Source organism: Schistocerca nitens, chromosome 9 (assembly GCF_023898315.1).
Source record: "Schistocerca nitens isolate TAMUIC-IGC-003100 chromosome 9, iqSchNite1.1, whole genome shotgun sequence".
Lineage (NCBI taxonomy): Eukaryota > Metazoa > Arthropoda > Insecta > Orthoptera > Acrididae > Schistocerca > Schistocerca nitens.
In genome coordinates, this window is record NC_064622.1 from 317,249,954 (window position 1) to 317,394,132 (window position 144,179).

The following is a 144,179-nucleotide window of genomic DNA, read 5'->3' on the forward strand; positions in this document are numbered from 1 at the left end:
TAATTACACATATTAGTAAGATATAGTTCTGGAAGGCACACGCTAAATAAATACATAAATGACTAATAAATAAATCACCTAGGACTTCGTTAACTTACCATTAACAGCTCGTCTATTCCATTCATTATTAATATTTCTGCCTCTTCAAAAACTAGTGGTCAGCATCCGGTTAATTGTTTGTTCTTGAAACTCTCTCCTCATTTCATGATGAGATACGGAGCCGAATACTACCTAAAATGAATTTTAAAACAATTGATATCGCTGCAAAAGCTCATAGAATTGTGACACATCATTCTCTTACCATACAGTTGAAGTGTATCCCTAACCAGTTTCGGTACGTATGGTCTAGCGTTAACTCCGAGAATCTTGACGCCGTCACTACAATGGAGCCATTTAAAAGTTTTGCAGAGAGAGGAAGTTTCAACACATGCTTCATGTTGTTAACATGCCTTTGGATAAGTGAAGACAGATGTTCGTTGATATGAAAGGATAAACTGAAGTTTCGTCGAGTAGGTAGTCAATAAGAACAGAATCTAGATTGATTTGGCATACAAGGTGACGAGGAAACAGCTGTGGCCTTTTCAGTATTTCCCCAAATTAATTTACAGAAGCCATAGTGAACACATCGTACCATGACCACACTATGACGTGAATGAAGTTGCGGCAGAGTTGAAGTCCACAATCTACAAAAAATATAGATTACTTTTCTGTTATAACCAAGCAGTAATGATTCAGGAAGTAAATCAGGAAAGATTAGAATTTCACACTGTGCCTACGACGACATGAGAGATGGCACAAGAGATAAAAAAAATGGCTCTAAGCACTATGGGACTTAACATCTGAGGTCATCAGTCCCCTAGACTTAGAACTACTTAAACCTAACTATCCTAAGGGCATCACACTCATCGATGCCCGAGGCAGGAATCGAACCTGCTACCGTAGCAGCAGCGCAGTTCCGGGCTGAAGCGCCTAGAACCGCTCGGCCACGCGGCCGGCGGACAAGAAATAACAAGTCCTTATCAGACAAGAGTGAAACATGAAATGAGCTGTGGCTTTTTAAAATGACTCAGTTACAAAACACATGAAGAACCTAAATCTGTAGTCACAGAATGATTTGAACACCTGTCCCGTTTTTGTTGTTGTTGTCTTTATTGTTGTTAATTCTGTGCGGAGCGCTCAGTATCTACGTAATTAGCACCAGTAAATGTTTTTGATGCGAGTGATTAAAAATTTCATCAAAACAAAGTTCATGTCAGATAATCTCTGTATATATAAGGCAATGTCCTGACTGACTGACTGACTGACTAACTTATTCATCATCGCGCAGCCCAAACCACTAAGAATAGAAAGCTGAAATTTGGAGAAAGTGTGGATCTTATAGTGCAGGCGAAAGTTTAAGAACGGAAGTTTTCGAAATTCCAACCCTAAGTCGTTGAAATAGGGGATGAAGTTCTTTCTTTGGAAATATGTCGCTATTAAGGGAATTTTGAACCTGGACTTACGAAACTTGGATCAGAATTAAGAAATGCGTGCGTCAGTATTTTGGTAAATTTAGCGCTATGAGGATGAAATAGACGGTGAAGTTTGTTTTGAAAATATAAGGGGTGTTCAAAAAGAAACGAGTTGGAGGCATAATTACACACACACAGACACACACACACACACACACACACACACACACACAAACTCACAAAAAAGCACACATGCATGCACGCACAGCACAAACTTCTTCAACTTTTGTGTTAGTGAAAATATGATGAAAATACAAGAGCAAAATGAGACTATTTTAAAAATTGCTAATACTGTTGGCCTGGTTACCACAGATGTTAAATAGGAAACCAAAAGTGTCTGTGAAGAAAGTCAGTATATAAGGTGAGTCATAAATGAAAAATATGCTATGTTAATTGCCACACACTGAGCTACAAACATAAATTCGTTTTCTGCATGTTCCTATGTCGATAAATGACAATGCAATTGAATGGCAAAAATCTGGAAATATGAAGTGGACTTTTGGGTCTTACTTTGGGCCGACATTGGCCAAGGGGACAGATCGGCAACACGGCAAACCATGCAAGTATTGTAGGTAGTCTAACCGCTCACGAGAAGGCGAGACAGGCGGCGTCGAGCGACGGTCTGCGTGACACTGCGAGAAATGACAGCGCCCACATCTATCTCGTACCGGTTACGCTGGCCGGTATTATTTATCGTGGCTAGTTGGCATAGGGAAAGGAACGTGAGGAGTGGCAGCACTACTGTACAGGAATGATTTTATAATTTGTTTTTTGTGTCCCAGACTTTGTTGTAAGAAGCGAGTACATAGATGCAGAAAACAAAATACAACTACACATGTAAGTGGCAGGTAATACAAACGAATGCAATACAGCCGTACAAATCGTAACTAACGTAGAAACATATGACCAGAAGCCGCAATGGCGGTTTATAAGTACTGTTCGGAATGACGGCCACGATGTGTGTGGGAAAGTTGAACTCTTCGCAGGAAGGATTGCTGAACACGATCCAAGATGTCTGTATCTCTTCGCGTAATATCACAGGCCTGTTGTATTCAGCGTTGAAGGGTGTTGACATCAACAAACTCTCCTTCATAAACCACAGATTTCAGATGGTCCCGCAAAAAGAAATCCAGTGGATTCAGGTCTGGCGATCTTGCTGGCCATGTTACAGGGCCTCCACGACCAATCCACTTCGAAGGGAAGGCACTGTCCAGGTGGCGTCACACTGTGCCACTGAAAGGAGTGCGGGCACCATCATGTATGTACCACCGGTTCATACGAAAGGCCAAACTAACGTCTTCCGACAATTGAGGTAATGTAGCATCCAGGAAACGCACATACCGCTCTCCTGTAAGCCTTTGTGGTAGTACATGTGGCCCTATGAGATGGTGATCATTTATACCACACCAGATATGGACATCGCATAGCTGTTGGTACTCTCGTATCACTGTGCTGTGGGGTTTTATTTCGACCACTCGTGCCAATTATGCGAATTCACTACACCCTCCTTCGTGAAATAGGCTTCGTCGGTGAACAATATTGTTCGTGAAAAATGCTGGTCGTGGGTCTGACGCCGTAGAATAAAGTCGCAGAAGTCAAACACCCTCTGGTTGTCTTCCGGCAATAATGCCTGTTCCTTCTGCATGCGAACGGGATGGTAATGGTTTCTATGGAGTACTCACAAATAGTAGATTGTGACATTCCGACCGCAGTGGTGAGATACCTGGTACTTATTGTTCGGGCCTCCGCAACAGTTTGTAACAATTTTTCTTCGTCATCCGCATTGTATGTCGACGATGGGCCACGACCACTAAATCTTTGAGGTGCTACACATGCACCTTACTCCCTCAAGCGCCTGTCCACAAAGTTAAACGTTTTTACGGATGGAAGGCGCCGGCTAGGAAACCTCTCGTGATACAGTTGCCTTGCAGCGTCAGCTCTTCCATCTGCAAGCCCGTAGGTGAGGTGGATGTCGGCGTATTCCTAGTTTGTGAAACTTGCCATGGTACTGTAGCAACCCCGCGACGCGGCCTTTAGCAGCTGTCGACACGGCGAGTATCGGGCAGAGTGAACAGCGGAGAGGTCTTGTAAACACCTCATGCACGCCGCGGTTTTGCTTCCGCCGTTGACCACTCTTTCCGCTTACAGGACACACATTCCCTAACATGCGACCGTACGCTCCGTTACCGCTGGCAACGTGTGATTCACAAGTTCTGATACAATTTCACATACATTACGTATCTTTCAAACGATGGCAGATACACATCAGCTCACTGGTGTGTCATGTGTTGAATCTATAGGTGAATGTCATGATCGTGAGGCTCGTCGGTATCTCGTTCAATGGTTAACAGGTGTTTTTATTTTATGTAAACCGGTCGCAGTTTCGAATCCTTCCTTGGACATAGATGTGTGTGATGTCCTTAGGTTCGTTAGGTTTAAGTAGTTCTAAGTTCTAAGGGACTGATGACCTCAGAAGTTAAGTCCCATGGAGCTCAGAGCCAACCATTTTATGTAAACATTACACCGAGGAGAACGAAATGAACAACGGTGCGTCACGTGTTACGCATAGCACCATGCTGTCCTCGACATAGTTTTCCTCATTTATGACTCACTCTGTATATAGTTAATCTATTCAGGGAAATTTCCGATCACTTCCATAAAACCCATACTACACTCGTCCAGCTGTTACCCAAAGCAGAGGCGCAGTTCATAAGGAATTTTAATATCGACTCCCTGTAAAAGAGTTTTTCAATTGGAAATTATCATTCTGTCAGTGATACGTCCCCAGCACCGCACACTGGAGAGCCCTCTCACTAGAACAAAAACCAGTGCTACAGTGGAGTGCGTCCAACGCAAAACAAAATAGGACTTCATTCCGTCTGAGTGACTTAGGGGAGCTGCTGCATTGTTCGGTATCTGACTTTGCAAGGGCCTCATCTAATTTCCTCGATCTCGAAATCGCCCCTACCTCTGCGTCATACTCACTTATATCATTTGGAAATCGTATGTTGAAGACATGATCGGGGAAAATCAAAGAGCAGCCAACATTTTCCCCTACCTGTCAGTATAGATATATTTTCTGTACTGGCTTAACATACACTCCAGTTTCATTAATGTTGCCACCACCGATTTTTGGCGAGAATGTGCAATAACCACGCGTCGACTGCTGGTAGCCGTACTAGCAGTGGAGCGTACATAAAGCGTGTCTGTGGGACGCAGAAAGCAGGACAGTATTGCGTAAAGCAGAAACCGAGTAATTTATCTGACGTCAAAATGGGCATGATCATTGGATTTTGGGCCAAGAGAGGGTTTTATAAACCGTTCGCCTGCCGCCATGGTTAAAGTATACAATGCATCAGAATGGTGTTACTCAAAACTGCCTCCATGGCAACTATGACTCAACGAGGGCCACGGATGACATTGTGAACAAGGGATACGGAGATGTGTACGGGCGAATAGACGTGCAACTGTTGAGCAACTGACCACTCAGATGAACCAAGAGGCTACTAAAAATGTCTCCTCAACAACTATTCAGTAAATTTCGCTGAGTATGGGGCTCTGCAGCCTCATTCATGTACCCAAGCTCACTGCTGTTCATCGGCAGCTATGGCTGGAATTTGCATGCCAATACTGTAGCTTTATGCCGACTGAGTGACGGCAGATGGCCTCTTCAGATGAATTACATTTTATGCTCAATGTCACAGATGGTCATTTGCCTTTATGGGCCTGCAATAGTCATCGGAAAGGTCCAGATCGAAGGGGAAAGCATTATGGTCTAGGGAGTGCTTTTGTGGCATTCCCTCGTCAATCATGTCATTCTGGAAGGCAAAATGGATCACGACAAGTATGTGTCTATAGTTGGGGACCATTTCCACCTCTGCATGCAATTTGATTTTCCTCGGCATGATGGCATCGGCAAGCAGGACAACGGAACATGTCACACGGCTCAAATTGTACGTAGTTTGGTCGAAAAGCTGAAGGATGAATTTACCGTAATCCCCTGGCCACCAAACGCCACAGATTAAAACCCAATCGAGAATCTGTGGGACCACCTCGATCATGCTGTTTGCGGTTTGGATCCCCAACCGAGAAATCTAGCGCAGCTGGCCACCGCTTTGGAGTAGGCAGGGTTCCACATTCCCTTTTCGTAGCTTCCAGAACCTTTTTCCCTCCACGTCTCGCAGCGGTCCGTGCTGCAAAAAGTGGTTATTCAGGTTTTACACTGGTGGCCACATTAACGTTACTGGAAAGAGCAGAAGAATATGGCTCCGATTCCAATCTTTTCCCCAACGTAGTCGGCCCTTCGGTGGAGCCTATAACCCTCCGCACAGGGATGCCACTCTATTTGTCTGCTGTCACTTAAGTCTCACTTCTTCCACTTAAGTAATGAAACTATTTCATCAGAGAGGTTGGTGTATGCTTGGATCTCTTCCTCGTTTCAGCACGTGACTTTCCTTCTTTCATCATCAGAGTTAATTCACTCCGCTTACGTGCTACTGTCTACTCAAGTTTTTGGAACGGTATCAGTACACCATTACTGCACTTAAGAAGATTGTGTTTTTATTTTACAGCCACACCTTCCTTATCCGGCTTCTTGTATTTGAAAAGACGTTCCACATTCATTTATTTGCATAGGCTTTACATGTATCATCATTACTTTAGTGCGCTTTGGATGCAGAATAGGGGTAGTTTCTCTAATTTCTTTTCTGCTCTTCCCAGTTATTTCATACTTTGACTATTGCCTAGCACTGGGTAGCTCTCCATGGAAGCCAATGTTGTAGGTTGCATGAGAATGTTCGTCAGTGGTTCACGTACTCTAATAGGAGCGTTCTTTTTTATATAGAAATATAATTATTGCGGTCCATTTCTATCCCTCGGAAAGCCAGGGTGGATGTGTACACCCAGGCAGGAGCCCACTTCCTTAGGTATAGCTTATACAAGTGAGATGGCGCAGATTCCTGAGAGCTTTACATTTCAACAGGCATCCGCCAGCTCTGCTGGTAACACCATATACCAGACCTTGAGGATGGGTACCATATAAAAAAAAATAGCGACTTGCAGTATCCCTACTCCTTGTGGCACTCAGCGTTCCACCTCACCGCTGCGTGGTCGACGACGAAGCTTGCAAGAAGTTTATGGCTCCTAACGACTGGCATCGCCCAACACTGTTCCCCTGATCACGAACGCTGGCCTCTCCAAGCAATTATGCCACCAACGAATGCAACTTCTTAGGGTGCACGTGTGGCTTACAGGTTGCAACGGACGCGGTTACCATGGTACTTGTTCCAAATCCGACTTCACTCATTTGACCACCGTGTCAACTTGCTCGGTAAAATTTCTGCAATTATTTTAATTTGACTGACCTAATATTTCCCGTTGGTGACTACCAGTAGATACATTTGATCTTTAAAAACCTTACGTTTCCTGATATGATTTTATTTTTGATGACCTGTTCGTCTTCTTTCTGAAGTTTAATCTCTTCAGCTGTATATAAAGCAACCCTGAAAATTATAAGGGCACAGAAGATTGTAAAATATCACTGGAAGATGGTTGTATAATAAATAATTTTCTGTTTCCTTTGCTGCATACTGCGACAGAGTGCCCTTATTAAATTGGTGCTAATTATTTTACGGCTATATGCTTGGAATTAATATTATACGCTCTGGGATAGCTTGATAGAGAGGAATTTTTATTTAAAGAATGAAACAATGTAGCTCCAGAGACCTTTTCGAGTCTCAGACATTTATGACGTACATATGTGGACTGAATCAATGAATGAAAGTTTGTACCAACGCTGCGATTCGAACTTGTGTCTCCTGCTCACTAGGCATATGTGCTAACCTCCTTTGTTTTATCTTCAGTTTTTCCCCTTTAGATCTATGGAATATTAAATACAAGTACTATGAGACCTAAGATTTTATGATTTCCTTAACCGTTTTCGACCTAGCTGCTTATAGCTCGATAAGAGAGGTAAAAAGCCAACAAAATGTTTAGGCTTCTAGCGAGATTAGAAACTAGAGAAATTTTTACACGTCAGCTTCAGGCTGCTTTCGGAGAACGTGGGCATTGGTAGAAACCCCAGTCCTGGCGACTATGCCTCCCCTCCGCCTGTCACTGCGCTGGTCCCTTACATGGGCGTGGTGCTAGGTTTTTAGTATTGATACACATAAATTCCACAATTTCGGGACTCAAAAGCAAAAAGAAAAAAATTATCTAGGGAGAATACAATGAGAGCAGGCTCCGGAAAAAGGGGAAAAGAACAAAGCTACCCATTTTCTTTGACGATTAAAGACAACATGCAACGTATTTACAAATAAAGCACGATAACGTGGAAGCCTCTGCCACTTTGAATGAGCGTTCAGTATATATTGGCATCACATCCGACTACATAGTGGGCGTGATGACCGGGGAGTCTCACGATCGAATTAGTCTTGGTCCCACGGATAACAGAAGAAATTCGACCAGAGACAAAATGTGCCAAAAAGACCAGTCGAACTAATAGTAAGACCAATGCGAGGGATGTGTTAGTTAACTGGGAACAGATTGTGAATGACCCTGTACCATGATGAGGCGATAGGAAGACTAAAGTGAAACCACATTTTTATCCGAGATAACAATGGCGCGACAATTTTAGCTGAGTAGAGGGATGATTGCACTCTCCAACGAGAAAGCAAAGATCTATCGATAAGGTGTGTCATAGATAAAATGTGAGCTCCTAGAAAACATATTACAATATAGAATGAACGTACCTGCCGCAGTTTCGAGTTGATCCGGCCAACGTCTGCAGGCGGAGTCAGATTGGCCGGTCGAAGACACGTGAATAAGCAAGATATATACAATGAATTGCTCGAGTACATGTTAAAACGGTACGCCGTATAGACAATATTGAAGGCTTCACTTTGATACTGGAAAGTCCTAACGCTCAAAGGGGTCGAGCCCTTGCAACCATTTCATTACGAACTCGAAAAATATGACTTTTCCAAACCAAAAGACTGGACAATTGCTTTGATTTGCTGGCCCTCATCGTGGGGAGCGTGAATATCGGTACAACATAGTACACATTGCTCAAAGTGTAGGAATCTAAGATACACACTTTCTGAAGAAGATTAAGGGAACGGCGTTCGTGTTCACGAATTGCCCCTGAATTCGATACGTCAGCTCCTACCAATTCAGTGCAGCAATTTTCATCGGGTAGTCCCCAAAGATTTGTGGCCGTTTCCAATGGAATGACAATGTGCTGAAAACCCCGCAGTAGTGATGGGGTACGTTTCCGTTCATTAATGCGGGCCCCAAAGAGAGAACAAAAGGAATGCAGTATGTCCTTGAAGAAGGACACGTCGTCGATATGACGTTGCAATACCATAACATCATCCGCTTACGCTCGTACTGAGAAGATTTCTCCTAATATCTTGCAGCCGCATAATTGATTAGCAATACGGAGAAGTAGAGATTTTAAGGACAAGACAAAAAACGACACTGAGAGGGGGCTCCACTGCGGGTAAGCCCCATCGGATGGTGATCTGGGGAGTAAGTTGTCCATTCTCTACGACAGATGCGTGAATACCAGTAAAAAGATTGTTAGTACCTGACACGTAGTATGATTGAGATCGGTCGTCTTGTGCATCTGCATAACAAACCCGAGACAGACCCTGTCAAATGCCTTGTTAAAATGAATAAAAAGCAAGGCTCCAGAGACAGAAGTCGTTGCAGCTACCGTGAAAACGACACGGCATTCGACTACAGAATCCTGTACTCAGGCACACAGCTTTGGTGTACAGCAAGAAATTTCTCTAGCAGTATCGAGAAACGTCTATTAACCACCATGGTGACACTTTTGTAATCGAAATGAAGTAATGTGTTTGGGAGAAATTTGTAAATATCTGGACGTCCGGTCGTCTTTAGAATTAGAACGATTTTACAAACGTTGAAGGGGTCAGGAATCAAACGAACCATACGACCCAGGATCAACTCATTACCAGTGACGTAATGGTATCACCTATAAGAGACCTAAAATGTACATAAAGTTCCTTAGGAACACCATAGAGTCTTGGCGATTTTTGCGATGGTGAACAACAATGAAGCGATATATATTTTCGCAAATAATGTCACTTAGAAAGTAATCATTTAATGAGGGAAGTAACAACCCAATCCAGGGGAGGAGTAAATCCATTAAGGACAATCGTATCATAACAGTAGCAGGGACATCAGAAAGGTTGGTAAAGTATTTACTATTCGCTCTTTAAAGTCACATTGGGGTGTCACTATGTGACCATAGGTGTGATAAGGAACGTGATACATGCACGTTTCCGACGCGTCCACAGGCGAATAAGGTGCTATAAGGTCAGTTAATTCTGTAGGTGAGTGCAGGATCTTGGACGCCCACTGAGTCCTTCCACTTGCTGCCTCTTTAACTGCAGAAGTTTCGGCTTAACAGGCGGACATCCATAATCCGTTAAGAGAGCTTGTCTGGTGCCGTCATAAAGTTGGCACAAGACGGAATAATTAAATGCCTGGGTCTGACGGAGATACCTTGCCATCTCAGCGCCGTAACCCATTAATGGTTTCCGGAACAAAGGTTTAGCATGCCCTGACCACCATTCCATAAGAGAAGGATAACGGTCCTGCGAACGTAAGATACGGGCCGAAACCTCGCGAACTATAATCCCGAAGGATGGATCTTTAAGAGAGATGTCCTAAACTTCCAAGGAAGCGATAAGGTTTTACTGGTTGGGTCACATGATTTAAAGTTACAGTCATGGCACAGTTCTGAATAAAACGAGCGAGTATCACGTCTATCCCCAGCAGCTGTCCACATAAAGGGTCAGAAAGATAAAAGTCATCCAGTCGGCCGCTGGAAGTAGTTGTAAAATGCGTTTACCTGACGATAGTGGGGTATAGACAACCCAAACATCTCTCATTTGCGAATAACGCACCAAATCGTCTACTTCCTTACTGAAATAAAATTAGGGGTCTGATCCACAGGACTCCAAACACAATTAAAATCTCCATTAACAGAAGTTTCTCTCATCTTTTACGAAATGAACTTCACTGAAGAGACAAAAAAATTGGTACACTGGCCTAATATCGTGTAGGGGCCCCGTAAGCACGCAGAAGTGCCGCAACACAACATGTTATGTACTCGACTAATTTCTGAAGTAATGCTGGAGGGAACTGACACCATGAATCTTGCAGTGGTGTCCATAAATCCGTAAGAGTACGAGGGAGTGGAGATCTCTTCTGAACATCACGTTGCAAGGCATCCCAGATATGCTCAATAATATTTATGTCTGGGGAGATTCCTTGCCAGTGGAAGTGTTTAAACTCAGAAGAGTGTTCCTGGAGCCACTCCGTAGCAATTCTGGAAGTGTGGGGTGTCGTAATCTCCTGCTGGAATGGTTCAAGTTAGTCGGAATGCACAATAGACATGACTGGATGCAGGTAATCAGACAGGATGCTTACGTACGTGTCACCTGTCAGAGTCGTATCTAGACGTATCAGAGGTTCCATATCACTGCAATTCCTACTGCACACGCCCCAGACCATTACAGAACCTCCACCAGGTTGAACAGTCGCCTGCTGACATGCAGGGTCCATGAATTCATTAGGTTCTCTCCATACCCGTACACCTACATCCGCTCGATACTCGTCCGACCAGGCAAATTGTTTCCAGTCATCAACAGTCCAATGTCGGTGTTCGCGTGCGCATGTGAGTCGTAGACCTCTGTGTCGTGCAGTCATCGGGGGTACACGAGTGGACCTTCGGCTCCAAAAGCCCGTATCGATGAAGTTTAGTTGAATGGTTCGCACGCTGTGAATTGTTGAAGGTCCAGAATTGAAGTCTGCAGCGATTTGCGGAATGGTTGCACTTCTGTCACGTTGAACGATTCTCTTGAGTCATCGTATGTACCTCTGCTTGCAGGATATTTTTCCGGCCGCAACGATGTCGGAGATTTGATGTTTTACCGGATTCCTCATATTGAAGGTACACTCGTGAAATAGTCGTACGGGAAAATCTCCATGTCATCGCTCCCTCGGAGATGCTGTGTCCCTTCGCTCGTGGGCCGACTATAATACCACGGTTAAACTCGTTTAAATCTTGACAGCCTGCAATTGTAGCAGCAGTAATTGATCTAACAACAGCGTCAGACACTTGCTGTTGTGTATGGGCGTTGCTGACCGTAGCTCCGTATTCTGCCCGTTACGTATCTCTGTATTTGAATACGCATGACTTTTAGTGCTTTAGTGTATATCCTCTTTATAAAAATGCGCACGATCTGTGGAACGACTAGATCCATAGAGAAGAATGAAAGTAAGGTCAATAAAAGCGCAGCCTATTCCTCAGCCGTTATTAAGGACCTCGAAATCAGTCAGTGGTATTCCCTCTCTGTAAAATAAAACAGTACCAGTATATAGTTCAGGAGTCACATTAAAGAAAATGGAACAGCCGGGAATAGAGAAACTGTCAAGTAACACGTCTTACAAAAATATCACGTCTGCACTTGAATCGTAAATAAATTGTCGCAGTGCCGCAAGTCTGAACTCGGAATTAATTCTACTCACATTCACGCTAAGAAAGGTATAGGAATGCATCTATTTATTACTAAAGCTATGCAGTTGATTACTTTGAGATTATGATTAACAGCCCATGACAGAGTCAACGGATGAATCTGAACGTAAGGTTTTTTTTAAAGGAACACACCGCCATTTGCCAGGTTTATTATTTATTTAAGTACAACCCAGACTTCGGCTTTTTATGAAATTTTCAAGTATTCTATTTTTCTGTCTTTAACATATACTGCAAGACACTTAACATGTTGTCAAGATCAAAGTTGGCCACAAATTAAGAAAAATATGAGTTCGCCGCGAAATGCCAGAGGTGTCCACTCTCACTGTATATAAATCTGGTATTTCGTGGGGAGCCAATATCTTTTTTAAGTCACGGCCAACTTAGAGCTTTACAACACGTTTGTAAAATTGTTTTGCATGTGAAGAGATACATCCCTCTCTTCCGCCCTCTTCCCTTTTTTTTTTTTCCGAGGTGCCGCGTGCTCAGGTTGAAAACGCTGTCTGTTGCGGCTGTGAGGGAAGGCGACTGCCACATGGCGCAACGTAGGTGGCTCCTGCGGAAATTCCGTATCAGTTAGAGAGAATACATCCCACTCTTCCACAGGTGGGTGGTGCGTCTGTTGGGAATCAACGGAACGAAAAACGATGGTACGTCTCTTAGCGTCACCATGTTCTGTTGGCACACTTGGACAGATCCGGTTCTGGTCAGCAGCGGCTTGTGTCATGCTTTCCCCGGCCAAGGACGCGGAAGAAGGGGTAGGGGAGGGGGGGGGGATAAGTTACAGACTCAGGGACGTCCGGGAAGTCCGTACTTAAAGTAAGGACTTCCGGATCAGATCTATTCCCATGTGTTTCCGAAGAGGTGGTCTCGGTCTCGGGAGTCAGGTCATAGGGATCGCAGGACGTTTTCGGATCTTGAATGGAAACCGACATGTAATCTTCTGGTCTAAACTCACGGAGGGCAGAGGCCTCCGGCACCGGAATCATTTCAGTAGAGTGGAGAGTCTGACCCCTCACCTTTCTGCCTGTGTCTGCGCTTGTTTCGAAGTGGGAGTGGTGGCGGCGCGGAGGCTACAAGTGCAAAGCCCCTACGCGGCGTTAACGGCGGAAATGCGCTAGGACCATCACGCAATGGCTCGCTTTGCCCCTCAGAATCTTGGTCAGATACATTGGCTGTCACTTGGGGAACCAGATCCGCTAAAGTTAGCCTTTTACGTGTTGGTAAGTAGATCTTAAAAACGTCACAGGGCGCAGTCAGTTTGTACGGAGATATCCACTCTAATTATACAGGGTGTCCCATTTATCTTGACCACCCTAAATAACTGTTTGCCCAGATGCAAATTACAAAATGTCTCAAGTAAATGTTCTTTACCCGTCATGGGGACATAAATCAGCCGGCCGGTGTGGCCGTGCGGTTAAAGGCGCTTCAGTCTGGAACCGCGTGACCGCTACGGTCGCAGGTTCGAATCCTGCCTCGGGCATGGATGTGTGTGATGTCCTTAGGTTAGTTAGGTTTAATTAGTTCTAAGTTCTAGGCGACTGATGACCTCAGAAGTTAAGTCGCATAGTGCTCAGAGCCATTTGAACCATTTTTGACATAAATCAGAATGATTGCCTTCGTTGCACCTTTGCGTTGTACAAAGATATGAACAGCGGTATGACTTTTTAAAATGGCATCCTGTATTACTTATTCGGCAATTCATTTCTTCTCCTAAAGACCTATTCAAAAATGTATCACAGTGTATCATCCACTGAAACACAACGTTATTAATTACATAACACAACATTGACTTTGAGCCCGGGATCAAAAACTCGTCCACTTGCTGGAGTTGTCAGAAAACAAATGAAAACGAAGTAAAAACGTAACACAAAAATGACTTTGACTCTCCTGTACCATTCGCCAGGAGTAGAACATTCAAAGGTGCTCAAAGTGGTTACACTGGACACCGATACACTGGTGTACTCATTGAATCAAAGAATTATTTACTGCTTCCAGTGTCGCCTGCTGAAGAGATTTACAAGCAAGCACGATACATTCCTGCATGTACTCTGGAGTTGGAATATCGCGATAGGCAACGTCTATGATGCATCCCCAAAGAAAAAAGTCCAGAGGATTTACATCAGGAGACCTAACATGCCAAGTATCTGTTCCTCCTCGACCAGTCCATCTGGCAGGATACCTTCCGTTTAGAACACGACGTGGACGCAAGGCATTACGTGTTGGACATCCATCGTGTTGATACCATGTAAGCATTCTGGTTCTTAGCGGCGCTTCATCCAGAATAGGAGGAAGAATTCGTCTGAGGAAGTTGGCATACGCTGTGCCGTTTGGACTACCATTGATGAAATAAGGGCCAATAATTTTAGTACCAAGCATCCCACACCAGACATTAACTCTCCACTGACGCTGATGTTCCATCTGTGTAAGCCATCGTGGGTTGTCACTGGACCAATAATGCATGTTCCTTGTATTTACCTGTCCGTTGTTTGAGAAGGAACATTCGTTGGTAAATAGAACATTGGAGAAGAAGTATGGGTTGGCGAGAATTTGCTGCTGTGCCCACAGACAGAACTGTACACGATTCTGGAAATCATTCCCATGCAATCCTTGATGTAAGTGTACATACCAAGGATGGAACCGGTGACGATGTACATTGGTTTTAGGATTGCCAATCTCGTGTTCAAGCTGTCGTGTGCTCACATGTGGATTCATAGCAACGGAAGCAAGAACAGTAACTTCGGCAGCTTCGCCTGTGCGAGTATTACGACGATTGCGCTGTCGTGGGTTAAAACTTCCCGTTTCCTGAAGCGTGGCAACAAGACGAGGAGAAATCCATCGGGAAGGTGGGTTCTTGTCAGAATATCGCTCTCTGTACAATTCCGCTGCCTGCGTAGAACTTCGCCTAGCTTCAACAACAACAACAACAACAACAATAATAATAAAAGATACGTTATGTCGATGCAGTTTGTAGGTAGAACAGCCTATACTGTGTGCCTACTCTACACAACAGTATTTAAAAGGATTAGACTACTGTACCAAATGTTCCAGTACATAAGAAAACAGTATGACAATTACTGTTCTGCTAACTTACATTCCCCATAGATGAATAATATTTCTACGTTCTCTTCGTTGGTGGATATTCTACTCACAAAACTCATCAACTGACGATGATTGATGGAATGACGGGTGTGCATTCTACTTTTGTTTACATTTGTCCTCTGTCAACGTCAGCAGGCGGATGTATTCCATTACCCCGAGTACCTGCACTAAGCGCTGGGAACGCCGTCAATGTTGTGTTACGTAATTAATAACGTCGTGTTTCAGTGAATGGTACACCGTGATACATTTTTGAATAGGTCTTTAGGAGAGGAAATGAATTGCTGAATAAAAAAATACAGGGCGCCATTTAAAAGAGTCGTACCGTTATCATATCTTTGTAAAAAACAAAGCTACAACGAAGGCAATCATGCTGACTGATGTCCCCTGACGTCTAAAGAACATTTTCTTGAAACATTTTGTGATTTGAATCTGGACAAACAGCTATTTAAGGTGGTCAACATAAATGGGACACCCTGTATATAAAACAGGTCCCTTCTTGTCCATTGTATATTATACGTATCCCGTGTCCACACATCTGAAGAATGCAGGGAATATTCCGTTTGACCACTCTGTCCACAGATCGAATTCCGCTATCAAATTGTCAATGACGTTGAGCGGAGCTGTGTTACCGCCGTATTATCCGTATATCCCCATACAGAAGCAGGGCGTTCTTGAGGAAACTGTCACCAAATTCGGGAGGAAGGTTAAACATCCAACATTCGTGTATTCTACCTTCGTGGTCGTCAGTATAACTTCACTATTAAAGCCTTCGCGATGTGTGGAAAGTACTTGTTGGGCGTGCGGCAAAAGGAGCCTGTCAAGCTGAAGCGAGTTTAGACACTTGACACAGGACACATACGATTCAGAATCGAAGTAATCGTGTGAACCAGTTCGGAATTTACCTCGATCGCATCTACAAGCCAATCATGAGTTTCTAACAAACTGGGCTCCACATGGCGCGTGGACTTGTCAAAACCAAAACTAACGGTGCCTGTGCGTGGAATGTTCCTGGGAGCCATGGACAACTTCATGGCGCAATACAACGCCGATTCAAAATGGAATTACAAACACTAGACGCCGAGAGACAGACAACGACGTGCCGCACACAACGACTCACACGACACTGAAGACAAATAAGGAAGCTCTCGCAGCGCTACGATAGAGACGCGAACACGCAGTACGTTCTCGCCCAGCGTGTGAAGCTGGAATGATGCCACACTGGCACAGTGGCTTAGGAATATCCTACCACGCCTCCCTCCTCAATCCAAATTACAATTCACGCCTCTCTTAGTGCTCCCCGTAAACTTCGACGGCATTGGAGAGGCTCCACAACTGTATTGGAAGAGGACCTCGGCATTGCACTAAAAGGGGAATCCTGGCCGAAACCCATCATTGGTGCCTTAATCAAATGAAACTATGTTGTGCGAAATATCTTTTCAAGTCTCTAACGTCTGTAGCCTATACCTGCATACTGAAGCGACATATGAAAATTTGTGCCAAGACCACAACTTACATTTGTTGTTGCCATTTTCCGTCACTCATTAACAAAATAATATCCCACGCTATGAATTTGTGTTAATGTGGAAGTTTGAGCGAAGACCGTATTACTGCCGAAGGGCTCACAGTCACCAGTCGTCATAAAGGTTCTGAAATTTACTGTGACTAGTTTCCAATATTTTCTCATCTGTCTTTGGAAGGTGTATTATAGTTCAGCATTACTCGAAGGATATAAAAGCCCATCAGCCTTTACCTCTATTCTGTCTACTTCCGTATTCATGTTTTCACTGCAACTGTGGAAATCCCAGCATCTGAAGCCACTGGAAGCATTTATAATAGCTTTCGGCAACCGTATTTAACACCATACACATAATGCAGAATCTGTCTGACTCTAACCACAGATTTAGCGGTGCAAAAATTCCTCACCGATAATGGCTACCTAAACTATGACCTGCCTGTATCCACTGTAAATGAAGTAACCTCCTAAAACAATACTTCGCCTGCAGTGCCAATATATGTAAACTGGTCTACCTGAACTCTACTACGGTGACAAGATAGGCAGTCCCAACAAAAGTTGAAAAGGCTGTCCCCATCCATCTCATCGATTTATCATTTCATGAAAACAACTATTTCAGTACCAACCCCATCTGCACTCCTCAACCCTCCCCCTCCCCTCCCCAGTGACTACAGTACGGATATAATATCTGTTGGTTATCACTCACCTACAGAAAATATCCCAACCTATGAGCAATTGCATGTTCTTCAATAGGTCACTGGTAGCCCACGCCATATTTTACTGAAAAGCTACAACCAAATGATCACGGTACCATTCCCATCCAGACAGCATTGTGTGACCTCACTGCTACGCTACCACGTGCAGCGTGTCCAGAACCACTGCTTTCAGTCCCCATTACTATAGCCACTAAATCAACAAGATAATGCCCCTTTGTATCTATTGTACTGTATGTTAACCGGGAACCTAGAAACGACGGAGAGGCTCCGACCCCGCCGCAGCTGCAGTGGTCCGCAACGCCACGACGACTACCGCAGTCCACTTCACCCCCCCCCCCCCCCCCCCCGCCGCCCCACACTGAACCCAGGGTTATTGTGCGGTTCGGCCGCGGTGGACCCCCCAGGGAACGTCTCACACCATGCGAGTGTAACCCCTATGTTTGCGTGGTAGAGTAATGGTGGTGTACGCGTACGTGGAGAACTTGTTTGCGCAGCAATCACCGACATAGTGTAACTGAGGCGGAATGAGGGGAACCAGCCCGCATTCGCAGAGGCAGATGGAAAACCGCCTAAAAACCATCCACAGACTGGCCGGTTCACTGGACCTCGACACAAATCCTCCAGGCGAATTCGTGCCGGGGACCAGGCGCTCCTTCCCACTCCGGAAAGCCGTGCGTTAGACAGCACGGCCAACCTAATGTCCCTTTACTCCAAGCCTAAAAGTTACAAATTACAATCTTCAATATATGAGGGCCATGTTCGTTTACTCCAACTGTCGTGACAAGAAATGGCTTATTCCATCTTCCAGTACTAAATATGAGCTTCCCAACCACCTCTAATAACCTCCTAATGATCTTATGATTTCATTTTATCCACCAGCTTAGCTGGAACTGATTATTAAACTACCTACATTAGTAGCATCGCCATCTTCCAGCATAACATGAACGAAACAGTGGTCACATTGAAAACCCCATAACCTCGTTAAGGACATACAGCTTCATAATTTCATTTCTGCAATTTAGTCTGTCACTGTTTCATATTTCAAGGTTAATTTTGATAAAACTCATTTTCTGAGATAGTAGTGCCGCAGAACCGTTACACTCCGCTGCTAGAAACACCTAGCCTTTGGTCCCACGCCGGCGCAAAAGAATTATCTAAGCTTTTACCTGAAAGAAATCTGAAGATATGACTTATTGATTGGTGACTCCATGGCGTGTTGTGTGCACCACGACCAAATAGTGGATAGAATTGGAAGGAAAATCAGCATTGTCCGTATATTGTTGTTTTATTGTCAGCAAAATCGATTTTCTGTCACTCAGTGACCATCGTCAGTGCTGTAATATACAGGGTGATTCAAAAAGAATACCCCAACTTTAAAAATGTGTATTTAATGACAGAAACATAATATAACCTTCTGTTATACATCATTACAAAGAGTATTTAAAAAGGTTTTTTTTTCACTCAAAAACATGTTCAGAGATGTTCAATATGTCCCCCTCCAGACACTCGAGCAATATCAACCCGATACTCCAACTCGTTCCACACACTCTGTAGCATATCAGGCGTAACAGTTTGGATAGCTGCTGTTATTTTTCGTTTCAAATCATCAATGGAGGCTGGGAGAGGTGGCCGAAACACCATAAGAAAAAATCGCAGGGGGTAACATCAGGGCTTCTTGGAGGCCAGTGATGAAGTGCTCTGTCACGGGCTGCCTGGCGGCCGATCCATCGCCTCGGGTAGTTGACGTTCAGGTTTCATAACTAACCTTTTTCGTAGGACTCTCCATACAGTTGATTGTGGAATTTGCAGCTCTCTGCTAGCTCTGCGAGTCGATTTTCCTGGGCTGCGAACAAATGCTTGCTGGATGCGTGCTACATTTTCATCACTCGTTCGCGGCCGTCCAGAACTTTTCCCTTTGCACAAACACCCATTCTCTGTAAACTGTTTATACCAACGTTTAATACACCACCTATCAGGAGGTCATACTTCGTTCGAAATGCACGCTGAACAACTGTCGTCGATTCACTTCTGCTGTACTCAATAAAACAAAAAGCTTTCTGTTGAGCGGTCGCCATCTTAGCATCAACTGACGCTGACACCTAGTCAACAGCGCCTCAAGCGAACAAATGTACAACTAAATGAAACTTTATAGCTCCCTTAATTCGCCGACAGATAGTGCTTAGCTCTGCCTTTTGTCGTTGCAGAGTTTTAAATTCCTAAAGTTGTGGTATTCTTTTTGAATCACCCTGTACAATTAAATGTTTATGTTATCGCTGTAAGCTTGTGGTTATAGTTTGATACCAGTGCCTACCAATTTTAATTGTATATTACAGCACTGAGGATGGTCACTAAGTGGCCGAAAATCGATTTCGCTGACAATAAAGCAACAAAATGCGGCCATTACCGATTTCCCTTCCAGTTCTATCTAAAGATACGACCAAGCACATCACGTATTGTGAAATCTTCCTAGTATCGATATTGGTAACAGGGAAAAATCGTCGAAACTCTCCATTCCCCAGACGAACGAATGTCCTCCCTCGGTAGCTGAGTACCGTAAAAAAAAAAGAAAGGAAAAAGTGGCAGCGCGACAGAATGTCAATCCTAAGGGCCCGGTTTCGATTCCCGTCTGGGAAGGAGATTTTCTCAGCTCAGGGACTGAGTGTTGTGTTGTCCTTATCATCATCATTTCATCCCCATCGACGCACAAGTCTCCGAAGTGGCGCGAAATCCAAAGACTTGCATCCGGCGAACGGTCACCCGACGGGAGGCCCTAATCACACTACATTTACATTTAGATGAATATATATATATATATATATATATATATATATATATATATATATATATATATATATATATATATATGGAACTGTGAACGGAACTTTCAGCGTGGGAGTCCTAGTCGCACTTATAAAGAATTTTTTTTTTTTGTCTTTATTCTCATTCTGTGACATCCATTTGTTTCGATAGCCAGTGTTAGCGATGCCTGCCGCAGCGCCCCACACCAATCAGCCAGTCAGTTACGGTTCGCGGATGGCCTGTAAGTTTCACTGCATACCTACAAGGGCCTCACTTCGCTATCGTCTCGTTATCCCAGCGCAACTTCGGTTCTGTGGCTACACCTTCGCTATCTCTCACGTTCTCTTTACGGATTACTCATTGTATTCTTCTGATCTGTACTGCTGTCTCCACTTCTCCCTTTCGTTGGCCTTTGTCAGTTCAGTTTGCATTTGGCGATCCTCCATTGACGACTGCAGGTCAGTGAATCCAGCCTCGTTGAGTTTCTTTTGAATTTTTTCTAAAAGCGATCGAATCTCAGTCTAGTAGCGGCGATAACAACTTTGATATTTTGCTCCTTATCTTACTTAGGCAGATCTCAGAACATTAAATGAACAATCAGAGTAAAAAGCAGAAGTAAGTTAGGTGCAGAGGTGTACTAACACATCCAGTATGTTTTGTTTTTGGCAGTTAACAAAGCTGCAGCGATTATAAAATAGCTGAAAATATAATTATTCATAGTATTTCAGAATCCCAGATGTGTTTTAGTGTTTCAGAGATTAAACAACAGGCGCCTTGCTCAAGATAAGATAATATGAGGTACACAGTTTTATAAGCAAATAGAACGCAAACTGTACTTTTGTAACTACAGCTGCATTTCAAAATGAGAGACTAAGAGATCAGACTGTAGCCACCCTCAACCCAAATGTTGATTTGAACACTGCATTGCTTTATTAGGCATGGTCCTTTTGAAGGTGCCTTGCCCTCTCCCCAACCAGATACTGAGAAATCTGCAGTTTAATGTTGACTCAGAGCCAATGCACCACTGCAATTTTTACATTAAGATATATTTGCCGCGGATAAGATACATAAGCGATAACTTCACGGTAAATGATGACAGCCAAAAGAGTTGCAGGATAAAGATTTATTAAAAATTCTTGACCACAGTTTCGGTATACCTAAATATACCTTCATCAGAAGTAAGCCGGCCGCGGTGGCCCCGCGGTTCTGGCGCTGCAGTCCGGAGCCGCGGGACTGCTACGGTCGCAGGTTCGAATGCTGCCTCGGGCATGGGTGTGTGTGATGTCCTTAGGTTAGTTAGGTTTAAGTAGTTCTAAGTTCTAGGGGACTTATGACCTAAGATGTTGAGTCCCATAGTGCTCAGAGCTATTTGAACCATCAGAAGTAAAATACCTATAAATACATCCTGCAGTGGAGATTAATAAAACAATTGTGCCAAATGCATCGACAGTAGTTTGGCACAATGCAGGATGTAATTTTAGGTATTTTACTTGTGATGAAGGTATATTTAGATATACCGAAACCGTGGTCAAGAATATTTAGTAAATCTGTATCCTGCAACTGTTTTGTCTGTCATCATTTACCGTGAAGAATTTCAATAGTTGCTGTTTCAGCCATGTTTAAAATCTTGAAATGCATAAGCGATAAGTTAAAAACCGCTGGGCATTGAACCTGAGACGTTTAGGTTTGTTTAACTTACAGTTATCCACTGAACCACCGAGAAAATTCCCATTTCGAAAACACACAATACGACAAAAACCAACTACGTGAGCAGTGGGGCTGTTAGTGTACTTTTAATCAGAGTGTACGCTGTTAGATGAACTTTGAGAATACGATGCCTGTGGTGAAGTGACGCCGTTGGAAATGCCTTTGCACGACCAACAATTGTCTGGATTCGAACCTTGATTCAGTACTCGGTTTGATTACCAAATTACTAAACTATTCAGCACAGCCCACGATAACCTAAACGGAATATCTGCAGTTATACATTGTTTACAATAATGTACTTAACAATGAATATATGTTCATTTGTGTGGAAAAGAAATACTGAACGGAATGTATACTTACTGGCAGTGGCTTAAAGCCTGTCGTTGTAGCCGAGCGGTTCTAGGCGCTTCGGTCTAGAACCGCGCGACCGGTACAGTCGCAGGTTCGAATCCTGCCTCGGGCATGGATGTGTGTGATGTCCTTAGGTTACTTAGGTTTAAGTAGTTCTAAGTCTAGGGGACTGATTACCACAGATGTTAAGTCCCATAGTGCTTAGAGCCATTTGAACCATTTTTTTAGAGGCTTACAAACACGCTGATACGTGCAACTGTCTAATTCACAGGTGTACACCCACATCCACAGAATATCGGAATTCATGGCGATGATAAGACGCTTTTAGTGGCGACCGTAGCAGCCGTTGTGGCGTCAACATTTACTGTATACAGGAATAACTTCTGCTCCAGAGTTTTGCCACAACTAGTGAATAACCTATGCTTAATCATAAATGTGCACAATACGCTCCTGTATGCCGTTTCCTCTACCACAGCATTCACGTTTCACCATTGCTTTCACAGCTAAAACCAAATGTACAACGGCTGGAATATCCGTTTTCTGGCTGAATTAGCGCAGCACTCTTCATGCTATAAAACACCCCGTTAATCTTTTAGGGCAGATAGTAATTTTTAATAGTAGTATAGTTAACACCTTGTAATGAAACTCCGTACTGATGGATCATGTCATTCGATGAATTCTCGCCCCAATTCGTAGGAAAATAACTAAATATACGATCATTCAAGAACTGCACCATGTGTGATGTAAGTGAGAGGTTTTCTGCAATGCTTGTGAAACCAGTAAAGTACCTCCACGCTTCGTCACAGACTCAGATTAAGATTTATTGCAGCGTTCCGGTATGTTATACAGTTTTTCACAAGGTTGCTGATATCCATCTTCATAAATTTGTGAATTGCTTGCAGCTCTCCGATAAGAAGTTTGTCGCAAGGAAAGAACGAGGGCTATGATTTGTTTCAAAATTCCTCTAATATGAAAGTTAGTCCGCTATCATCCACAACTAACACCTTTATATTAAATGTGATTTTAGGAATAATATCTCAGACTATAATCAAATAAATATGAACAGAAAGTATCACGACAAACGAAGGGCTTTGAAGACTAGGATTTCATGATCCGACTGAATTGACCTGTGACGTTTCTCCAATTCATTATCTCAGTCTCACTCCAGTTAGTTGAAAAATAAATAAATAACAAAAGATGAACTGTGTAACATCCATTCCCATACACTTTTGCTTATGCCTCACTCCAAAATCTTGGTTTGGAGAAGTCGGAGTCGGATCAAAGAAGACTAACATGGAGAACACACTTTATTGCGAAATATGACCGCGTTGCCTAAAACGAAAACGGATGTCTCGGTTTCACGAATAATATTCGTAGCGTTGTAATGAAGATTTATTGAAGCGTTGCGGTGTCTTCTACAGGTTTTTCGCGGGGATTTCCGCCTTCCATCTTAATAAATCTGAACTGCGTGCAGCCCTCCGAAAGAAGGGCTGTTCCAAGCAAAGCCAGAGTGGGCGGTTTGTTTCTGAGTCGAAAGATAGATTGCTAACACCAACAACGAATGAATTTATAATACTTAGTTTTAGGAGTAATTTCACAGGCTATAATCACGTGGAAGAATGAATAGACACTATCACCGAAAAGGTAAGGCACTGAGCCTAAAAGTTGATGATCGGATGCAATTGATTAGTCAAGAAGTGACGTTATTTCGGGGTGTCGGGGAAGGTTTCTCAAGTCCCTAGTATTTAGGTTGACAAATGTCACTTTAATGGGATAACAGTACATGAATTTCTGCTTCGTTTACTGAGTGCCTAAATAACATAGTTTGTTGAGTGATAAGTCTTAATGTTACCACTGTATCGGCTCTCTAAATGGAAGTTCAACCACGCCACAGTGATCATAAAATTAATTAAATAAGGAACTAGAAAATAGTCCTAAACCTGTTACTCGCAATTGACAGCCCCTTTTCCATGTTTTATCTCGCCATGGTTGAAACATAAAATACTAATCATTAGTTTGAAGGGAGTAAAGCAACAACAACGAAAAATTAAAAGTTTGGTGTTTGGAATAACCGTATATCTTAAACAAAACTACGATTACATACGTACAACATCGCCATGACTCAAATAAATTTTACTGCTTTCGACAGCACTCGGCACAGTTCAGAATCAAAGTCTCTCAGCGCTCTATTATCTATAAACCTCTGTTCTGCAGAAAATTGTACGAATGGTTCGAAGTGTAGTGCAGCTCACCTAGAAGTGGTAGGTTTTACTACTCCACATGCCACGCATACTTAGAATATGAGCGACGCGCAAAACACAATAGAACGAAAAATTACGGGCATCTACTTATTTGCAGATAACGCGAAATTTCAATTTCTAACCGTTCCCACAGAGGTGCTATCTTAAGTGTTCTGTCTATCACTCAAAGGGTGTCCATACCCACCAATCTGAGGTTTCCATTCTCGGTTGCGACTAACGGCACTATAAACACCATTGTGAAACTCGACAAAGTTTTGCTATCTGATGGTCATCACACTGATTTTGAGCTGATGAATCCCTAGGACAGATCCATAGTTGCTTGTATACCCAGGTATTTCTCTGCCCTGTGCGAAAATTTCGCAAGAGTGAAGTCATGGCAACGGTCTTCTGGGACTTTGAAAGGACTATTCCACTTCATTTCCTTCCTCATGGTGCAACGACCAAAACTGAGGTGTACCGTGTCACCCGCAGACAACTGAAGAAACGACTTATGCGTCACCGTCATCACAAAAATGCAAACGAATGTCTCCCTCTCCATGACAATGCAATGTGGCAACTTGTAAGAGCCATGCGTTGGGAGTGCATTCCCACATAAGTCGGCACTTTGAATTTCTTATGAATTAATTATGGCAGCTAGGACAAGTAGCAGCATTGATGTTAAAAAATTTGCGGTTCATCGCGCTATGCTACCAGAGGTGTCTCAGGGATGAGTAATGAGACTGTATTCCAGTGCATTAAGGGCTAATAACTTTTGCAGACATAGTTTCGTGTGGGATCTTACTCAGGAAGCCGGTTGTGAGAAGCCAGGTCGAGTTTTACAACCTGCAGCACAGCAGGAGGTGCTGGCCCCTCCGCACCGGTCTCCAGTGGCAGGGCTTTGATGAGGCCTGACGGGCAGGCAGCACTTGTGGCAGAACACTGCGAGTTAAGCAGAATGCCTCCACAAAGTGAATAACGCAGGCAGGCGCTGTTTCCCCCTCGGCCATATCGACCTGGGCTGACAAAAGGACCGCGGGTGATATTATACGGGAGCAATACACCTCCATGAATCCCCCAAACCATATTTTTTGAGAGTGGGACAGAGGAGCGGAATGTGTCCGTTCAGACGCCGGCGCCAAGGAAGGGTCTGGAAAGTTTTTCGAATAAGCACTGACTTCCAAAGGCGACCCCAATTGGTCATATCTACACTACTGGCCATTAAAATTGCTACACCAAGAAGAATGCGGATGATAAACTGGTATTCATTGGATAAATATATGATAGTAGGACTGACATGTGATTACATTTACACGCAATTTGGGTGCATAGATCCTAAGAAATCAGTACCCAGAAAAACCATTTCTGGCCGTAATAACGGCCTTGATACGCCTAGGCATTGAGTCAGACAGAGCTTGGATGGCGTGTACAGGTACAGCTGCCCATGCAGCTTCGACACGATACCACAGTTCATCACGAGTATTGACTGGCGTATTGTGACGAGCCAGTTGCTCGGCCACCATTGACCAGCCGTTTTCAATTGGTGAGAGATCTGAAGAATGTGCCGGCCATGGCAGCAGTCGAACATTTTCTGTATCCAGAAAGACACGTACAGGACCTGTAACATGCGGTCGTGCATTATCCTGATGAAATGTAGGGTTTCGCAGGGATCGAATGAAGGGTAGAGCCAAGGGTAGTAACACATCTGAAATGTAACGTGCACTGTTCAAACTGCCGTCAATACGAACAAGAGGTGACCGAGACGTGTAAGCAATGGCATCCCACACCACCACGCAAGGTGTAACGCCAGTATGGCGATGACGAATTCACACTTCCAATTTGCGTTCACCGCGATGTCTCCAAACACGGATGCGACCATCATGATGCTGTAATCAGAACCTGGATTCATCCGAAAAAATGACGTTTTGCTATTCGTGCACCCAGGTTCGTCGTTGAGTACACCATCGCAGGCGCTCCTGTCTGTGATGCAGCGTCACGGGTAACCGCAGCCATGGTCTCCGAGCTGATAGCCCATGCAGCTGCAAACGCCGTCGATCTGTTCGTGCAGGTAGTTGTTGTCTTGTAAACGTCCCCATCTGTTGACTCACGGATCGAGACGTGGCTGCTCGATCCGTTACACCCAAGCGGATAAGATGCCTGTCATCTCGACTGCTAGTAATACGAGGCCGTTGGGATCCAGCACGGCGTTCCGTATTACCCTCCTGAACCCACAGATTCCATATTCTGCTAACAGTCATTGGATACCGACCAACGCGAGCAGCAGTGTCGCGATACGGTAAACCGCAATCGCGATAGGTTACAACCCGACCTTTACCAAAGTCGGAAACGTGATGGTACGCATTTCTCTTCCCTACACGAGGCATCACAACAACGTTTCACCAGGCAACGCCGGCCAACTGCTGTTTGTGTATGAGAAATCGGTTGGAAACTTTCCTCATGTCAGGATGTTGTAGGTGTCGCCACCGGCGCCAACCTTGTGTGAATCCTCTGAAAAGCTAATCATTTGCATATCACAGCATCGTCTTCCTTTCGGTTAAATTTCGCGTATGTAGCACGTCATCTTCGTGGTGTAGCAATTTTAATGACCAGTAGTGTATATAATGTAAGCAGTCCCTTCTGCGTACGCTCTGTCGAGCGGGAGTGGTGACCACTGGTTAAAAATTTGTTAAAATGTTGTGAGTGGTCAGCCACAGCAGCGGAGTGGCAAGCTGCACTAGATTTTGGTAGAAATGAGGCACTTACGTTTCAGCGCCCATCTGATAATGGCGCAGTGATATGCAGTAACTGCGGCATAGCTGCTTACCTTATCCGGAAGTACGGGTAATTTCACGGAATTGAGTCATGTACGCAAGCTGCTGCTGTTGCAGCAACATCATACCTGATCAGTATAAGACCGTGACGAGAAGAGATGGCTGGAGAATTAACTTGGAGCAGAACAGCAGAATAGGTAATTACGCAGCCCCAGTCATAACACGATCAGCCTCCAGTTTGTAGAAGTTAAACGGGTGACCATTGATCCATTGAGCATCGCAGCACATTCTGGCATTATTTCTATGTTTAGATACTAATGGAAAGAACGTGAATTAGAATCTTGTGTATCCATCCAGTTAAGGGGAGATGCCAGTCTGGAATGCTCGGTTTATAGTTGCTGATTCGTGTTATACTACTTTCTTTTTATTAAGTTAATCTGTTCACAGCCAAGAGGCATCACCTTGTTAATGCGATTTTTGAGTATATGTAAATTGTAAAATTGAATAAATCTCATTATCATTCCCGATATTTCAGACTACAAATATTGACAGACCAACCCTATGAGCCAAACTAGTCAACAGTTTTGGTGGGGTTAACTTGATCATAATTTGCATGCATAACTACTTTCTATGAGGCAAGTGATCTTACTGAATCCGATTCTTGAACAGACGCCTGAATTACTTAGTAAGATGTCATTTAGCGCATAAGAATCACATTGGGGGAATTTATAATGGAATTCCGAGTTCAGTAAATGGTTCATTTCCATATCGCCTCGTAGTCGCAATGAGAACTCGGGGGTCGGTTCCCAACAATGCAAGGGCTCACACAAATCTACTCACCCGAGTGGAGATCTCAAAACGTCATTGGATCTCTGTTCCTCATCCACCCTACAGCCCAGATCTCGCACCTTCTGAATTCCATCCGTCTGGTCCAGTGAAGGATGCACTCCGCGTGAAGCACTACATGGAAAAGGGGAGTTTCTTTGATCCATCAAGTTGTTGACTCCGACGTCGACGAGTAAAGTCGTACTGCTCCAGCATACAGGCCCTTCCTGTAAGGTAGCGTAACGTCGTCGCATTAAATTTCTCTCGTAAACAGAAAGTGTTAGGCTATCATATACTGACATTTATCTTTATTTTAGAAATTTCCGCTTCCATAGTGCCTTGAAACTAACGTAGGTATATTTCAAGAGTTGTGTAGGTGCATTGTAGAGACTGAGTTGGCTAAACTATCACTAGCAAGTTTTGTTATTTTGAAAGTGACCGACAGTAGCACTTCACTTGTCATCTGTTTTGTATTACCACAGTCAATTTCCAGTAAGACTAGCGTTTATGTCATTGTTCGTAGTACAATAGTTTGAAATTTTTGCGTTGGAGTCAGAAAATAGCCCAAGTACACGATAAGTGATCTTCACTGTTATATATGAACGTTATTAGAAAATACCCTCTGAACTGAAATGTATGTATCCATGGATGTAGCCGATTCACAGAAAATACATGCATCTACACGGCAAGGAAAGCGTTTCTGAAGATGAGAAATTTGTTAACATCGAGTATAGATTTAAGTGTCAGGAAGTCGTTTCTGAAAGTATTTGTATGGAGCGTAGCCATGTATGGAAGTGAAACATGGACGATAACTAGTTTGGAAAAGAAGAGAATAGAAGCTTTCGAAATGTGGTGCTACAGAAGAATGCTGAAGATTTGATGGGTAGATCACATAACTAATGAGCAGGTATTGAATAGGATTGGGGAGAAGTTTGTGGCACAACTTGATTGGAAGAAGGGATCGGTTGGTAGGACGTGTTCTGAGGCATCAAGGGATCACCAATTTAGTATTGGAGGGCAGCGTGGAGGGTAAAAATCGTAGAGGGAGACCAAAAGATGAATACACTAAGCAGACTCAGAAGGAAATAGGTTGCAGTAGGTACTGGGAGATGAAGAAGCTTGCACAGGATAGAGTAGCATGGAGAGCTGCATCAAACCAGTCTCAGGACTGAAGACCACAACCACAACAACGTTGTGGGAAAAATTTACAATTAGTAAATGCGTTTAGTAGAAATAAGACGTGGTACTATATTTTATTCAAAATGAATGATGATATACGCTTTGAAATGGGCTGCTCTCACGAATGAGCTTTAGAAGGGATTCATTATAGAGATAATCAATCGGTATTTTGAGATTCAGATGAGAGTGATGATGATATACAATGATCAGCAGAACATTATGACCACCTACTCAATAGCTGATATGTCCACATTTGGCAAGGTATTACGTCAGCGACGCGTTATGGTATGGAAATAATGAGGCTTTCATAGGTCACTGGAGGGAAGTGGCACCACATCTACACGCATGTCACCTAATTCCCGTCAATTCCAGGAAGGTGGCGATTAGTTCTGTCATATCCCAGATAGGTTGGATCGGTTTCAGATCTGAGGAGATTTGGAGGGGGGGGGGGGGGGGCAGCACATCAACTGGAGCTCACCACTGTGTTTCTCGAACCACTCCACCACACCTCTGGTCTTGTGACATGGTGCTTTATCTTGTTGTGAAATGCTATTGCCGTCGGGAAACATGCTCGACATCAAGGGGGTGTACGTGGTGAGCAACGAGTGTACGATACTTCTCGGCCGTCATGGTGCTTTGCAGGAGCTCCACTGGACGTACGAATGTCCACGTGAATGTTCCCCAGAGCATAATGGAACCTCCGGCAGCTTGTCTCTATCACGCAGTACAGGAGTCAAGGAGCTCTTCCCCTGGAAGACGATGGATTCGCGCCCTCCCATCGGCCTGCTGAAGAAGGTATAGGGATTCATCAGACCAGCGACGCTCTACCACTACGCTAACGTCCAGTGCCTCTGGTCACTCTCCCGTTTCAGTCGTAGTTGTCGATGTCACGGTGATAACATTGACACATGCGTGGGTCGTCGGCTGCGGAGGTCCATCATTAGCAGTATTCAATGCAGTGTGTGTTCACACACACTTGCACTCTGCCCAGAATTAAAGTCTGATGTTAGTACCGCCACAGTTCACCGACTGTCCTGTTTTACCACTCTGCCCAGCCTACAACGTCCGACATCTGTAATGAGGGTTGGCCGCCCGACTTCTTGACGTCTTGACGTGGTTTCACCTTGGCTTCGGCCCGTGTTGAAGACACCCACCACAGCACTCCTCGAACACGCGATAATTGGTGCAGTCTGTGCTGAGCCTCGAGGCCATCACAATCTGCTCTCTGTCAGAGTCACATTCTACACACGGAGAGTACGCTCACTGATATTAGATGGACCGTGTGTGTGTCTGAAGAGCAGCTATTTCTTGCCTCGTAACACTGCTACCGCTTGGACAGGTTTATGTCTAAAGTAGGTCTGTGGTCATAATCTTCTGGCTGATCAGTACAGATGTGGTGGAGAAAGATATACAAGTAGGGGCTGAGGTGGATGTGAATGAATGTGAATAAGATGATAATGCTACTGAGAAAACTAGTGCACCTGCTCTTATATCTAAAAGTGGACAGATAATGTATGACATAGTACGCCTGAAGCTCGCAAGCAGACTTCCATGACCATAATAAATGAAACTTCACATATTCCACATCGCCTTAGACCACAATTGCAGACAAGGACTGATTGTCTCAGACTTTTTATCACCAAACACAGGCAGAGTGTAATAGGAGTGCATACTAATAATGTAGAGGAAGACAGTAAAGTTCTACACTCATATCTTGAACGATGGATTGCACTAGACTCTACTGAAATAAACGTACACATTTCGTCAAAAATCTTAACTCCCTGGGCCTGATATCACAGTTCATGAGGAGTTGTGTACTTTCATGAATGATGTCCATTCAAGATGCACATTTCTTCAAAACTTGGAAAGCATGGGATAAAAGGCTGGGCAAATGTAAGTTAAGAGACCAATTCTCTGATACATGCACCTCAGGGTGAGTGCTAGGAACATTACGACTGAATATTTGTTTACATGTATTAATTTAGGACTGTAAGTTCTATGTAATAAAATGACACACGAAAACTCTTTGGACCAACTAGAAAGAGATACCAAAAGAAATGTTGCCATAAAAAAAAGAGGGTTCCGTTATCGACAACTTTTGGGTACACACATAATTCTATTTTAGCTTCTTACATGCCTACATAAAACAAATCAGTTATTTTGTTGTCCACTGTACTCCAAAATGTTGATGTAAGTGAGCGTGAACACAGAAAACCTGAAATAACAACACAACAAATTCAGAAGTTGATGTGGTTGGTAAGATGGCTGACATTATTCAGTGAAACGTGGAACATATACGTGGTCATTTGCTCTATTTTTGGTATGCTTGATTTAGCATTGCTCAATGTTTACGTCCTGTACCGTAAATATTTTCACGATCTAAGAGATAAAAAAGCAAGAAGAGAATTCGTCCGAGAACTGGGAAACAACTAGTCAAACCTCACACTGAAGAACGTAATCTGTTACGCCAATTCAGAATACAACAATTCGTTCATCAGTAATTTATTAAGGTTTCAGTGATCTATTAAAGGGCAAGAAATATCATAATTAGGATACAGATGTTCCGAATCTTAAACGAAAAAGGTGTTATTCCTCCACGTGGACATACACAGGAAAATGAATCAACAGTGTGAGGAGTTCAACTAGTTTGTCTGTAAAGAACATACCAGAGTATGAGTGTTGTGTAACGAGTGTTCATCATGTGAGCTGGAGAGAGCCGAAGTTTATTTCCAACACAATTCCTCGTAAGTTATATCACATTTCATATGAACTAATTACATTATTGTTACATATTTTATAGTAAATGAATATTTTGTACTAAATGAATATTTTGTGTTAAAATAATTTTTGAAACTGAGTTAAAAGATTATATATATTTTCATACTTCAAATAGGATGTAATTACAAATTACACGTAACTTAATTATAGTAAGCAACATTGTAGTTTTAATTCAACAACATGCATGGGTCTCACACTAATTCATTACTATGTGAGACCTGAGTTTCTCCTGGTGAATACAATGTTAAAATGACTTACGGGAATGCAGCCGGGTGATGTCGTCGACAATCGCCGACATTTTGACAGAAACACACCCAGCCAGTTACAAGGCAAAACTGCAGCAAGAAAGCGCTGTGTAAGCGAATTTCGAGTTTGCTAAGTACACACACACACACACACACACACACACACACACACACACACACAAGCGCGTTCAAAAAGCAAAGAGGACCGCTACAGCTACAGGGAATACGGTAGACACCAGCCTTTCGGAAACCAAGATCACCCTTTACGGAATCTAAAAGGACCATACTGTTAGATGGTGTTCAAAAAATCGCATTTCACATCATGTTTCGCATAAGACGACCAATGACGCTCGAAATGCTCCTTCGTGAGGCCAAATGGGCGTACACTTACAGATACATGTCAATGTGAGTCGGATTCCTATGAACGGCCTGTCCCAACGTACCATGAACCTTTCGCCCGACCAACACTTCAAGAAAGGGAAGACAGATTTCCTTTTTCACCTTCATCGTAAAACATATATTCGGATGCATTGATTTCAGGTGTTCTAAATAGTCGTTCAGATTATCACTGTTATGATTCCAAACAACGAAAGTATCGTCTATATACCTCAAAAAAAAAAAATCACTTAGGTCTAAAAGTGTCAAAGCCACCGATTCCAAGGCTCGTTCCTCGAAATAAGCAAATGTTCAATAATGGGTAAAAACGTGCTTCCCATCGTAATTCCACCTGTCCGCTCGGCGTTCAAATGGTTCAAATGGCTCTGAGTACTATGGGACTTAACTTCTAAGGTCATCAGTCCCCTAGAACTTAGAACTACTTAAACCTAACTAACCTAAGGACATCACACACATCCATGCCCGAGGCAGGATTCGAACCTGCGACCGTAGCGGTCACGCGGTTCCAGACTGTAGCGCCTTTAACCGCTTGGCCACACCGGCCGGCTCTGCTCGGCGTACTGGTCCATTAAGCAAGGAGTAAATGGAAATCAACATATGTTGACATAGGTCCGTTAATTAAGACCAAACAGAGACATCTGTAACGAGTCAGATAGAGGAACACAAGTGAAGAGAGGGACGACATCAGAACTTACTAGAATATCAGAGTCGTTCAAACACATTCCCTCTTATCGACAATAGAAATCCGCAGAGTTCTTAATGTGATGCTCACACCGACCGACTACAGAGCTCAACAGAATAGCAAGGTTTTTGCTACACGAGACGTCGCAGAACTAGTGTTACTATCGGACGAAGAGGAACCCCTCCCTATAGCGGGAACAGCACAGTAAAAATATCTCGACGTTCTGTGATAAATCTCAATGAGAAAGCTTTTGACCACGCAGCTTTACCGGTCCTAGAGGAAGGATCAAATTTTTCATCGATCCCAAGCGTTTGCCAATGGTTGATTTTTATCAGTTCTGTTGAACAGGCTGCTTTTAAAGTACCTCCAGATGTAGCAGAGGAGGCCATAAGGGAGGCTTGTAGTGTGTTGACTGGGACTGCGAACAAGGGAAATGCTGCCGTTATTTTGGACAAGCAGGATTACGTTCTTAAACGTGGAGTGTTTCTGTATGATACAGCGTATCGCATGATCGGTGCTGATCCCCCAATAAACTTTGAAAGGAAGAATAACAGCCTCCTGATGAACACTTCCTTGTCACAGGAGACTATCAAGAATCTTAATTAGAACAGCTCCTTGTCAGAAGAAAATATCCACTATGTTAATTCTTCTTCTACTGTTCCCCCAAACTTATATGGCCTCCCTGCTGCCAAAATGTCCTCTTCGTGACATCTAAGTCGTTCTGTTCGTCCACGACACCCAGCACCCAGAAATAAATAGACACCGACGTCCAAAATGACACCTGGAACGCGCTGGACACACTTCCCCATTGATCCGTAATGAGCAAAATACGAGCGCCCAGAATGTCAAAAAATTGTGTGATTTCATTTTAGAATCTCCTGGAAACAGTACACAGTATCAACTGAGAGAATCTATGGACGTGAAAGTAACTTGTAGGATATTCCATGGAGTGTTATAGGACCATTACATTCCCAGTACAACGTCGGAACGTTTACGCGAATGCAGGTGTCGCTACGCCAGAGAGTTTTTGTAAAATGCAGGACGACCTGCAGATGATCGATGGCTTGAACAGGCATTGGCAGTTGATCCTAAGAGTAAACAAATGTACCTTTTATCGCAAAAATATTCGGGAATATCAAGTATTGTATCATTTCACGACTGCAGAAGAATCACTGAAATCAGTTACTTTCGCATAATTTGCGCAGCGTTTTAACGAGAAAATATGGCATACAGTTAATCGCAGGTAAGGTACATACCAAACTGAGATGCATCGAAAGAAACCTCAGGAAATGTGCTCAATACACAAGAGAAGTAGCTTACAAAACACTCGTTCGACCAGTATTCGAATATTGCTCGCCAATCTGGGATACGTACCATATAGGACTGATAGACGAAATAGAGAAGATCCAAAGAAAAGCAGCTTCATTTAGTAAGCAAGGATGCATCGCGTACAACACTTAGCCAAATCCAGCGGGAGACACTGCAAGAAAGGTGTTCCTTATCATGATTTTCTTTACTGTTAACATTTCGAGAGCATACATTCCAAAAAGGGTCAACCAATATACAACGTCCTACTACGTGTTCTCGCGAAGAAATCTAGAAGGGAAAATTAGGCAGAGACGAACCCACACGGAGTCATATCAGTAGTCATTCTTCCTTCGAATCATTCGCGACTGAAACAGGACAGTGACAGTGGTAGAGAAAGTACCATCCGCCATACACCTTAAAGTGAATTACGGCGTACTAATGTAGATTTAGACGAAACTGCTACTGTATTCTGTTATCGCTGCATTGTAGTATTGCAAACATCTCGTTAAGGAGTTCAAGGGACACGGAGCAAAGTCAAGTGCAGGTCAAGTATGGACCCGCGTCCTTTACAAGGAAACCATTCGAACACTTTCATTAAAATATTTGTGGATATCATTGAAAGCTAGAATCTGTACGGCCGGATAGAAATTTAAATCCTATTCCCTAAAGCAAGCCCATGGGGTTTCAGTAGCGCGTAGCTATTACTAAAATTATTGTTATTACTGACTCATTACTTTATGTATTTCTGTCCAGCTGTTGACTGGTGGTAGAATCTCATGTTTTTCATTCCTGAGCATAAAGGGAATGGTATAGTGAATTGTAAGACAAAACATCGGTAGTGTCACAATTTGCCTTAAATAGGTATAAAATTTCATGAAGTTACTACGCAACAGATAGTATTTAATGGTGGGCGGAGTTCTATTTCCATGAATAAAAGCTGTGTATCCATTATGAAATTTTCACTCTGCAGCGGAGAGTGCGCTGATATGAAAGTTCCTGGCAGATTAAAACTGTGTGCCAGACCGAGACTCGAACTTGGGACCTTTGCCTTTCGTGGGAAAGAGTTCTACTTTTTTTTTTCTTCGATATTGTTCGTTGCGTTTGGTCTGGGCGGACGTCACAAGACATCCGTTCAAGTTGATCGTTGATCGCTTTACTCAGTTTTTTATTACGGAGGGCGAGCAGCCCTCTGACCGAACACGCTGAGCTACCGTGCAGGCGCCATCTGAGCTACCCAAGCACGACTTATGCCCCCTCCTCACAGCTGCACTTCCGCGAGTACTGCGTCTGCTTCGAAAGAGAGCTTCTGTGAAGTTTGGAGGGTAGGAGACGCGGTACTGGCGCAAGTAAAACTGTGAGGACGGGGCGTGCTTGGGTAGCTCAGATGGAGGAGCAAGTGCCCTCGAAAACCAAAGGTCCCGAGTTCGAGTATTGGTTCGGCACACACTTTTAATCCTACAGGAAGTTTCAAAAGGAGTGTAAATTGTATGATAGTAACGAATAAAGGAGGATGAATGAATAACAACTATAAAGTCGCCCCGGGACAAAACAGTAATGCAGATTTTGACGTTACTCGACGTTGGCTCCATTTAGAACGTGGCACCGTTCCCTGCCACATATATTTGCTTTAGAAATATGCGTCTCCACCGTACAATAATGGATGCCTCTCCTGTAGTCATTCTAGGGTCCATAAAATCACAAGAACTGTCGCTCCATACTATCTAGCCAATCACAGTTTGCTTTAGCATGTCGAGCCGTCCGAGAAGCGACATCTCAAAGACAATATAGATTACATGATTCATAGAAACTTTTTAGAACTGGAAACCTCCGGAGCACAGCTAAAAATTTCCTTTTCTTCGATCGTTTCATTGTTTTGAACTCACAAAGTAAAGAGGCTCTTCTGAGTTCTCAGGCTACTTGTTCAGTTTGCACGGTGTAATTACTATCTGCTCTATTGGATCCACAAGCGCTCGTGTCAGTGGCCGTAATTCTGAGAGAGTGGCTATCGAGCTTTGGGTTAACTAACGCTTTACAGAACCTCCCATCCGGCACTCGGCTGATTCGTCCGCAAATTACAGACGCGGCGATACTCTGTGAATAGGAGCAGTGCGTCATGCATGGTCGTGTCTGATTTGCGCCGACTACCACGACATGGCCTTTCGCGCAAGGCTGGCCATATTAATCCACGTTTCACGCTGTGTGTGCACGCGTCGCTTGTGCGTGTTACAGCTTGGAGTTTTGAATGCGGCCTCCCTCATTAAGCGCGCTTTGCAGGCCGCTGCAGACGATTCCAATTAAGCATGTTTGTCTCGTAATTACTGGGAAGGAACGTTGGTCTGCCGATGTGTGGACACAGGAAAATCGAATGAGGGTGTATGCAAGCTGCAAAGACTCCATCGACAGGCAGTCTGTAGCGAATTTGGGGCCGACATGGGTGCATTAAATACTTTGATTTAGCGCTTGTTGACTAGATATCATCTTACATATCACACAATTAATATACAGTGAAGGGAAAATATAAGGAAGACTTAAACGCCGCATTGAAAGGATTCGCCAATTTACTTACCACGTATTGTGACTTGTGGTTAAATAAACACTAAGGCAAAGAAGAGTCGTATAAAAGAGAATAACTTGTTGCTTGTAATCAATTTAGAACCGCAAAGCAGCGGAAGAAGTGAGATAATTATCTCTAGGAAAGAAACCTCTAGGGAAGAACGTTCAATAAATTTTTTCTCAGTTTGTGACCACACTGTCTGTATATATAATTTTATATGTTGACAACGCGGTCACAAAACCAGAAACCTTTTATTGAATGTGACAATGGCCGCGGAAGCCTATGTTTGTATCTAGGAAAGACGTTTATACGTAATGGCAGAAGCAAGTGAGGTATCAGTAGTGACTTCGACGAAAGAAGTTTTCAATACGTAAACACATCGAGAGGTATCAAATACTGGTATGGAAACGAGCAAACATAGAGAGGTATCAAATACTGATACGGAAACGAGGAACAATTTCCACAAACTGAGATCAATCCAATCAGATTGTACGAATCATATAATTTTCCTACTTTCCAGTGTTGGTTCTGAATGCGGCACCTTAACAGAAACACTGCAGTTGACCGTTGTTGAGAATTCTTCACTGGTTTGTCTATAACAATGACGTGTTGGAGCGCGCTGTACGAACAAATTGCATTGTCACCATGGACGCCGACTTTCCAAAATTTCTGTGGGTACATATAGATCGTGAAACGAGAAATGTGTAATTTTTTTTTTAATGGTTACCTTTTATTTGTTTGTTTCTAATCTAGTACAGGAAGTGGCAGATGGCATATTCCCTGGTTCCTTATTTATTTGACTGAACATGTTTGTCACTACGTTCAGTGTCAGTAATTTCCTCCACCAGTGATGACGACCATAGACGTTTTGACGTATTTAGCCATAGCAACTACTAAACGTTCTATTCCAATTCTAAAGTTCATTAAAGAAGCGATACTCAATATTGTGTTAAAGCTTTCCGCAAGCGTCCACTCATCGTGCCACGTTGGAAAATTGTGGAAAATTTTTGCACGCGGGAGAGCCTTTGCCCTACGTACCCGGTTAGTAGACCTTCATCACCACCGTAACATTTTTTGCTTAGAAAATGAGAACTTCCTGGTCTGCAATCTAAGCTATCACGTAATTCCAAGCTATTGCACCTCGGAGAAGAAGCGAAACGATAACAATCCAGATTACATGAAAAAACTTGGCTGAAATCATAAACCATACCTCCCTTATCTAAGTGAAACAACAGAAGAAAAAAATCAACCACGGTATTACGGTAGCAGGTCATAGTCGACTTCCTTGTGTTTCGGTTCATTCTTTGTTAGAGCTCAATATCGGCAAGTAGTCATTTTAAAACAATTGTTGATGAATGGAGTGGGCGTATTGTAGTGTTTCATTTGTAAGAAAACGTCAGAGTAAGCTGAAAAGACGTGATTATATTTACAACATAATTCTTTTGAAACAAACAAATACGTTTTATAGGTTATAAAATTTAACTCCCGTCTCAGAGTTTTAATTGCGTACTATTTTTCGATGACGGTGAGGGAGAAGTGTTTATTTTATTTTGTTCTCTCGAAAAAAATATCTTGTGGTCGCGGCGCAACCACATGTTTATTTATGTGGGAACACCAACCTAGTCGGCGCGCATGATTGTCAGTAGATGTGTAACTAAGGTACTGCACTCGTGAAGTTAATACACGAGTACGAAAAATTATGCTGGAACCTGGTGCTTCCGGTGTGTAATTACTAAGTTGTAATACTTTGACTAGCACATGATATCTCACGTGCTACCTTTTCATATTGTTCTGCATTGTTAATACCGCTTAGACTCTGTGCCAGTCTAATTACAAAACTCCATGTCAGTACGGAGAATACGCTGGTATGAGTATACAGGAAGGTTCTGGGACCATCCTCAAAGTCCAGCTAGTACCCAGAATTTCTTATAAGTGATGTAAAGGCTATCAAATCATGGAGACTGAGTGTTTCCAAAGATTCAGAAAAATTTGTAGTTCCTTACTCAACATGAAATGCCAAACTCAGGAAGAGACACAAATATAAAACAGTCAGCCAACCGCCATTAACCAATAGTGAGGAAGAAAATCTGTGTTCCGTTAAATGGGGTGTTTCCTTTCCAGAATAATGATGTTAGAGACCACGTACAGTCATGTCTTCATCGAGCAGGCTGGGTCTCGTAACAGTCGAGCGGGTAAAATAATTTCTTAGAAGAAATAAAGAAGTAACAGCTAGAGTACGTGAAAATTTAAGGAGGGCAATGACAGTGACCCAAAAAGCAGTGAACAATTAAAGTACCTTGATGTGACCTTCAATAGTTTTCCTCCCTGCAACATTATGAACCAAGAAGAGTCCAAATTTTATCATGAACCAGAACAAGTGAAAATTATAGTTGAGTGAGGTACAATACATTGTGAAAGGACTGTGGATAATTCTAAGTCAGGTATCAGTGTAAAGCCTGCAGGGGCTGCAGATGGCACAGCCCGCCCAACTTGCGCGGTTTATATGGCAAACCAGTTAAACTGAAGTAGGTCTGAGGGGTGCAAATTACAACTCGATTCAAAGTAGTTGGTTTGAGAAAACAATATTGAATCGTAGTGAATTCAAACTGTCATGCTTTATGTCCAGCATTTAGAGGGAACGAAAGTACTTATAAATGAAAATCTCTCGAATCACGTACCACTTAACGTGACATTCAGCTTGTGCTGCTACTACCAAGCTATACTCACTTGAGTCAGCTACTTGGTGAGGCCTTTTCTAGACTTCAAGTATTTGCTGCGAGGAATATGCTAGATGACTGGAAAATCAAGAATAGTGGGGTCGTGGCAAAATCCCAAGGTCCTGCATTTATGAATGAATTCTATGGAAAAATAGCTATTACTTCTAAAGCTTACATTACATCTGTGTTCAGAGAAGCAGGAATTTTTCCTTTCCGCTCTGATGAAGTAATTTCATAGTTTCCAGAAGAAATAGACACCACACAGACTCAACTGACGTTAGTCGGACAACAGCTATCGAAATGCATGTGAAAGAAGTTCGCTCTAATGAAACAAAAGGAATGCCACGCCGAGCTTATCGTTAACTGCAGGAATAGGTATTGTTGCCAGGGACTGCAATGAAAATGATAGTGACAGAGGGAAAACCAGAGAGCATGTCTATTTTGATACTGATTCTATCTACAGCCCTTCTAACAGTGATAAAGAACAGCAGGAATCAAATAAAAGTGAAGGAATGAACAAAGATAACGACACAAATGGTCAAGAATTTAATAGGCATGACTTCGCCATAATGAAATTTCCTGTGAAAAGAAGGTTCAGGTCTCATATTGATAAAATTGGTATCGTGTCTAATGACACTTATCACACGAAATTTCTGAGAAATTAAGTTCTTGGTAGTAGAGTTTACTTTGTCTTTCCGGAACCTGAACTTGCAACTGAGATCCAAATTACTAAAGATTTTTGCTAGAGCGTAGAAGGCGAGGTAAATATATATCTGAAGTGATAAAAGATTATGTTATTGTATAAATATCTTTTATGTTGATATTGGCCTAGTAATACTGAAACTGAATTTTTTTTGCCAACTGTTCTGAATGTAAGTGGTTCACACGAATAATGCTGCGATTTATTGAACCTGTGAGAAACTGTTTGGGCTAGAGAATATAAAACGTCGGTGTCAATACACGAATCTGTTTTTTTAAGTTGAAAATAGTGATAGGATTCATTACACTGTAAGTCGGATTCCGTTATTGAGTACAAAATATATTAGTGACTGGATTCATGCCACTTGGGGAGACGCAGCCGATTGATAAATAAATTAAAATAATTAATGCAATTATTAATTAAAAATAAAGTAATATGTGAATATACCATTATCAAGGTTGTACCACCACTTCAAATTTGTTAGCGATATTAATGCAGTAAATGAATGATATTTTAAAAAAATACTATTTTTAATCGTATTCATCCCAACTCAGGAGTCCTGAAAGTTTTCTTGTATTGCAGCGAAATAGGAATCATTGGAAATTCTTAGAACAAGAAACTAATTGTAAATGCTTGAAATATTGTGGCGTCAAAGAATGTTAAAAGTTAAGTTAAATGATAAAATAATTTTTTTCTCTGTCACAGCTGCGTTTTATTACACTGGTGACTAATTTCAAACTACCAAGTCCCTGCCGCCCGAGGTGGTCGAGCGGTTCTAGGCGCTACAGTCTGAAACCGCGCGACCGCTACGGTCGCAGGTTCGAATCCTGCCTCGGGCATGGATGTGTGTGACGTCCGTAGGTTAGTTAGGTTTAAGTAGTTCTAGGGGACTGATGACTCAGCAGTTAAGTTCCATAGGGCTCAGAGCCATTTGAACCATTTTTGAACCAAGTCCCTTTTAAAGGTGCACTAATAGTATTTGGTTAGCCGACAATCAATCCACGCATAGATAATATACATATTGTATATAGTCTCATGGAATGTCAGACAAATTTCACATTCAGATGTTCTAAAGATGGCTATTGTTCTTTAACGTCCCGTCGACAACGAGGTCATTAGAGACGGAGCGCAAGCTCGGGTTAAGGAAGGATGCTGAAGGAAATCGACCGTGCCCTTTCAAAGAAACCATCCCGGCACTTGCCTGAAACGATTTAGGGAAATCACGGAAAACCTAAATCAGGATGGCTGGAGATGGGATTGAACCGTCGTCCTCCAGAATTGTTGTAAAGAAGTGCAGCTGAACCAGACTAACGACTAGCGACGGAGACAGTTCCATAGGAACATTGTGAAATTGGTCTGCCATTCCATGAGACTATAAAATGTATACTACCTATGTGTGAACTGATAGTCGCCTAACCAAGCAGTATTAGTGCACCTTTAATAGGGAATGTGTGAAAATGAACTACCTACTAGTGCAATAAAACGCAACTTTAACGAAATTTCAATAAAAAATTTATGGCATCCAAGTTGCTGATCCTGTCGTGACCTCATATTGGAGATACATAAAGGATAAAATACGTAGTGAAGAAGTACTGTAATGAATCGTTGTGGTATGAAAACAGTTTCCGTCACAACGTACCGGACTTATGTGCATTTTAATCATTTTATTTCACATGATATTAAATTTGGACGCAAACTACTAAATTTTAGACTTATGGGACGCATGCAAAGCACCTTTTAGTAGACCGTTGCCGCGAGTAATTGTGTAAAGACATAATTTTTGCAACATATGGTACATTAGTGAAGCATAATGGAAGGGGAGGCCGTTGGTCCTCGTGTGAATGTCGGTTGGAGCTAGTTATGGAATGGAAAAATAACCTTGAGGTATGAGCTTCAGAATGGAATAATTTATTTGCAAGTAATATACAGGATACATGACGATCGCAGGTTTTAACTGATGAGCCGGAAAGTTATGACCACTCGCTTAAAAGCGAGTTGTAAAAGAAAATGTGAATCATCCTATCTGGCTACACTTTTTCATTGATCCTCGATTCGGCCTCGAAGGTCCCGTGACACCAAAGTGATAACTGATCATGTGGTTGGGTTAACACCGCAACACTAGGGCGTCGTACGCTGCGGATCTGCAATTTCAACAACGTGCTCCAAGCGGTGCGCTCTGAAACACTTGTCGGTCCATCGGCATTGTACTCTGGGATGCCGATTATTTCTGAAACAGCCGGTCTCTCCCACACCAGTTTAAACTGACTTTTGAAACCATTCAAAATAACCTGTTTCTGAAATAACGATTTTCGGTTTTTTATACCTATTTTTTCTTGTAATAAACCTAGAATCAGAACAAAGATTCAAAAACTTCGTCCCACTCAGTTTCAAGACATATAGATTCAAAATATAAAATAATTAAGTAGGCAAATTAAAAAAAAATTGTTCCTCCATCGTTCGTTGCTGTTTTGAAAACTGATCAGTAGGTCTCCTACAACAGAATCACAAAGAAAGCATTTGAAGGAACTCTCCAGGTAACAAGACCATTGGGCCGACCTCGTACAAGGTGGAAAGATGACGTAGAGAAGGACATCACAGCATTAGGAATTTCCGCAGGGTGGAGAGAGGTTGCGAGAGATAGAAGGCGGTGGAAGCAGATCGTTGATGCAGCGCGTGGTCTACAGGGCCTGTGATCGCTGAGAACAGAGAGAGAGAGAGAGAGAAATAAGTAGGTGAATGCTACAAAAAAAATCATCATTGTTCTGCTACTAATTCTAAAGTTCTGAATCAATAGTCAGTGCAACAGAGTGAAAACATAGGACGAATAAGTCTATTTTTCGAGTTAATTTGTCCGTTTTCAAAGGCTACGAGCAGATAAATGTACACAGGCAACAAATCAACTGCTTTCTATTTTTATTGTATACTCTGAATGAATTGTTTTTAATTTATTAGTGTTACCAAAATTTCCTACCTCTTTTAACAATTCATAGAAGTGGTAGACAGACCTTTAATCTTTTAATGCAAATGAAGCATTGTACTTCATTGCTACGTCACTTCGTAAAAATATTAGCAGACTATGATTGGTGCAGTTTTACAGTACAATGGGTGTGCGGTGACGACAGTGAGAAACTACCGTATGGGCCATTCGGTGGCAAGTCTTGCTTTCTGCACATACACGCGTACCGTAAGGTAACACACTTGGCAACAGGGACAACAGTGCTACAGCAATGCTGTAACAGTTCTTATTCCATGCGCTTGTTGCTCGTTTCTTTAGGACTGTTATAATTAGGCAATTTCAAAACCAACGCCAATTTTCCGAAAAAAGTTACACCTTCTTTGAAGAAAGCTTCTTTAGAAAATGAGAAACTTTAGCACTGATCCTATGTCTAATTGATATTTCGGTGTTTTATTCGGTTATTAGGAAAAATTTAAAAATGCGTTTAATGTCTAAGAGCAAACAGATTCCTCAAAGAGCCTCTGGTCTCCACGTGCCGTGACCAGTCGTGGACGTCAATACTTCGCCGCCTGCTTATGGTTTCACCATCATTCAACTATTTGGCATAGATATGACATACGCGCGCCAAGAGCCGACCGGCTTCACCGTTTCCATGATGCTTCCTACCTGATACTGGAACGTAAAGTCCACATTATATGACCGCATGGTGTCTATTCCTTCGAACGTGTCCCAAAGAACGAAGACCACGCACTCGTATAACTGATACTCCTCGATCGGCTATGAATCCAAAACCAGCAGTGCAGATGCTCATCTACGTTCGACGTCCAGCAGGAATCTAAAATTAGAGAGCACGAAAGACTGCGGGTAGGTGGCGCTAGGAGGCAGTGTGACTCGACTGGGGAGCGTATATGTGGTCAATACAGCCGAAACCCTTGATTTAATGATTGAATTTCAGATAACTCAATCACAAAGATAGTACTCTGATTCGCAATGAAAATGATTAACTTTGTATATAATAAAGTTATATACTTATCAATTTTTTTTCAAAATAACAAAACTTAACGTTGAGTGTATACCTGCCGGTCGTTTGAGATAAAATACGTTTTCCGAATTTAAGCCGGCTGCGGTGGTCTCGCGGTTCTATGCGCTCAGTCCGGAACCGCGCGACTGCTACGGTCGCAGGTTCGAATTCTGCCTCGGGCATGGATGTGTGTGATGTCCTTAGGTTAGTTAGCTTTAAGTAGTTCTAAGTTCTAGGGGACTGATGACCACAGATGTTAAGTCCCATAGTGCTCAGAGCCATTTGAACCATTTGAACACAACTTAATTTCAGTTTTAGATTTTTAGATTTGGGGGGGGGGGGGGGGATAACCTCTGAAACTCATCGAATCAGTTGTGTTAAGATGGTAGTTTCAGAATGCTTCCCCCTCTTGGATAAAAATCTCTCATCGCCCCTGAATACGTTGCTCCACCGCAGTGTGACATGAATCTTGGAAATTTAGCCCGTTCCACAGAACGCAGCAGACTGATCGGCTTAACATATTCGACGCTACGAGGAGCTTTTCAGCACACCTCTCTCCTGCACACAATCTCAAAGTAACTTCCGAATTGAAATATCTTTGAAGTGCAGGTCATGTACACTTGTACTGATTCGCTCCGCACGCTCTGCACTGTTAATCGGCAGCTACGCTGGTGCAGCGAAGAAGCCCGCAGCGCGCAGCCGCTGCTCTGCGGGAGGCTTTCCCCCAGGGGTGACGTGCGGCGCGGACCGAAGCGGATTCACTGCGACTGCTCGCCCTCATAAACATTTCACCGCCTCGCTGCGGGCTCCCACTCCTCACTGGAGAGATCTGCACCAGGGCTGTGTCACGTCCTACTGGTGCTCCCCACGTTTGCTCACATTATTTTCACTCTCCCCGACGCGATTTGCAAGTTCTTAACATTTTATGAGGATGTACTTCAACCGGATCCCCTTGTCGCATAGTAGCATTTGTGCTTCAGCACGCTGGTCGTAGTTATTCGTTTGTATCTTCCCAGCTCGACATCGATTCATAAAACGCACGAAATTTACTTCGTAACAACATTCTTCACTGACGCGAGTTGTCGGGCGCAGTACAATTTTAGAGCGCTGGAAAGCTACGAAAAGGTCATTTGAAACAATATTAGCTACTTATTACTTATGACAAAATCATCTAAATAAAAATAATCTACATCCCTTTATTTTTATAGAATAAAAAGCCTCGCTTCGTGTGGTTACCACTGCTTATCCATACGTAGGTTTTTAAAAATCTACAACTATTTATTTTCTTGAGGATTTCTCGCCAAGGAAACCAGGAATTTAAACAAAGAAAATGCATCATAGTTGTAAATATTTCATATTTTTTTCATCATTTGCTGGAGTATAACGTTCTCAATTCCACTGCCTCTGTGTTTCTGCCCATCTGGTCTTCTAGCTTCCCAGCTAACGAACAACTCAGATCTTTTAAAAGTAAAGGAAAACTAAACGGAGCCAACTCAAGTCTGAGGTCCCATCGCACGACAGCCTGCGCCAAATATTATCTTGTGCTACTTGCAGATATTAGGATATTTCACAGTATACAACGTACATCATATACGTGATGTTGACATAATATAAACAAGATAAATTTTCGAATTTTAATGAAATATGACGAATTAACGTTATGAAATCACATTGCAGTAATACAACAGACACATAAATAATCAATAAATTGTATTGTAATAAAATATTGTCATTTACGTAATTCAATAAAATTCAGTCATACAACTAGTTTGTCAGTCTTCCTTAAAAATACTCAGTTTTAATTGCGCAAATAATGTAATACCCATCAGCATACATTAACTCTTTCTTATCTGCTTTCCCTGCACATGTTAAGAAAACTGACGGAAGTTTCATTTGTAAAGCATAACACTGCCAGTATCCAAATTATTAATTAACTAAGTCTCGACAACCATGTATACAGCTGATATATATATATATATATATATATATATATATATATATATATATATATATATATATGAGGCGTGTTTTTAGGTGGGTACTGTTTTGAAATTAAAGAAAACATGCTAACATATCTCAATAATTTTATTTTTACATGAAAGCCTGTACCTTAATCTACATACTGACGCCATTACAGTCTGATTCCTCGTTGTTTACGTAGTGTACTGAGTGTTTTAGATACCTCCAATAATCGTGAGTCCTGCCGACTGTGCATGATGAACAACGGAGTGGGCGTCCTTCGGTCGTTAATGATAGCTTGGTGCAGGAAGTGGACAACAAGGTGAGAGAAAACAGACGCTTTACGATTTCCTCCTTGCGGGATGACTTTCTTCATGTTTCTCGTAATGTTTTGTATGGTATTGTGACCGAGCACTTGAATTACCGAAAATTGTGCGCACGTTGGGTACCGAAAATGTTGACGGATATGCAGAGAACCAAACGTTTAGACAGTGCATTGACTTTCCTTGAGCGGTACCAAAATGACGGTGATGATTTCGTAAGCCAAATTGTTACGGGCGATGAAACATGGGTGGCCTACGTCACACCAGAATCAAAGCAACAGTCCATGGAAGTTGAGCAAGGGCATCTTTTTGCTGCAAGACAATGCCCGTCCGCATGTGGCGAATCAGACCAAAGATCTCATCACATCTTTTCGATGGGAACTCTAGATCATCGTCCGTACAGCCGCTATCTTGCGTCCAGTGACTACCATCTACACTCCTGGAAATTGAAATAAGAACACCGTGAATTCATTGTCCCAGGAAAGGGAAACTTTATTGACACATTCCTGGGGTCAGATACATCACATGATCACACTGACAGAACCACAGGCACATAGACACAGGCAACAGAGCATGCACAATGTCGGCACTAGTACAGTGTATATCCACCTTTCGCAGCAATGCAGGCTGCTATTCTCCCATGGAGACGATCGTAGAGATGCTGGATGTAGTCCTGTGGAACGGCTTGCCGTGCCATTTCCACCTGGCGCCTCAGTTGGACCAGCGTTCGTGCTGGACGTGCAGACCGCGTGAGACGACGCTTCATCCAGTCCCAAACATGCTCAATGGGGGACAGATCCGGAGATCTTGCTGGCCAGGGTAGTTGACTTACACCTTCTAGAGCACTTTGGGTGGCACGGGATACATGCGGACGTGCATTGTCCTGTTGGAACAGCAAGTTCCCTTGCCGGTCTAGGAATGGTAGAACGGTGGGTTCGATGACGGTTTGGATGTACCGTGCACTATTCAGTGACCCCTCGACTATCACCAGTGGTGTACGGCCAGTGTAGGAGATCGCTCCCCACACCATGATGCCGGGTGTTGGCCCTGTGTGCCTCGGTCGTATGCAGTCCTGATTGTGGCGCTCACCTGCACGGCGCCAAACACGCATACGACCATCATTGGCACCAAGGCAGAAGCGACTCTCATCGCTGAAGACGACACGTCTCCATTCGTCCCTCCTTTCACGCCTGTCGCGACACCACTGGAGGCGGGCTGCACGATGTTGGGGCGTGAGCGGAAGACGGCCTAACGGTGTGCGGGACCGTAGCCCAGCTTCATGGAGACGGTTGCGAATGGTCCTCGCCGATACCCCAGGAGCAACAGTGTCCCTAATTTGCTGGGAAGTGGCGGTGCGGTCCCCTACGGCACTGCGTAGGATCCTACGGTCTTGGCGTGCATCCGTGCGTCGCTGCGGTCCGATCCCAGGTCGACGGGCACGTGCACCTTCCGCCGACCACTGGCGACAACATCGATGTACTGTGGAGACCTCACGCCCCACGTGTTGAGCAATTCGGCGGTACGTCCACCCGGCCTCCCGCATGCCCACTATACGCCCTCGCTCAAAGTCCGTCAACTGCACATACGGTTCACTTCCACGCTGTCGCGGCATGCTACCTGTGTTAAAGACTGCGATGGAGCTCCGTATGCCACGGCAAACTGGCTGACACTGACGGCGGCGGTGCACAAATGCTGCGCAGCTAGCGCCATTCGACGGCCAACACCGCGGGTCCTGGTGTGTCCGCTGTGCCGTGCGTGTGATCATTGCTTGTACAGCCCTCTCGCAGTGTCCGGAGCAAGTATGGTGGGTCTGACACACCGGTGTCAATGTGTTCTTTTTTCCATTTCCAGGAGTGTATTCCTGCACTTGAAGAAACACCTGGGTGGTCAGCGTCTTCAAGACGATGACGAAGTCAAAACTGAGGTGATGCAGTGGTTAACAAGTGAGGCGGCAGACTGCTATGAGGAGGGTATTCAAAAACTGGTACAACGGTATGACAAGTGCCACAATATTGACGGAAATTATGTAGAAATGTAGATTATGGTACAGGCTTTCATGTAAAAATAAAATAGATACTCTGCTATATGTAATAGTAAAATTTCACAAAATTTCATGATCATGTTCCCTGGAAAGACATTCCCTGTTCTTTATTCTTCAGATTTTACCTCTATCAGTTCCTCAGACATATACTTTTTCAATACTCATTATCTAAGCTCTATTTTCTCTCTCATACAGCACCAGAAGTGCTTAAAAAATCACAATTATTTTACAAAAAACTGAGAGGCACCCACATGCCTTGCTCACATTGTGGCATCAAGCAGTCAGGCCTGCAAGATGAGTGGTCTGCCAAGCGAATGGATTCATTCTTATTTATCAAGTAACATGAGCTCTAGTACTCACAATTAAGTTACAAATTATTCTCCTGTTTGAATATTACGCAACGGATAACGCACATCTGACTGTTAGTAATTTACACAACTCTGACTGTTCACTACGCACTGGCAATACCACATTATCTTTCTTACCCAACGGCTTTGAACAACACGTGACCATCGTACTGAATATGAATGGCGCCCACATTATAAATTATGGGTATAATGACAACATACTATTCGAAGGAAAAGGCCACCAATCTTTTTCTTTTCACTATCATTTTGTATTCCGATAAATTCTATAACCTAAACACACCATTACATTTTTCTAAAACAATTACACATGAGAAACTCCACCCAGAGGGCATGGCTTTACAATGGTGATTCTCTATCTTACGGTCTCGTAATTATCTATCACTACAGAGCACTTTCTGGATAGGATGGTGGATCTTTTGCTATATCTCCCACTTCGACTCTCACAACCATCATCACGAAACTTTCCTCCAGACCCAGTAGTACAAAAAGGAACATGCATAACCCACTGCCTCTGACCCTATCTTGCTACTCTCCCATGCAAACCACACATACTTAAATTACATGAAATACATCACACTGGCAACATGGAATACAACATAAGGAATAGTCACAACGTTATAATCACATCACTTTCAGCTTTCCCACTTCAATTAGTATTCATCCCAGTTTCACACGACACTGCCCCACTTTGTAACTTTTCTTTCCTACTATGAACTCTGGAGGATATATGCACGCCTTCCTGTGCAATGCAAGCCGAGTGGCGTTGCTGGATAGACGGCTGACTCACCTTGCTTCACTCTCGATTATAATTTGAATCAAGCGTCACACAGAAACATAATACGCAAAGTAACATTAAGAACATATTCGTCACACACGCGAGTCCTCAACTGATACCATGGACGAGTACTTCTCTTTATCCTTTGCCTCATACACAGATTGAGACTCACACAGTACTCAAGACGTGGAAGTACACGTCTCAAATTTCAAGTCTTGCACACGCCATTTCTTAAATATTTCCAACTTAAAGTACACACGCCAGTAATTCAGCTTAACTTATGCACTCATAAGTATTTCAACTTATTGCTACACTTGGTTTCATCGTGACCATTGGTCACTTCCGACGATTACTACGATCCCCTTAATAATACCTGCCTGACATTTCATTCTCCCCACAAAAGTTCCAGAAATAGAGAAATTATTATTCCAAACTACTCTTAAGTATTCCACATGCATACCATTCTATCCCCTCTTTTGTCGTTACGGAGCTCACCTAAGACAGGTTTTACCAACACAAGATCCAGCTGCAGGGTGCTGAAAACATGGCCGTTCTTCAGGTCATCTCACACCTCTGCCGAAGTGAGGGAGCAACTTGCTACCAAAGTGGTCAGCCACATTTCAGGTGCTCAAAGCTCCGGTAAATTTCATCTCTTTGGTTCCACCAAAGGTGACCAAAGGACCGTCTCGTAGATGATCATATATTCACATATCTACGGTTAGCACACGACCATACATTCATTCATTTCACAGATCTCACCAAATTGGATGTAGGGATTTATTTTGTGGGAGTGCACATCAGTTAAATAAAGAAATTGTCGTTCTTTCCTACACTGGTAACCGGCTTTGGTGTATTACATGAAATTGAGTTATTATTACAAAAAATATGTTGTTCTGACAAGAATAACGAAGAATGTTGTACCTGTTTTCAATGTCAGGCGGTACTGTACCCTTTCACCACCGGCTACCCATGCAGAAAAAATGGCACGGTACTCTCCTTGCAATGCGAGGGTAGTTCCGAACATTTTTTGAAGGAAACTGTATTCGAACAAACGTAGCAAGTCATCATAATAACCAGGAGGAGACCTTAGCCCATGGTGACCTCAAATAGACGACCAAATCCCTGTTACTTTATCAAATTATTGACACAGATGTTGCATCATTGTACTCTCCACAATCTGGAGTAACGTACACATACAAATGTACTACAATTCAAATGACAAATAAAACATTACATCATACAAATAAAAAATAATGGTGAGATAATATTTTGCTTAGTTACCGGGATCTCCGTTATTTTGTGAGTAATCCAAACTTCACTAATTCTACACAAAAAAAAATAAAAAATAAAAAAATACTTATTGTACTCATAAAATTTTAAATAACTCACCGTCCAAACACAGAGCAAGTAATCTGACATTCTTAATTGCGTTGTAATAATCTTTACACGGCAATGCCTAAACACAAAACAAAATCAACAAAACAAAAAACATTGCCTACGCTAGTTACATGTAGAATGTCAGGCTCCATACCATTACTCTAAAATGTATATCAAACCTACAGAGAAATAAAATTGAGAAAAAAACAATGAAATATACCACAAGTTACATACTGGTTACGTAATACAGTTCATCTAAGACATCATGACATACCTCATTAACTATCATCACTTAAGCAATTAGCACCAATACTCGACTGTGAGTTTAACGTTATCCTTGTCCACCAGTACAAATACCTGCTGCTGAGCTAGTCAGTCCATCAACTTTGATCAATACACGCAGTAAATAGTTAACAATAAGTGCTTCAATCCACCAGTAGCTCTCGTATTTTACTCTACTGCTCATTTCTCTGTTGTTACCTATTTAGACATCAAGAACTTGCATTTCGACTCGCCCTCGTTACACTTCAATGTGAAATATCACTAGTGTGATAATGACAATAAGTGGCTTCAGTCAACACACCAACAAGATTATTACTGTCCACGGCATCAAAATGCATCAGTTAATTCCGATATTTGTTGTACAATGCAAACTCTTGTCCCCTGTGACAACCTTACTGACCAATGCAACAAGAGCCGATACGTTAGTATTACACCACTGGCTAATAATTAAAGCATCCTTGAACCAAATATTCTAATAAACATGCTATGTGAACTTGATCACCTTGAACAAATAAAAAAAACACTAACTATTCTAAACACATATGTAAATGAAATACAATTACACTTGTTGTCCCTTCAGGAATAAAACATATAAAAAATGTACACAGTTACAAATACATTATTCCCTGTCTTGCGAGTCACACAGAATCATTTCATTCTGTGATTTTGGTGGGGTCAAAAAGTTGCTGATAGTTTTCCTAGAAACACTGTCTCGATGTCAAAGCTCTCCCATGGTTACCCGGACGTAAGTCTTTAGGTCACTCAAATTGGCATTTTGAACACGTACTGAACAGTAAACTGTATCTCACATCAAACACAAATGTCATAGTCACTCTCAGATTACCATCCACACGAATCTGGTCGTCCAGAAATGGCCATACAACTACTATTACCTACTGTTCTGTCCTTTCAGTTCATGGTGTAATTAAAAGTCGTAAGTTCCAACAAACAGCACTTATTCCCACACCAATTAAAGAAATGTCTCCTACTACAAATGCAAATGTCAATGTCCCACTTTAGATTCTTGCGTTGAGACAATAATTGGTCACCAAACGACAACTGTCCTCTTTAAGTATAACAAGCATCCCACATGCAATTTACAAAGCACACTTTACAAGTCACTGCCAGAAGTTTATGGATCCCACCATTCAGTGGTCAAGACAAAACAAAACAATCGTCCTGTCTGCTAAAGACAAAATCTTTTCCACCACTCACACCGTGGAAACACCAGTCCTTCACTTTCCAACTTATTGAGACATATGAGCAGTCATCTTGTTTCAGGGCTCCACAGTCCAGTACTAGTTAACAGTTGCTGTTAAAAAATGCCCCGTCGGCCTCTGCCGCACGTCGTTCATTCTGCCGTCGCGCCACCGCCGCGCGTGCCGTTGAGCAGAAAAAACCACCCGCTGTTGCCTCTGCGGGATACTGGATCCAGTCGTAAGGGTGGCGCAACTTATGAATGGCAGCCAGTGGTAGGTGCGTGTCGCCCCAGGCCATTGAGCTGCTGTAGCGGGCGCGTGGAGTGTACCTCGACCGGCAGTGGAGTGGGGAGTGCAGCGGCTCTGTCGCCTCTCCCATGGCGACGTCAGCTTGGCCTCCTTCTTTCTTATGCGGTACGGGGGCGCGTTCTGTGTAGCACCTCAGCGCTACGACACCCAATTAGTCAGACCCTTCCGTGCATCTCGCAACATTACAGACAAAAAGATATTCTTACAGTATTTAAATACTCATTGATTACATGTGTGATCTATTAGGTACATTGGTAATAAAAGAATCTTTGTTCTAAAAACCATAAAATCATACGCCCTAGTTTTCTACATATACAGCATCAACATTTATCCCTTTTCTATATACAGCCCACACTTGTGCTGTTGATTGTACCTGTCGTCCCTCATACAAAACATGAAGGTGTTAAAAAAAAAAAGAATAAGAAACAATCTATACAGCACATAATTACAATATCAAATAGTAAACTACTTTAACATCCTATCACAGTGAACATATTAGAAACTGTTGATTCTAAAACTACAATATACAGTGCTCCTTTGTGCTTGTGACAGACTGAGATTAATACCCCTTGAAAGTGTTCTAACAAAAAAAAATAAGAAACAATCTATACAGCTCACAATTACCTACCACATAATGTTAAATAGTAAACTACTTTAACATCCTAACACAATAAACATTTTAGAAAGTGATGACTCTAAATCTACAACATACAATGCACCTTTGTGCTTGTGACAGACTGAAATTAGTATCTCTTCACATATTTTACCTTTTATTATATATTACAAGTTTTCTAGGACATGTATGTACCATCCAAATGATGTCAGATCCTGACTTGCCATCGAGGTTCATCCAAATCAAACAATAAAGCACAATAATGTTTTGGTTACGTATTGGTAGCCTCCCCTTTACAGGAGTGTGCGCATTGATCACACTACTCTACGACTCTCACTCACCAGACATCACATTTTCCTACTCATTCAATCCATTAATACACCAACAGAATAGGTCTAGAAGTCAGCTAACCTTAACACCACCACACTCACGACAACATACCATACCTTTGTTCCCTTACACTTAACCACATAACACATGAAGCTGTTTCGGACATAGCATTCCAGTCTCCGAATTCGTCGTTTCACTCTGGCACCTCTCTCCATCGGCTTACCTCTCCATTCACTTTACCGATTATTCATCCTGCTAAATATCAACCTATAATTGCGACATTTCATATAAAAGAACAAAAAATACACAAATTATTCATCCTGCAAAATAACTGTACACATTCTTGGTACCGTTTTGATTAGTTATACTGGTACCAGGCTTCAACAACAGCAAAAAATATTATTTTTGCCATATTGCAACTGTTATGGTAAGAATTACATTTACACTTATATTACATCTTACGTCAGTATTCTACAACGTTCACCATCTGGATCTCATGCTCCCTTTATGTCCTTTCACGTTGTGCAGTTGTCCTCCTCTCTTCATTCTTATTTCGGCTCTCCGTCCGTCCATTACTCCATCTTTTCCTGGTCTTCCTTCGCCATTGGCATCAATCTCGATTGCAGTATACACAAGCCTCTCTGTAACATTCATCTAAGACATCTCCACATTATTAATGCTACTCACCTTTATTTACATCACGTCTAATCTCCCTTTATTAATCACACTGCTTCACGTCGCTTCTCTCCTTAAATATCACGTTTATCAATCACTATTTATCATGTCGCTTCTCTCACTATCTACCATCCTTATCCTCTCATTACTCATCATGTCGTTTCAGCTTGATCCTTATTCATATGACAAAAAATACGTACATACACCACTCTGTCGACTCTTGTTCATGACTCGTTCGACCAGTCTATTCCGCCATACTTCCTGACATCCCACCTGAAAATTCTTATGTTCGATTTGACCCTGCACAACGTTACACACCACAAATAAATACACGGACTATCTACCATAACTTGCCTACTTTCGATCTATCCTTAACTTTTCCATAATTTGACGTTAGTAATGTGATGAAGCCCCCGCAATTGTTTTCTCTTGATCGTCTCAATTAGTACAGCATTTTCACGGACAATCCGCCTCACTCTGAATGGTCCACTATACACAGTAAAGAATTTGCTAGTTAGGAATCTGTGCTTACATGAAAATTAAATGTGTGCAGAGAATATACAAGCTGGGAGAAAGGTACAGCACAAGTGTTAGAAACTTTGGTGCTAGTGGCCTCTTTCCCTAACACCAGATTCCGAACATCCTTACGCAACACTTCATTACAACTGTCACCACGACAATGGCATACTATAGATCAGATGGCAGCTAATCTAAAAACTTCGATCACAATGTTGACTTTTTACATTACGTGTTAAGTACCTGCAATAGTCAAATCGCCATAATTAAACTGGACTCATTGGCATTATTACATAACATTTTTAGCAACGGTATTTTTTTTTTTTTTTTTTTGGGAAACAGTCCATTTACTTTAATGTTCCAAGTAAAAGTTTTGCAAATTTTGCTCTGAGAGACCAGCCTAACAGATGCCATTACTGGTGTTTCATTCTATGATCAGAAGTGTGGTATTTGCATTCCTATATATCAGTAGACTATGTCTGCTACATAGACAATTTTCAGTGCCAGGGGTTTGTTTTTTAAGGCAAGATGTTAAGGGCTGATATGTTGGATTCGTTTCTCCTATCCTTCAATCCATTATGACAAGAATGAAATGCCAGGATTCCATTCTCTCCTGTCATTCTGATAGTTTCTGCCGTTCCTATCCTCCACTCTGTCTGACCTATGAGTCGTGCCTCCGTTCACGATGTTGCTCTCATTACACAATTCTTGTAACAAGTGCTGAAATGACGCACAATCGTCGCAGCCTCTGCCTGCTATCGCTATATCTCTGCGCAATTTCACTGGCAACTTCGTTATATAGATCCTGATCAGCTCCCCAGGTTCGTATGGCACATCCAAATACCTATTTCGTCTCAGAATTTCCTGATAGCACGCCACTGGATCTCTAATAACACCTTCGTTACAATTTGGCATCACCAATATGCTTTGCGTAATCTGGTCCTGCTTACTTTTCGACCAGAATTCATTTAAAAACTTGTCACAAAATATCTTGTAGCTACTACAGTCTTTAATAACTTCCTGCATTTTCACTCTAGCCTCGTCCCTCAAATGGTTACACACAAACTTCATTTTGAGGAGCGGTCCCCACGATGAAGGTAATGAATCTTGAAATTGAGACAGACTTGGAGTATACCCAGTTGGGTTTGCCACTTGTTTTATCCGACACAACCGTTCTTCTGACTCTCTGAATTCGTCTTTCTCTTTTCCTTTTTTGAATTTATCTCCGTCTGCAATCTACCTGGTGGTGTGTCACCTTCGCTGCTGCACGTTATTTGCAACTGTGCTAGTTCTTCCCTATGTTTCCTATTTATTTGTAGTTGTGCCTCTTTAAACTGTAATAGTGATTGTGTCTCCCCCTGGTCGGCGTAAATCTCTCACTGCGTTCTGTCAGAACCTGTCTCGCCTCTTATACTGATCTTTTCTACATCTGCACTAATCTTATTCTTTCTGACCATTACCTCCGCAATTTCTTCCCTGTGTCTATTCAGCGACACTTCCTGCCGGGTGACTTGAGCTTCCATGCTGCCTAATGCCCCTTGTACATCTGCAATTAAGTCCTCCACTACCTCTTTGATTCGCTCATTCGGCAACACGTCCCTAGGGTCTGTAATATCACTCTCTATTGCAATTGTTCGTACCTCCAAATTATTGGCTTTTTCTTTCACGGCACCACACACTTGCTTCAACGCACACACATTCTTCTCCCCCTCATCTAACCGATTCTTAACTACAGGCAGATGCTCATCGATAACTGAGAGTAGCTTTCTCATTGCCTCTTTATTTCCCTTATCCATTGCCTCCAATCTTTCCTTACTATCTTTATCCATCGCTTCCATTCTTTCCTTATTCGCTTCCAATCTTTCCTTACTATCTGTATCCATAGCTTCCAATCTTTCTTTATTATCTTTATCCATCGCTTCCAATCTTTCCTTATTCGCCCTATCTCTCTCCTTATTATCTCTATTCACCGCTTCCAATCTTTCCTTATTGTCTCTATCCACCCTCTGTAAAAACTGCAGTAGCACATTGTCATATGCTACTTTCGCTGCGCTCACCTCGTTCGCCTGAGAAACCGTAGCTTCGCTAAGGGTAGCTCCACTTTCACTGCATACCTGAACTAGTCCCGGCTCGCCCACGTCGTCGGGAAAAGCCCCCGATTGTAGACAAAGCCCCCCCCCCCCCCGCATAACGGATCGCCTAGACGCAGTCCGCTTACCAATTCAGCCCCTTCTGAATTCTCGCTCGTTAACCCAAGGTCGACAATAAGTTCCTTCTCCACTATGCCGCCTGCTACATTCACCCCAGAATAAATCTCCTCCATGGTGACTACACTTTTTGACTGTGACCTAGTTACTACAGACATTACGCAAAAAAAATTTATACAACAATCTTCCACCCTTGGACGATGTAACCACCAATTACATAAAAAAATGAAAGATCCTCACCAATCCAGAAAGAAATTGCAAACACAGAATTTTACTCCTTAGCGCTATCACAATATACGTAAAAATCTTGACAAATCCCATCAAAATAAAAAAAAACAACAGCAAACCCCAACAGCAATATCCTGGCAGGGTCGAAATTATGAGAGGCACCCACATGCCTTGCTCATACTGTGGCATCAAGCAGTCAGGCCTGCAAGATGAGTGGTCTGCCAAGCGAGTGGATTCATTCTTATCAAGTAACATGAGCTCTAGTACTCACAATTAAGTTACAAATTATTCTCCTGTTTGAATATTACGCAACGGATAACGCACATCTGACTGGTAGTAATTTACACAACTCTGATTGTTCACTACGCACTGGCAATACCACATTTTCTTTCTTACCCAACGGCTTTGAACAACACGTGGCCATCGTACTGAATATGAATGGCGCAGACATTATAAATTATGGATATCATGACAACATACTATTCGAAGGAAAAGGCCACCAATATTTTTCTTTTCACTATCTTTTTTGTATTCCGATAAATTCTATAACCTAAACACACCATTACATTTTTCTAGAACAATTACACATGAGAAACTCCGCCCAGAGGGCATGGCTTTACATTGGTGATTCCCTATCTTACGGTCTCGTAATTATCTATCACTACAGGGTACTTTCTGGATAGGATCGTGGATCTTTTGCTATCTCCCACTTCGACTCTCACAACCATCATCACGAAACTTTCCTCCAGACCGAGCAGTACAAAAAGGAACATGCATAACCCACTGCCTCTGAACATATCTTGCTACTCTCCCATGCAAACCACCCATACTTAAATTACATGAAATACGTTACACTGGCAACATGGAATGCAACATAAGGAATAGACACAACGTTATAATCACATCACTTTCAGTTTTCCCACTTCAATTAGTATTCATCCCAGTTTCACACGACACTGTCCCACTTTGTAACTTTTCTTTCCTACTATGAACTCTGGAGGATACATGCACGCCTTCCTGTGCAATGCAAGTCGAGTGGCGTTGCTGGATAGACGGCTGACTCACCTTGCTTCACTCTCAGAGTATTATAGTTTGAATCAAGCAGCACACGGAAACATAACATGCAAAGTAGTAATAAGAACATATTCGTCACACACGCTACACATGGTTTCATTGTGACCGTTGGTCACTTCCGAAGATTACTACGATCCCCTTAATATTACCTGCCTGACATTTCATTCTCCCCACAAAAGTTCCGGAAATAGGGAAATTATTATTCCAAACTACTCTTAAGTATTCCACATGCATACCATTCTATCCCCTCTTTTGTCTTTACGGAACACACCTAAGACAGGTCTTACCAACACAAGATCCAGCAGCAGAGTGCTGAAAACATGGCCATTCTTCAGGTCATCTCGAACCTCTGCCGAACTGGGGGAGCACCTTGCTACCGTATTGGTCAGCCACATTTCAGGCGCTCATAGCTCCGGTAAATTTCATCCCTTTGGTTCCACCAAAGGTGACCAAAGGACCGTCTCAAAGATGATCATATATTTACATGCACAATCCGTGGTTAGCAGACGACCATACATTCATTCATTTCACAGATCTCACAAAATTGGATGTAGGGATTTATTTTGTGGGAGTGCACATGTGATCAATTAAATAAATGAATTGTCATTCTTTCCTACACTGGTATCTGGCTTTGGTGTATTACGTGAATTTGAGTTATTATTACAAAAAATATGTTGTTCTGACAAGAATAACGAAGAATGTTGTACCTATTTTCAATGTCGGGCGGTACTGTACCCTTTCAATACTAAATTACACATCTCTTGGTAAATATGTTTTCGATTCAGTTTACGAAATGTTTTAGTAAACCATTTTGTATAATATTATTCCAACTTTTCGCCTTTACCAATGTACAGACACACCACAATCTAAAAGGTGAAGTCACATTTAACTTTTAGCTTCTATTAGACGAGTGAGATAGGCATTTATTCTACTCGCCATGCCGTCTCTCATGGCAATGACAATCCCTGTGAATGGTGCCTACTTACCGACCAAGAACAAATTCCTGGGTCGAGTCCTGGCCCGGTATACATTAATAATCTGCCAGGAAGTTTTAAATACAACGCACAATTCACTGCAGTTTGAGAGACTCATTTCTGAAGAAATTGTTGATGATTATGAAGAACTTTCAAGATGCTGAGTAGACAATTTACCAGAGAAAGTTGCAGAGAATTCAGATGTTCCTTTATATTTATGATCTCTTTGCAAGGACATGTTAGCGACTGATACCAACGAACGATGAAAAAAGGAAGATAGTTTTGCTTAAACAATTTGAAACGTGAATGGTGGTTTATTAGAATTCTCTGTAGGTTCCTAACAAAGAAATGGGTAAATCAATTTGAAAGAACTTCTCAGTTGTGGAATCTATGAACATTTGTGTCCTATGTCCCTTTTGTGGGCTAGAACATCACCAATTAGTTTATTGCGTGTCTGGAGTGCTACAAGAAAGCGTCTGTTTCTGCCAGGAAACCATCCACAGTTTATACAAAGTTAAGAATCGGAATTATTCGCTGAATATGACGAGGTAGAGACACCAAATAAGAAGAAAAAGAAAAGGAAACGTGATCTATTTGCTGCTCTCCTACTCTCGGTTCACACATCTCTAGCCATGAATGTGATGAATCCATTAAAGATAGATAGTCTCATACCTACATAGAAAATGAGGCTGAAAATTCATCAGTTGGAAGTATTTCAGTGGACCAAAAAAGTAATTCTAGAGAGAAGGGGTGGAAGAACAGGTGAAAGAAATTCTATCACGGAAGATAAAAATGATGTCGTTGTTGTGGTCTTCTGTCCAAATACTGGTTTAATGCAGGCCTCCGTGCTACTCTATCCTGCGCATAGGTCCTACATAAACAGCAACATTTAGGAGTTGTGGCTACAGAAGTAAGCGGGCACTCACTTCACAGTTTACTGGTTGTTGTTGTTGTTATCTTCAGTCCTGAGACTGGTTTGATGCAGCTCTCGATGCTACTCTATCCTGTGCAAGCTTCTTCATCTCCTAGCACTTACTGCAACCTACATCCTTCTGAATCTGCTTAGTGTATTCATCTCTTGGTCTCCCTCTACGATTTTGTACCCTCCACGCTGCCCACCAGTGCTAAATTTGTGATCCCTTAATGCCTCAGAACATGTCCTACCAACCGGTCCCTTCTTCTTGTCAAGTTGTGCCACAAACTCCTCTTTTCTCCAATTCTATTCAATATTTTCTCATTATTTATGTGATCTACCCATCTAATCTTCAGCATTCTTCTGTAGCACCACATTTCGAAAGCTTATATTCTCTTCTTGTCCAAACTACTTATCGTCCATGTTTCACTTCCATACATGGCTACACCCCATACAAACACATTCAGAAACGACTTCCTGACACCTAAATCTATACTCGATGTTAACAAATTTCTCTTCTTCAGCAACGCTTTCCTTGCCATTTCCAGTCTACATTTTATATCCTCTCTACTTCGACCATCATGTTATTTTGCTCCCAAAATAGCAAAACTCCTTTACTACTTTAAGTGTCTCATTTCCTAATCTAATTCCCTCAGCATCACCCAACTTTATTCGACTACATTCCACTATCCTCGTTTTGCTTTTGTTGATGTTCGTCTTGTATCCTCCTTTCAAGACACTGTCCATTACGTTCAACTCCTCTTCCAAGTCCCTTGCTGTCTCTGACAGAATTACAATGTCATCGGCGAACCTCAACGTTTTTATTTGTTCTCCATGGATTTTAATACCTACTCCGAATTTTTCTTTTGTTTCCTTTACGGCTTCCTCAATATAAAGCTTGAATAACATCGGGGTTAGGCTACAACCCTGTCTCACTCCCTTCCCAACCACTGCTTCCCTTTCATGCCCCTCGACTATTATAACTGCCATCTGGTTTCTGTACAAATTGTAAATAGCCTTTCGCTCCCTGTATTTTACCCCTGCCACCTTTAGAATTTGAAAGAGAGCATTCCAGTCAACATTGTCAAAAGCTTTCTCTAAGTCTACAAATGCTAGAAATGTAGGTTTTCCTTTACTTAATCTATTTTCTAAGATAAGTTGTAGGGTCAGTATTGCATCCCATTCCTCTCAATTGTTCCCTTATGCTCTCCCTGAAATTCTGTACAACCTCTGGTTTAGTAAGTTTATCCAGGTCCCCTCTCCTTAAATTCCCACCTTTTTGCAGCTTCTTCAGTTTTAATCTCCAGTTCGTAACCAATAGATTCTGGTCAGAGTCCACATCTGCCCCTGGAAATGTCTTACAATTTAAAACCTGGTTCCTAAATCTCTGTCTTACCATTATATAATGTATCTGATACCTTCTAGTATTTCAGGTTTCTTCCATGTATACAACCTTCTTTTATGATTCTTGAACCAAGTGTTAGCTATGATCAAGTTATGCTCTGTGCAAAATTCTTCCTCTTTCATTTTTCTCCCCCAATCCATATTCCCCCACTATGTTTCCTTCTCTCCCTTTTCTTACTCTCGAATTCCAGTCACCCATGACTATTAAATATTCGTCTCCATTCACTACCTGAATAATTTCTTTTACCTCATAATACATTTCATCAATTTCTTCATCATCTGCAGAGCTAGTTGGCATATAAACTTGTACTACTGTAGTAGGCATGGGCTTTGCGTCTATCTTGGCCACAATAATGCGTTCTCTATGCTGTTTGTAGTATCTTACCCGCAATCCTATTTTTTTATTCATTATTAAACCTACTCCCGCATTACCGCTATTTGATTTTGTATTTATAACCCTGTATTCACCTGACCAAAAGTCTTGTTCCTCCTGCCACCGAACTTCACTAATTCCTACTATATCTAACTTTAACGTATCCATTTCCCTTTTTAAATTTTCTAACATACCTGACCGATTGAGGGATCTTACATTCCACGCTCCGATCCGTAGAACGCCAGTTTTCTTTCTCCTGATAACTACGTCCTCTTGAGTCCCCGCCCGGAGATTCGAATGGGGGACTATTTTACCTCTGGAATATTTTACCCGAGAGGACGCCATCATCATTCAACCATACAGTAAAGTTGCATGCCTTCGGGAAAAATTACGACTGTAGTTTCCCCTTGCTTTCAGCCGTTCGCAGTACCAGCATGATTCCTTGTTAAGTAAAGAAATGCATTCGACTGCTATCGGGTGAACTTCGGTTCAAATCCTCGTCCACTAATCCACATAAAAGTTTCCAATCTTTCTCTACATCACTCAGTACAAATTCATTTGTTGGTTTTTACAGAAAACAGTACATAACTCCTTCCTCAAACTCCCAGCTGTCTGATCTCGTGTTCCATCAATAATGACCACTTCGTAGACATAAGATTTTTTTCTTCAGAACCTCCTTCCTCCACTCCCTACACAGTCCTCTACAATAGATAGAGGAATAAATACCCTCGCTGTTATTCGGCTAATGAGCGAGTCTCATACATGCTACTTAAAAAGTTATATTCACATTAATGATGAGAGTTGGTTTCCAGTTGGGCGGATAGTCGCACTAGTTTTGTCTCTCATAATCTGTAACGGTAGAAACATTTGTTCCATAATGCAAATAAGATAGAAAGGTCTCGAAATGCAACCGGCGATTTTTTTCTTAGGTCAACTGGAAAATGAGGAATATTCTCTACGATTCGAAATAATCTCAAACTTCATTACGGCGTTACATCTGCCCCGCGTAGTACTCTATGATCATAACATCTAAGCCATAAATTATTTTCTAATCATATTTTCCTCGCATGATTTTGCATGTTTCGTAAGTTTTGTCGCAGTTCTCTTTAGATCAATAGGAACATGTACTGTATTCGAACATTATGATGTACCTCGAAGAAAACGATTTATTGACACATAATGAGCATGGATTTATAAAATATCGTTCTTGCTAGACACAACTACCTCTTTATACTCATGAAGTAACGAGTTCTGTGGACAGGGGATGTCATATTGATCGATATCTTTATATTTCCAGAAGGCTTTCGACACCGGTCATCACAATCGTCTTCCAACCAAACTGCGTGACTATGGAATACCGCCTCAGTTGTGCGACTGGGTTTGTGATTTCCTGTCACAAAGGTCACAGTTCGTACTAATAGACCGAAAGTCATTGAGTAAAACAGAAGTAATACCCGGTGTTCCCCAAGGAACTGTTATAGGCCCCCTATTGTTCCTGATCTATATTAACGACATAGGAAACAATCTCAGTAGCCATCTTAGATTGCTTGCAGATGATGCTCTCATTTGCCATCTTATAAAGTCATCACATGACAAAAAAGAATTGCAAAACGATTTAGATAAGATATCTGTATCGTGCGAAAAGTGGCAATTGACCCTAAATAAAGAAAATTGTAAAGTTATTCACATGGGTACTGAAAGAAATCAACTTAATTTCGATTAGCGGGAACTCACACAAATCTGAAGGCTGTAAATTCAACTAAATACTTAGGGATTACAGTTACAAATAACCTAAATTGGAACGATCACTTAGATAATATTGTGGGTAGAGCAAACCAAAGACTGCGATTCATTGGCAGAACACTTAGAAGGTGCAACAGGTCTACTAAAGAGACTGCTTACACCACGCTTGTCCGTCCTATTCTGGAGTATTGCTGTGCGCTGTGGAAACAACATCAGGTGGGACTGACAAATGACTTCAAAAAGATTAGATTAGATTAGGTTAGTTGTTCGTTCCATAGATCCGTGCTGAGGAGATCGTCGTGGATGTGGAACATGTCATTTTCTTAAAGCTGAAATAATAATACTAATAGAATGAGTATATACAATACGTCAGTTTTTAAGCTGAAATAACAATACTAATAGAATGAGTATATACAATACATCATTCGTTTCTATTAAAGAATTCGTCAATGGACTAGAAGGAGTTGGGCACTGGTAAGTCTTTCAGCCTCCTTTTAAACTGATCTTTATTTGTAACTAAATTTGTTATGTTTGCTGGCAAATTATTGAAGATGAGTGTTTCTGAGTAGTGGACCCCTTTTTCAACTAAAACAAGTGCTTTTAAGTCCTTGTGCAGATCATTTTTGTTCCTGGTATTGTGTGTATGAACTGAGCTGTTTGTTGGAAAAAGAGATATATTATTTAGGACAAATTTCATTAAGGAGTAAATATACTGAGGTTAGTATACCCAGTTCTTTGGAGAGGTTTCTACAGGAAGTCCATGAATTTACTCCACAAATAATACGTATTACACGCTTTAGGATTCTGAAAACTATTGTTTGACTTGAAGAGGTACCTCAAAATATTATACCATATGACATTATGGAATGAAAGTAGGCAAAGTATGCAAGCTTTTTCATTTTTTTGTCGCGTATGTCTGCTAACACTCCAATTGAAAATACAGATTTGTTAAGGCGTTTCTGCAGATCTGTGGTGTGCTCCTCCCAACTGAATTTATTATCAAGTTGTAATCCCAGGAATTTAAGACTGTCAACCTCTTCTATCTGCCCTTCTTCATACTTATGCATATGCTGCGTGGAAACCTCATACAGGTTCTGAATTGCATATAGTGAGTCTTTTCGAAGTTTAATGTCAGTGAGTTGGCTTTAAACCATTTATTAAAATCCATGAAAACATCATTAGCAGATCTTTCTAGAACTACACTCGACATATTATTTATTGCAATACTTGTGTCATCTGCAAACAAAACGAACTCTGCTTCTGGCAGTGTAACTGATGAGAGATCATTAATGTACACAAGAAAAAGCAATGTCCCTAAGATGGATTCTTGTGGGACACCACATGTAATTTCTTCCCATTCTGATGATGACTGATGACTTAATTAACTAGTCCCTTGCACTGACACCCTGTGTTTCCTGTTAGCGAGGTATGACTTGAACCATTTGCAGCACTGCCCGTGAAACCATAGAATTCTAATTCATTTAAAAGGATGTTGTGGTTCACACAATCAAATGCCTTTGACAAATCACAGAAAATACCTGCTGCTTGTAATTTGTTATTTAATGAATTAAGTACATTTTCACTGAAGGTGTAAATAGCCTTCTCGATATCAGAAACATTCAGAAATCCACACTGTGTTCTTGATAATATGTTATTTGTGGTCAGATGGTTGAGAAGCTACCTGTACATTACTTCTTCTAAAGTTTTTGAGAATGCTGGTAAAAGTACAAAGAAGGGCAGCTCGTTTTGTATTATCGCGAAATTGGAGAGATAGTGCTACAGACATGATACGTCAATTGGAGTGGCAATCATTAAAGCAAAGGCGTTTTTAATTGAGACGGGATCGTCTCATGAAATTTCAATCATCAGTTTTCTCCTCAGATAGCGAAAACGTTCTGTTGGCACTCACCTATGTAGGGAGAAATGATCATCACGATAAAATAAGAGAATTCAGGGCTCGCACAAGAAAATTTAAGTGCTCGTTTTTCCCGCGCGCCTGTACAGAGTGGAACCGTAGAGAGACAGCTTGAACGTGGTTCATTGAACCCTCTGCTAGGCACTTTATTGCGAATGGCAGAGTAATCACGTAGATGTAGATGCTTCCAGATCTAATATATCGTTTCTCGTTTAAGAAATTCGTGTGGGTGTAGTAGGAATAATATTGCCACGTTTTCGCTTTCTGAGAAAGAAGGACAAAGAATGCACAACAAGTTGTGGCTAGACAGTCACCTTTTGACGTGAGTGTTAAAGTAATGTGCCGCTACAGACGACTTCGTCTAGGGCGCAGAGGACAAACCAAATTACCCGTCTACCCCTGCAACAGGTCAATGCAGATATTGATATGCGAAAATAGTACTCTCAGATTTAGATCTAGTAACCTCGTTTTACATTTCTTTCCTTTCTTCCAGGAATACGTTTATCCGACAGTGTAAAAAGGCGTGAACATTTTCGTCGAAAGACTAGAAGCTACGACCTAATGTTCAGCCCATGTTAAAATCAGCTTCTTGCGTGTCGATCACATGCGCTTTTTCAGTTTCATTCCGTGACTTACATCATGAAGGTTCAGTGTCACCTCTGCACACCACACTTGGCAAGGAATTTTAAAAGCGGTCCTGGATGTAGCGAAGTATATCGTATTGCACGTATTCCTGACAACACAACAAACAGTTTTCGTTATTGTTATCGAATGCAGGGAGTAACTTTTAACTAGGGTGGTTGACACAGAAAGTTAATATAAACTTCATGCAGGAATCTTCTATGCTATCGGGGCATTATTGCCTGAATGCATCTCTCACTCTGCAGAGGAGTATGCTCTGATTTGAAACTTCCCGAAAAATTCAAAATGTGATCTGGACAGCAACTCAATGCCATTACCTTGCCATTTGCGGGCTTAGCGACTCAGCTATCTAATAGTTGTAAAACGTTCTACTGGACTCTTCGCTCTTGGAAGGTGTGAGTGGGGGGGGGGGGGGGGGGGGGAAGGAGGAGGGACCGGATAATATGAACGAAGGGATTAGCCACGACACTGGTGAAGGTTTCCAGAACGATTCTTTTACTCAGCAATGCTGTTTTGAAACTGTCTGGTAGACTGTCGTTGCTTGTTAGAAAGGGACTCGAAACCAGACCCTTCCCTTTCGCAGATAAGTCCATCAAAGTATGCACGACTTCCTCTGTGAAGTTTGTATTATCAGTTTTATTGTGCCTGATGTATGTTCCATTTTAGCGAGTTTTAACAGGTTCTTTTACTTTTTATTATTCTGATGATGGAAGCTTGACTTCCAAAACGCGTCAATCTTAGTGTTTTACAATATAAACCAGTGGTTGAGCCGATATATATATTTTTTAACATTGACATTCACAACGACAACCTCTCGTCCAGTAAGGATAAAATCAAAATTACACGCGTGTGAGCGCCTGCACGATAGACTCCCGCCGGTTCCGTTAGTGACGTGAGCAGTCACCCTCGCCCCGTCCACACGGCTGCAGGACGCTCTTCGCTAATGAACTCTTCATTGCCTGCCTGCCGTACTTACACGAGCGTGGACATGAACAGGGCCCGTGATGTCGTGGCATGAAATTTATGGTTTAGGAGCAGTCCCAAATGTGAAATTCAGAACATCTCATTTCAGTTATTCGCTGCAGGTTAGAAAACCTGAATAATGCCAGGCATGATCCCTTCCCACGTCACAGTAGCACACACAGTACTGACTTTAGAAGAATTGTAGGCCACGCGCTGGATACATATGCAGTTGGCAGAACAGTGTGTGATGCAATGGACATGTAGTTTCTGTGAAAAAACTGCTGGAGAAACTGCTAAATAACTGTAACGGCTGTCCAAAACGTGTACCACAAAGTATTTGGCTATAAAATGAGAGCTGCTACACGAAAAATGTTTTCAAGTCTAAAAGGCAATGTCTTAAACTTTCAGTGATTACTGTACCAGAGTATAATCGAAAGAACGCCGGCCAAACCCAAAGTAATTTTTGTGTAACTACGGTAGTCGTGATGTTTCAACCGGTAACACGAAAAAATAAGTGTTACGTAAATATTAGTTTTTGTTTATATGCAGATACTTGTTTCTTGTCAGGTGCTAACTAAAAATCGCGAGCTAAAGTGCCCCGTCACTGGGAGGGCCGAAAGAAAATTCTCAGCCCACTGGTGAAATGGAGCATCGTGCGGTAATTTGTTTTCTGCGTTCGACGGGCAACTATGTGCAACAATCCATGATGAATTTCTGTGAGAGTGAGGCAACAAATCGCCATCGCTCGACGTAGTGGCTACCTGGCGCAGGCGCTTCCACGGAGGTCAAACAAGTGTGTGGCACACCGTGTCTCCTTGAAGAGCCAAGAATGGCAAGAGAGACTGACGCCGAGTTGTCGAGGACCAGTGTATCACAATCGAATCGAAAATGAAAACTTGAAAACCAGTTATGGATCAGTCTTTAGTACCTCCCAGGACGTCAACCGTGACTGCTCACAGCCATTGAAAAAGCCCATCGAATCGAGGTAACAGTAAAAATGCTGTGGCGGTGTCGTGATAGAATGATTTCTCTAGCCGCCTATTCGCCATGGGCGAGGGCTGTGAGTATCACTATTATCCCCATCCACAGGAGTAAAGCAACCAGTGGAAAAAATTGAAGGAATACCGTCGGTAAAGGGGAAAACCCAACTTACCGAACGAGATGAAGCAGAGGGTTTATTGGGATTGCCAAGGTGTGGTGCTAATTCATATATGCCTTCACATACACTTTTAATACGGCTACCAAATTTAGTCTCCCCTCCCTTATTCACCTGATATAACACCCACAGACTCTCTCCTCACATTAACACACCATTTCCAGAATGGCGACGAGGTCATTTTCAAGGCTGAAAGCTTCCTCAACAGCCAAGATGTACACTTCTATAACCAACGTCTCTGCCAAACCATTGTTCGTTGGGAAATGAACCACACTGAAGGGTGCGTTTGTAGAGCAGACCTAACAACACCAAAGCGGTTCTTGGGCGCAGCCTAATTATTTCAAGGTGATAATTAAAACTTCTTGACAGCGCCTCGTATGTAAAGGTTGTCAGTGGGATTACAGTAACAAACCACTCACATACGACACAAGTACTAAAACAGATGGTAGCTAAAGGAGAGCCGAAATACTTAATTAGCTTTTCAAATGTTGCATTACAAAGTAAAATACATTGGTTCTGCTCCAGTATAACTGTCACAGCAGGATAGAACCATCTATAAGTAAGGTTATAAAGCGACCCACGAAACTATCGCCTAAATTCTTCTATATTCATTTGTTGTAGAACTACAGAACAGTTCCTGTGCTCAGATACAGTAATATATCTCGAACAGGACGACCTCCTCCATGCGTCAGCAAGGATTCCGTGAACATTCATCATAGGCCATGACTTTCTCTTTTCTTACAAGACATCCTGAAAGCCGTAGATATCGGCATGATCTCAGATATATGTCTTTGTTGACTTCCGAAAAGCATCAACAGTCGTTACCGAACGGACGACTGATTGAGATATGAAATGAAAATTTTAACTCCACTACGTTTTTCTTGACACAGAGCATGCAGCATGTTATCCTGAACGGTGAGTCACGGAGCAATGTAGCAATAACTTCAGGTGAACTCCAGGGAACTGTCTCGCTGTCCTCGCACTTCAAGTTCTATATTAATGACCTGTAACACGGTATTACTGGTAACCCCTGACTAATTATAGATGATGCAGTTATCTGTAACAAAAACTGTTCGAACGTTCTGCAGAATACAAATAAAATTTCAAAGTGGGGCTGTGACTGGCAATGTCTGTTAGGTATTCAGAAATGTAACCCTTTGCATGTCACTAAACGATAAAACGCCATATTCTATGACTACAATGTGTCACAAAAGGAATCGGCTAACTAATCATATTTCTGGGTTTAGTAATTTGTGTGGATATAAAGCGAAATTTTCTCGTAGGCTCAGTCATTAGGGAAAGCAAGTAGAGCACTTTCGTCCATTGGAAGGATAGTGACAGAACGCCAGTTTGTCTAGAAAAGCCGGCCGGAGTGACCGAGCGGTTCTGGCGCTTCAGTCTGGATGCGCGCGACCGCTACAATCGCAGGTTCGAACGCTGCCTCGGGCATGGATGTGTGTGACGTCTTTAGGTTAGTTAAGTATAAATAGTTCTAAGTTCTAGGGGACTGATGACCTCCGATGTTAAGTCCCATAGTGCTCAGAGCTATTTTTTGTCTAGAAAACAGATTTAATAGATTTACTTGTAAATCCTAGAAAGAGCTCAAGCTTGTGGAACCAATAACAAACGGAAAGGGGGATACAGAGCAATTACAAATAAATGCAGTAGCAATCGTCACAAGATAGTTAGATATGCCCAAAAATCGGAACTGGCAGACGCCAAATACCACTCGAGAACATGATTATAATGTTTCAGGAAACAGCGTTAAATAAGAAATCTAGGAATACAGTTCAACACCTTATGTATCGCACCCGTAGGAGTGGCATGAACATCAATACCCTAATTACACCACTCACAAAGGTGTTTAAGAAATCAATCTTTCTGTGCTGCACACGCAAACGGAACGGTATGAAACCTTTATACGTGGTGCAAAGGAGAGGTGCCTGTAAACCGTATTACTTTGTTCTAGAGAACATGGTCGGATGCCAAAGCAACTTCGCACACATGATTCTACACAATATTGGCGGTATATGAACGACTAGGGTTAAATTCTCTGTAATATGTAGACCAGCCACCATAGTGTATTAGTGTTGCTCGTGTTTAGAGTTGTCACGACGCCTGGTAGGGTATATTAGGAGCGTGAACAGCGCCAGATGTTGAGGTATCACTGTAGAGAACTCGAAGATGCCACGTATTCGTGTGAGACGATGTTATGAGCATCGCACAAAGGCAGATACGTGGGTCTCAATTCGGTTCATATCATGCACTTCAATATCTGTTGAGCATTCGGATCAGACTGTAGCGTGATACCGGGCTGCATGTGAAAGTGAGGCTGCGCTCAAGAGCGTGACCACAACAAGGGAGAATCGTCGTATTGTGCACCAAGAGCATCGTAAATCCTTCATACATATATCACACATTAGCAACAGTCGGACTTGGGAATTGCCGTGGGTGGGATGCCATTAATATCACAACACAGACGGTTGCGTTTGGAGGGGGAGGCTTGGAATGCTACAGGGTGGCGTAACACTGTGTTCAGCGATGAATAGCAGTTCGGAACTACTCCCGATAACAATTTACAGCGACCGCATTGGAAGAGGATCCTTTCTTCCAATGTCTTATAGAGGCACGGCGGTATTACTCCTGGTGTCATAGAAAGGGGAGCCATCGGGTATGACTTCAGGTCAGGGACGATAGCGATTGAAGGAACTCTAAGTCACGGACATCTTTTGTTCTCACTTGTTACCTCCTATGCAAAAGGTTCGTAGGGCCAATTTTCAAAAGTACTCTGGTGGGCCTCACATGGCACATATCACAATCAACTGTCTACGTGATGCTGAAGTACTCCGGACATCCAGATTCCTACATACGTCTCCGATGGAGCATGTGTGCGAGCAGATGGGACTTCTAGGATGTCAAGGACCTGTTCCCGTAGCTATGGGCCAGTTTGCTTCATGAGAGGATGCAACGGCTTTGTGTCACTCTTCTGAATCTAACCACTACCTGCATCCAGGTCAGAGTAGCTTCAAACTGATAAGTTGGCTTACACTCCCACATTATTTGTAAATTTAAATTGGGAATCACTGGAATAACATTACATTCTGACTCAACCGTGCCGTTTCATTTCGTTTCATCCATTTCTTCTGGGTGCTTCACTCTTTTTTTTTTTTTCAACAATTTACACTGTCTCTAGACTCCATTATATTACAGATGAGGAAAAATGTGTAGCTAAGATACGTTTCGCTAAAAAGAGTTTTCTGGTAACAGAACCAGGCCACCTCCAAAGGCAAGTGCGTGAACAGGAAACGAAAGCTCTCTAGAAGCTTAAGCACCCAATGTACAAGCAGACAGAATCAGTTATCCCATCGTTCTTTTGAAACTTTCTGACAGATTATAACAGTGTACCGGATCCGGACTCGTACTTGGGGCCTTGCCTTTCGCAGGAATGCTGCAAAACAGATAAAAGGTAACAGTTTACCAGTCGTTAAAAGTAGTAGCTCACCTCTAAGAGCAAATATGTAGACATTAATTGAATCGACTCTAGAAGCTTAATCAATCAATGTACACGCAGATAGATTCACTCAGTCCACTGTTGTTTTGTAACTTCCTGACACGAGTGAAACAGTGTACCGATTCAGGACTCGAAATTGGAGCCTTGTCGTTCGCACAAATGTTGCAGAACAGCGCATGATCCCCTGCAGACCACAGAAATATTCTGGAAACAATCCTCTAAGCTGTGGCTAAGTCGTTTCTTGGCGGCATACGTTCTGCCAGGAGCTATAATTCAGAAAGTTGTGGAGGAAAATATCTGTCAGGTTCGTGAAGTAGGGGAAGAGAGAGAGAGAGAGAAAGAGAGAGAGAGAGAGAAAGAGAGAGAGAGAGAGAGAAGCAGAAGGGCAGCTGGTAGGACGGGTCGTGACCTGGATAGTTAAACGGTAGTACTTCTCCACATTCGTGTCCGGCAAAGAGCTTCAGTCTGACGGAGTTTTCTTACGACGACAATTTTCTGTCACCGTCAGAAGTATCCGACCGACCTGAATTGCGTTCTGTCTGACAATGAATATAACCTACATAACGTAACTATCTTCCAGCCCCTCTAATCTCTTTTCGGTAAATTCGTTTGACTATTGAAATTGATAGTATGAGAGACCACTGGGGAACGATGCTGTATTTGACTGTCAGCCCAGATGCAAAAAAATACACCACTGTAATGCAGACATCAGGAGACATGGTATTAGGGACGACATAGCCTTCAATGATTGCAAACTCAAATTTATTAGAAAAGCAAGTTTCAACTTGAAGTTTCATGTCGAAAATTTTTGTACTGAATCGGCAGCAGAGAAATCAACGCAGCAACCGTTATTCCTGTTAACTAGCCACGAAAATGCTTGAATATGGTTTCATCCCATGTAACAAATTGTACTCATGTTTAAACTTAACTTACCTTATGCAATGTATGTGTTAGAGGCGATTTCGAGCCCAACAATTACTGAGTTTCTTAACTAAGCACAATAAAATGATAAATATCGAATATTTTCGCCAGTACATCTGCATCTACATTTACGTGATTACTCTGCTATTCACAATAAAGTGTCTCGCAGAGGGTTCAATGAACCACCTTCAAGCTGTCTCTCCACCGTTCCACTCTCAAATGGCACACGGGAAAAACGAGCACTTAAATTTTTCTGTGCGAGCCCTTGTTTCTCTTATTTTATCATGGTGATCCTTTCTCCCTGTGTAGGTGGGTGCCAACAGAATGTTTTCGCAATCGGAGGAGAAAACTGGTGATTAAAATTTCATGAGAAGATCCCGTCGCAACGAAAAACGCCTTTGTTGTAATGATTGCCACTCCAGTTCACGTATCATGTCTGTGACACTATCTTCCCTAATTCGCGGTAATACAAAACGAGCTGCCCTTATTTGTATTTTTTCGATGTTATCCGTCAGTCCCACCTGATGCGGATCCCACACCGCACAGCAATACTGCAGAATGTGGTGGACAAGCGTGATGTAAGCAGTCTCTTTAGTAGACCTGTTGCACCTTCTAAGTGTTGTGCCAATGAATCGCAGTCTTTGGTTTGCTCTACCCGCAATATTATGTATGTGATCGTTCCAATTTAGGTTATTTGTAATTGTAATCCCTGAGTATTCAGTTGAATTTACAGCCTTCAGATTTGTGTGATTTATCGCGTCATCGAAATTTAGCTGACTTCTTTTAGTACTCATGTGAATAACTTCACACTTATCCTTAATCAGGGTCAATTGCCACTTTCCACACCATACAGATATCTTATCTAAATCATTTTGCAATTCGTTTTGACCACCTGATAACTTTACAAGACGGTAAATGACAGCATCATCTGCAAACAATCTAAGACGGCTACTCAGATTGTCTCCCATGTCGTTAATATAGATCAGGAACAATAGAAGGCCTATAACACTTCCTTGGGGAACGCTGGCTATTACTTCTGTTTTACTCGATGTCTTTCCGTCTATTACTACGAACTATGACCTTTCTGACAGGAAATCACGAATCTAGTCGCACAACTGAGGCGATACTCCATAGGCACGCAGTTTGGTTAGAAGATGTTTGTGAGGAACCGTGTCGAAAGCCTTGTGGAAATCTAAAAATTTGCAATCAATTTGATCTCCCTCGTCGATAGCACTTATTACTTCATGAGTATATATATAACTCTCAATGTACAATCAATCAATGTACACGCAGATAGATTCACTTAGTCCACTGTTGTTTTGCAACTTCCTGACACGAGTGAAACAGTGTACCGATTCAGGACTCGAATTTGGAGCCTTGTCGTTCGCACAAATGTTGCAGAACAGCGCATGATCCCCTGCAGACCACAGAAATATTCTGGAAACAATCCTCTAAGCTGTGGCTAAGTCGTTTCTTCGCGGCATACGTTCGGCCAGGAGCTATAATTCAGAAAGGTGTGGATGAATATATATATATATATATATATATATATATATATATATATATATATATATATATATATATATATATACGATATTTTCTGAAACCGTGCAGACTATGTATCAATAAATTGTTTTCTTAGAGGTACTTCATAATGTTCGAATACAGTGTATGTTCCAAAACCCTACTGCAAAGCGACGTTAGTGATATAGGCCTGTAATTCAGCGGATTACTCCTACTTCCGGTATTGGTTAAAAACAGTCTTGGTTGCAATTTTGTTTTTTTTTTATTTTTCAACGGTGCGTTTCGCCTTATTTAGGCATCTTCAGGTTATCTACATAGAAAACGGAGAACAAATACATCTATTTAAGAATCGCGATCGCGTTGTGCAGGCTTGGATAACCTATAAGCACGTATAAACAGATCAACTATTGAAAGAACAAATACCTTAATTTGGTATTTCAGAAACCGTTACAATTTCGCATGTCTGAACTGGAAATAATGTGATGAAAAGTTCTTTGCTGACTGTGGATAAGACCATATGCATATCAACCTCTTGATTATACACGAACAGAAGTTAACTATTTCATTTCTTTTCACCAGTAGGTAGGAGCGTTGTTTCAATCTAAAATGCTGAACTGAAAGGTTTTGTGTGTGGCTGGTGTCGAAAGTTGCACCAACGGTACAGTCGACAATGCACAGCTCGGAATGACGTGATGATCAGTTTTATAGAGCACCAGGCTATGAACCCTGACAAGTGGCTTTCGTGACAGCTTGAGAAGTCTGAAATATTGGGGAATGAACGAAACAATGAAACTATATCGCCCTGAAGCGATCAAATACTGCAAAACGGGAAATCTGAGTTCCAGTCGCAGCCCAGCACCAATAATTTCAATATCTCAAGTTCAAATATAATAAGCAGTAAGTGCCCTGTGACCTTAAATGACGAACTGTTCATTAATGAAATAAAATCTCTACTCTTATAAAGTCTCTGTTGACAGAATTTCTACTTGTCAAGAGAGTGTGTTCAGAGTTGTTATATATGGTGTCTGAAGTGTGTCTTGAACCCATAAGTTAGACATATGGACCTGAAGTGTGTATTGAACCCATAAGTTAGACATATGGAGCTAGAATCATACCAACAGATCACCAAATTGGAAACGTGATTGGTTCATTATTTTGTCGTTACAAAGAATGTAGCATACTGTATGATAATTCTGACTCCCTGGAAATGGATTACAGTATGTTCAATTCATTCATTTTCTTTTTTTTCCATACTGCCATTTACCCGCTGCCTCGGCTATGCAAAACAAAACTCTCGAAATGATACCGTAATCACATAAATGATATCACGTAACGGCCATCTTCAACAACCGAGAACACGGTAATACGTGGAAATTTCTGCAGGAAGTGTTACTTACCACTCCAGCTGCGCCATCTGCGAGCAGCCCCGTACAAATTCCGTTCCACGTCCAGCAATGTGAACACCTCACTGTTACTTTTATTTCTCCATTCTTAAACAGTCTGGAAACTTAAAAGCTAATTCATTAGGTAATTTTTCCTTTACTAACAAAGCATCACCAGCAGTTATATTGTATTCATTACGAGTTGTCTTTCGTCTTTAGTCTTTCTAGATTTCTTTTAAGAATGACATATTCGAGGCATTACTGGCAGCGTTTTCTGGCCCTTGTTCCGCATTCTAATTACAAATACTTCGTGTTTCATGTTATCAGGAGCTTAATCGAACTTGCCCTTCACTCATTTACTTGTTTCATTTTCTTCACAGCGTTTTTAGTCCTACTTTTCGGTAGTTGAGCAAGATTTCCTCCCAAAAGTAGCTTCTTTGATTTGAAACTGTATTTAATGCACAATTTACGAAATTTCTTCTTGGAAGTTAACCTAGTGAAAGCAGTGTTATGTTGTCTTTTCATTTGTATTACTGTGTATTACAAATGGTACCACTGAAAGAATTGTTAGGGAAAACATTTCTTAAATGTATAATATTATAAAGAATTTTACTCAATCATATTGTTAATAACACATAGTAATGAAACTTCCTGGCAGATTAAAACTGAGTACTGGGCCGAGACTCGAACTCGAGACTTTTGCCTTTCGCGATCAAGTGCTCTCACTCTGGAAACACCTAATAATGTTAAAACGTGTATTGCTTCTGATGAACCAGCATTTTAATTTGCAATATCTTAAGGCAGAAAAACAAAAATAGCTACGACAGATGCTGAAAAGGAGGATTGGCAAAATAATTTCCCTGTTCTCTATTTAAGATATCCGAGTTGCAGTTTGTACCTCAGAATATTATTCATAAATGTGTTTCAGCTCCGAATCATAGTTACAAAAATGTGAATAGAACACATTGGCCGACACTTCTGATGTTCTGGCTCCCTGTCATCGTGGCGGCAACAGGAGCGTCAGTGATTCCAAAGCATGAGCTTCCCAAGTGCTAGTCAGCTCAGGAAACACACTGCCTGAGCAATAGTATCCTTCGTATCACTAGTCTAATGGAGAACTGTCAACATTGTAGAATACGTTTGGAAAGTATGTGGCTGTCGATCTACTTCCTGGAGGGGTTAAGAATTCTCCTGCTAATCTCACTCGATATTTTCTTGTCACTTCCCATAAGTTAGCTGAATGATTCTCGCTTGCAGTTTAACATTACTTCATCATATATATGATTTGATTCGAGGAAGGTCGTTCTACACAGACTCTGGAATTAATATAATATTTTACGTTACAAATTATCTGTCATCTCAAGCACTAAGGCAATGGAAACTGCTGGTATTACCACCTCTCTCTCTAAGTGATAATGTGCCTGTATTTTGGACTCTGGAATTAATATAATATTTTACGTTACAAATTATCTCCCATCTCAAGCACTAAGGCAATGAAAACTGCTGGTATTACCACCTCTCTCTCTAAGTGATAATGTGCCTGTATTTTGGATGGACAGATGCGTTAGGGCTTGACTTCAAGAAGAAGACGAATTGTCAGCTTTTCATGTATTCTCTTACCAAGTTAGAAACTACCAAATCGAAAGCCATTAAGGAAAAATTATTTTCTCCTTGAAACATTGATTTATAGACACCTATACCTATAGCTAAAAATTTTAAGAAATTGAAACGTTACACCTTGGTTAAAACTCATATTTTTCTGCTGATAACGTCATAACTTTATGTTTTTAGTGAATGCTCAGTTTGGTTGGTTCATGTGTTGTATTGAATAATTTGTTGAGGTTATTTCTTTCTAGATCTTCTCTCACTGTCAGAATTACGTACTTCCATGATAGTCACGAAATACTTCTTCGGTAGGATATAGGACTTCACGTAAACACAGAAAAAATCTATATCAAAAGTGATTAATATCTGAATAATGCGTAAAGTTTTGGGCAGTATCGTGTTACTGATACTTCTTGTTTATTTAAGGTAGACTTTTCACATGTTATCATGGTAAACTGTAATTTACCTGAATTATAATGATGTATATTTTACAGTTCTTTTTTTGGTTTTCTAAATAAAACAGAATTTTATCATAATAATATTTTCTCTCACATTATCTACGACAGTCTGATGATTTTGGTGTCCATGTCTGTAGAATGCCTGAGGATCGAGGAAGATTGATGGTGGAAGACTAGAGTAATAAGTATGGTTGTAGGAAGTGCTTCCCAGCCAAGCTCCTGGATAGACTGTTTAGTGAAATCAGCAGACTCCAGATGGGCATTTTCTTACAGTAGCAACACTCCGTGCAGTTTCCCCAGTCGTTTTACTGCTATTGCCACCGCAAAGTGTCTCAGTTATTGACAACATATGCCATCTACGATTGAAACTCAAATAAAAATGTCGATTCATATATATACTGCACGACAGCACGCCGGACAAAATCTCCACGAACCTACTATCAGGAAAATGTTGCGAGCAATGATAGATAACACGTTTCAATATTTTCAGGTCACATTTATCATGAGAGAAGGTCACAAATGCCTCGCCAATGTAATTATGTGAGACGAAATGCAGTTCAAGAAAATGAAGACAAGAGTGTGGTCCACATCGAGAATTGGTGTTTACACTGCACTACTATTACGACTAGACCAGAAATATATATAACACAAAAGCACCTCAAATGGAAAGCAACCCCTCCAGCAAAAATTTCCGCATCCTACCACGTTGTCAGTTCGCGCAGATGGCCTTTATGTGATTTTGTTTCAGTGATTACAGCATCAACTCGAGACTAGGCCTTATGTACCCACAGTAGCACGTGAATGACGGTGTAGATCAATAAGGAAATCAGGGTTTCCAGCATGTTGGGAATCCACTGTGTATCAACCATTCTTCCGACAAAATAATGAACCAGCCATCGGTGCAGTTCGGTGGTCTCTCGGAATGATACTAGCTTCGTACGCTCAAAGAGCGTGTTGGATTCACATTTCAGGCAAACGCATTTAACAGCCACAGTTCATCTCTCTTAACTTCAAATGAATGACGCACGGGTGCTCGGAGCCGGTTGGCCCATGGCACATTACCTATTCTATTCGAACGTCTTGAAAATATTGGTGTTGGAATGAGTCCCGGACTCAGATCCCCCCTTCTGGGAGATTTCATCCGTTTAGCACGATATGATTCCATTATTGCGTTGTTTCTCCAAGTTTCCAAACCCCTCCAGGTCCCAATGAAAGCTGCGTTTCTGTATTCCAATCGTGGTCCGCCACGAAACCTTTCACCATGTCATGTCAAGCTGTAGCTTGCGCACACCTAACTACATTTGATAAATAATCATAATTTTTAACAGCTCTGCATGCGTTGTCAACAATAATGGTTGGTGCCACTTTTGACCCCAAGCAGACACGTAACTTTTCAGTGCATCATATCAGGTTCACATGTGGTCGAGTGTGGTCCTGACCTCTCCTATGTGATTATGACGCTTTCGGTCCCTTAAAAAATTGTCTTGAAGGTCGATTCGTATCGGCCGAGGATGTGCAGCAGACAGGTACGAACTTCTTCACGCAGCATGACGTGGTGTATTATGAGGCGGCTATCTTCAACCTGATACCACGGCGGCGTGATTAGTTATACGTTCACAGCGATTGTGCCTAATTGGGAACCCGATTCTGGCCTTCGATCGGAAACTTTTTGATCGCCCCTTTAAAAAGCGGCAAAACCACACTCCTATCAAACAATGAAAGCAAAACATGCAATGTGTAATGAAACTGTGAAGAAAAAATAATAAAAATGTGTAACACATGTGTCAAGAAAAAATGGCTCTGAGCACTATAGGACTTAACATCTAAGGTCATCAGTCCCCTAGAACTTAGAACTACTTAAACCTAACTAACCTAAGGACATCACACACATCCATGCCCGACTCAGGATTCGAACCTGCGACCTTAGCGGTCACGCGGTTCCAGATTGAAGCGCCTAGAACCGCACAGCCGCACCGGCCGGCAAATGTGTCAAGAAACAGAAATAATAAAACCGTAGTATAAAATATAAGAGAGACAAAACCGCCATACCACAAATAAACATAATAGTGTAAGATATTACAAATATAGTGCAACTCTAAATATAAGGTAAACTAAACAAACCTCTTTCACAACATCTCCAGTAACGGCGAAGTCCGCGCGATTAGTAAGGAAGCCAAAGATTGAATGTATACAGAGGCGAAGAGCAACACATTACGTACATAGCTGAGGAACAGTACATTTCGTACAAAAATATTAAAAGAAAAACTGAACGTAGCTCTGAGAACATTATGAGATACTTCGCAGAAGACTTTACACGAAACCTCCAATATCAGGGAAGATGTATATTCGCGAAGATGAGCGAATTTAAAAAACTGTTAAAGACCGTTGTAAATATTGTAAATGGTTGCTGAGCATCCCTAAATGTTTAAGTTTAGTTCGGTTAATGAGGCAGTTTGCACTCTGGATGTAGCAGTTTGCTGGATGTAGCAGTTTGCACTTATAATTTTTTGTAAGTCTTCGTAATATTAGGGACTTCTGCTTTTGATTGTATATGAACGATTTCTGGGTAATCCGTAATGTTACGCAAACTATGCGTATTGAATGCCAAATACAACGCTAAAACTGGCTTAGGATTATTAGTGGCACCGTGTTATCTGAACTTAGCTTGAAAACTTCTTCCACTCCACCTAATAAATCTACACACACACAGTAGGCATCTTATACCATAAACATCAGCGTCATTATACGGCAAACTACACGCTCTTCATGACTGACACAACGTTCCCCCGTATTTTTAAGTGGAAAGAGGTCCGGAGTAAGACCCACAGATCTCTAACATCTCCCTAGTTTAAAGGAAATTAGACCGAAGAAAGGGATTCACAACGGCTCTTCTTGGCCGCCTAATATTCTAGCCTAACGTGAGCACTAGTCTGTTTTCCCTTAATCCTTTTTTTGTTTTATATGAAGTATTAAGTAAAACCTGGTAGCAGCCATCTTAGAATAGATTATTAGGCTGTCAAGAAGAACTATTGTAGAATCCCTTATTTTGGTCTCATTTTCGATAAAGTAGGGAGATGTTAGAGATCCGTGAGCGTTACGCCGGCTTTGTACCTAAAAATAAGGGGGAACTTCGGGTCAGTTACGAAAAACGGGTAGATTCCCCTCATGATAAAACGCCGACAATGTGAGTGTTAATGTATCGGGCGGACAGGGAGAATTTTTCAAACTAGGTACAGAGAGCATAGTTCCACTCGTAACCTAAATCAGATTTAGCGGAGCATTTGGCACGCAATATGCACAGCTTGCGTAACATTAAAGTTGACTTAGAAGTATTGCATATACAATGAAAAGGAACAGTCCTTAACATTTTGGAAGATTGTAAATAATGGACTGCAACTTGGAATATCCAGACTGTAATCTCAATAAGCAAATTGAACTTAATCATTTAGGGATGCTAAGCAACCATTTACAATGTTTACAACGGTCTTCACCATAACAGTTTGTCGAATTTGCGCATCTTCGTGTAAGTTTTATCTATAGCATCTCGTCCCCTGAAGTCTGAGGTTGCCTGTCATGTTACGTAGGATGTGTGGCATAGTGTTTTCAGAGCTAGGTTCAATATTTCTTTTTATTAGCTTCGAACGAAACATGCTGTTCCTCAGCTATGCACCTAACGTGTAACTTTGCAGCTATGTATGTATTCAGTCTATCTTTCCCTACTAGTCAAGCAGACTTTTCTGTTACTGAAGATTTCATGCGCCACGGTGATGTAGGTTACATTGTACGCTGTGTTGCACGATCTGCATCCACAGCTTTGTATTCTGAAAATGACGTACTCTTTATATTTGATATACGACGGTTGTCCAGAAAGTAAGTTCCGAACGGTCGCGAAATGGATACCACAGTGAAAAAGTTTTATTTGCAACACTTATGTACACCTTCCACCTACTTTTCTACATAGTCGCATCTCCCACTTCGAGTTTTGTCGTAGTGTTGTATCAAATACCAAATACCCTCGTCATAGAAAGCAGCCGCATGTGCTTTCGGGCAGTTATCTGCACTGGTCTGCAGCCCGTTGTCTGTGGAAAAATTTTGTCTTCATAGCCAGCGGTTCTTGTGAGCAGAGATGAGACTCAGGAGGAGTCAGTTACGGACTGTACTGTGGGTGATCAAACACTTCTCATGGTAAACGCTGCGGGAGCGTCTTCAATGTTATTGCAGTGTGCGGCCGAGAGCTGGCATGAAGAAGGAACTGTTCGACATTTGTGTTATGTGGGCTGCATGACACAGGCGAAATCTCTAACCAGGCCCTCATACTTGCCGGGAGATGCTATTCCCTACGCAGCTTTACTGCTCACCGTTCACTCAAAATTGAAAAGAGCGACGTGACACAATCGACAGGCATACTAGACACACTGCGCAAGACATCTGTGCAAAGCTTTACTGGATTTTCCCAGCGGTTTCCATTTCGCGACCAATCGAAACTTGCTTTCTGGACAACCCTCGTATCTTACATTATTATATTTAATTTTTGGTTTGCCGGTTAGGTGTCTTTTGTGTTTTATTGTACAGCTTTATTAATTTTATTTCTTTGAAACTCGATTATACATTTTTATTGCTTTTATTTCTTGGACCTTCATTATAAATTAAATATTTTGCTCTTATTATTTGCTCTGTTTCAGGGCTCCTTTGGTTAAAGCCTTTCATGTAATACTCAGGTTTTAATGCTGTTACTAGTTGATGACATTTGGAAGAAAACGTCGCGGTTCGGCCATGTTGTTAACTACAATTTCTTCGGCTGTCCCTCCCGCACCCGGTATTAGTTCTGGCGGTGCTCCCTCTATGACATATAGGTGTATTGGGGTATCTCAATGCAGTGTGCACTTCAGTCTATTGACTGTATTTGCTGGGTACCCACGACGTGTGGCGGGCTAGGCACTTAGATGGTAAGCTGTTTTTAAAGTTCACAAATGGACGCTCTACGAGATTTCTGTTTTCACTGTTCTTTCTTAAGCCTATGCCACATGTCTGGCCCTTCGCTGATACTTTGTATGTTACACTAGTCTGGCAGTGTGTTCACTTGTTGATTCTTTCGCAGTTTATTTGTTTAGGCCACGTTTACAAACTGTGGTATCAGCTGACTCAAAGAATCTTTTCGTGCCTCATCCACAGAGGATCTCGCATGATGCTTGACAAATTGGTTGGATTTTTTCACTACTGGCACAATTTTATCGCACACAATCAAGGTACGATGTGATGTTTACATTATATGTGCCCTTTTGATGTTAAATAATTTTATATAGTATCCCTTCGTTCCAGTTGTTTTTCTGTACGCCTCATGATGGGTTTATATCCAGAACCCTGGTGGTATTTACGATTTTATCCAAATAAAGGTCTTGTCAGTTGCAACTGGAGAGGATTTATTCACCAAGAAAAATTTTCACAGCAGTTGAGGATGTCCCATAAATACTATATTATGTTGTAAAATTTATTTCTTTGTCCGTGAATGTTTAAGTATCAATAATATCTTCTGCAGTGAAGAGATGAATTATCTTTAAAGCATACTTTTCAAAATGTTCAGCATCTTTGAATCTATTGTCAAGTTCATAAATTTATTCGTGATTTTCTCAGCGCATCGTGTAGAGACGTTAAAGCAGCTATTTCGCACGTGTCCATCACCGGACATGTAACCTGTGTATTTGCCGCGCCAAATGTTTCTGACACCTGCCAGTTGACAGTGCTCAGTTGGCAGATCGCTATCTGACGAACGCGTACTGTGTGAACCACGTTTTAATCCACGTCCTCTTTCACATGCACCTACACATTGACATCGGGTGTAAGCATTGTCTCGAGGTGCTTCAGTGTCTGGCGACTGTGACTACACTTGGCCATCAGTCGTTCCCACAGGCGATAAACAACTTCTTCCCAGCTCACCGTTTCTTACTGGAATGCCTGAAGGTACACAGCCTATGGTCGCAACTCCGTTTGTCCAAAGCTGTTGAGCTGCCAACCTAGACTGTGCAACAATTACAGGATCACTTGTTTAATACCTGTAATTATCTTCCTTTGCGACGCAGGAATTTGAAACTTGGTTCAGTCGTGCCACCTAACTTTCCCTATGATGGTGCAAAAGCGTGACGCCTTGCATTGTCAACCCCTGGCTACGCGGCGATTGAAACAGTATGGTGTTGACACGTGAGGAAAAAAGGCCACAGCTCAGAAGTTCATGGGAACGCTAAAGCTGGTTAATGATGTCACATTGGGACCGCATTCCACCACAATTCTGCCCAACACCACGGTGGCTCTATCATACGATGGGAAAGTCATTACATCCCCTCTCACCCACATTTCACGCCATTGTTTGAGGCCTCTGCGATGGAGGTCAGAAACGCGACGCCTGTTTCTGAAGGAAGCCCACGCTAAATATTTCGAAAACTACGCTGCTCAGAATCCAAAGCAAAAAGGGTGTGAATGACACCTCTCCTTCCTTACGGGCATCCATTTTCACACATTTGACGCTAGAAAACGAGAGTTTTCAATGCGATGAGCAACAGGATGACGGTCTTGACAAATTTTGCCCCTGCTAACACCCCGCTCCATTTTCTCGCCTGATTCAACTCATTTCTAAGGACACTGCTGTGCTGCAACCCCGACGAACGTAATCTCACCACTTTTGAGTGTAGCTTGACCGCACGTTTTGCTTTGGTTTACGCGGTGCCACCTTTGAAAACCGTTCAAAATGGTTCAAATGGCTCTGAGCACTTTGGGACTTACCTTCTGAGGTCACCAGTCCCCTAGAACTTAGAACTACTCAAACCTAACTAACCAAAGGACATCACACACACCCATGCCCGAGGCAGGATTCGAACCTGCGACCGTAGCGCCTAGAACCGCTCGGCCACTCCGGCCGGCGACGACCGTTCAAGACTATCGACGAGTTTTGAACGTGACCCGAAGCAGAAAGGGTTGTTTATGCTTTTTGACCCCTACTTTTGGTGCCCTACTGTGCCTATATACGGGGGGATGGCGTGTGTACGGGGGGATGCGACATGGAAACGCACGTGAATAAAACAGAAAAGGCTCATCTGTTCGCTAACACAATCTGCGAACACTTTTGGGCCAGTTCTAAAATCTGTTGGGCACAAGGACCCTTCACCGATCTCTGCCCACCGGATAGATGGGCAGCCCTTTCGACACCCCTATAATTTCGTATGTGGAAAACAGGTGTTTGTTTGAAGCGGGCTGCTTGTCTTGCCTGTGGGTATCAATTAGTGAATGACATTTCTGTTTAGGGACATTTTTGAAGTACCCAAAAAAGAGACATGAGTCACACCAAGGGTGTTGCTGAATTGCCGAACTGGCCGAACTTGGGGGGTGGGGAGAAGGGAGAAAATTCTACAGGGTTCCTTTGCTATTTCATTCCACACACACACGCCACTGGAGGGAGCAAAAATGGAGGGGTTAACAACCGCGTTCAAATCTCGTCGAATGGTTTCGCATGGTTCCACTCAGTGTGGCAAAGCAGAACTTGCAGTCACGCTACACTGCTAAAGTGTGAGATCATGTTCAACCCTGCGATGTCCTTAGAAATGGGTAGAGTCATCCGGAGTGTGTCGTCAGTGGCAAAATTTGTCAAGACTGTCGTCTTGTTGTACATCGCACTGCGAAGTTTGGTTTTCGAGCGCGAAATATATGAAGCTGAATGCTCCTAGGGAAAGCCTCGTTTCATTGACGCCCCTTAGGCTAGCTTCTAAAGCCTCTCCGTGTCCTTTCCGAGAGGCAGTGTGTTCGAAAAGTTTTCCTCGACCACCCGTAGGTAACATACGTGGTTTCAACACCAGCCGTCACGTTTCTGACCTTCATCGCGGGGTCAAACGTAGGTGAGAGGGGGTGTAATGGTCTTCTCATCGTGTGGCACGTCAAGAGTGACGTTTCGCAGAATTGTGATGAAATTTGGTGGCATCCACCTTACAGCTCAGATGAACTTTGAGCTCTAGCCTTTCATTTCTATGTGTCGACTCCATGCGGTTTGAAGCGTTGCCTATCCCGAGGGTTACAGTGCTGAGAGCCACTCATTTGTACCATTACAATGCTGTACGCACATTTGAGCCAAATGTAAAACTTGGCTTCGCAATGGAGAATTTCAAAAACGTTACCCATTAACTGTGCTGCGCAGCGTACATTCAGGCAAGCTGAGTATTACCAGCAGTGACTGTCCGTTCCAGTGGCCATCTACTTACTGTTATTTAAAGTTTTAGTACACATGGAATATAGAAATTCGATTAATAATCTACAGAAGTAAACATACCCTTTTTTGCCATCGGTCCCTATCCTGTCCGCGAGTCACGTGATCGCAGCTAAATACAGGGCTGCCTTCTCCATAACAATGCAGTTACACGGAACAGTCCGTTCGCTATACGAACTGAGACGGCTAGCAGTCAGAGCGACCCGCAACGGAGGTCGTCATCATAACAGGAACAATGTTGCGTATCAGCAGTCATGAGACAAATAGCGCGCAGTTTAATATCGCTGCAGAAACGAGGATATAACCCGAGTTCCGTCACTTAGTGGGGAATTCCGACTCCAAAGAGCTCAGGAGTTCCACCGCATCTCACCTGCCGAGGAGCAACGACCTGTACACGGAGCAATCGCCACGCACGCCGACATCGAGTCCGACGGGAAATCAGCAGCCCCGCGCCAACATAAGACTCCCCACGGAGCTGTGTCTACGCCACGAAGATACAGCGGTTAGGAAATTGTCTTACTTACGAGTTGGGACATAATCTGTAAACGGGACACCTACACTTGGAAAAGCTATTTCGCAGACATTTGTACAGCAATCACATGAAAGATGAGCACTGTCTTACTGCGCACAGCACTATTTATAGCTTTTACATTTGTTGTTATTTCGGTCGTTGTAATATGCCCGTCTGATACTGTGTGTTGAGAGTAGCGCTCTATTCGCACAAGACCTATCAACAGCACCTCGAAGGCTGTTGTCAATGTAGAGATGTCACAGTTGCCACACAGACTTGCACCAACAGTCTCGATTCTCAGCCGATAAAGTTATACAGATAAATACAACGAACTTAATCCATTTAGACAAGGCAGTGGAAAGATCCTAAGGAATGGCTGTTTTAGAACAGCACAGTATCTACAAAATACGGTACAGCACAACATTTTGAATAAGTTGCTCACTTTATTTTTTTTTTTTTAAACTGAGTTTAGCCTGTATATAAATTAATCTCTCTAATTAATTTTTACCAGGACGAAAAAGTAAAAGAACCGTATTCTGCGTTGTGTCTATTTTCAGATGGTAAAACACCTCGGCATTATAATGCAAGTACGGTACTTACGGCTGTCTAGCAGTAACTCGCAGAAAATGCTACTAAGAATGCTGAGAGAAAACGAGCATGGCCAAGAGAATGTAAGGCTATGACCACTATGGGACTTAACTTCTGAGGTCATCAGTCCCCTAGAAGTTAGAGCTCCTTAAACCTAACTAACCTAAGGACATCACACACATCCAGGCCCGAGGCAGGATTCGAACCTGCGACCGTAGCAGTCGTGCGGTTCCCGACTGAAGCGCCTAGAACCGCTTGGCCGTCGTGGCCGGCAGAGAATCTAAGCAGAACACTAGTAGATTTGACCCATTTTATAAGAGGAAGTACAAATGGACAAATTATATATAGCCTGTTTCGAGCGAAATGTTACGGCGTATAGAAAATCAAGTGATGTGAAACTCCCAGTCAGATTAAAACAGTGTGCTCGACAGAGACTCTAAGTACAGACATTCGTCTTTCGGTTGCAAGTGTTCTACCAACTGAGCTATCCAAGCATAACTCACAGTTGTTCGACACAGCTTTACTTCTACTTGTATCTAATGCTTTCGTAGCTTAGTCGGTAGAGCACCTGCACGCGAAAGGCAAAGTACCCGAGTCCAAGACTCACTCCAAGACACAGTTTTAGTCTATCAGGAAGTTTCATGTAGTGCAGGCTCCGCTGCAGAGCGATAAATTCATTCTGGAAACAGATGACGAAGTACAAAGAGAATGTTTGCTTCCAACGCTGTATAATGTAGTATAACAATTGTTACCAGACGAAAATCGCCTTTGATTAGGCTACGCAGAGATTACAGAAAAACTGTCAGAATACGACGAAAGTGCAGTCTTCATTCCCATAGCACGTTAAAAATTTTACAGAACATACAAGAAACCGAATCAAATATGGCTCGCTATTCCCGAGGGTCTACCCGAGAATGTAAATTTAAATGTGAAAATACTGAGTGTAATGTGCGACTTGCTGATACGGCAGTAAGGGACACACTAATAGTACATGCCCCTGACGATGGTCTGAGAAAGAACGTAATAGTAGTGGAAAAACCTGTGTGTCACTCCACTCTCCATAGTCGCCAATTTTATTCAAGAGGGGGGATCCAAGATGGCGGTGATAGATATGTATGGCAACATCGCAATGAAGTCATGCCTTGAAGTTCAAATTTTGGCGGGAAAATAGGTCAATTGGGCTGCCTCCACTATCCTAACCCCGCTCCCCCCCTTCCTCATAAAATGGTGGCATGTTCTAATTTTGGTGGGGCAAAAAGGTCGGTGGGGCTACCTCCACTAACTTAAGTCATCTGACAGCCACCTCTTCCTAGAAATTGGTGGGAAAAGGACTCAGCCTCTGCCGGAGAGGATGGACATAAGTCTTTCTTTAAACAGTCTTTATTTCAATAATTTGAGGCAGTAGCTCCATCTGGTGTGTTCACATGAGGCCCGGAGTCGAACTGACCTATTACACAGTACCACCACCAGAGGGTGCTATCATGCCATGGCAGCCTGGCGGGGAAAAATGGCGGCAAGAGGACCTAGTGAACTGCATTATTTCGGAGATTTACGGAAACTTTGCAGTTCCGTAAACGATTCAATGCATTATTTCGATAATTTGCGTGTATTTTGCAGTTCTGTATGCTGTGTACTGCATTATTGCGGTAATTTACAACTTGTTTTCGTGTCTGCACATCAGTGTACTGCATTATTTCGGTGATCTACGAGTATTTTGCAGGTCTGTATGCTGAGTAGCGTGACCAAAAGCACGTCAGGGTTTGTGTTTTGTATCAGTGTAATAAATGAACTACGTAAAATCCGTCCCTAAATAAGCTATTGCAAAGAAAATGTACACTCTTTCATAACTCCAGCAGCACATCACAGGCTGACTCCTTTTCCCGCCATTTTTCCCCGCCAGACCGCCACGGGACGATAGTACCCTCTGGTGGTGATACTGTGTAATAGGTCAGTTGGACTCTGCGCCTCATGTGAACACACCCAATGGAGCTACTGCCTCAAATTGTTTAAATAAAGACTGATTAAATAAAGACTTATGTCCATCCAATACAGAACAGGCTGAGTGCTTTCCTCACCAATTCCTAGGATGAGGTGGCGGTTGGATGACTTATGTTAGTGGAGGTTGCCCAATTGACTTTTTTTTCTCCACCAAGATTTGAACTTCCCGCCTTTTTCTGGGGGAGAGGAGGGGGAGGGGAGTGTGTTAGGTTAGTGGAGGTAGCGCTATTGACCTGTTTTCCCGCCAAAAATTTTAACTTCTTGCCATGAACTCATTGTGATGTTGCCATATCAGTAGCCGCCATCTTGAATCCGCCATTTTGAATTAATTTCGCAACAATGGAGAGTGGGGTGACATATAGTTTGTTGTATTACTCGTAATTAAGTTAAATAACCAAACACTAAATGAGTGTTTAAGTCTTACTTAAAAATTTGAGTAGATGAAACAAACTTAAAGGACTCAAAACTAAGTTTTGGAAAAGATGGAAAACTACGTTTTCAAAATAACTCCAAAAAATTTTAGAAAAGAAAACTAAGTGGCATTATGAAAAAAAAATTTACAAGCTGCGACATCGTCGCCAGTTCAATGATCACCCAATTTAGAATAAATTTATTTTATTTCACTCATTAAAACAAAGAACAACGTGCGCTATACAGTAGTGCTAGCAACACTGTTAGAACAACTACAAACGTCATCAGACCCATCCTCTTTGAAACACTTACGTTAAGTGGCCAAAAAAAAAAAAAATATGAAAAGAGAATGTGCGAAACGATGTACCGAGTGCAAAAGCAGTCTTAGTAAAACGACAGAAAGTGTAAATGATTACACGGGCCACACAACGTTGAAGCCTAACGAAGTATCAATGTTTTGTGAGGCTACACGATGTATCCTGTGCTGTCAGAGAACGGGTAGAACAGGGGTTAAATACATCACAAAAGGAATGGCGCAACTGAACCCGTTGCGAACAGTCAATGGGTCACATCAATTAACAGTAGAATAACCGAATGGGAAGGAGTGACTGTGTGATCATTTCATATCAACCGTGAATGCACAGTTTGTAATTGATGTACCCCATATCTCGAGAGCAGAATACATAGTGGCAAAATTAGGTAGAAGAATATACTGTTTACGTATTTATTTCTAAGACGCTTGTCTTCGACTACCACTCGATGAAGAAAATCAATGACTAGTGATCATTAATAAATCATTTGACCTTTATAAATATAATAATAATTGGAGCATGTTATCAGCATGCCGATGAGACTGGCGTGCAATTAAACACTGACGGGAAAGTAATTGGTGTAGGGTAATGAAATTCCGCGACTAATAAGCGATTAACACCAAAAGATCACAGGTTAACGTAGATGCGAGGTAAGCCATTGCAAATGTGAATTTTGGTACATTAATGACTAGTGTAAATGCCGGAATGTTCAATGTAAGCACGCTAACAAACGTGAACTGTGTTGTAGAGGTGCCACATGTCAGTTGTGGGATAGAGATTCATGCCTGTTACACTTGGTCCGGTTAAGTCTGGTTATGGATGACGCTGAAGTTGTACGATGAGGCCTCATATGTTAGACAAATCTGGTTATGGAGCGGGTCAAGGCAACATGTCGACTCTCTGTAGAGCAAGCTGGGTTACAGCAGTGGTATGTGGGACAGCATTATCCTGTTGGAAAACACCCCCTGGAATGCTGTTCCAGAATGGCAGCACCACAGGTCGAATCGCCAGACTGATATACAAATTTTCAGTCAGGATGCGTGATATAACCAGGAGAGTGCTCCTTCTGTCATATGAAATGGCACCCCAGACCGTAAGCCCAAGGGTAGTTCAAGAGTAGCATGCAGAGAGGTTGGCTGCAGATCCTCAAGTGGCCTCCTTCTAACCAAAACATGGCAATCAGTGGCACAAAGGCAGAACCAGTTTTCTTGAGAAAACACGACAGACATCCACCCTGCCCTCCAACGAGCTCTCGCTCGAGGCCACTGAAGCTGCTGTGGTTTGCTGTCGGAGGAACGCACGCTACAAGACGTCTTGCTCATGTTTGTCATTGAACTAACCGTTTTGTAACAGTTCTTTGTGTCACTGTGGTACCAACTGCTGCTCCAGTTGCTCCTGCAGACGCGGTTCGCAGCCCCAGACCAATACCCCAAACCCGATGGTCTCCCCCTCGGTAGTACCACGTGGCCGTCCGGAGACCGGTCTTCTTGTGACCGTACATTCTCGTGACAACTGCTGCCAACACTCATGTACCGTGGCTACATTCCTGCCAGGTTTTTCTGCAATAACGCGGAAGTTACATCCACCTGCTAGATCTCGTTCTAACTCTGGTGCGACTTGCGATAATTTTGAAAAGGCATCTCTGTCAGGTGTAGAAACACTCCTGCTAACTTTCGTTCGTGTAACACAATTCCTTCACAGTGTTTCTGTTTTTCCGTCAGTGTATTTCTGAGAGTTATGTAATTTTTATTATTCAGATAATGTAGTGGCTTGTACATAATTGTTGTAAGGTCATGCAGATTACGGTATTAACATTATTTTACCCGTACGTTGTAGATCCGAGAATCTGAAGATGACAGTAAGTTACTATCGAAACTAGTCACGATACAAACTATTTCACCTCAAGCAACCTTGGCTTCTAATATTATAAATCACAGCATTAGATCGCAGCAACAACATGTTTACATTACATTCCAAGATACATTAGGCCATAGCCTAATACTAAAGATAATTTGAGGAATTAATCAGAATGTTCCCGGATGCAACAAATTGCATACACTACTGGCCATTAAAATTGCTACGCCAAGAAGAAATGCAGATGATAAACGGGTATTCATTGGACAAATATATTATACTAGAACTAACATGTGAGTACATTTTCACGCAATTTGGGTGCATAGATCCTGAGAAATCAGTACTCAGAACAATCACCTCTGGCCGTAATAACGGCCTTGTAACTCTGGGCATTGAGTCACACAGAGCTTGGATTTCGTGTACAGGTACAGCTGCCCATGCAGCTTCAACACGATACCACAGTTCATCAAGAGTAGTGACTGGTGTATTGTGACGAGCCAGTTGCTTGGTCACTATTGACCAGACATTTTCAATTGGTGAGAGATCTGGAGAATGTGCTGGCCAGGGCAGCAGTCGAACATATTCTGAATCGAGAAAGGCCCGTACAGGACCTGCAACATGCGGTCGTGCATTATCCTGCTGAAATGTAGGGTTCTGCATGGATCGAATGAAGGGTAGAGCCACGGGTCGTAGCACATCTGAAATGTAACGTCCACTGTTCAAAGTGTCGTCATTGCGAACAAAAGCTGACCGAGACGTGTAACCAATAGCACCCCATACCATCACGCCGGGTAATACGCCAATATGGTGATGACGAATATACACTCCCAATGTTCACCCAGGTTCGTCGTTGAGTTCACCCACCATCACAGGGGCTTCTGTAATTGCAGCCATGGTCTCCGAGCTGATAGTCCATGCTGCTGCAGACGTCGTCGAACTGTTCGTGCAGATGGTTGTTGTCTTGCAAACGTCCCCATCTGTTGACTCAGGGATCGAGACGTGGATGCACGATCCGTTACAGCCATGCGGATAAGATGCCTGTCATCTCGACTGCTAGTGATACGAGGCCGTTGGGATCCAGCACGGCGTTCCGTGTTACCCTTCTGAACCCGCCGATTCCATATTCTGCTTACAGTCATTGGATCTCGAGAAACACGAGTAGCAATGTCGCGATACGATAAACCGCAATCGCGATAGCTTACAATCCAACCATTATCAAAGTCGGAAACCAGATGGTTCACATTTCTCCTCCTTACACGAGGTATCACAATAACGTTGCACCAAGAAAAGCCGGTCAACTGCTGTCTGTGTATGAGAAATCGGTTGGAAACTTTCTTCAAGTCAGAACATTGTAGGTGTCGCCACCGTCGCCAACATTGTGTCAATGGTCTGAAAAGCTAATCATTTGCATATCAAAGCATCTTGTTCCTGTCGGTTAAATCTCGCGTCTGTTGCACGTCATCTTCATTGTGTAGCAATTTTAATGGCTAGTAGTGTAGATAATTCAGTGGTATGATGAAGTACGATTGAAGAAAGAATACTGAGAAAAATGGTTCAAAGTACTACTGAAAGCAAAGCTGTGTTCATAAGGAAAATGTGATTTCTCTAAGAAGAGATAAGGACTCTAGGGCACTTACTACCTGAAGAAGAAATTCGTCCTAATACAAAACAGTTGGGAACAATTGCAAAGCTTCCAGCATCCAAAACCGTGTGTTATTTGCAATCGGTCTTGAGTGAAAGGAGATGTGGAAATTAATTCGTGCAGCAACAACAACACCCGAGCCGCTAGAAAAGCTGCTGCGAAAAGGAGAAAAATGGAATCTGTTCTAGTATTGTCAAACTGCTTTTGATGCATTGAAAAGTGCATTTTTGGATGCTAAATACTTGGTAAGGTTCGATTATACAAAGCAGTTAATGGTTGCAGATGATGTTTTGTATATAGGAAACTGGGCAGTGTTATCAGATAAAGTGGGAAATGTAGAAAACCAGTTCTTTCATTTCCGAGATTCTGAAGTCAGCGCATCGAGTTTAGTGTCAGGAATAAAAGGAAGTTTTAGCCCTCAACTCTGCCGTAAACCAATTTCGTAATTAGTTGAAAATTTCCCTACAAATTTACGACAAACCTTTAGTAAAAGTATTGAGTCGTGCAGCCCATATGTCGGTAAAAAGACAACAGCTATAGTTGTAATGACAGTCATTGTCACTATTGCCGTACGGTTAGAAAACAGAATAGCATGCCACCTCAAAAAACACAGCAACGTAGTTATTCTTTCGCGTTTACCAGCAGACAGCGAAGATGATTTTGAGGCATCGGACTAAGCATGTTTCTAGACATACGTCCTATCTTATAAAGTGGTAACAAGTCTACCACTATACACAAAAATAACGGCGGAAGCAGTAGAAAAAGATGAAATATTATCGCAAGTGAAATGTTTTCTGTGAACTACATGGCTATTGTCGAAAAAGCAGTTAACGCACCTTGAATTCGTCCACACCTGCAGTTTAAAACATGCATTGCCATTGTTTAACGGAGTTATCGATCTACTATCCGTAGCAGGAAAAGATGCGTTGCCATTCAAAATCACTAAAACAGCAAGTATTTAATGCCTTTCATAGATGTCGCGGGGTATTTCCAACACCAAGAAAACAACAAGACCCGGTGTCTTCTGGAAGGGTTTCGAGAAGGCCATAGAAAATTTGTTGCAAAAGTGTATGGTGCAGGATATATTGAGCATCTCCACACATAATGAGGAGGCGTAAGGGGTCAAAACCCTATATTGTAAATTGCCTCAACTACTGCGAACCACTTTTTTGATAAAATAGCAGTAGACTGAGAAAAAAGCTTGTATTTGTATAAAGGGTCACCGACCGCTCTCATAGGCAGTGACATGTAAACTCTAATGCTATGAAGATGCCAGAACGTATATTTTTAATACCCTAAAGAACTTAGTAATGTCATCTGACTCTAAACTGAGTCATACCGCTAACACTTCCATAAATTCAGCGCAACGAAAAGGAATGGTGGGCTGCATATGTAAGATGTGTAAGTAGCACATAAGTGAGTAGGTCTGTGAATGCTCTACATTACTCTGAACATATTTTCGTCTTCCGCTTGTAGCGTCTAGTTATGCTATGGGGCTGCCTTCTCTTTCATGTGTACACAAATTCAGAAGGCAGATAACAGTTGTTTATCAGTGTGTGAAGTTGTCCCCCTAATTCGTTTCGAACAAACCATTGCCTTACATGCTGTAGGTGGAACAACACAACGTGTCATTGCGACAGCCATCGTGCCTCCCTTATATCAGCACCTGAAATCTAATTAGTATGCAGAGACATCCTACTTATTTTTTATAACTCAGTGCACTTTTGTAGTCCAGTGGCTATACGCCAGACTGACTATGACTCGCGTATTTCACTTTCGTAGCATTACAACATGGCGAGCCACCTATGTGGCACGTTCAGATTATCAAACACGGAGAGGGATATGGTTCTAGTAAATGAGTATGTAACACATTACTTTAAAAATAATGTATTAATTTTAAAGACTACAGAAGAACTGTACAAACCTATAAGGACGTTCCGACATAATTTCAGCTTTGCAAACGAAGGCAACATGATCTGAAATATGGAGTCGTGGTTCATAGAATAATAAATAACTTTACACTCCATGAAAAGTTAATGTCAGTGGATTTATAATAATGAGGGACTCAATAAAGCAGTCACTGCTGAAATAACCAGCTTCCAGACATTTAGTGATAGCAACATTTGAGGGTCTATTGCGCTGTGCGTAATCATGACATCGGCTACTTACGACTAACATTTCCAAAGACAATATCTACATAAAGTTAACCTTCATCACACGAAAATAAATTGAGTTGATCTAACCCAATCCTATCTGCTCAGTGGCGTGGAACTCGGTCAGAAGAAGTGGCTTTCCATTCAACATCAGAAACACAGCACAAAGTGCCTGTTCATGTGTACCATACAAACTCCAGAGAAAACGACTACGAACCAGTTTCAAAAACAAGTAAGACCATATGTTCCACACCCGCAAGCGAATACTATTGCTCGAGGGCAAAACCGGTTCGCGAAAGTCACAGTGAATGAGCAGAGAGGTTGCCGAAGAACTAGTATCGACATATCAAAACTGATTAGGTGAAGATCTGATAGATTACAGCAAATATAACCATTGAGATACACAAAAGACATAAAATCTACTGCGAGGAGGGGGAATGAATGCTCTGATTAAGACTGTATTAGCATCTCAAACGACATAAGAATGAGAGGCACAGGCGCGGCACATATATATTTCAAGTAACGAAGAAGATATTTGCAGTAGAAAGTTTGCACTACAGTCATTGTAACTCACATTGGCAGAAAATTTAATGCTGGGTATTTGACGAATTTCGAATGGAAAATTGAACACAGCATCTTTGTAGCACACTATTCCACTCCAAATCAATGGTGTTTCTGAACGTTTCGTCAAAACTCTTAAAGCACAAATGAGGAAACGAAGCTATGAATGCAATAAATATGACGTGCTGATGATGGTACCAGTATCTTACAGGAGTACCCCCCGTAAGGAACAATTCCTCTATGAGATGCACCATGGAAGGAAAATGAGAACTTTATTTTCTCCAACAGGAACTCATAAACATGAAGAAACTGCTGCAAGAGGCAATGAAATTTGGATGAGGAAATTCGACAGGTTCGACTAAACTAATATACTCAGAGGTGTGAAGGGGCAAGTAAGATGTAAACTGGGGAACGCGAAGTTCATCATATTGACTGATGGTGGCATTACCCATCATGAGCATGCAGATGAGCTATAGGCGCAGCATGATATCCTTTTCATTCCAGAAGCTACAGACGATTTCCAGTTTCAGGTCAGGACAACTACTCAGTCCTGTAGAGAGAAGGAGGAGTCATGGAATGTCAGCTGTCAACAGAAACCGATGCCCAATAGCAACCAGAACCCATGGAAGTTGACCCAGTAGATGCAGAATGGAGGTCAGCATGGAGCTGTATCTCATCCGCCTGTGGCAGCAGCAGTAACAGAAGAAGTCCCACTTCAATACATTTGAGGAGGAATGTTGCACTGCATGGCATGTGTTCACAGTTTCGCTGGAGGCTGGCCTTCCCTTTAGCAACGTTCGTTGCGCAGAGTAGCCTACATGGTGGGGCGAAGGCGCTACCAGTTCTACCGGCCCACAACTGGGGTCGCCAGCAAAAGGTCTCTGGAACTACATAGTTTCAATTGATTGAAGCACATAAGTCTGGGTTTTGGGCAGGATCCCCACTTCGTTCGACACTGAGATGCTATTCCAAATCAGTTGTAGAGCCTCTGCAATGCTGTTCGCGTTTAGGTGAAGTGACGTGTGGGCTGAGACGTGAATACGATTTTGGGCTGACGAGGGAGGCGTGCTAGGGTAGTCAGTGCAGTTGTGTGAAGCCACTGTGCCATGGTCGCGTAGTTGTTAGCACATCTGCCTCGTGAGCAGATGATCTGTTTGCGTATCTAAGCCATGGTAAAAATTTCCTTCGTCGCTTCAGTGTGCGTACATACGTTATGGATGTTCGATAATTAAAAACGTCTGTGGAACGATATATAGTTCCAGTGTTCTGAACATAGACATTCAGCGTACAACAGTCACAAGAGCCTCATCGACTGGCCATGAAATGACTTTACAACAATTCTTTGCAACAACATACTCAGAAAATGTACCTCAACAACGTCTGAACGTTTCTCGATGGAGATCACATATACATTATATGGTTTAGTAATTGACTTGTTCGTTGTTACCTTTGCCCAAACAACGCTACAGACGCCGAACAGGTACCTTAATATGAGCTTCCCATCTAGTGGTGGAGGACAGCGCGCAGTAATTAACATAGAGGCAGTTCGTGAGCATTACTTTCGTCCATTACATTTCTTAATTATTAAGAGTGGTGAAATGATGGATAAACGTACTGCACCAGACGAAAATGTGCACAAAAACAAAGAGAAGCTATTTGATAGCTAAAGCGTTCTCACAGCGACAACGACTAATTCTGAAGTTGTGGATAAAACTACTACTTTCCAGAAATATATTTACTACTTAAAGAGAAGATACTAACACGATATTATACGAAAGAACAACTTTACTGTTAACAGTCACTGTTTATTTATCTCCACGACGTGTTTCACAGGTTTAAACCACTATCATCAGCTGGATTTGCATTTGTTAATTTGACGTGTGTGTGTTTCGTGTTACGATTTTTTGGAGGAAACTATGACACTGTCTAGTGGAGCAACAAAACACTACTTCATAACATGGTTTTGGGTTCTATGACAAAAAACTAAATGTGTTTCTAACGATAAAAATAAATATGTAAGATAGAGTACCTCCAGTGGTCACAGATTTATTTCACTGTCGTAACACATCACATGTACACTGTGATATTTTGTAAAAAAATATGGCGTCTCCTAACTATTTGGAACAAGGATCATATAGCAGAAGAGAAACACTATCGCAAAGTACAAAGAATACACATCATTACAGAATAACTTTTAAGGCATTTTGGAGATCTTTGTTGCGAGGTGTTGAATACACACGTTGTAATGAATATTCCAGGTGGTACATCAATCCAGTTTTGTCAAGTATATAGTTTAAACATCATAATCGTTTATATAATCAGGTAACATGTTATAAACCTTAAATACAATAATTATGTTGGATACAGTGTTAAAAATACACATAAATAACAAATTTGCTTGGGATTCACAGATAGGAATGAATGGCTGCAGGCAGAGGGAGAGGAAGACCAAGACGAAGTGAGAGGGAAACAGAAGGTGACGGGATGAGAGCAAACTTTCCAAAGCACCGGTTTCTTAAAATAATATCAGTTACATGTAACAGCTGCATAAAGGTTGGGATCACACATTGAATAATGTCTTGAGATATGCAGATAGATGTACACTTTGTACCATTACTTGATGTACATATAATTTCAAGCTGACAGGAGATTTTTATGTGTGTGTGCGTGTGTGTGTGTGTGTGTGTGTGTGTGTGTGTGTTTTCATGTGTCTGTGTGTGTCCATTGAAAATATAATAACGTAGGCTTTTGCTGCAAACAGAGATGATACTAGATTAGATTAGATTAATACAAGTTCCATGGATTATCGATACGATATTTCGTAATGATGTGGAACGAGTCGAATTTTTCCAATACATGACATAATTAGGTTAATTTAACAACATACTTAAGTTAATATAACAACTTTATTTTTTTGTGCTTTTTTTGTTTTTTCTTTATTTTTTATTTTTATTTTTTTTATATTTTGTTTTATTAATTTATATCTAAAAATTCCTATGTGGAGTAGAAGGAGTTGTCATTCAGAAATTCTTTTAATTTCTTCTTAAATACTTGTTGGTTATCTGTCAGACTTTTGATACTATTTGGTAAGTGACCAAAGACTTTAGTGCCAGTATAATTCACCCCTTTCTGTGCCAAAGTTAGATTTAATCTTGAATAGTGAAGATCATCCTTTCTCCTAGTATTGTAGTTATGCACACTGCTATTACTTTTGAATTGGGTTTGGTTGTTAATAACAAATTTCATAAGAGAGTATATATACCGAGAAGCTACTGTGAATATCCCTAGATCCTTAAATAAATGTCTGCAGGATGATCTTGGGTTGACTCCAGCTATTATTCTGATTACACGCTTTTGTGCAATAAATACTTTATTCCTCAGTGATGAATTACCCCAAAATATGATGCCATATGAAAGCAATGAGTGAAAATAGGCGTAGTAAGCTAATTTACTAAGATGTTTATCACCAAAATTTGCAATGACCCTTATTGCATAAGTAGCTGAACTCAAACGTTTCAGCAGATCATCAATGTGTTTCTTCCAATTATACTGTTGTAAATATTGTTATTTTTGTTGCTTAAGATGGATTCAGGTTATTTTGTTTGGTCTTTTTTGTATTTGGCGTGTTTCAAGGATCTCTAGTTTTTTGCCTTTGGATTGGATGTGTAGGTTTCTGATACTTGTCTTGTTAAGATGGTGTTTTATTTCGTGCAGTTGGGTGGCTATTGCTGGTGTGTGGTATTTTGTTGTTCTTTAATGCTGACATGTGCTCTTCGTATCTAATCTCAAATGATTTACAAGTCTGGCCTATTTAGAAACAGTCACAGTCCAAACATTGAATTTTGTAACATCGGTTTGGTGAAGTGGGTTTCGTGTATTGATGTTGTGAGGTAACTTCTGTCAAATCTCGTTGTTTATGGTATAGGATATGTTTATTCTTTTTCGCTTGGAGATATTGGGAGAGTGATATCAAATATTACCTAGAACGGAGACTGTAATAAAAATGATGTTTTCTTTTGTTTTTTGTGCTGTGGTTGTTTTGCCACTATTGAGTGTCTTAGGGTGTCTACTATGGAGCTGTTATAACCATTTTCCATAGCTTTTTGTTTTATTATTTCAACTGCTTGTTCCATATTTATCTTCAGGGAGTGGAAGTGGGATAGTTCTATTGACCATGCATGGGAATGCTGCCATTTTGTGTGCTGGGGTGCGGGGGGGGGGGGTTGCAGATGGATCTGCAGATTGTGGTATGTGTTGTGATAGGCTTCCACTAAATTTCAGGCTATGTCCGTTATTCTTTATTTCAGTGGTAAGGTCTAAAAAATGTATACTTCCACCTGCTCGGTGTTCAACTGCAAATTTTATGTTTTCATGGGAGTTGTTGAATTATTAGTTCAACTCACTGACATCATCTTTTGATCCATTGATTAAAATGATGCTATCATCTACCTATCTGTATTAGTAAATGATACTTTAAGGAAGTGGTGATCCAAATACTGAATTTTGCCTTGTAAATTACTTATGAATACTTCACGTAGCATTCCCGAAAGCCTGAGCCCATTGTCAGGCCGTTTATTTGTTTGTAGGTTTTATTGTTAAACTGAAATAGTTGTGTGAAAGGAAATTCGAGCCAGTCCATTATATCAGTAACATCAATTGAAAGGATTTTTTTTTGTTCGTTGGTAGATTGGCATTAAATTTCAAAAGTGTGGGATCTATTGGCACAGAGGAATAAGGCTTTGTGTCAAATGAAGCAAGTGTAGTTCCATGAGGAACTTATCTCTTCTTTTTTGACGTGTTGACATGTTGAGATTTGTTGACTTAGAATGTTGGGATTTTCCCACAGTTCACTATAGTCATGATGGGGTCCCAGTTTTGTGTATCTTTGTTTGATATGTGAGACAAGGTCCTTCTGGGCTCATTTTTACAATGTTTCTTGCTTTTTGAGGGTCAGTAGGACGTTTATGTTATTTGAAATGTCTTTAATCTCCTTCTGTATTCTGGCTGTAGGATCTTTATGTATGTCTGTTATTGGCTAAGTCTAAAGGTTTTTCTATGTGTGTCACCATATCCATTATAACAGAATACGAGACAGGTAGATCAAAGAACACAAGGCAGCACTAAAAAGCAAAATACCACATCAGCAATAGCCTCCTACCAGCAAGGAACAAAACGCCATGTTAACAACACAAGTATCAGAAACCTACAAATCCAATCCCAAGGCAAAAAACTAGAGATCCTTGAAATACTGCAAATATAGAGAATGGAACAAAGAAAACAACCTGAATCCATCTTAATTGACGAAGTTGACAATATTTACAATAGTATCATCTCTGTATTCACCAACTACCTACATTATAAAATGTACAAAGCACACACACACACACACACACACACACACACACACACACACACACACACACAAAGAAACATACACACACACACACACACACACACACACACACACACACACACACACACAATATATACCATGAATATGTCGTAATGTTACCATAACACCCTCCAGATATACAAGGGATTGGCCTCACCTACAAATAAACCATAATAGCAACAGCTTGTGCCCTCTGTCAGCTTGAAATTATATGTACATCCACTAATGGCAGAAATTGTACATCTATCTGCATATTTTAAGACCTTTAGGCACTTATTACGTGTAACTGATATAATCTTAAGAACCCCATGATTTGGAAAGTTTGCTCTCATCCAATCACTCATTACACCCTCTCTTTCCCTCTCACTTTCTCATTCTATTCTTCTCCTTCTGCCTCGAGCCTTTCATTCCTATCTGTGAATCCCAAGCCAAATTGTTATTTATGTATAATTTTACACTGTAGCCAAAATAATTATTGTATTTAGAGTTCGCAACGTGTCACCTAATTATATAAACTAGTATGAAGTTTAAGCTATGTAAACTTGAGAATATCGGATTTATATAACACTTGAAATAGTTATTCCAACTTATGTATTCAACGCTTTGAAACAAAGATCTACAAAGTAATTTAAAACTTGTTCTGTAATGATGTTGTTATGACATATATTCATTGTAATTTGTATAATGTTCCTCTTCTGCTGCATGATCCTTATATCTAATAATTTCCAGGCGCCAAATTTGTTTAAAAAATATGAGAGAATACATGTGATGTCTTACGCCAGTGAAAGGGACCTGTGAAGACTGGAGATCCTCTGTCTTATTTATTTATTTTTACCGTTAGATACACATTTAGTTTTTGTCAAAAGAACCAGAATCATGTTGCAGAAAAGTGTTTTGTTTCTCCACAAGACAGTGCCATATTTTCATCCATAAAATCGTAACACAACACACGCACACACACACACACACACGCACACACACACACACACACATGTCATATTAACAAATGTAAATCCACCTGATAATGGATGTTTAAGACTTTGAAACGAATCGTGATGAAAAACAAACAGTGACAGGTAACAGTAAACTTGTTGTTTCATGCAATGCCAATAACAGTCACAGTAAAGCGTAACCTAAAGTGTTTGCATTTAACGCTAGCAGGGTATGTTGTAAGAAATATAGCTTAAAATCTATCCGTAATATCTACGTCGTATGTGCCCATTCAGTTAGAACTGCTTGTGTGGAATCCTAAACTGCAATGCTATCTCATGACAAGTTGTGGCATTACTATCCTTCAAGTTTCAAAAACAGCTGAGCTGAAGCAGGCTCCATGGCTGCGAAAGTAACAGTAGGCGTCTGGCACTCGTCGGAAAATTGCAGTGAAGCAGTGCGCCACCATCAAGTTTTTTGAGTCCTCCAGCTTTTGTGGGTAACAATTCACAGAATTCGACATGAATACCGCTAGGCAGGTTCTTGGTTGATCCTCCATGACGACACCCTGGCCAACAAAGTGAAGGTTGTGCACGGGTATCTGGCCAGAAAAGGAATCATAGTCCTGGGTCATCAACTGTATTAGCCGGATTTCGCCCAGCCGACTTCTGGTTGTCCCCCGAACTGAAATTACCAATGAAAGGATACTATTACGACGCAGTTAAGGACCTCCAAGAAAATGGTACTGCAGTTCTAAAAAGGACTGTAGTGACTGCTTCAAAACTCTTTAAAAAGACTTTCAGCTGTGTTTTGATCCAGAGGGAAACTATTTCAATAAATACAGTGATTTTGTGAACGTAAATAACTTATACTTGTCGTATCCACAGTCTTAATTGGACTAGGACACACTGTGTATGCTCTACAGAAGTCAAATCTATATCGAAATTAGTATTGTGAATAAAAAGTATAAGCAAAAAAGTTTAAAATACAATGAAAATTGTTCCTTTTCTGTCCATTTCGTAAGAGAGAAGCTGTACTCGTAATTGCAATACAAAATACATTACAAAAATAAAAAGCCTTAAATTATTTTGAATGATGACAAAATGAAAAATGGCAACATAAGTAGTTGTGAATTATATCGGAATGAATTCATCCATAGTAGGAGGAGATATCGCACGTTCTTTTGTTTCCGTAGACAGTCATTTCATTCAGTTCTTGTAGGATATATATAAATTCTGTTTTGTCAGTGGTAATGTAATTTAGTCCATAGTAATAGATTTAATTTAATATAACCTGGCAACTACAAGGATGCGTCGGTTCACTGTGTTGCCACCAATTTAAAAGGTGTACTGCGAAGGGCGAGTGAAATTCAATTAAGAGGTCATTTCGATGTAGTTGGTTAGAGAGAGTTGGGACTCGCCTTCTTGCTCTCCAGCTGCTCACAGACTACACCAAACAAAACAACATTTAATTAGAAACACATGGAACAAGTTTTACTAAATGTATGTACATTTATTTATTTGTATTGTAGCGTCCTTTATAGCTACACTGTTTCCATTTATCTCGTATAATAGGCTGTGTTTTTAACATTTTTGAAATTGATCAATGTTTCAATTGATTACGAAGTTGTGTCACAGCGTACAATATTAGATGAGAGAATATGTGCATGTGTATCAGCCAGAAAAGAGAAAATGGAAGTTCATAAATGAGTGCTATAGAACAACAGTTACTAACAAGAGCCTTTTGTACTAGATTCTAAATACGACTGCTGAGGGTATTGAGGAACAGTCATAATGAACATAGTGACCTCATAAATATATGAAAACGTATTTATACTCGGAAATGAGGCCATAGAATCTTACCGTTCTAATTCTGATGTGACAAACACGTTTTTGTGTATTTAAACAGTCTCAAAAAATCATCTGAACTGTCACTCTACTACATTTCACGTGATACGCACCTTCATCCGAAACGCAGCTCCTCGTCACTATCGCTGACATGGAACTGCTGGTAGTGCCGACGTGGTACCGGTGTGGTACTGCAGTTTCTTCCCTCGTGTTGCACTATAATCTTGGCTGCACACACACATATATATACACACACACACACACACACACACACACACACACACACACACACACACACACACACACACAAACAAACAAACACAAACAAACATTCTGTGAAGCAGTACTAGCATTCACATCTTCCAGAACACTAGATACACGAGCTCGCACTTCGTTATTCTCATTCACGCTTCTACAATGTTGCTGCGATGGGTGGGAGCTATTTTGTAATTTCCATACAATGGTAAATTTGTCTTCTCGATTTCGGGACCTCTTCCACCATTCATAACTCCTTAGAAGTTGGTATAGTGGTTTTTTAGTCTCTACTGGTTCCTTAATTCCATTATACGGGTCACAGTTAAAGATAATTTGATCTGATGTTCCTGATCAGACTGACATATGTCGCTATCATTCTGATTGAATCTGTATTGTTAACTTGATATGGACCGCGGTTCATTAGGTAACAATGTACCATGCTCTGACTAGGGTTTACATGACCAAGGGCTAGGCTTTAGCGAATGAGCGGGCAAGGTTAATGGACTCCTTAGGCCACTTCACTAATGTCCCAGTCTTTCCACTACGTATTCACTTTCCCCTTCAAGAGTTAGGCCTTGGTTGATAACTTTTGTTCTAAGAGTGGGTGAATTTTTGTCAGGTACTGTTTACATAACCAGTAGGAGACTGCCGGATATCTTACAGTGATCTCCACCGGTTGGATTCCGAGTATCGCCACTAAAGCATCGATGGGCGTGATGCCAAAATCCCGTATCAGTTTGAGGAGCACACCCCTCCGTGCACGTCCTAACATTTACCTCATCCATGCACTATAATTTCTGTGTCATCAGACACTTTCTAAGCATCTAATGATGGACGTGAAACTATCGTATAGACGCCCTAGACTGGAAGGTTAGTACATGATGAACACTTGTGAGCAGGTGGGTACTCTCCAAGTCCGTAACGAGCTCTGAAAAGCTTGTTGCTACTTCTAAATAAAGCAGCGAAGGGAGCCTCACGTCAGTACCAGAAATGACGTGAGTCACATGGCACCGTTACCTTCTGTGAAACAGAGCCCAAAACACTAGCGATCCACTAGCGAATCTCAGATTAATCACGTGTAACGAAAACGATGTTTCAATTCTTCGTGAAAGAGTTTCATATGATACAGTGGTAAAATCTGTTAGTATAACATGATCAGTAAACCGTAGTATGAAGACATACATCACATAACTTTAGACTCGGAAGTAAAGGGCTTCCTGGTCCACTTCCATGTAATATATTCTATTCCTCTACATGTGAGACGTGTCTCCTTAGAGCTGGCCGTACGTTTCGTTAGAACCCACATAATGAATGTATAGCAGTCCATGGTTTTCGGTGGCAGCTCGTTTTCTCTACTAACGTAAGGGCATTCCGTTTTCAGTAGCCTATTTCAGTTACGGGTTCTGTATTGTAAGAATCATTCCTGCTGGAACTATTACAAGGTAATTTCGCACCTCCCCATTACCCGTTATGCCTGCAGCTGCGATTCAAGTCCACCTGTTGCAGCACGTGAACAAGACAAGAATTTCTTCTCTGCAGCACAGGGTACCAATTTAAGTTGTCTTAACTTTCGCTTGGTACATTCACAACGTTGCGGTATTAATGCGAAAAGGCAACAGCTTCCTATTATTTGAATTCTTTAAGATCGGTATTGAGGACGTCATTCCATAAGGAATTAGGGTCTAAATTTCCGTAGCCCAAAAATCTATAACTAGACTCAATTAAATCTGCACCTAACCCGCTAGGGCTAAATGACAATGTGGTAACCGAAATTATATCCAGTTACGAAAATAAAACAAATCCAAAATCCACAATGAACTCTACACCGTCGCAGGGCTACCTCTAGAAAAATCCACGATATACACACCCTTCACCTATTTTGCATCGCCTGCCTACATAACTGAACCACAAAATGGCTTCAGTTTTCGAGTTTACGCACTTCTTCTTTCGCACATCTTCTTCATTTCATATAGAAAAAAAATTTAAAAGAGCAGATTCTCTCTTTTCTTGAATACAGATTCTTTCTTCTATACAGATTCTATTCAGATTCCCCTCTTCTGATCAATACTTCCATTTGTCATTACGTTCATCTACTACACACTTAACTAGCTGTTAAGATTGATATTCCCCTGAAATCCCCAAAATATGAAACTCCATACAACTTACCATGGTGACTATTCTGCAGCTGAAATAAGACGTGCCTTTTATGATGGTATATCTAGCTTCAAGAGCCTTTATTTTTTGTATTATGAAAACAATGTAAAACAGTAAAATTTGTTACTACGCGTTATTCAACATAGTCACGGAAGTCCATCAAAATGAATAAAATTGTTTCTAACATAGGTTTGTGAATTTTGAAACCCTTCAGCCACGAGTGTACCTTGTTCCTGTATATAAAAATACGCTAATGCTTTATTTTTATTTCGATGTGTTACGGAGGTACTTGCATTCTCCTCTTCTCTTTCAAACTGAATTATGCATGGTTTCCCATAATTGACACTACTCCACCCACGTGTATAGAAGGCATTTAACTGAAATTTCGCAGTACTAATTGCTGTACGTGCGGGTAGCTATGTTACTCTCTTCTATTTAATACGTCACCCTTTCTTCAGCCTTCTGAATCTCATTTTGAGAACTATCACGTTGAGACATCTAGTTACAATGCAAACATATATGAAACTGTGACGCTAAAGAAACAGTCGTCGTAGTGACGTACTCCATGTTCATATGTTAATGGCTCCTCGCTGTGCACAGAAAGGATTATGTCTGAATATATAGGTCTGACTGCATATCATGTGTGTTTGAAACACAGTGCACGTGTCTTAAGAAAACAGGACGGCACAGTGATCACATCCAAATGACATTGTATGTTGTTGATGGATTATCGTCACGTTAGAGTCCAGTCATTGTGTCAAGGAGGTCGATGGTATGTACAAAGAATGTCAGTCAAAGCTTCGTTTTACGGCTTTGGAGAAAATTCCCAGGATGAAAAAGTTTGAACGGCAGATCGAACAAGGTGTGCCAATAGGCACAATCCAGCGCCAGGGTTGTTACCTTTCTGTAACTGGCCGAAGGCATCCAACAATGAGAGTACCTGTTTTTGGGATATACTTCGTGGTTGCTTCTATGCCACACATTTCACATCAGACGTCGTTGGCTTTAAGAAGTTGTGTCCCATAAGATGCATTCAGCTCATGCAAGCCACCAAGTGTCCCAATGAATATGATGTCTTGTCCACTGTGAGTCGATCGATGACCAAAATATTAGTCCATTCATCAGACGTCTTTCCCGTCCCCTAACCCAGGAACACAATACTAAATGCCAGTACTCTTATTTGGAGCGTCATTATGATGATAAAATCAAGGAAGCCACTTCCTGTGTTGTCTATGCGTAGGTGACATGCTACAACGATATGTGAACCATTTCGTGCTGTACATCGGCCTGGGTACTCGAATATGAATAAATAATGCTTAAACCATTCTGAGTTGGCCTATTTCGGAACATTACGCATCTAGAGGGCCAGATCGCTCCCTGTGCTTGAATCGGACTGAACAAACACATCATGCTGTAGATCGAAACTTGGCACACATCGCACCGCCACTATGACCTCCGCTTGCCTTGCTTAAAATTGTCTTATAGTGTGAGGCATCAACACAGGCTTTTGTGGATGGTCTAGCCTACAGTCTGGGTAGCCGCTGAGTAAAATGCCAGGCTAGGGATTGATGCATATAATTTAACTGGCCGTGTCTGTTATTATGACTTCCCGACTCAATAATGTCCAAGAAGTCTACGAGGACACACAGATAGATCCTGAAAACGTGAAACGCTGTCGTCCTATATCATGGCTTGTGGTGTGACAAGTTCAGATGAAATTCAGGTTTCAATACTCTCTGCATTGACTCGAATTATCGCATCTATCGATATAAAAGGTGAACATTTTGAGCACTTGATATGACATAATAGACATAATAGTAATCACACGAGCCACAGATCAGTTATGTGATTGCTTACAATTGGCACCTTAGGGCAGACGTTTGTGGAACCTATTGACCTCGTGGCGGTACGGTGGTTTGCTACGCTGTTATCATCTTAGTATTCGATCAATTCGATCACTTTCCACCCATGGCATGTCGTTGAAGTCTGAAGTCTTTTTTCAATGCCACAGAAAAATATGTAAAATTTCCTAATAAAAAAGCAAGTACCTGTCATGATCAGGCAACTATAAACGTTACAATTTTACTTACGACCTTGAAAAATATCGCAAAATTTGTTACTCTACCTTAACGACAATCTTACTAAGTGGCTGCACATTGTATGTCACCGACATTGTGGTGCTGTAGGACATCACGTCTACACTCGTTAAATATCTGTTAGGAACGAAGAGACACTGGGTAAAATATGTCTCAAAAGCAGCTTTCCTAACTTGACTATACGTCATTTACATTTTTGCTGATTTTGATTGGATTACTTCTTAATGTCGTGTAGTAGTGATGCATTTGCTTGAACGGTATCGTATGCTTAGAATTGCTGCGTGAAACACAATAGTGACAAAAACAAAATTCATAGATCAATGATTACTGTGATCAATTCACACTATCTGCTTTGTTCATTCATACGCCTCTTCATTTGCTCGTCTAAAAGCTGGTAAAGCACGAGGGTCGTTAAATAATCAGTGCCCCACATTATCTTTCTCAGAACGTATTTATTGTTAAGGGTCAGAATACCACTTGTCTTGTCCATATCCTATTTTTCTATGTAGTCTCTATCATATTCTATGGCCGTACGCCAAAGTTTTGAAAGAGCAAGTATTTCCTGCTGGAAAACTTCCTTGTCCTGTAGGCGTATCCATATTTTTACTGCGTAGTGACACTCCCGTCATCTTCAAAGTGTATTCCCAGTAGAGAGGTGGAAGTCTGAGGGTGCCATGTCTGGACTATAGGGTAGATCAGGCAATGATGTCCAGCCCAATTTGTCCCGTGTCCTCAGACTTTTGTGTGGGCGCCCATTATCGTGCTGGATTCTTGTCCGATCGAACACGTTGGAAACGGTTCTTGTGTTTATTCAGATTCTTCAAGTATGCCTTTGAATTGATGTTTGACCCATTTGGCATCACATCCACGAGAATGACGCTATCACAATCCCAGAAGACTGTCACCATGACTCTTCAGGCAGAGGGTCTTGTCTTGAATTTCTTCTTATGGTGAATGAGGATGATACAACACCATGGACTGCCTTTTTGTTTCCGGCGCAAAGTGGTGCACGCAGCTTTGGTCCAACGTAACGTTCCGTGACCGAGAAGCCTCTCCGTCGGTCTCAAAACGCTCCAGCTATTCAGATGAGTTGACCTTTCTTTGAATCTTGTGGCCCTCTGTGAGCATTCGTGGAATCCCTCGTGAGCACCTCTGTGAATAGCCTAGAATCTCTATCATTGCAGACATACTTCCAGTGCTGACCGACAACTGTAGAGCCAGTTGTCTAGTTGTGATGCGCCGGACGGGACGAGTAATGGTATCCGCGCGCTGCAGCGTGTCTGGAGCAGCGGGTGTAACAGGACGTCCGAGCGTGGCTGATCATGGAGCACTGCTTCTGCATTTCCTGTGGTAGTAACTTCCTTTACCCATCGCCCAATGGTACTCCTAGGAACTGCAGCATCGCCATACACTGCACACAAACTTTTATGGGTGTTCAGCACGGTTTTTTTTCCCGTACACAAGAATTCAATTACAGCACGCTGCTTCTACCGCAAGTCGTAGGTAGTTGCCATTTTAACGCTGTAGTACGGCTCTGCCACCTGCCAGAACAGTTCGAAAATCACAGGCTTTTTTAAAAAAAGTGTGGCATTACTTATTGAACGACCCTCGTACTCATATGCGCTCAACGCCCCTGCAATCCTGTGTTTTACAATTAAAGTGCCATGAACCGATCTTTCTAGGAATCTCATTTGCGTGATGAAATGCGACAAAAGTTGTGAAATATTATTTTACAGCGAAGTTATAAGCCACTTACGGTCTTGCATCAGAACTCTGTTGTTATAAAGTATTGAGCGAATTAAAGATTTAACGTGTCTCTTCCACAATAGTGTGAAAATACTCCCTTCTCAGAGACTGACAGTTATGCCAGCTTAGAAAGCTCCAAAACTGGGGCTCGAACATCTATACACTATATGTTAAGTAACAGTTGTTATTATACGTCATGTCACTGCATACAGTATTTAAAAGAATCCAAAATGCTGTCACAGTCTTATAGATAGCATTTTTGTTCGTATTTAAGATTGCGTTACACATGTCGCTGCATACAATATTTTAAAAAATCCAACACGTACGTCATGTCACTGCATACAATATTTAAAAGAATCCAAAATGCTGTCACAGTCTTATAGATAGCATTTTTGGTCGTATTTAAGATTGCGTTGCTTATGTCACTGCATACAATATTTTTAAAAATTCAACATGCCGTCACAGTCTTATAGACAACATTTTTGATCGTACTTAAGACTGCGTTGCTCCAAACGATATATTCAGAACGGTCCTCAGCGATCATTCTACATCATCAGCACAGAGCGTTTAGTGTACATATCGTGAAACCACCTTCAAGGTTAGAAGCACCAATCTCGTGTTTTAAGGTGTTCCTTGTCTTTAGCTTCGATTATGTACGAAAGTTTTATCACGTGGAAATAATCCAACTGCGACAACGAAACTTGGTGGGGATGTTAGGTCTTCTCCAGGTTTTACAATGAATAATTCTGGGGAAGTTGCATAGTTTAATTACCAATGTTTGTATCTTACTACCAGCGTGTTTCGGCTATAGTGCCAACCTCAAGTAAACCTGTAGATGTTACATTTGATGGTCAACATACGTTTATAAAAGTTATACAAGTCAGTTTACATATATACTTACATCTAACTGTCGACTGTCTATTTGTTGCTAGACTGTTACAATCGAGTAAGTTCTATTTATATAGAACATTTTCGTACAGCTGGATTGATAGATTATTCGCGTTAATGCTTTATGTTTATAGTGGAATCTTTGCTAGTTGCCGATCTTGATATCTTTGGTACAACAATTTTGTTATGATTTGTATCTATGTTTCGTGTATGTGTGGGTTAACATAAAACGGAATCTCGAGAAACCAAAATCCCAGTTTTTGTCAGCTCAGGCATATACAAACAAAATATCCTGTGAAGACTGCTCAAAATTCTATATCAGTCACTTGGGACGAAATTTTAGCATTAGATTCGAATAACGCACAATAAAATGCTGCAGTAATGAATAACGCTTCTACCTGCATCTCAAAAACTAAAACCACAAATCAGATCATATCGAAAATGTGTTACAAGTTCTACATAGAATACCAAAAGGACATCTGACGAGCATCTTGGATGAATTAGGAGTATATATACGTACACAAAAAAATCAACCAAACAATAAAATCTCACTATGGCGGTCAAAAACGTAAACAGACTCACCAAATGTAACATCTAGAGATTTACTTGAGAATGTCGCTGTAGCCGAAAGAAGCTGAAAAGAAACGTTAGTAACTAAACTGTTGCAGCTTAGCTTTAATTATTGACTGTAAAATATCATGTTATGACGTATTCCGTGCTGCGGGTACGGATCAAAAGAAAACCTTCTCCAGGTGTATGAAAACAAGGTCTCACGGCGATACGAATTAAAAAAATATTCCCGGCTTCCAGTGGCATCGTACGAACTTTAGACCGATCTCTTCTCAGTCCTGGTCAAGTGGTTAACGATGGTCGTGTCACCGTGGCCTCACTGCTGGGTGGCTTCCATAAGAAAGCACCATTACTGTCATCAGCCAGCAGTACGGTTATATAACGGCGAAGCCACAGCGACATTACAATCATTTACTCCTTGACAATGACCAAGGAGAGCTCGGTAGAAAGGTTTTAAGATTTCAACTACTTGATGCGCCTGGAAGCCCAGGAAGATTTTATTAATTCCTGCAGGTATCCACCCTTCAGTGCAAAGCTTTTCCCAATGATGGATGACTTATCGAAGAAAATAATTATACAAGTCAGCATTCTGGCTATTCAGAATACGTTCCACTGCGAAACTGACCTCATTGTCGTTCTATACATGCCTACCATCAACGATTTCTTCATTTCAGGAAAGAGGAAGAAGTTACAGGATGTCACTTTCTGAGGATGTCAAGGGCGAAGCAAAATTTGATAGCTAGTCAAAAACAGCATGCAAGATTGTGTCCTGTGCTGAATGTCTTCAGGGAATTGTCATGGAGAAAAATGGACAGCTTATCCATATATTTCACTTCGACAACTTCCTATAGCTTCGGCAGGAGATTTTGGTAATATGCATCTAACTTCCCTCTTCCAAGTCGGCGTATTGGACTCCAGTATAATTGACAGGGATCACTCATGTCTCATGGAATATTACAATGAGAAAGGCTATCGTTACTGAAGAAAATAGTAACAGTTAGTCGGAGGAAAGCGTACAACAGACCCTCTTCAAGGAAGAATCTATTCTAAACCTAATCTGAACACAATAATAACTTTGGAATGGGAGTAATTTGTTGCAGTCACTCACGAACCACAAGGGGGAGAAAAGGGAACCATATAATATTTAATACAAAAAGTACTCATTAGCAAAGAAAGGGTAGTTAAATGGTTGCCAGGCCACTAGGGTAATAAAAATCCAAAATCCTAAGAAAGTCAATGGCGAAGGAAATTAAGCTAATAACCACTGGCGTAGCAACAAAAGATTATAAGATTTTTTTCACAACACAACAATTCACAAAAAACTTAATGAATCTGAAAGCACTCAGTTTGCAGTTGCTTAATCTAAAACACTAAATTTTGAAAGCAAAGTTATGTGAAGTTGTGGGATAAATAAATAACCGACAGCAACTGGAACCCTCCTGTGGAAAAAACTTTCAGTAACCTCAGCGTAACGTAATACAAAACTTGGAGAATGGCAACAATAAAATATATCATACCAAACCATCAGAAATCACTTACTAAGCTAAATACAGAAGAAATGAAATTGCGCACTCTTAGTTTGTGCTGTAACTTTAGTTATTAGCTTTGCTAGTGAAATTTTACGTTACTCGAAATGAGTGAAGTTAATTTTGAAAAATGGAAATTATTTAAGCCTCTGTTATGCAGTGGAAGAATGAACAGTTACTGAGGGAGCAAAATTTAGACTTAAACTGGTCATTAGCAAATATAGAAAACTGGCAGTAAATAGAAAATCAGTTTTCTTATTTTTAAGTAAAAGAAATGGAGACTGGTTGGTAATAATGTCTGAGGACAATCACAACGTAGGTGCTCTACAAGTTTTAACTATTGCTGGTTATTACTGAAACAAGTTGGTTATTAAAGTTTGTTAAATGTCACTGGGTAATGGCTGAACAATATTAGTTATATTTTGTCAGTTTACAGACTTGTTAATCTGTGGACGACGAAGAACGTTGCTAACGACAATGCTGAGCTGCTGCTCCTCCTGCTGTTCTGCTGTCTGTGAACCACAGCTCGTCGCCAGAGCCACGGATAATTATGGGACAGGCAATAGTTAGAACTGCAACTTCCTCCGCCTGTCCACTCTGACCAAGCTCTCAGTACTTGCTTGTTAACGAAGCAGGTGCGCCTACATTGGTATCTTCATAACTGCACCGCGTGTCTATAGAAGTGCCCAACAAACACTTGCACTCCTTGAAGACCCAGACTGCTATGTCTTCTTACTGCTCGTCGCGTGACAGAGACTCTCCATACACAGAGATAAACAGTGGCACAGCTATTATCATTTTGTCGTTACTATCAACATATTTAACCGAAGATTCCTAGGTGATTAACCACCAGTTTACAATATTTACATTATAATTACAATCGGTTATATACGTCGAAACATAAACACATTATTACATGTATTTCGTATTAAATACTGTTTCTGTAATAAAGCTTAATGATTCAGAAACAGCATTATATTACATGTTATCAACAGATATTAAACGGGAAAAATTTTGGATGGTGCTGAAGATATGTTATTTCCATTTTCAGTGTTACATGTGCAATACATTCCACGAGTTCTTTCCTTACAGAAAACAGTGTCACTGAATGTCTGAAGAAATACAAACAGACATGCAGATGCATAGAGGCATTCAGTTTTGTCTGCAAAAATTTTGTGAATCACTCATTAATCAACTCATTACTTATCATAATTATCTGGAGTCACATAATTAACATGTCAACATTGTCTCAATATAATACAAAACATCATAGTGCCCTTAACATATTTTATATAACAAAATCACACCTTTCAAAATATTATTACGTTTGAAATGGCTCATGTGTTACGAAAATTTCTTTTCAGTACTGTTCTAGAGAATGTAAGTAACATAGTTAAAGGTACACAAAACAAAAAGGAAAAGGATAAGGAACAAAATAAGAAATCAGTAGCTAAGAAGTTTACTTTACATTGTGTATGGGGGCTTAATTAAAAAAAAATAAGATGCAATAAATTTAGTAGCAGTGTGTCCGGTTACGAAGTCTCGTAACCGGTTGGCCCTGACTAGTGTTAGTACGCAATCTGACTGCATAAAATAAAAAAATAAAAAATGACAGGAAATTTCCATTAACACAATTGATTAATTAAGTCCCCTGCAACTATAAAAGCTACGAAACAACAAAGCACAAGTGTAACTGTTCTGTGTGTGGTAGTGTGACTCAACGTACATGTATGTGGCTCGGTTCTTCCTCAATACAACAAGATATTTTAAACACCATTTACAATGAACTAATTGAAAAACCACAAATACTATAATTGCACATAGAAACCAGAATTACAAGTCTAATACATGAACACGAGCCAGATGCTTTGTTGACTGAACCTGTGACCAAGAGTCATTGTCATTAAAGAAATCAGTATTATTTTTATTTACCTCAATATATATTGACGAAAAATACACTGTGATCATTGCAACATCTTCCATCTATGCATTACGAACAGTATCTACACTCTCGCCCAACAGAACAACAACTGCACTCGATATCCTCTGAACTACTACTGCCCTCGACAACCTCTGAACTACTACTGCACCAGTGGAGGCGGCGGAATAATAATCTTTGGCGCAATCTCTGGCGCTGTGACTCAGTGTAGTCACCTTTCAATAGTTTTTCACATACATCATAATCATTCACAGATTGCAATTCTCGTTATGAGAATTCATGTGTTTCTAGCAAGTGAGATAAAACTTGGATGTTTAAATCAAAACTGTCCACTGGTTCTGATGGAAACTATAACATCATGTTGCATACTTACAAAGGACGCTGCAGCGTTCTAAGAGCTAGTCATGGTTTGAGTTTTTCTTTCATTTCAGTTGCTTTCAGAACATTTAGTCTGTAAGCTAAATTTCTCATTATACTTTTTGTAAATTTGGTCCTAGAACCTAATTTAGAATATATTCTGAAAATCATAATAGTAATTAAGTTTTTCTGGGAATTCCTTCACAGTCTAATCAGTTGTTTTATTTGATACAATTTCAAGTCAACAATCTTACATATGCCAAACAGCTTGCCAGAATGAGGAATAACTCTGCAGTAAGTGTTAGTGTGAGGTATACTGACAATCTTAAATAGTCTGTTATAAATGAATTTCGATTTTGTAATCTCATTATCAGCCTCGTTCTATTTCTTGTTTGCTTTAACCAGAACGAGGTCACCAGTTGTAAAGTTAGCAAATCACACCTTCCCGTCATGGACTCGTATTCGCGGCTCGGCTTCCTTCTCGTAAATGTTCTTTCTTCACCATAATGTCAGTACTAACTCGCAGAGATAAATCAGTTACCTTGAAACTACTGAGTGAGTGAAACTACTGGTCTGTTTGTTAGGTGAAACTATTGGATCTCTACTTATTTTTATCATTTAAACACTTTCCTACAGAGACAACTCAAACTTAACCTGTTTATTTATTACTAACAATATACCAGCCCATCGCTATCTCAGTGCTATACAGTGACAACATGGCTTCAAATAATTAACACAAAATAATGGCCCTGAACTGCAAGAAATCCTAACAATAAACCAAACTTTCTCATAAGTCACTTACCTCACAGAAAATCTTCATTACACCAACTACAGCAATTACAGCAAGCAGCAACTACAGCCAGCTAAATAAAAAGATTCTAACTACTATAGACTCTAACTAATAAGAGGCATAAGATAAGCAAAAGAAAGATTTTGTTGAAGAGCAGTGTACTTAGAAGACTTTACATTATTCATGTGGCATCCACTTCCAAAATTTATATAGTTGTCAATAATTCCACTACCCAAACATTACTATGTCCATCCTCATTTTGCAATGCATGTCCTGCCAATACTGAGTCTCCACTAAGACAATCATGTCCAAACCCTTCTCTGCCCACTCGCTAAACACTAGTCCGTCAACTACAGAATATCTTGCCAAGGGTGCAGAGCACTATCAGCAACATTAATACAGTCTATAGCGCTGCCAACATACAAACACGCTGCTTTCAACCTCTTCCACGAAACTCTTAGACTTTTGGTCTAATAGGTTTTCAACTGGAGTGAATCCTCTTAGATCTGTGGGACAAAACATTCATAATCTTTACAAAATTATATATGTATTATGTCCCACAACCTGTTATTTTAGTGACAATATGTTCAACAATGTTGTCCCAATTCATGTATGTACCATTCCACTTGATTTCTGGGTGGGCAATAGGCTGAGATGAGTATAAATCAAACTACATTGCTTTGCATAGGTTGTAGGGTGGCATGGTCTCCTGACCTTCATTTCTTACATATTCCGACCTAATCATCGTATGCTACGTATGAAGACGTTTCATTCGAGCCCAAACTCGACAGGGTAGAGTCAGTTTTACATATTTCCATTTAACTGATATGAAAATCTAACAAATAAATCACAAGTGCGCACCGAGTTTAAAAAGTCGAGGCTGTCATACACAAAAATTCAAGACACGATGGCCACAGGAGTTTTTGTTAGGCTGAGGCGGCCAGCCCACTGGAAAGTCCGTAGGAGGGTGAGTTAGCAAGCAGCTGCGACAGCCGGTTGACTGCCCAGGGACCAAAACAGTTTTTTGCCAGAGAAAAGGGATAATGACTTGTGTGTTCACCTTAAAAGCAAAACCTGCTGTATTGTCTGGGAGAGCCCCAGAATATGCAGTTTTCATGAACATAACGTGCTATTTCAGATTTCTCACAGGTGGACATATGCTATATATTTCCGGATTGGTTGGCTTAAACAGGCTGCCATTCTCCCGTTTGTAAGAGGAACGCTGATTGGCGAACTATTTCTGATGCAATGAGCTGGAGGAGTGAGGCAAAGACAGTGGATGATATACCCTTTCGCTCTTTCGTGGAGAGGAGTCGTTCTGGTGACGCTCTGGAAGCGGGAATCCATAGCGGGAGCGAGTGTGATCATGTGTGTACGCAGAGAGCAAGGAACGAAGTCTTTACTCAGTACTGCACTGAGAGAGAGCACCTCTGCCGCTAGCGAATCGAAGTGATACTCTATATTTAGTCACTCACGATTAAGCATATGTTCACTGTGTTGGCCGCGACACTTAATGTGCAGTGTGAACACAGAGACAGTATTAATTAGCACCTGTGAGCGAACATTGAGTGGCATCGCAGTGGATTGGTTATCTGACCGGTGTACCATGCCAATAGTTAGACTAGGGGTAGATAGGAGTCCTTGACTTCATTAAGGCATAGTGAGAGTTCGATTGGCGAAGGACGGTCCAGATAGAAAGAGATAGTTTTGTTATATCTCAGCGGCGAACGACGCAGGCAGTGGTCATCGCAGCTCATGGTATTGTGCACTACAGCATTGGTGAGCCCCATCTTTCCTCCATTAGAAATAACATACTTCATTCAAGTCACTCGATTACATTCCTTGCATGACAGCCTCGACTGTACTTAGAAAAATTCCATGAAATAATTATTCAAATTGTGTAGGCGCGGCTCTCAGCCATTCTGCCGAGTAAATAACATTCTTAAAGAAAAGGCATAAAAGAGCTTTCCCACACTTTGTATACAAATTGCATTAACGGGATGGCTATGCATTAGAGGATTCCGAAAAGAACCTAGAAATTTGTGTTCAGTTTAGAAATAAAAGTTTCACTTGATTTTCTCAGATTTTTGCAATAAATAATATTTTCCGTTCGTTTAGTGTTTTTCTTACACTAACTAGCAATACTCCAGTACCCAAATATCCAACATGTTACATAAGAAAACAGAATATTTTCGTGTATTTTCATTACAGGAGACGACTCCAGAGACATTTTTTTCGGAATGTTTTTCAGGCATTTCTTTTTGGTACGGAAGGAGCATCTGTCTGACTTCTATAGTAGTGTGGGGTCGAAATTACTCCTTGCAGGAGACAAAGTGTACTTGTCAGATCAATCCGTTGCGCAGCTCGTCAACATTACACCCACACACTTACAAGGTTCATTTAATAATTTGGAAGTAAACTATTCCCCATTGTAGGGCAAAATCGCTTTTGGTTTGCCAATATGCACAAAGTAAATGTTTCCAATTTTATGGAATATTCCGACGGTTCTTGGAGAAACATAGACACATTAATAAGTTCAATACAAAATTATATTGTTCGACAATAATATTTATTAGTTCGTTATGAAGTAGCCTGTGGCTTCTTAGGCCAACGTTAGGTAACTTAATATTGAACAGATAGTTCACGCGATTTCAGAGAGAATTCATAGCTTTACAAAGAATGCTGTACAAATGCATGTGACATTTTATGAGTATATCGATATAAAACACAAGCATGATGTAATACCGAAAGAGACACTAAACAAATTAGTCTTACATTACAATATATTCAAATGTTAAAACTATGTGAGTGTATGATACATAAATGTTCTATAACTGAATAATGCCACAGGCTGCTGTGTCTTATTGACAAACTGGTGAATGTGATCAACAGGTTGAATATAGTTAGTTACGTGTTCTGTTGATTAATTACACAGAAACCATTACGATGTGAACTATGTCAAGTGCATAAGAAATGCACACATGAATCACATGAATCAAGGTATTTTTTATTACTTACTACATGGCACAAAATGCATATATGATATCTATAGATTTATTTACTCCTATTGAAGAATTCATCTATGACATAGAAGGAGTTGTCAAGGAGATATGATTTGAAATTATTTTTTTAATCTATTACGGCTGTCTGTTAGACTTTTTACTTTATCTGGTAATGTATAAAAATGTTTTACAGCAGAATTTTTTACCCCTTTCTGTGCCAAAGATAGGTTAAATAGAGGATAGTGAAAATCCTTCTTTCTCCTGGTATTATAATCATGAATGTCACTGTTGTTTTTGAACTGGTCCATGTTGCTGCAGACTAATTTCATTACTGAATAAATGTAATGTAAGGCTGTTGAAAGGGAGGGGAAGGAAGATGTGTGTGGTATGTGGGTGTGGAACAGTTACAACAAGCTCAGTAGCTGATAGAGGAATAATAACTGGCTACTCCTTTAACAACTGTGTTTGGTCATTAAGGGCCAGGTGAAGATTCTTTAATTGGTGTTTATTAATGGCCAGAATCTCAAGTGATATTAGTTTTCTTCGTTTAGTTCCTTTAAGAAGAACATCACATGTTACATCATATGAATGACATTCAATCGGAGCATATTCAGCAATGGTGGAATCTTTATTTCTCAGTCTCCATCTTCTTTCAGGCTCAGTCACTTTGGTAGTTACAGCCCTCCTTGATAGACCTACATATAATTTGCCACACAGATTGGAGGAAATTCTAAAAATTCCACTGTGTTCTAAAGACGAAATCTTATCTTTAGTGTTGAACTGAAGGTGGGCAACAGTGCTCCTATAGTAAAAATTTGGAATGTATTTTTTAGACTTTAGTTTCCTGGCAAGAACCTGTGACTCCCTACATATAGCATCAGCGCCCATTTGCTATCAGCATGGTTTTGTGCTGTCTGAGGTGGATAAAGGAGAGCTGTTACCCTTAGTCTCTTCTATTTGCTGAGTACATTGTCAATCAGTGTAGAACCATAACTTTTACAGTACACTATTCCTTTAATTATACTCAATTCATTTTCAAAACCTTGTTTCGTTTGGGGTACAGATAGTAGGCAGTGCACCATGGAGTGGAAGTCTGCATGTTTATGTGTTATGGGATGCAGGGAACAGGCTAGTACTGCTGTGTCTGTTGAGGTTACTTTCCTGTATATCTTAAATAAATACTGTTGTTTACTGATGTCCGTGCTAAGCTCTAAGAAGCTGATAGAGTCTTCCACCAACTCCATTGTAAACTTTATTTTACTGTGGTGTGAATTCAAATGTTGAATAAGTTTTCTTGTGGCAGCTGTCCACATACATAGTCCAATATTGTATACTAGAGCTTAGACGTCCTTTATTTGAAAATGTTTTGTCATAATTATCCTTAAATATTTCAGCTAATAAGTGACTCAGTGAGAAGCCCATTGTTAGCACCTTTGACTGACTGTACAGTGACTGTTGGAATCGGAAATGATTCTGCTTTAAGGATGTTTCAGTTGCCATCCTGATATATTCTGTCTCCACTGAATTTGTTCTAGTTTTATGTAATCATCGTGTTAAAATTTCCATTGCCTAAGCATCAGAAATGTTTTAGAAGAGGCTCCTTAATTTCAAATGAGACTAGTTTTGCAGTAGGTGGAATAGGTACATCTTTTAGTTTTTTTCACTAATGCAAGTGAATTGGGTATTCTAAATTTCGGTTGAAATTGAATTTTTAATTAGTGAATCTAACTCTTTTGCTAATTTATGACAAGTGAAGACTCTACAGGTCTTACTGGAACATCTTCTCTGTGAAATCTAGGTAACCCATATAACCTGGCTGGTATTGGATTCATGTTTCTGAGGTACTTGGCACCGTTAATAGCAAATATGGGTTTACAGGTTTACTGTAACACGTTCTCATAATTACGTTGTACTAGTCTCGTTTCTGTTCAGGTGTAGCATTTGGTACAACATGCACAATACTCTATAACTCTATTGTCAATATTTAGGTTTTGCTTACTGTAGTAATCCACATTTCTGCCCAAACCAGTCTAATCAGGCCAAGTAAGAATGTGGCTAGGTTGGTACTGACTCATCACGTCATCCCCTGTTTCATTAAACCACATACTAATTTCGGTCTTATATTTTGAAATACACATCCTTGTTTTATTGTTTCAGTCAATTGCTGTGTGGTATTTCAATAACCAATGTAAGCCAAATATTCTCTGATGTGACGGTAAATTAATTTTCATATTGTTCCCTTTGAATTTCGAAACAGAGAAATACTTCATGGGTCTTAGGTCGCCGCTGTTTCCTGTAGCAATGATTACTTTAACTATCTTTAAGGATATTATTATTACTCCTGGTCTTTCCTTTAACAAATGCAAAAATTTTCCGGAGACAGCACTTAGTCTGTCTTGGTATCTATTAACATGTATATTTGTGGGCCGTGCACATCGGCGGGTACTCTTATTTCTCTACACCTTTCTATGTCTAGTTCTTGGTTTTCCTATAAGAAGTGCCCACGCACATCAAGGTCATTCCAGAAACATCCGTCGCCTATGCTACCGATAGCAGTTAATCTTGTAATTTTCTGTTCTTGGGCATTCTTAATTACTATCTGCCTGTCCTGTTCTTGTTTAAGCCGTTTTCACCCCATCACTGAAACCTTTTTATCAGTTTCTTCGATTAACGAACCTTGTTTTACCAACAGTTCGCTAACTGTCAAGTCAGGTAAATTTTTTTGGCGAAGGTGGCTACCATATTCCCAACTGATTGGAGAAACGTGCTCTGTTTCTGCTTCTAATGCTTCTCACGATTTCACGCAACTCACACCACTCTCGTCTGACTCTATGATGTCAGCCTTATTCTCTTAGATGTCACCTACGTGGCTTTCAATTAGTTGTATATGGTCATCATCGGCAAATTCATCTTGCACCTCTTCACAAATTTGGCCTCGGTTTTCTTTAGGGCTGGTGTCGCTAGAGTTGGCTACTTCAATTACCACAACATTTAGACAAGCCTGCCTCTTCAGTACAGACCTTTCCGTTTCTTCATAAACGCTAACTTCATACCTTTCGAGAATCGTCAGATATTGTCCACTCTCCCCATTAGCACATCTCCAACACAATATAATGCTTCAGTAAATCGTAAATCCAACAGAAATGAGATAGCCACATATCTTCGAGTTCCGCGTTTCCCTGCGCCAAAGCAGAAGTTTTATCCGATATCGGCTTCTTTAATGCCGCCGGCGAATCACACTGTATTGGAGCTTGCAGTACCGTTGTTACTTTAACAGCGACCGCGTCTTCCTTAACAACCAGTACTCCATTTGTCGACTGCCGCTTCAACTTCAGTTATTGTTACCACGGGTGCGTTACTCGCTCTGTCTTCTTGTACATTCTCCCATCGCCGATTTATGCACTCAAATCTGTCATAGCGACGTTGCTCAGGATTTCTTCTGGGTAGCCAAGATCTTCCCACACCCGGTGGACCCCAAACGGCAGCGGCTACCATTTCTCTGTTTAAGTACGAAAGGCCAGTTTCTACCAGGCTGTCGCAATTTCTGATTTCGTTCTTGTCTACTGTCATTTTGCAGATACCCACGCACCATATTCATCTGATACTGTCATTTCTGCTATTGTTGTTCCCACAACGGCTGTTTTTGTTATTGTGGTGTGAGCTATTATTATCATGGTGCTATTTACCGTTACTGCCATGGTTATTGTTATTATAGTTGTTGCTGTTGTGGTAATTGTTATTATTGTAACCGCGTTTAAACTTTTCGCGGTTATTCTCCCAACTAGCTTCGTCTTCAACCTTTCCTAAAAATGCAGTAATTGTTCAATAACTACTGCCTATGTACGGCTTGAAACCATCTGGAAACTCCCAGACAATCTCCGTATCAGCCCGTTAATAACGCAAATATTCTAATTTGCGGATCTAATTTACCCTAAATTTTTCATTAATCTGCACGAGTTTGCATCGTAGGATTTTGACACTACGAAACCGCGCCATTCGCTCTCTTGCTTCTTCTCAGACGAATATGCCTTCAAGAACGCAGTCTTAAATTCTTGAAAGCTCAAGTTCGCAATATCAAGGTTTAAGCCTCATTGCTTCGGTTCGCCCACTAGCACGTAGATTATAGTGTTAATTTTTCTGTTATCCGTCCACGATTCAGACAATACCCTTTCACCATTCGTGATCAAGACGGTAACGTCCAACAACTATGCTTTCTGAGGGAATCGAAACGCTCTTCCTTCGCTAAGATTTCAGTATTATGTGTGTGGTATGATACATAGCGCTGCATTTTATCTAAACTCTTTTCTAGTTTGGTTACTTTTGTAACTATTTGTAACTGGTCGTCGCTAACGTTTCCCCTTCCCTCTTTTACTCGTCACACGTGTTCAACTGTTTCTTTACTTTAATACGTAGCTACGTCTGACACTGAAGTCTGCAAATTCATAACATTTTCCCTATCATTTTTTCCCGCTAATTCTACGTTTCAGTTACTCTACCTTCAACAATGGGATCGACAGTCTGTTCCAGCTTTTGCTCCATCCTCTCTACTTCCGTCTCAAAACGACTATCCATGATCCCTATTTCATGACTGTACCTCTGCCATATCCTGCTTAACGACAGACAAAGGGCAAAATGTATTCTTGTACTTTTACCATGTACATCTCCGATGATACTGTAGCTAAATAGTAAAACTTGAGAATGTTACGTACAACGCAATACTTGATATTCTGTGCAATTTTTATTTGAAAATGCGCGTTGACATACATTTGATAAGGATTTGAATTTTTAATTACCGTTGTTCCTATAATCTACATTTCTCTTAAACTAATTGAGCAATGAAACTGAAAAATAACAGTTTACATCTGCAAGCGAGATTAATAACATGTGGAACAGATTTTTGTTCAAGGCCATTGTCGCTTCGAAATTAATTTTTCAGTCTTGTGTTACCCAGAACTGCTCTATTTTCCTCAAAATTTAAAGGAGAACTTTTCTCAGAGAAAAGATAAAGGAAAAAGCTTCACAGGATTATTCAGTAACTAATTCGTAAGAATTACGTCAAATTTCAGGATGTTAGCGTTTATAGTTCCTGAGAAAAGGTACATTATAACTCAAAAAACTCAGTTGCAGCATTTAGCGTTTAAAGTCTTTAATTCAGTTATTGTCAGTAGTGCTATAACTCTAGTAATTAATGTTTTCCATATGCATAACTTTTTCCTTTTCATCGTCTTCCTGGAGTAATCTCTTCCCCTGTTTCTTTTGCCTACCCAATTTTTGCACTTTTTCTTCTGCCGTCTGAGCTTCATTACTTCTCTGCACCGAGCGAGGTGGTTTAGCGTTGAGCACACTGAACTCGCATTTGGGAGGACGGCGCTACAAACCCGCGTCCGGCGATCCTGATTGCGGTTTTCCGTGGTTTCCCTATATCGCTTCCGGCAAATGCCGAGATGGTTTCTCTGAAAGGGCACGGTTAACTTCGCTTCCCATCCTTCCCTAATCCGATGGGACCGATAACCTCACTCTTTACTCCCCTTCCCCAAACTACCCGACCAACCAACGAACCATCCAATCTTCTCTGCCTACACCTAGGCGTCTCATGGCGTAACACAATCTTGTATTGGTCTCATAGATCTTACTATGGAGGGCAGAAGTCTCGAAATGAGCATCATGCTTACAAACTTTACACAAAATATGTATATTACCTACAATGCCAGTTCTGTTACTGGTATCATACACAGTGTAAGGCCCTTTGACCCATATGAAACATTAACCATATGGGCAAGTGGTAAATTAAACTAAATCCAATTGAAAGCTCGTCTTTAACATTGTACACAGCATCATTAGTTCCTTCAATAATTTTTTTCTTTGACGAATTGATTGAGGTTGTCGGAAATCGTTCTTTAAACTTAGGAGCAGCACCTGTAATACTGTTATTTAAATTTCCTGTACCTTCCACACTGAAATTAGACGTTTTCTCACTTTTTTGGATATGCGTCCACTGTCAGGACCCATTTCGTTCAAAACAGTTAGTATACACAAAACTAAAAACTGGAATAAGTTAGCAGAACGTACTACTAAAGAAAACACGTTGTAAACTAAGGGACAAGCACAGTTGATCTTTCTGACAGCCTTCTACACTTAACTGCAGCCGGTCGAAGTGGCCGTGCGGTTAAAGGCCCTGCAGTCAGGAACCGCAAGACCGCTACGGTCGCAGGTTCGAATCCTGCCTCGGGCATGGATGTTTGTGATGTCCTTAGGTTAGTTAGGTTTAACTAGTTCTAAGTTCTAGGGGACTAATGACCTCAGCAGTTGAGTCCCATAATGCTCAGAGCCATTTGAACTTAACTGCAGTTCGTTTCGGTTGTGTGAACTGTAAATTAACACACACAAAATTTCTAACGTAGCAAAGGTATGAATCTTTGCATAGATAGAGGGGTGCAGGCAAGCGCTGACACCCAATCTTTTTTACACATTCTAGCCAGAATTTGGTTGTAAAACTTGACGATGTTATTCTTAAAAATCAATCTAATAAATTACGCAACATAAAACTTGAATCTTTTAGCAATTTTGCTCCATATCTGCCTCAAGATTACCGATCTCGACATTCATTAGAATTATTTCTTTCTTGATTTCATCTACTTTCGTGTTTTCAACTCTAATATTAATGTTAACAATCTTGATTGCTTTGTTCTGATCATCTTTCTTCATTTGATTCTGTGTCAATTTTACTGTCAACTGATTTGGGTTAAGCTGTTATAGACTCAGACTGAACGGTAATCTCAGCTTTAATTGATTGTGTTGGAACTTTTATTGATTCGGACTGAGCATTAATTTTACTGATCAACATGCTCAACAAATCGTTTATTTTTCCAGACTTCATTGTACTTGTGTCTGATTTCCTTATCCTGAAGTTTCTCCACTCTTATCCTCCTACACATAGACCTGACCTCCTGCACTTTCGGCCTCACAATACCAATTTCACTGCAGATTAAATAGTGATCAGTGTCATCAAAGAATCCCCTGAATACACGTGTGTCCCTCACAGCCTTCCTGAATTCCTGATCTGTTATTATATAGTCAATGACAGATCTGGTTCCCCTGCCTTCCCAAGTATACCGGTGAATGTTCTTATGTTTAAAAAAGGAATTTGTGATTACTAAGCCCATACTGGCACAGAAATCCAAGAGTTGTTTCCCGTTCCTGTTGGCCTCCATATCCTTTCCAAATTTACCCATAACCTTTTCATACCCTTCTGTTCGATTCCCAATCCTGGCATTAAAATCACCCATAAGCAGAACACTGTCCTTGTCCTTTACTCTAACAACTACATCACTGAGTGCCTCATAAAAACTATCCATCTTATCTTGATCTGTCCCTTCACAATGCGAATATACTGACACAATCCTAATTTTCTTGCTAGACACTGTCAAATCTACCCACATCAGTCGTTCGTTTACATACCTTATTGCAACTACTCTGGGTTCCATTTCTTTCCTGATGAAAAGCCCTACACCCCATTGTGCTATTCCTGCTTTGACTCCTGACAGGTAGACCTTGTATTTTCCCACTTCCTCTTCTTTCTCACCCCTTACCCAAATGTCACTAACAGCTAAAACGTCCAACCCCATCTTGCTTGCAGCCTCTGCCAGCTCTACCTTCTTCCCAGAGTAGCCGCCATTGATATTAATAGCTCCCCATCTTGTTACCATTCGTTTGCCGAGTCGTATCTTAGGAGTCTCTGGTTTGTCAATTAGAGGTCGGACTCCCTCACCTCCAAAGGTCCGAGACATTTTGCACTGATTGTTGCCAGCATCATATTTATTGTACCAGGGAAGCAGGTTGCTAGTTACTTGCCCCGGGTCCCATTGAGTTTTACCCCTAACGGTTGAGGGACTAACCGGTGAATTGGTAGTCTTTGCCATCTGAGCACAAAGGTGGCCACGACTCGGAATATGTCCGAGATGCCCAGCCTTATTCCAAAGTAACTGGTATCCCGACTGTCAGGACCACTCACTTGGCCACTCATACGTTGCTGTGGTTCATGAACTAGGACATGATACCAGGAACCCACACCATGAACCACAATCGGGCAGGTAAGTTAGAAAATTTAAAAAGGGAAATGGATGGGTTAAAGTTAGATATAGTGGGAATTAGTGAAGGTCGGTGGCAGAAGGAACAAGACTTCTGGTCAGGTGACTACAGGGTTATACACACAAAATCAAATAGGTGTAATGCAGGTGTAGGTTTAATAATGAATAGGGAATTAGGTATGCGGGTAAGCTACTACAAACAGCATAGTGAAAGCATTATTGTGGCCAAGATAGATACGAAGCCTACGCCTGCCACAGTAGTACAAGTTTATATGCCAACTAGCTCTGCAGATGACGAAGAGATTGATGAAATGTATGATGAAATAAAAGAATTTATTCACATAGTGAAGGGAGATGAAAATTTAATAGTCGATAGTAGGAAAAGGAAGAGAAGGAATCGTAGTAGATGAACATGGAATGAGGGCAAGGAATGAAAGAGGAAACCGCCTGGTAGAATTTTGCACAGAGCATAACTTAATCATAGGTAACACCTCGTTTAAGAGTCATGAAAGAAGGGTGTATAAATGGAGGAAGCCTGGAGATACTAGAAGATTTCAGACGTAATATAATGCTCAGAGATAGATTTACGAATGATGTTTTAAATTGTAAGACATTTCCAGGGGCAGATATGGACTCTGACCACAATCTATTGGTTATGAACTGTAGATTAAAACTGAAGAAATTGCAAAAAGGTGGGAATTTAAGGAGATAGGACCTGGATAAACTGACAGAACCTGACGTTGTAGAGAGTTTTAGGGAGAGCATTAGGGAACGATTGACAAGAATGGGGGAAAGAAAAACAGCAGAAGGAGAATGGGTAGCTTTGAGAGATGAAATAGTGAAGGCAGCAGACGATCAAGTAGGTAAAAAGACGAGGGCTAATAGAAATCCTTGGGTAACAGAAGAAATATTGAATTTAATTGATGAGAGGAGAAAATACAAGAAAAACAGTAAATGAATCAGGCCAAATGGAATACAAAAGTCTCAAAAATGAGATGGACAGGAAGTGCAAAATGGCTAAGCAGGAATGGCTAGAGGACAAATGCAAGGATGTAGAGGCGTGTATCACTAGGGGTAAGATAGATACTGCCTACTGGAAGGATGTAGAGGCGTATATCACTAGGGGTATGATAGATATTGCCTGCAGCAAAATTAAAGAGAGCTTTGGACTGAAAATAACCACTTGGATGAATATCAAGAGCTCATATGGGAACCCAGTTCTAAGTAAAGAAGGGAAAGCAGAATGGTGGAAGGAGTATGTAGAGGGTCTATACAAGGGCAATGAGGAAGAGGATGTAGATGAGGATGAAATGGGAGATATGATACTGCGTGAAGAGTTTGACAGAGCACTGAAAGACCAAAGTCGAAACAAGGCCCCGGGAGTAGACAACATGCCATTGCAACTACTGATAACCTTGGGAGAGCCAGCGCTGACAACACCCTACGATATGGTGAGCAAGATGTATGAGGCAGGCGAAATACCATCAGACTTCAAGAAGAATGTAATAATTTCAATTCTAAAGAAATCATGTGTTGACAGATGTGAAGATTACCAGACTATCTGTGTAATAAGCCACGAATGCAAAATACTAAGATGAATTCTTTACAGAGGAATGGAAAAACTGGTAGAAGCCGATCTCGGGGAAGATCAGTTTGGATTCTGTAGAAATGTTGGAACACGTGAGGCAATACTGACACTAAGACTTATCATAGAAAATAGATTAAGGAAAAGCAAACATACGTTTATAGCATTTGTAGACTTAGAGAAAGCTTTCGACAACGTTAACTGGAATAGTCTCTTTCAAATTCTGAAGGTGGTAGGGGTAAAATACTGATATCGAAACGCTATTTGCAATTTGTACAGAAACCAGATGGCAGTTATAAGAGTCGAGGGGCATGAAAGGGAATCGGTGGTTGGGAAGGAAGTGAGACCGGATTGTAGCCTATCCCCGAAGTTATTCAATCTGTATATTGAGCAAGCAGTAAAGGAAATAAAAGAAAAATCCGGAGTAGGAATTAAAATCCATGGAGAAGAAATAAAAACTTTGAGGTTCGCCAATGACACTGTAATTCTATCAGAGACAGAAAAGGACCAAGAGCAGCTGAACAGAATGGACAGTGTCCTGAAAGGCGGATATAAGATTAACATCAACAAAAGCAAAACGAGGATAATGGAATATAATGGAGTTGCATTGAGTGATGCTGAGGGAATTAGAGTATGAAATGAGACACTTAAAGTAGTAAATGAGTGTTGCTATTTGGGGGGCAAAATAACTGATGATGGTCGAAGTAGAGAGGATATAAAATGTAGACTGGCAGTGGCAAGGTAAGCGTTTCTGAAGAAATTTGTTAACCTAGAGTATAGACTCAAGTGTCAGGAAGTCGTTTCTGAAAGTATTTGTATAGAGTGTAAAGTGAAACGTGAAAGGAAAATATTTGACAGAAGAAGAGAATAGAAGCTTTCGAAATGCGGTGCTATAGAAGAATGTTGAAGATTTGATGGGTAGATCACATAACTAATGAGGAGGTATTGAACAGAATTGGGGAGAAGAGAAACTTGTGGCACAACATGACTAGAAGAAAGGATCTGTTGGAAGGACATATTCTGAGGCATCAAGGGATCACCAGTTTAGTATTGGAGGGCAGCGTGGAGGGTAAAATACGAATACACTAAACAGATTCTGAAGGATGTATGTTGAAGTAGGTACTGGGAAATAAAGAAGCTTGCACAGGATAGAGTAGCATGGAGAGCAGCATCAAACCAGTCTCTGGGCTTTAGACGACAACAACAACAGCAATGGGCCACAAGCAAGCAGAAACTAAGGGTTGGTGACCAAACAGAGAGGCACACCCCTGGCTCTCTGCCAAATATAAAATAAAGGTTGGGCGCCCGAGAGGATAGCTGAGAGCGCTAATGCGCTGCTTCGTGGGCTCGGGTAGGCGCGCCGGTCCTCGATCGAATCCGCCTGGCGGATTAACGGCGAAAGCCGGTATGTCGGCCAGCCTGGATGTGGTTTTTAGGCGGTTTTCCACATCCTGCTAGGTGAATACCGGGCTGGTCCCCATGTTCCGTCTCAGAAGACTCGCAGATATTTGAAAACACTGGCACTATTCCATGGCTTACACTAGATGCAGATAGCTGGCATACACTAATTCCATCCTGGGGGGGGGGGGGGTCAGGATGGCTGCAGACCACCCTTTGCAACTAACACTGCCAAATCAAAAGTAACACGGCCGACCCTGTGTGATGCGGGACACAGGCCCCAAGGAAGAAAGAAAGAAAATAAAACAAAGACTGGGCGTGAAGCACCTGAGTCCTTCAAGACACTTGACACACTTCTTGATTTCTCATGGGCTCCACGCCGCCTACTGGCATCGAACTGGTAGAAGACACACCTCTGGGTGTACCTGTGGTGAAGAAGGTACTCCAGAGCGTTCGTGCTATGTCGGGATGTCCACTACATGCCGTGTTGCTGTTACTGATCGGCGGTAACTGAATCGGCATGGAACACTCGATGTCAGTGATATACCGCTTTGCGAGACAGAATAGCAAATCTTGGACAACTCTGCTTACCCTATTCCAAGGAAGCCTTGGGCAGAAAGTTATCTTACCGATCATCACGCGTCTGCTGCAGTGCGAGAGGAGGCCAGAGGAGATCGAAAATCAACGCAGCGAAGGCAGATGAGGTAAACATTTGCGACAGAATAACCGCTAATACCGTGGGCGTAGCCATAGTCGCAGCACCAGAGAGAAAAACAGCGGCAGGCTGTGTCTCGACCTCCAAGGAACCAGGACTGGGGTGACATGGGTCGGCGTGTGACTGTACTATTTACCGGCGACGACCGTGGAACAGCGAAATCCTTCCCTGCAACCAGAGAACCGAACCAACACTGGAAGAGGTAGATGCAAGAGCCCTCCAAGCGCCCAAGAAACCGGCAATGCATGCCTACGGATAGGGGAGCAATGGAGCGCATTGTGTAATGTGACAGACAAGAACTGTAGCTATTATAATAGCATTAGACACAGATTTAGTACCAGCTGTAGTTCTTATCATGGGAAAATCAATATTATTTTGTCAAATTATTGTTATTATTATTGATAGTAGACGGAGCTAAGGTGGCAGGACGTAGTGTGTAGGATATAATTAAACATTCATGTATGTTGCGTAATTTGTGTAATTATCAATACAGCCTGTGGTTACATTATAGGAAACAGTCTAAAATAGAATGGAGTAAATAAATGAATAAATAAATTATTCATGACTGATCTTCACTTTCTGCATTATCGCCTTGACGGTGATAGCCAGCGTTTGCACACTAGAGAATCCACTTCTTTTGCGACTCCAGATTCTTTGTAAAGAGATGGTCTGATACTTTCATCTTCTTCATTGATACTTTTTGACCACACTGGGGACGAATACGCCACCTACGATCTGTGTGGTATCATATTGCACTGTTTCTGTACACTTTCACCAGTTTTGTATCGATGATTGTAGCGTCATATCACTTCATATTCACAAAAGTAATTAACATATAAGTCTCCAATATCTAACTGGGTTTCACTGTTGCGCTTTGGCTGCTTTAGCGGTGTGCTAAGGCAGTGTGGAGTGGGGTTTCATTGTGTACCGAAACCGCAGAAATGTATCGGAAATCAAAATGTATTTACGTTACATTATTCAGGGATTAGCGGATGCAAGTGCAGATAATTTTACGTGTAGTATCTTACCGTGCTGCATATCTGTTTCTTTTTCTCTGCGTCGAACAGTCTTCCCACAAAGACTTCATAAACTGTACGACCTGATGTTTTCCGCATGGTCGTAACTGCATCACTAAGTGCACTATGCCTGTCAGCATTCACTAACCTCCACTGCTTAATTTAAACATTCCGATCTTCAACAAATTTGCGCACATGCTTTCCACATCAACAACTCGTACATAAAAATCTGTATCTCTGTCATGTGACTCTTTAGGATACAGGGTACTTATTATAGTGTAAAAATCGAAAAATTTTTAATACTTTATTAAATTCTATAGTCTTTCTTGATTACGTTGATATATACATTATAGGGTTTCAAATGAAAAATTACCTATATACACCAAATTTTGAAGTTACGGTCGTGTATGCTGCCACGCCCCCTTCATTTCTGTTACGGAAACCAGTATTATTTTGAAAAGGACAGTGAACTTCCTGTTTCCAGCGATTATACTTATGATACATTCCATATGTTGGTAAAAGTGCTGGTTTGTAACATCTGTAAATGATTACCTTTGCTATTATTTACTTTTTATTCCATGAAGGAGTCTGTTCACATGTTGTTGAATGTTTGTTGCCCAAGTGCTACATATATTTGTGGAAGTACTTATCCTTCTGGTGTGCAATAAATACGAACTATGCCACGCATCAAGAAATTTAATTAAGAAAATTCCGTGGTAACTAGTTCTCAAACAAAGCAAGCCACACTATCGAAAGTAAGCTATGTATCAGTTCTTCAGGGAAGAAACTCCCACATGGCACGCCTCCTGGTGCTTCAAATTTTTGTGTTAACAGTGACGCTGCTTGTAGTAGATTTGTTGATGTTGATGTGGGCATCTTACCTTCTTTGATAAAGGAATTGGTGAAATGTAAACAATGTGATGGTGTAGGCTGTCTGGAAATGACTGAACAACAAAATAGCAAGAAGGGTTTAGCGTCAGAATTAGTTGTCCCGTGTAGATCCTGCAATAAATATCCCTCGAAAATGACTTCGAACATTGCGCATAATTCATATGATGTCAATTTGAAGTTAGTGCATGCAATGGGTGCAACAGGAAAAGGAAAGGATGGCTGCTCAAACGTTTTGTGGTTTGATAGACCTTCCTCCTCCTTCCACTAGGTTCAGAAAGTACATACTTTTAGGTGCCTTGAAGGTTGTGTCTAAAGCATCTATGAAATGTGCAGTTGAAGAACTGATACTGGATGACATGATGGACGGTACAACATACAGCAGCCTTAAGAAGGAAGCAATGGATCGCAGAAAATGGAGAGGCAAAGGACCTGCTAATATAGCAGATATCTGATGATGATGATGATGAGTTGAAGAAACTGTAAATATTAGTGGAACCAGGGAAATGCTGTAGCACTTGATGCACATGGCAACGTCGAGGACATCGTTCCTTGAATGGTGTTTTAAGTGCTGCTTCTCTAGAGAATGGAAAAGTTGTTGATGTTGAGTGCTTATCTAAGTACTGCCAAACCTCCCATTTTAACACTGTAGGACATATTGAACATCAGTGTTCTAACAATTATTTTGGTTACAGTGGAGGTCGGGAGTGTGATGGAGCTCTAAAAATATTTCAAATGTCGGTGCCCGTTTAGAATGTTAGATATACAAAGTACCTAGGCGATGTGGACTCAAAAACTTTCAATAAAATTAATGAGTTCAATATTTATCGTGATACCTTGGCAACAAAACTGGAGTCTTGTGGACATGTGCAAAAGAGGATAGGTGCTGGAATGAGGAGGCTACGTAGAGAAATGAAGGGAAAGTTGCTATCTGATGGATAATCTCTGTCTGGCCTAGGCAGATTGACAGAAACTGAAATACACCATCTTCACAGTTATTACTGACTGGCGATTAGACGAACTGCACCTCTGAATGGTGTTACAACAATGAGAAAAGCTGTGTGGGCCACCTACTTTCATAAGCTGTCCACAGATGACCACCCTGTTCACAGACTTTGCCCTAAAGTAGCAGATTCTTGGTGTGATTACCAAAACGCAAGAGAAAGTGGTCAAATATACCACCATAAGTATTCTCTTCCTGAGTTTGTTACGAATGAAATAAAACCAATTTTAGAGTCCTGAGTGATCCTGTTTCGCTTAGTAAATATCTTCATGGGGGCTCTCAGAATACAAATGAAAGTTTCCACCATTGCATATGGGAAACATTACCCAAGATTGTTTTTGTAGGACTAAATACAGGGTGATTCAAAAAGAATACCACAACTTTAAAAATGTGTATTTAATGAAAGAAACATAATATAACCTTCTGTTATACATCATTACAAAGAGTATTTAAAAAGGTTTTTTCCACTCTAAAACAAGTTCAGAGATGTTCAATATGGCCCCATCCAGACACACGAGCAATATCAACCCGATACTCCAACTCGTTCCACACTCTCTGTAGCATATCAGGCGTAACACTTTGGATAGCTGCTGTTATTTCTCGTTTCAAATCATCAATGGTGGCTGGGAGAGGTGGCCGAAACACCATATCCTTAACATACCCCCATAAGAAAAAATCGCAGGGGGTAAGATCAGGGCTTCTTGGAGGCCAGTGATGAAGTGCTCTGTCACGGGCTGCCTGGCGGCCGATCCATTGCCTCGGGTAGTTGACGTTCAGGTAGTTACGGACAGATAAGTGTCAATGTGGTGGCGCTCCATCCTGCTGAAATATGAATTGTTGTGCTTCTTGTTCGAGCTGAGGGAACAGCCAATTCTCTAACATCTCCAGATACTGTAGTCCAGTTACAGTAGCACCTTCGAAGAAAAAGGGACCAAAAACTTTATTGGCTGAAATGGCACAGAAAACGTTCACCTTAGGCGAGTCACGTTCATACTGAGTTGTTTCCCGCGGATTCTCAGTGCCCCATATACAGACATTGTGACGGTTGACTTTCCCGTTAGTGTGGAAAGTTGCTTCATCACTAAACACAATCTTTGAAACGAAAGATTCATCTGTTTCCATTTGAGCAAGGATAAAATCACAGAAATCGATTCTTTCAATCTTATCAGCTGCAGACAGTGCTTGAACCAATTTCAGACGATAAGGTTTCATAACTAACCTTTTTCGTAGGACTCTCCATACAGTTGATTGTGGAATTTGCAGCTCTCTGCTAGCTCTGCGAGTCGATTTTCCTGGGCTGCGAACAAATGCTTGCTGGATGCGTGCTACATTTTCATCACTCGTTCTCGGCCGTCCAGAACTTTTCCCTTTGCACAAACACCCATTCACTGTAAACTGTTTATACCAACGTTTAATACACCACCTATCAGGAGGTTTAACACCATACTTCGTTCGAAATGCACGCTGAACAACTGTCGTCGATTCACTTCTGCCGTACTCAATAACACAAAAAGCTTTCTGTTGAGCGGTCGCCATCTTAGCATCAACTGACGCTGACGCCTAGTCAACAGCGCCTCAAGCGAACAAATGTACAACTAAATGAAACTTTATAGCTCCCTTAATTCGCCGACAGATAGTGCTTAGCTCTGCCTTTTGTCGTTGCAGAGTTTTAAATTCCTAAAGTTGTGGTGTTCTTTTTGAATCACCCTGTACATTAAAAGTTGGTGTACTAGAAGCAGTGATATGTTTCAGTGATGGAGTGATAGTAAGGTTGGAAGTCCTGAGAAATGTAGGCATAAAATGTGGCTTTAATATGATAGATCAATTGCTTGTGTGTGACAGACAATAGATGCATGTAGCTGAAAGATTCGCTCTTCAAGATACCAAATAAGCAAGAAGTGCTACAAGGAATACCAAGAGGAAGCTTGAATCATGAAGAAATGCTGCAGGATGAAGACTGTGCTTCAGGAATGTTGTGAGGCACAGTTTCATTGGACTCATATCTTCATTCGCAAATTTTTGCAAGTTGTATTTTTCAGAATTCAGGTACAAATTTTTCCTAAAGTTTATAAAGCATTCCTCTATTTTTTTCTGGAACTTTCAATAGTTCATACTTACGTAGTAGACCGCAGAATCAACTAAATTATGGAAAAAAATTTATTAGGTAAAAAGTTATAAAAATTAAAATGTACCATGTGATATTTTTTATCCTTGTAATGTACATGATAGGTAGAATTAAATAGATCTAGTAGCTCAGCCATAATGTCAAGCATATCTGGTAAAAATTTGGCCTCCTTCAAATGTATAATTATGGATTAAATGGTACCTCAATTTGAGGAAACATTTTCGAAAAAAAAGTTGCATCAATTTCCTTGCCATTTTATTAATGACCCAAAGCAGGTGCAAAATTATTCAAAATACTTCTAATTGGTTTAGAAAGTGTGTTGCATTACCTGATATCAACAAAAAACCAGTAAAACTTATACATTATACACAGAGCGTGAAAAAAATAGGTGTTGATTTTTATATAATATTGAGCCGGAAAAGTACCCTGTATCCTTAATTAGATACAAAGATATGAAGAAAGAAACTTTAAAGTTTGAAATTGTTACTCCTAGTTGAAACACTTACATTAAACGAAAATCAGAGTGTGAGTTACTGAATATTCTCCGCTAGTCAACATTTAGTCCTTAAGAAACAGTCAATCGACGAACGAGAGCTTATGGAACGCTGAAATTCGCATGACAGTGGTGGTGGAGGGATAGATAATACGCGTAGAATGGGCTGGCCCTCGACACAGAAGCATATAGCCATCCAGCGTCGAGTCCCAGCGCCGATTAGAGGCAATCAGCAGCCCCGACTGGCACCGACAGAAGCCGCAGGCAGCCGCAGGGACGGCCAGTAATCAACCCGCTATCGACCGCCTGGCGCCAGTCTTAGGCGCTCTCAGAGACCATCGCTGGCACCAGTGGCTACAGACGGTAGGGCTCCACCCGAGTTACGTATCACGTGACTTTTTTGTTCACACACTTTAGCTGAAATAAAATTGGATGTACTAAACAACGCTCGTAGTGGGCATAGACTACAGAGATTAAACTTGTATACACACGTTACTGGAACTGGAAGAGATCCTTTCCATTCTCCAAACTCCTTTACCTTTCATAGCAACCGAGCCGGCCGCGGTGGTCTAGCGGTTCTAGGCGCTCAGTCAGGAACCGCGCGACTGCTACGGTCGCCGGTTCGAATCCTGCCTCGTGCATGGATGTGTGTGATGTCCTTAGGTTAGTTAGGTTTAAGTAGTTCTAAGTTCTAGGGGACTTATGACCACAGATGTTGAGTCCCATAGTGCTCAGAGCCATTTGAACCATTTTTCAGAGCAACCATAATCCACAAATCATAGCATAGCTTGGTTTGAATCCACTTATGCATGTCTTTTAACAGGTGTCACGAACATCATATCGGATTTCAGAGTATACTCAGGCAGAGCAGTTTACACGCTTTGGGGCCCTGCAGCAGAACACAGCTTCGCCTTGTCAGGAATGGCCGTACATGCGGAGCATTCGCTTTAAAGGGAATTTTTCGTTTTGAGACACTCTTGTTTCTAAATGCGAGTAATATAGACCCGTCCAACAGGGATTTGCGTGGTTGAGGTGACATGTTGTATGCCTAGAAATATTGGATTTCAGTTCATGGGAAAAATGCCATATTTTTCTAAGTAGCCGCATTAATGGAATTTTGCCATTGTTCTTCCCGTGGTTACATTACACGAGATGAGATTTTGGGAGGTGCCCAAAAACTATAATTTTTTTATTGATGGATCATTTTGAGAGGGTACGACCTTAAGACGAACGTAATTTCTTTCCTTTTCAAGACAGCTATATGTTCAAATTGTTTAGTTTACGTAGTTTTATTCCTAGAATTTTGGCAGTAATCATCACGCTTTTGCGTTTTACCAGTACGAAGAATGTGTTTGAAAATCATAACGCTCTTGCCACTGGATCTCTAGGCTATGGAATTAATTTGTAATAATTTGATGCATGGGCATTCCATTGCTTAGACTGTTCACTCTGCTAAGACCTCTGTGAATTATATTTAGAACATTTTATTTTGTGTGTAAAGTGAAAATATCTTGTAAAGATGATGGTGAGCCCTGACCAAAAGATATTAATTTGATATATGTTACATGTGAGATGGATCAAGTTGTGAAAAAAAGACAGTTGAAGTCAGGAAGGTCAGCTAGAGAAATGGTGATTTGAATTGAAAGGGGAAACAGCAGCCACATCGATGACCTGTGTTCTTTTTAATTACGTTTCTAGCACTAGAAAATTAAGAAGCGTGTGTCTAAGTACGAGGTAATATCTTCCTTTTGATATAAATCGCGGCTTAGTTAGAACTAAAAGTTTTGAGCGATGATTGAAACATAACTGCTTTTCGATAACAGGAAACATTGAATGTCCTCTTGCTTAAGACCACTCAGGTTGCAAATGGTCTGGGGACAGTGGAATACACGCTACAGGACGTCTGTCCGGTAGCTGGCCTTAAAGTAACAGATTTTTAACAGTTGGTTGTGACAGTGTGGTGCCAGCTGCTGCTTAAATTGCTGCTGGAGATGCAGAACGGTGAGCCAGAACCGTACGACTAACACGATGGTTTTCACTCTCTCTAGTGCCACGTGGCCGTCCGGCGCCTGGTCTTCCTGCTACAGTAAATTCTCGTGACCACCGCCGCCAGCATCACGTACAGTTGTTACATTCCTGCCAAGTTTTTCTGCTGTATCGCAGAAGAAACATCCTGCTTCTTGTAGCCCTGTTACACGACGTGTTTCAGCCTCAGTGAGGCGCTGAAAAGGGCATATTTGTAGGCATTCTTGACTAACATCAACTCATTCGGTTCAGTCTCAAAGGTGACTAACGATCGTGAGCGTTAAAACGAGTATTTAAAACAAACCTTATTTACATCGCCTAGTGGTGCTAGTAATACCATTCTTACGCGACTGGCGCGTTATTTTAATATACATCACTTTCAGTTATAGGAGCACAGCTACCAACTTCCATTGTTGAAAGCCATTCAGCAGCAAAGATCGGACAAAATAATTCATTGTTTAAGGTAATCAAATTCAACAGATTTCGTTGCCATCTTCAGCTCGTAAAACTTTTTTTTGCTGTAAAAGATGTTCCTGGCCAAGAGGTTCTCGGCGCTTCAGTCTGGAACCGCACGACCGCTACGGTCGCAGGTTTGAATCCTGCCTCGGACATGGATGTGTGTGATCTCCTTAGGTTGGTTAGGTTTAAGTGGTTCTAATTTCTAAGGGACTGATGACCTCAGATGTTAAGCCCCATATTGCTGAGAGCCAATTGAACCATTTGTAAAAGACGCTCATTTTCGATGAGCCTCATGCACAATAAGTGGATAAAAATCAGAACATTATTAAAGGTCTGTCATCGCTAAAATATTTTCAAAGATGAAGCACCCTGTGCGTGAGGTTCAGCGTAAAATGAACCCTTTTAAAACAAAAAGATTTTTAAGACCTCAAGATGATAGCAAAGTATGTTGAAAGCGGTTGACTTAAATAAAGAAATATTTTATGCGATCTTGGCAGTTGAATGGTTTTAAAGCAGGTCACCCTCCAGTACACCCTAAATGACAAAATTCAATTAAACTTTCATTAATTCCACACAACTCCTTCTAGGTGTAGTGATTTTTTTCCGTCAGTGTAGATGATGCATTACAAACTGACGCTATCAAAAATCAGCACCCACGCAAACGGATGAATGACAGGCCATAGATGAGAGGCGAAACCAACGGCTGCTGAGAAGTGTACGGGCGAAGAGACGTGCAACTGTTGAGCAACTGACCGACAGATTAACGCGTGGGCTACCGAGGGTGCCCCCTCAACGATCGTTCAGCGGGCGTTGCTGCGTGTGGGCCATCACTGCAGGCGCCTGCCTCATGCATCCATGCTGACTGCCATTCATCGGCGACGAAGGCTGGAATTTACAAGCCCATACCGTAATCGGACGTCCACTAAGTGACGATAGATGGCATTTTGAAATGAATCACGTTTTATACTCCACTGGGAGGATGGCCGTTGGCGTGTACGTCTTGAGGAGGGAGACTTATGGTCTGGGGAATACTTTGCATTTTCAGCGCGATCTCATCATTCTGGGAGGCACTAAGTATCAAAGCAATTATGCATCTGTCCTAGATGACCGTGTCCACCCCTACATACAGTTTGTTTTTTCTCAGCATAATGACTACAAGTACAATGCAACATGCAACACACCTCGTAGCGTACATGCTTGGTTCAGAGAGCGCAGGAATGAGTTTATCGTAGTCCCCTGGCCACTAAACACCCTAGATTAAAACCCAATCGAGAACTCCTGGCTAAGGCTGTTCGCGCCAGATGTCTTTAACTGTGAAACCAAACGCAGGTGACCAAGGTATTGCGGTCGGCATGGCTCGGCATATCTATTGGTACCTTCCAGAACCGCAATGACTTCCTTCCTGCACGTCCGCGCTGCAAAAGGTCCTTAATCAGGCTTTTCGCAGATGATCGCACTAATCTGAAATGAGTGTATGGAATATCAGTATTTTAACCATAGCTGCACAACAGCAACGGTTCCACGTAATAAAATTATTAACAGCCGACCAGTTGCAATGGATAAAGAATTCTTTACCTAGGTTTCAACAAATTTAAATTTGTCTTCTTCAGAAGGTGGCAATTTTACATTAGTATGGACTGATGTATCATCGCTGTTTTTACAAATGTCGGCATAAATCCATTTGTCAAAATTAAAATATAGCCCTAGAAATAGGGTTTGTCACGTAAATATAAATTAGTACATGGATGTTGCCGAGCTCACAACCGGTGGCTGTTCGCTTCATGCCACAATGAATACAAAGCTGTGTGTGATGATCAGAACTCATATCGATAGTGTTGACAGGAATGGGGGAAATAAATACAGTAGAAGAAGAATGGGTAGCTCTGAGGGATGAAGTAGTGAAGGCAGCAGAGGATCAAGTAGGTAAAAAGACGAGGGCTAATAGAAATCGTTGGGTAACAGAAGAAATATAGAATTTAATTGATGAAAGGAGAAAATATAAAAATGAAGTAAATGAAGGAGGCAAAAAGGAATACAAACGTCTCAAAAATGAGATCGACAGGAAGTGCAAAATGGCTAAGCAGGGATGGCTATAGGACAAATGTAAGGATGTAGAGGCTTGTCTCACTAGGGGTAAGATAGATACAGCCTACAGGAAAATTAAAGAGACCTTTGGAGAGAAGAGAACCACTTGTATGAATATCAAGAGCTCAGATGGCAAACCAGTTCTTAGCAAAGAAGGGAAGGCAGAAAGGTGGAAGGAGTATATAGAGGGTTTATACAAGGGCGATGTACTTGAGAACAATATTATGGAAGTGGAAGAGGATGTAGATGAAGATGAAATGGGAGATAAGATACTGCGTGAAGAGTTTGACAGAGCACTGAAAGACCTGAGTCGAAACAAGGCCACGGGAGTAGACAACATTCCATTAGAACTACTGATGGCCTTGGGAGAGTCATTCATGACAAAACTCTACCATCTGGAGAGCAAGATGTATGAGACAGGCGAAATACCCACAGACTTCAAGAAGAATATAATAATTCCAATCCCAAAGAAAGCAGGTGTTGACAGATGTGAAAATTACCGAACTATCAGTTTAATAAGTCACAGCTGCAAAATACTAACGCGAATTCTTTACAGACGAATGGAAAAACTTGTAGAAGCGGACCTCGGGGAAGATCAGTTTGGATTCCGTAGAAATATTGGAACACGTGAGGCAATACTAACCTTACGACTTATCTTAGAAGAAAGATTAAGAAAAGGCAAACCTACGTTTCTAGCATTTGTAGACTTAGAGAAAGCTTTTGACAACTTTAACTGGAATACTCTCTTTCAAATTCTGAAGGTGGCAGGGGTAAAATACAAGGAGCAAAAGAGTATTTACAATTTGTACAGAAACCAGATGGCAGTTATAAGAGTCGAGGGGCATGAAAGGGAAGCAGTGGTTGGGAAAGGGGTGAGACAGGGTTGTAGCCTCTCCCCGATGTTATTCAATCTGTTTATTGAGCAAGCAGTAAAGGAAACAAAAGAAAAATTCGGAGTAGGTATTAAAATTCATGGAGAAGAAGTAAAAACTTTGAGGTTCACCGATGACATTGTAATTCTGTCAGAGACAGCAAAGGACTTGGAAGAGCAGTTGAACGGAATGGACAGTGTCTTGAAAGGAGGATATAAGATGAACATCAACAAAAGCAAAACGAGGATAATGGAATGTAGTCAAATTAAATCGGGTGATGCTGAGGGGATTAGATTAGGAAATGAGACACTTAAAGTAGTAAAGGAGTTTTGCTATTTAGAGAGTAAAATAACTGATGATGGTCGAAGTAGAGAGGATATAAAATGTAGACTGGCAATGGCAAGGAAATCTTTTCTGAAGAAGAGAAATTTGTTAACATCGAGTATAGATTTAAGTGTCAGGAAGTCGTTTCTGAAAGTATTTGTATGGAGTGTAGCCATGTATGGAAGTGAAACATGGACGATAACCAGTTTGGACAAGAAGAGAATAGAAGCTTTCGAAATGTGGTGCTACAGAAGAATGCTGAAGGTAAGGTGGGTAGATCACGTAACTAATGAGGAGGTATTGAATAGGATTGGGGAGAAGAGAAGTTTGTGGCACAACTTGACTAGAAGAAGGGATCGGTTGGTAGGACATGTTTTGAGGCATCAAGGGATCACAAATTTAGCATTGGAGGGCAGCGTGGAGGGTAAAAATCGTAGAGGGAGACCAAGAGATCAATACACTAAGCAGATTCGGAAGGATGTAAGTTGCAGTAGGTACTGGGAGATGAAGAAGCTTGCACAGGATAGAGTAGCATGGAGAGCTGCATCAAATCATTCTCAGGACTGAGGACCACAACAACAACAACAACAGTGTTGACTGTCATGAGTTCTTAATAGAATGGAAGGTATTAACATCTACCATGTACTGCTTCAAGGAGTATCATTTCCCATGTCAATCAGTGTATTTGGATATGTTCGTGAGACTGAGGAAATTTCTCACCAGAGATTCATACGGGTATCAACCAGACTTTGTATACTGTGCTAAGCTGAAATTTTCCAGGCGTATTCCTTCTTCTAATAATTTCTGGGTATGCAGTCGGATCCCGTTGACATTCTGCCTCGATATTTCTGCCCAGAGACTGCACCTGGGCTCTTCAGTAGTTGTGTACTCACCTGACGACGGCTGGACGTCTCTGCGCCGAAATATCGTGGCAGAATGTCGACGG